At 41.2% G+C, this 119,425-nt stretch overlaps 1 protein-coding gene, 2 long non-coding RNA genes and 1 pseudogene across 3 annotated transcripts; 2 read left to right on the top strand and 2 right to left on the bottom strand.

Annotated features, from left to right (window-relative positions):
* Nucleotides 1–15,198: 15,198 nt before the first annotated feature.
* Nucleotides 15,199–38,677, bottom strand: LOC141504157 (butyrophilin subfamily 3 member A2-like). Its single transcript, XM_074208978.1, has 5 exons — nt 38,340–38,677; nt 35,398–35,530; nt 26,520–26,864; nt 19,805–19,937; nt 15,199–15,585 (listed from the first exon to the last, which is right to left on the bottom strand). The coding sequence occupies exons 2-4, from the start codon at nt 35,501–35,503 to the stop codon at nt 19,840–19,842; spliced, it is 549 nt and encodes a 182-aa protein (XP_074065079.1). The 5' UTR covers nt 35,504–35,530; nt 38,340–38,677; the 3' UTR covers nt 15,199–15,585; nt 19,805–19,839.
* Nucleotides 38,678–52,489: 13,812 nt separating this feature from the next.
* LOC141504156 (uncharacterized) lies at nt 52,490–57,519 on the bottom strand. Its single transcript, XR_012473229.1, has 3 exons — nt 57,402–57,519; nt 55,916–56,254; nt 52,490–52,590 (listed from the first exon to the last, which is right to left on the bottom strand). It is a non-coding gene; the product is annotated as an uncharacterized LOC141504156 (long non-coding RNA).
* A 34,723-nt stretch (nt 57,520–92,242) lies between these two features.
* On the top strand, nt 92,243–101,194 carry LOC141504159 (ceramide synthase pseudogene; annotated as a pseudogene).
* Nucleotides 101,195–110,928: 9,734 nt separating this feature from the next.
* LOC141504158 (uncharacterized) lies at nt 110,929–119,078 on the top strand. The gene is made up of 4 exons (XR_012473230.1): nt 110,929–111,298; nt 116,309–116,583; nt 117,431–117,611; nt 118,980–119,078. It is a non-coding gene; the product is annotated as an uncharacterized LOC141504158 (long non-coding RNA).
* The last annotated feature ends 347 nt before the right edge of the window (nt 119,079–119,425 follow it).

The raw sequence follows: 119,425 nt of genomic DNA, 5'->3' as shown, positions 1-119,425 counted from the left end.
TCAAATTGTCTTGATTTTATTTTAGACTGCCATAGTACAGTGAATAGAAGATTGTTCTATTTCAGAGGGATTTTAATCTTTATTTTGGGGACCAATTCATAAAGACCAAAAACCTCCTGATTTAACTGGATACAGAGAATCAAATACACAGTACCTATTTGACATTGTTATACAGTTTTCTTGTGTACGGCTCAGTGCTAAAACATTCCTTATTCCACAGCAGTGTGGAGCAGATATGAAGACTCAAGTTTACAGTTGTGTTTAAAAATTACCCTGCTTCTGATTACTATTTTTAAGCATCACACTACCCAGAAACATACTAGGAAAAGTGAAGCTGAATGAAACCAGTACTTTTCATTTAGATCTTTACCAAATGTATCATTTGTAATAGTATCACCTTTTTCTAGCTTTTGGTCAAATAAATTTTTACATAAACAAAAAAAAAGAAGTAGGAAGGAATTAATTATTGCATTAATGACTACAGTGTTCCAGACTTGTAACCCTTGTAACTCTTAACACTATGACCCAGGAATGCAAGGTTGGTTCAATATTTGTAAAACTGTTAGTATAATTGACTATATCAATAACAAAATTTAACAGAAGTCATATGACTATCTCAATAGATGCTAAAAAAAAGCCTTTGACAAAATATAGCATCCATTCCTACTAAAAACACTGAAGAACATATCATTCCTTAGAATGATAAGCAGTATCTATCTGAAACCATCAGCAAGCATTATATACAGTGAGGATGCTAGAGGCATTTCCAATTGGGGTGAAAGAAGGATGCCCACTATCACCAGTACTATTCAATACTGCCTTAGAAATGTTAGCTTCAACAATAAGAGAAGAAAAAAGAAATTGAAGGAATTAGAAGTGGGATGTTAGAAACAAAACTCTCACTCTTTGCATATGACATGATGGTATACCTACAGAATACAAAAATATCATCTAAAAAACTACTGGAAACAATTAGCAACTTTAGCAAAGTTGCATTATATAAAGTAAACCCACACAAATCCTCAGCATTTCTGTATTTTACTAGCAAGATATAGTAGTTAGAGCTAGAAAGAGAAATCCCATTTAAAGTAACTTCAGACAATATAAAATACTTGGGAGTCCACTTGCCAAGGCAGACTCAGAAACTCTATGAAAACAACTATAAAACACTTTTCACACAAATAAAATCAGATTTAAATAACTGGGCAAATATCAACTGCTCATGGATAGGCTGAGCTAACATAATAAAAATGACAATTATACCTAAATTAAACTATTTATTTAGTACCTTACCAATCAAAGTTCAAAAAAGTAACTTTAATGAGTTAGAAATAATTGTAACTAAATTCATAGGGAGAAACAAAAAGTCAAGAATATTAAGGGATTTAATGAAAAAAATGCAAAAGAAGATGGCTTAGCCTTACCAGATCTAAAATTATATGATAAAGCATCAGTCATCAAAACTTTCTAGTACTGGCTAAGAAACAGAGTTGTGGATCAGTGGAATAGACTAGGTGCAAAAGGGACAGCATGAAATAATTATAGTAATCTGCTGTTTGATAAACTCAAAGAGTCCACCTTCTGGGATAAAAACTCTCTCTTCAATAAAAACTGTTGGGAAAATTGGAATTTAGTATGGTAAAAAATTGGATTAGACCACATCTCACACCCTATAACAAGATAAGATCAAAATGAGTGAAAGTTTTAGACATAAGACTTCCAGCCAAGATGGCGGAGAGAAGACAGGCACAGTTCTAAAGTCTCCTGATCTCTTCCCCATTTAGCACATGAAACAAACCTCTTAAAAGAAATCTGAACCAGGAAACCCAGAAAGAAAAGCCAGGAGAGGAAAATCTACCTCAGGATTTGTCTCCCACAGCAGCCTTGGCTGAGTACCAGCAGGTGAGTCTGGGCTCCGAGGGAAGATCAGCCTGGGATCAGCCAGATTAACAGCTGAATTGGAACCAGGAATCTGAGGGCCCCAGAGCTGGACCTGCTGGATCAGCGGTAGGGCTGTATGAAGGGAGCTTGGGTCTGCGGGGAAGCAGAGGAGCTGGTGTTGGTGCTGTGCCCCTGGAGCTTGGCGAAGGGGCTGAGGGGAGAGGTCTGGTGCAGGAGAGCTGCGGACACCATCCCTGGGCTCCTCAGGTCTGAGAAACTCTGAGTCCACGCCTCCATTGCACAGAGGCCTCCTCCCAAACAAATGCAAACTACTTCTGCCTCAGGCCCAGTGTGTGAGCAGAAGAACCAGCCCAGCTGAGGAATGACCTCAGGCCAGGGTAAAGCCCACCATTGATTGAAGGCAAAATAATTCAATAGTTCCAACTCCTCCCTTCCAGCAAAGGGAGAAGGCCTCCCAACCAAGGTCACAGACACTGCAGAGAGGGCAACTAGAACCTCCTACTGCCCAGCCAGAGAAACTGCACTCAGTAAAGCCTTTAGCGATCCCAAGCCCAGGTGAACCAGCCTCCCCCCCAACTTAAGGTCTTAGAATAATGAAGAAGGGTCAGCAGAAAGGTGGATCCATAGAAAAATTCCTGGAAGGGAAAGACCCCAACTCAGAGAGACCTGGAACCCCTGAGGAGAATACAATCTGGTCTCCAGCACAGAAAGTCTTCCTTGAAGAAATAAGGAAGGAGCTTAAAAATTTGGGAGAGACAATACCTTGCAACAAAAAAACAAAACCTTAGAAAGTACAATTGGACAAACACAAAAGGAGAATAAATCTCTCAGATCCATAAATGAGCAAATGCAAAAAGAAATTAATTCTCTCAAAACCTCAATTGGTCAAATGGAAAGCTCTTTCAAAAGTAGAATTGACTAATTGGAAAAGGAGTTGCAAAAGGTTAATGAAGAAAACTCCTTCCCCCCCAAAAAGAATGGAGTCTACAGAAACTAATGACTCCATGAGACAGCAAGAGTCAGTTAAACAAAATCAAAAAATAGAGAAAATAGAAGCAAATGTAAAATACCTCATCAACAAAACCACTAACCTCGAGAATAGATCGAGGAGGGGCAAGCTGAAAATTATAGGACTTTCTGAAAACATTGAAGAGAAAAAAAGCCTGGACTTAATAATACAGGATCTAGTGATGGAAAACTGCCCTGACATCATGGAATCGGAGGGCAAAGTAGTTATTGAAAGAGTACATTGATCCCCACCAGAAAAAGATCCTAAAATGAAAACACCAAGGATTGTTGTGGCCAAACTCCAGAACTATCAGATAAAAGAGAAAATCCTGCAAGCAGCCAGAAAGAAGCAATTTAAATATCAAGGAGCCACAGTAAGGATCATGCAGGACCTGGTTGCATCAACTTTAAGGAATCAAAGGGCCTGGAATGAGATATTTCAAAGAGCATGGGAGCTTGGAATGCAGCCAAGAATCTACTTTCCTGCAAAGCTGAGCCTTCTCTTCCAGGGGAAAAGTATGGACATTTAATGAAATGGAAGAATTCCAAAAATTTCTGATGAAAAGACCAGAGCTAAACAGAAAATTTGGATATCAAACAGGAGGTTCAAGAGACACTTGAAAAGGAAAAAAAAGGGGGGGGCAGTAAAAGGAAAAAAATGCAATCCAGTAAGTTGAAACTGCCTATATTCCAGCATGGGGGGAAAGAGACTCTCATAAATCCTAAGAAATGTAACTCTAACAGAGAGAATACACCTAGTCAGAAATACTGGACATCTATGACCTATCCATGAGACTGCTATCTAATGGGATGTAACTGGCTTTAACCCCACTTGGGAGAAAGACTCTAATAACTCTCAGGAATTTTGACTCTATTCAATAGAATATACTGAACTAGAAGGCACAGACACTCAGAATTTTCTATGACCTAGATAGAATGATCTAAAAAAATACACTACCTCCCTAAAAAGAGGGACAAGAAAGAGATGGGAGGAGGGACTAAGAGGTACACTAAGAGGTACAAAAAACCTATGGTAATAGAGGGGAAGAAGGGAGCAGAGGAGAAACACCTGAATCTTCTTCTTATCAGACTTGGCTTAAAGTCAACCTACACATACTCAGTTAACTTATAAAACACCAAACCTTTCAAGTATTAAAAGGGAAAAAGGGGAGGGGGGATGGAGAAAGGGAAGGGGAGTGGGGGAAATAAGGGGAAATAACAAAAGGAAGGGAAGGGAAAAGGGAAAAAGGAAAAGGGGAAAAAAAGGGGAGGTGTGATATAGGAGAACAAACACACTGAAGGAGGTGGTATTCAAAAACAAAATACTGGGGAATATGGATAAAGGGGGGAGAAAGGGGGGGGAAATATAAACAGAGGGAAGATAGCACAGAGGGCAATAAAGAATTAGTAATCATAACCTTGAATGTGAATGGGATGAACTCTCCTTAAAATGTAAGCAAATAGGAGAGTGGATTAAAACCAGAATCCTACAATATGCTGCTTACAAGAAACTCATTTGAAGCAGAGAGATACATATAAAGTAAAGGTAAAAGGTTGGAGCAAAATATATTTTGCTTCAGCTGAAGTAAAAAAAAGCAGGGGTAGCAATCCTTATCTCAGACAAAGCAGCAGCAAAAATAGATAGTGTTAAAAGAGATGAGGAAGGAAACTTTATCCTCCTAAAAGGTACCATAGACAATAAAGTCATTTCAATATTGAATATATATGCACCCAGTGGGACAGCACCCAAATTCTTAGAGGAGAAGCTGAAAGAATTACAGGAAGACATCGACAGCAAAACTCTACTAGTAGGAGACCTCAACCTCCCACTATCAGATCTAGATAAATCAAATCATAAAACAAACAAGAAAGAAATTAGGGAGGTAAATAGATTGTTAGAAAAATTAGATATGGTAGACTTATGGAGGAAACTGAATGGGGATAGGAAGGAATATACCTTTTTCTCTGCAGTGCATGGAACTTATACAAAAATTGACCATGTACTAGGACATAAAAACCTAATGATCAACTGCAGAAAGGCAGAAATGGTGAATACATCTTTCTCAGATCACAATGCAATAAAAGTCATATGCAATACTGGGCTAAGGAGATATAGACCCAGAGCAAATTGGAAACTGAATAACCTCATTTTAAAAAATGAGTGGGCCAAAAAACAAATTATAGAAAGAATTAACCATTTTATCCTAGATAATGATAATAATGAAACAACATACCAAAACCTATGGGATTCATTCAAAGCAACTCTCAGGGGGATATATTATAGCTCTAAATGCTTGTATGAATAAATTGGAGAAAGAGGAAATCAATGAACTAAACATGCAACTAAAAAAATTAGAGAAAGAACAAATCAAAAATCCCCAATCAAATACCAAATTAGAAATTTTAAAAATTAAAGGAGAAATTAATAAAATTGAAAGCAAAAACTATTGAATTAATAAATACAACCAAAAGTTGGTATTATGAAAAAAACCAATAAAATTGATAAACCTCTGGTCAATTTGATTAAAAAAAAGAAAGAAGAAAACCAAATTGCTAGTATTATAAATGAAAAAGGTGAACTCACCACCAATGAGGAGGAAATTAAAGTTATAATTCGAAATTATTTTGCCCAACTCTATGCCAATAAATTTGATAATCTAAGTGAAATGGATGAATATGTACAAAAATATAAGTTGCCCAGGTTAAATGAAGAAGAGATTAAATACCTAAACAACCCTATCTCAGAAAAAGAAATTCAACAAGCCATTATTGAACTCCCTAAAAACAAATCTCCAGGGCCTGATGGATTCACAAGTGAATTCTACCAAACATTTAAGGAAAAATTGGTTCCCATCCTATATAAACTCTTTGGAAAAATAGGGAAAGATGGAACTCTGCCTAACTCTTTCTATGAAACCCATATGGTACTGTTACCTAAACCAAGAAGAGTTAAAACAGAGAAAGAAAATTATAGACCTATTTCCCTGATGAATATAGATGCAAAAATCCTAAATAAAATCTTAGCAAAACAACTACAAGTCATTACTAGGATAATACATTATGATCAAGTAGGATTTATTCCAGGAATGCAGGGATGGTTCAATATTAGGAAAACTGTTAGTATACTCAATTATATCAATAACAAACCTATCAGAAGTCATATGATCATATCAATAGATGCTGAAAAAGCTTTTGACAAAATACAACATCCATTCCTATTAAAACACTAGAGAGTGTAGGAATAAATGGACTGTTCCTTAAAATAATTAGCAGTATCTATCTGAAACCATCAACAAGCATTATATTCAATGGGGAGAGGCTAAAGGCACTCCCAATAAGATCAGGGGTCAAACAAGGGTGCCCATTATCACCACTACTATTCAATATTGTATTAGAAATGTTAGCATCAGCAATTAGAGAAGAAAAAGAAATTGAAGGAATTAGAATTGGGAAGGAAGAGACAAAACTCTCACTCTTCGCAGATGACATGATGGTCTACCTAGAGAATCCCAAGAAATCATCTAAAAAACTACTGGAAACAATTAGCAATTTTAGCAAAGTTGCAGGTTATAAAATAAACCCCCATAAATCCTCAACTTTTCTATATATGTCTAGCAAGAAACAGCAGGAAGAGCTAGAAAGAGAAATCCCATTCAAAGTAACCTCAGACAGTGTAAAATATTTGGGAGTCTATTTGCCAAGACAGACTCAGAATCTTTTTGAAAACAATTATAAAACACTTCTCACACAAATTAAATCAGATTTAAATAACTGGGCAAATATCAACTTCTCATGGATAGGGAGAGCTAATATAATAAAAATGACAATTCTACTAAAACTAAACTATCTGTTTAGTGCCCTACCAATGAAAATTCCAAAAAATTACTTTAATGAGTTAAAAAAAATTGTAAGTAAATTCATATGGAGAAATAAAAAGTCACAAATTGCCAGGAGCTTAATGAAAAAAATGCAAACGAAGGTAGCTTAGCACTACCAGATCTAAAATTATATTATAAAGCATCGACTGATCAAAACTGTTTGGTATTGGCTAAGAAATGGAGTGTTGGACCAGTGGAATAGACTAGGTCTAAAAGCCGGAGAGGATTATAGTAATCTGCTGTTTGATAAACCCAAAGTGTCTGGCCACTGGGATAAAAACTCCCTCTTTGATAAAAACTGCTGGGATAACTGGAAGTTAGTATGGAAGAAACTTAGATTATACCAACACCTCACACCCTTTACCAAGATAAGGTCCAAATAGTTACAGGACATGAACATAAAAGACAATACTATAAGCAAATTAGAAGATCAAGGACTAGTCTACCTGTCAGATCTATGGAAAGGGTAACAGTTTATGACTAAGGAAGAGCTGGAGAACATCACTAAAAACCAATTAGATGATTTTGATTACATTAAATTAAAAAGCTTTTGCACAGATAAAACCAATGTAATCAAGATCAAAAGAAAAGTAGTAAATTGGGAAACAATCTTTACAATTAGTGATTCTGACAAAGGACTCATTTCTAAAATATACAGAGAACTGAGTCATATTTTTAAGACAAAAAGGCATTCCCCAATTGACAAATGGTCAAAGGATATGCAAAGGCAATTTACAGATGAGGAGATCAAAGCAATCCATAGCCATATGAAAAAATGCTCTAAATCATTAATTATTAGAGAAATGCAAATTAAAGCTTCTCTCAGGTACCACCTCACACCTCTCAGATTGGCCAGTATGACCAGGAAGGATAATGATCATTGTTGGAAGGGATGTGGGAAATATGGGACACTATTACACTGTTGGTGGAGCTGTGAAGTCATCCAATCCTTCTGGGGAGCTTTTTGGAACTATGCCCAAAGGGCAACAAAAATGTGCATATCCTTTGACCCAGCAGTACCACTACTGGGTCTATACCCTGAAGAGATGAGGAAAAAGGGTAAAAACATTACTTGTACCAAAATATTTATAGCAGCCCTGTCTGTGGTGGCAAAGAATTGGAAATCCAGTAAATGTCTTTCAATTGGGGAATGGCTTAGCAAACTGTGGTATATGTATGTCATGGAACACTATTGTTCTATTAGAAACCAGGAGGGATGGGAATTCAGGGAAGCCTGGAGGGATTTGCATGAACTGATGCTGAGTGAGATGAGCAGAACCAGAAAAACACTGTATACCCTAACAGCAACATGGGAGTGATGTTCAACCTTGAAGGACTTGCTCATTCCATCAGTGCAACAATTGGGAACAATTTTTGGCTGTCTGCAAAGGAGAGTAATATCTGTATCCAGATTAGGAGCTGTGGAGTTTGAACAAAGTGCAAGGACTATTCCCTTTAATTTGGAAAAAAAAACCAGATATCTTATTCTCTGATCTGGTTACCTCTGAGAATTCTGTTCTCTTTAAGGATATGATTTCTCTCTCATCACACCCAATTTGGATCAAGGTACAACATGGAAACAAAGTAAAGACTGACAGAGTGCTATCTGTGGGGTGGGGGGTGGGGAGAGGGAAGCAAGATTGGGAGAAAACTGTAAAACTCAAATAATATCTTTAATAAAAAAATAAAAAAAGACATAAAATACAATATTATAAGCAAACTAGGAGATCAAGGAATAATTTACCTGTCAAATCTATGGAAAGGGAAGCAGATGGAGAACATCATTAAAGGAAGAGATGGAGAACATCATTAAAAACAAACTAGATAATTTAGATTACATTAAATTAAAAAGCTTTTGCACAAATAAAATTACTATAATCAAGATCAAAAGAAATGTAGTAAATTGGGAAACAGCCAGCATTTCTGACAAAGGACTCATTTCTAAAATATATACAGAATGGACTCAAATTTATAAAAAAAAAAAAAAAGCAGGCCATTTCCCCAATTGACAAATGGTCAAAATTTTTGCAAAGTCAATTTACAGATGATTAAATCAAAGCTATCCACAGTCATATGAAAAATTGCTCTAAATGATTACTGATTAGGGAAATGCAAATTAAAGCAACTCTGAGGTACCATCTCACACTTATCAGATAGGCCAATATGACCAGAAAGGACAATGTTCAATGTTGGAAGGGATGTGGGAAATATGGGACACTAATACATTGTTGGTGGAGCTGTGAACTCTTGGTTGGATCCTTTCTGGAAAGAAATTTGGGAATGTGCCCAAAGAGATCATGAAAAAGGATAAAGGCATCACTGGTACAAAAATATTCATGGCAGCTCTGTTTGTGGTGGCAAAGAATTGGAAATCAATGTAATTTCCATCAATTGGGGAATGGCTGAACAAATTGTAGTAAATGTATGCCATGGAACACTATTGTTCTATTAGAAACCTGGAGGGATGGGATTTCAGAGAAGCTTGGAAAAAGCTGCATGAATTGATGCTGAGTGAACTGAGCAGCATCTCAGCAACATGGGATTCCTGATCAACCTTAATGGATTTGTTCATTCCATCAGTTGCAATAATCAGGGACAATCTTAGGGTATCTGTGAGGGAAAATACCATCTGTAGCCAGAGAAAGAACAGTGGAGGTAAAAAGAAAGACCAAAGACTATTACCTTCAATTTAAAAAAAAAGTTGTCTTATGTACTAAATAATTTTACTATCTTAATATTTTATTTTTTCCTCAAGGATATATTTTTTTCTCTCAACACATTCAATTTTTATCATTGTATAGCATGGAAACAATGTAAAGTTTATCAGAGTGCCTTCTGTGGGTGGGGGGGGGTAGAAGAAGGGAAGGGAGACAAGAAAGAGAAGTAAACAGTACTGCCCAACTCAAACTGACAGAGAACATGGTAAAGATAGTTAACAAAAAATTTCTCCTAAAAACCTTCCTTCCCACAAATACACATGGAATCTCCAGGAGGGGAAAGCTCTTCCTTACACTGCAACAGTCAGGAGGGTCACATGTAAGAAACATGTATGACAAAGCTTTCACTCATAGCACCTGCTCTGGAGCCCTTATTCTCTGTAAAGACCCCAGAAGATCCTTCCCCTGTGGTCCTGACTTATATTTGGGTTTCAGGGAGGCAGAGTTGCCCAGAGGCCTCCCCCTCATCTCTCCTCCAGAGTGCTCCTTCATCTTAGGGGCTTCTCAGAGTTCTCTTCAAATGATCCTGTTTGTTCATAGCTGTTTGGTCTTTGCCTCCCCCAGCACCCCCCTCCCCTTAGATAGTGAGCTCCTTGAAAGCAGGGACTGTCCTTTGTCTTTCTTTATATTCTTAGGGCTTAGCCCAAAGCCAGGGGACATCAGAGGTATTTAATGAAGGCTACTTGACTGACTGAAAGGTCAAGGGTCAAGACCCAGTGTGGAACCTCTGAACAAGTATTTCAGATGAGCCTTGGATCTGCACTGAGAGGCTTAGAAGACTGGTCCAGGTCTCCTGGCCAGTCTAGCCCCCTCTTCAGTTAGGAGGGGTCCTCTTGGCAACTTAATTAAATCCCAAACTCAGGGATTTGTCTTCACCCTTAAGGATGCCACAAGGGGAGGAAAATATTCACTTCTGTAGATGCTAGTCAATGATGTGCTCAGGGAGGAAATGGAAAGGCAGAAGTGGCTGGCGGTTTCAGATTGTCTTTGGCTTGCTGTATAAACTACATCCTATTGTCTCCGATGCTGGGGGTGGGGACAGAAAGAAAACCTTCCTTTCTCCTCACCCTCTTTCCTGGACATCTGAGGAAAGAAAAGAAAAGGGGACAAAAGAAGGGACTTTATGTAGGCACTGCCCTCTTGCATGGACCTCTGCAGTCAATTAAAATCTTCCTGTCAAGGGTGGGATAGAAGGCCTGACACCTGACAGCCAGCCTCTATCAGGTGACAAATGAGGGAACCTGAATTCTAAGTAGCTCCTGCTATCTTCAGGGCATGCCTCTTGGGAAGACCCAGTGATGTCCTCTATGAGGAAAATGTGAGTGTTTGGGTTCCACAAGAATGTGAAGGGAGGATTCATAGTTTACTTGCAAAGACTAGGATCTGCCTATATTGTTGCCTATGGTCAGGTACTGAGTAAAGATAAAAGATTTAGCCTCAAAAACTGCCCCACCTGTGTTTAAATTAACCTAGTCTTGACCTTCTCCTTTCTGCATACTCAAGGAGATCTAGCTGTTCTTGCACTTTACTATAATGAGCAGGGACAGGAAACGTGTAGGAACCAAAGTATCAATTAGATTTGTGACCCCAGTCTATGATTGGCATGATGGGGCAGGAACAAAGCATTTCAAACTGCATAAAAGAGCTTGTATGTTGGGATTTCCCTGCCCCTCTCTCCCACCATGAGAAAGATGTGTCATTTTATTAAGATAGCTTAATAAAAACCATTTAAATCACTGAACCAAGTATTTTTGAGCCATTGATAACAATTTGGGGGCTCCTCTTGAGATATTAATGTAAATCTTTTTTCATAGTATTTTCTTTTTTGTTGTTGATTTATTTATTTATTCTTATTTTTGTACAAATGATATTTTTATACATTACTAAAATACTAATATTAAACATAATACCATTTCCCCTCCAAAATAATAGCCTGTATGAGCGATAAAGAAAAGGAAAGAGAAAAAAATTAAAATTAATAATAATAATAATAATAAAAAACATAATAATAATAATAATAATAATAATAATAATAATAATGATGATGATGATGATGATGATGATGGATACAGCCAGGTGGTGCAGTGGACAAAGCACTGGCCCTGGAGCCAGGAACACTTGGATCCAAATCCAGCCTCAGACACCCAACAATCACCCAGCTGTGTAGCCCCAGGCAAGCCACCCAGCCCTATTTGTCCTGCAAACCCCCCTAAAATAACAACAGCAACAACAACAACAACAACAACAATAATAATAATAATAATAAATGTGCTACAGTCTGTGTTCCAAAACTTCCAGCTCTGTTGGGTGTGGATCACATTTTTTTATGACAAGTCCATCACAAAAGCTACTTCCATATTTTTCCACCATTGCTATTGCTGATCGCAACTTCGTCCATTTGTACTTCCCCACTACCATATACTATATTTTCTCTCTCCTTTCATTCTGTCCCTCTTCTTAAATGCACTGTAGGGTAGCTGAGTGGTGCAGCAGATAGATCCCTGGCCCTGGGGCCAAGAGGCCCCAAGCCCGCATACCACCCCTTAGGACCAGCATCCACCCGGCCCTATGGTCCTGGACAGGCCATCCAATCCCAGCCCCTTGCAGGAAGCAAAAAAGAAAATGTGTTATTTATGACCACTCTACCCCCATGGTCCATCCTCTCCTCCATCACTCACATCCCCCGCCTTCCCCCTGTTCCCCTTCTCTCCTTCTTACTCCAGATGCCTATACCCCATTGAGTATATATGGTGTTTCCTCTCCTAGCCACCTCTGATGAGAGCGAAGATTCCCTCTTGCTTTCCCCCCTTCTATATCATTGCAATAGCTCATTGTAATAAAAAAAATCTTATTATGTGAAATATCTTAGCCTATTCCACCTCTCATTTTTCTTTCTCCCATTACATTTCCCTTTTATCCATTGACTCCATTTTTGCACTATATTATATTTTCAAATTCAGATCTCTCCTGTGCTTCATCTATAAAAGCTCCCCCTACCTGCTCTATTAAATGAGAAATTTCATATGAGTATTATCAGTATCATTTTTCAATGCAGGAATACATGCAGTTCATCATCATTAAGTCCCTCATATTTGACCCTTCTCCTCCACTCTCTATGCTTCATCTGAGTCCTGTATTTGAAAATCAAACCTTCTGTTCAGCTCTGGCCATTCCAGCAGGAACATTTGAAGTTCCCCTGGTTCATTGAAAGTACATCTTTTTTACCTGGAAGACGACATTCAGTTTTTCTGGGTAGTTGATTCTTGGTTGCATTCTGAGCTCTTGTGCCTTCCAGAATATTATATTCCAAGCTGTATGATCTTTTAATGTAGTAGCTGCTAAGTCCTATGTGATCCTGACTGCAGCTCCACAATATTTGAATTGTGTTCTTCTGGCTGCTTGTAATATTTTCTCTTTGACTTGGGAGTTCTGGAACTTGGCTATAATATTCTTAGGGGTGGTTGTTTTTTTTTTTTGGATCTCTTTCTCGGGGAGATCAGTGGATTCTCTCAATTTCTATTTTGCCCTCTGTGTCTAGGATATCAGAGCAATTATCCTGTAGTAATTTTTTTGAAAATGATGTCAAGACTCTTTTCCTGATCATGACTGTAATGTATTACAATATTTTAAAAATTATATTTCCTGAATCTGTTTTCCAGATCAGTTGTTTTTTCAATGAGATGTTTCACATTTTCTTCTAATTTTTCATTCTTTTGGTTTTGAAGTATTGTGTCTTGATTTCCCATAAAATCAGCAGCCTCTCTCAGTTCCATTCTACACCTGAAGTATTTGTTTTCCTCAGAGAGCTTTCTTATCTTTTTTCCATTTGGTCAATTCTTCTTTTTAAAGCATTCTTCTCCTCAACTTTTTGAACTGTTTTATCCATTTGACCTATGCTGGTTTTTAACATGCTATTTTCTTCAGCATTTTTTTTGGATCTCCTTGACAAAACTGCTGACTTCTTTTTCATGTTTTTTCCTGCATCTCTCTCATTTCTTTTCCCAATTTCTCTTCTATCTCCTTCACTTGATTTTCAAAGTCTTTTTTGAGCTCTGTCATAGCCTGAGCCCAATTTCTGTTTTTCTTGGAGTCTTTAGATGCAGGAGCTTGTACTTCTTCATCTTCAGATTGAGTGTTTTGATCCTTCTTGGGATCATAGGCAAAGTATTTCTCAATGGTGTTTTTGTCTTTTCTCTGTTTACTCATTTCCCCGGCCTGTGACTGGTTTTGGGGTGGTTCCTGAGTTTTTGAGTATTATTGGGACCTCCCCACCCCATAAGGATCTCTGTGTGTGAGGTTCTGTCCTCCCTCCTGGTCTGTGAATGACCATATGTGCCCCCCTCTGCCCGGGGCTGAGGTTGGGGGGGTCCTGCTGTTCTATGGGGGGCCTAGACTGCAATCAGGATCTGAATGTGGTCAGAGCCCCAGAGTCCTGTTACAGCAACAGAGGACAGAACTCAGCAGTCTCTCTCCACTCCTCTCCACTCCTCTCCACTCCTATCCCTAGGCTCAGCACTTGCCCTGGAGGCTCCTGCTTACCTCTCTGGCTGCTTCCTTTCCTGGATCTGGGCTGCTACAGCCACACTGCTGGCTGAGTGCCCTGAGGGCTGGGCTTCACATTCTTGATCTTGCAGAGGTCCCCCTGCTGATCCCCCAAGTTGTGCCCGATGCTCCCCAGGGTGTAGGTCAGGAAACTGCCCCTGCTGCCACGACCCCTGGCTCCCTGGGGCTGCCTCTGGGAGGCTGAAGTTCCTTTCCTTTGCTCTGCTTCAACTCCATGGAGCCAAGCCTTTCTGCTATTTTCCAGGTTCCCTTGGACTGGAGAACTGCCTTACTGGACCCCTCTGTGGATTCTGTCTCTTGACAATTTGGTTAGAGTCCTTAGTTTATAAGTTTGGAAATATTGGAGAGAGAGAGCACCTAAGAGATGATCCTCTCCTGTTGCCATCTTGGCCCTGCCCCCGCCCTTGGTCTTTTCCAGGAAGAACACAAGAAAATAATGCATGCAAATGGCTTGATTTCAATCCCACTTTCTTGGCATTCTTTGCTGAGGAAATATCTCAGAAATTCCTGGACAGATTAGCCTGGGTTTGGAGCCTAGAGTGATTAAAATGTCTGGGGGAAGAACCACTGTAAAGGGGCAGATTTCCAGGGTGGCATTTCTGACTAGAACTACCCTGAACTGGCTTAGAAATCCTCCAGGTGGGAGAGCTTTCCCAAAGGAGAGGCCAGAGGATAATAGGGTGCCCTAAAGGTGGGGGATTTGGGTTTCCTCTCCAGGAATTTCCATGTGACTGGTAACTGGAAGTCAAGGAAGAGGGAAGGAAATGGATTGGATCCAGTGCTGTGTGAGTGAATTCAAATGTTCCTGAGGGAGTGTGTGTTTGTTCTATGTCCTGTCTTGTGTAAGTGTCTGTGTTGGGTGTTTCTGGGTCTGGGGGTTCACCTTAAGTTTAAACTATGGGGAAGCTGAGAGTTGGGCTGAGGAGTTTCAGAAGGTAGGGGAGGAGGAAGTAAGTCTTGCAGCATCCCCCTCTGGAACTAAGCCCCTCACTCACTGAGCTGGTGGTAGCTGTGTTGTTGTATAGAGTTAAAGAGAAAAGGGGAGGGGAACTTTTAAAAAAATTTTATTTATTTATTTTGAATTTTACAAGTTTTCCCCCAATCTTGCTTCCCTCCCCTACCCCCCACAGATGGCAGTCTATTAGTCTTTACATTGTTTCCATGGTATACACTGATCTAAGTTGAATGTGATGAGAGAGAAAAAAGTATCAGAGCAAAATTACATGAGAAGATAATTATTTTTTTAAGTAAAGGTAACAATCTTTGGTCTTTGTTCAAATTCCACAATTCTTTCTCTGGATAGATGGTATTCTCCATTGCAAATACCTCAAAATTGTGCCTGATTGTTTGCACTGATAGAATGAGCAAGTCCATTGAAGTTGACCATCATCCCCATGTTGCTGTTAGGCTATACAATGTTCTTCTGATTCTGCCATCTTGCTCAGCATCAGTCTGTGCAAGTCCTTCCAGTTTTCCCTGAACTTCCATCCCAGGAGGGGGACTTAAGGAGGAAAAATCTGTGGTTTGGGGAGAGTTTAGAAAAGAGAGAACTTTTAATGGCAAGATTGAGAAGTTAGAGAAGGGAAAATTTCTTATCCTTATGAGAATCTGGGAAAGCACCATGTTTTTTTCCCTGGGTTGGGGAAGGGGGTGGTGGGTTGGGCACATGTTAGTCTTGATCCCATCTGCCTTCTTGTTAAGACTTGAATGCTAAACTGAGTTCACCTGAGAACTATACCCACCATGGGGTGGGGGCAGACAGGATTTAAGGGAAAGAGACCCCTTGGCAGGTGGAATATGTGATTGGGAAAGGAAGAAAATATAAAATCCATGGGCTAGGAGTCACATTTATTGAAAGGAAATCATGCTTAATAAATATCCCTGCTCTGGCCACTTAGCCTAACAGTGATGCCTCTCACTGTTTTTAAGGTTTCTGAACTGGAGTTTTGGGAACAATTCTAAGGATTTTATTTTTTAATTTTTATTTTTTTTTAGTTGTTGCAATGCAAATGGGGTTAAGTGGCTTGCCCAAGGCCACACAGCAAGGTAATTATTAAATGTCTGAGGCTGGATTTGAACTCAGGTACTCCTGACTCCAGGGCCAGTGCTCTATCCACTGTGCCACCTAGCAGCCCCTAAATACTGTATTGTTAAAGCCTGGGATTGATATGTGATTGCTCTGAAGTATGACCTCCTTCTGGGATAGAGCTGTGTGTTCGTGAATAATGTAATAATGGAAGGATTGCTTTGTACAATCTAGTAATTTGTGTGTCACTCTTATTGCTGCTCTATTATATTGAAATTAATAACAGATTGGAAATTTAAAGCTACCTAAGATTTTCCAATGGTTTTAAAGAAGTCTGAAAGGTAATTTGCATGTTGGGGGGGCATCGAAATGAAGCAGTGGAAAGAGCAGTGGTCCTCAGATACTGAATGATTACCTAGCTATGTGACCTTAGACAAGTCACTTAACCCCAATTGCCTTGCCAAAATAAAAATATTAATTTGTATAAGGATGGCTAGTAGCTAAATAAGTTTATGCATAGAAGTTTCTAGCTATATATGTATGTGTGTGTGTGTGTGTGTGTGTGTGTGTGTGTGTGTGTGTGTGTGAATTAGGAAAACTTTGGATGTTAGGGATCCTTGAGGACCACAGTCGTGAAATAACAAGGATAATGGTTTAAAACCCTCTTGACCTTTTGCTGCTTTGCAAATGTACTGGTTTGATTTCTCAGGAGACCAGCATGACCCAGCTCCTTTGTTATTTCCTGACACTGATCAAGAATCACAGAACTGCAACAATGAGCAAGTATGCATACAAATGTGTAACTGTTTAAACAATATGTAATGATTTAATCAATGTGTAACCTTTAACATGATTGGTGCTTAAGCTGGTAGCATGAGTTGGCCACGAGTACAGAAGTAGACTAGGAGGCAAGCTGCTACATGAACCTAATAAAATTTGGAGTATTCACTATCTCTGTCTACCATCTCATTACTATAGCTGAGAATAGTCCTTAGATGGCAAAGGACTCTCACAGTAGACAGTGCACCTTTCATTTGGATGTGTATGCATATTCCAAAACTGGCTGTTTGCTTTGAAGTAAAATCACCTATGTAATGTGAGAAAGATAAACACAAGAAAGATAATTTGAGATTTTTCTGTGCTCCTGGTTAAAGGAGACATTTGTTAGTTGTAAACCACAACAGGCTAGAAGGAAGATGCTCTAGCCAAGGGGAATTGGATACATCATCTTTATATAGAGATAGAGTAGGTATGATTTCAGACAAAAGGATGTCTCTAGAAAGAGGGAGGAGATGAGGCATGTAGGGCCAATCATAGTTAGAATTCCTGGTTTTAGCAAGGACCCAGGAAGAACACTCAGAGATTTAGGTAGGGAAATCATTAATTGGGATCCTATTTAATTATGATTGAAATTTAGTTAATTGTACTCACTGGAAGTTCTAATTAGGTAAAACAACTATTTAGATTAAGGGACTTTTAATCAATTTTCTCTTTTAATGTCAGATATCAGGATGGTCAGCAAAAGGAAGTGCTACTGGATCAATGTCATGTTCTTGGAGCCAAGGAAGTCAATGGGTTAAAGCTGTCTGGTGACAGGGATGTTCAGCCAAAGGGGTAGTTTCTCAGTATGACTGGATAATGCCTCACCTGGAAGAATAAATCTGACTAAGACACTTGACTACCCACATGACCTCTGCCTGGACACTGACATTCAATAATTAAATCTATAAAGGAATTTTCCTTTGATGTCCTGTATAGTAACTAAGTTTTAGGTGTATTGGATTTCATAGCCAGATAGGTTAAGTGTGTGACTCTGACACCTACTATCAGCTACATGTTAAGATAGGAATTAAGTTTCCTTAATTTTTATTTAGAGGGGATATTTAGGTAAGAAGAATGGCAAGTTCTTAGGATAATTATAGTTTTGTGGCCTAGTTTAAGGAAAGGAATGTAAGTCAGATAAGTATAACAGGAAAAGGAAAATCTATAGTGTATTTGAGAATATTTTGGGAAAAAATTCATTTTGGTTAAGGATATTTGAATCATTATTATAATGAGAGCAAAGGTCAAGCATATTTTTAAGCCATATGTTGGGTACTCTTTGATCTAAGGTGGTTGTTGCATGGATATGTCACAAGTTTAAGTAAATGTGATAATTCTCATTGGGTGTTTGCTCATGTAGAGGGCTGCTTCATTCAGGACAGAGGAGCTGGAGGCAGGGAGGCAGTGACTGGAGCAGGACTAGGATAGAACTGAGGAGAGGAGCTGGTACCTGGGACCAGTGTGCTTCATGAGTAGACAAGTATGGTGTAGGAAAAGTTTGAAAAATAGTTTCTGGGTAATTAATCATTTGATTAATGATAGCTAGTGAATAATTAATAAAGGAATGGTCACTTGACTTTCTCTGGTAAACAAAAAGACCCCTCCTGGAGGCTTCTTGATACTTAAATACTCTTAGAAAACTGAATGCTTCCAACAGGTGGCAATCAACTCTGACTGTTAAGAATTAGAGAGACACAACATAATTAACATGGATCTATGTTTAGCATGATTATACATGTAAGGTCTATGTTAATTTGTTTTCTGTCTGGGGAAGGGGGGAGGGAAGGGAGGGAGGGAAAAATGTAAAACTCAAAACCTTAAAAATGATTATTGAAATCTACAGTTTCATGTATTTGGAAAAATTAGACTTAAAGAGATTTTAAAAAAAGAATTAAAGAGAGAATAACTGTTAGAAAGAGAAGTGAGTCTATTCTAATGAGGGACTGGGGTGGGGTTTGTCTTTGCTTATCTCACTCCTAAGACAAAGAAAGACTCATCTAGATCCAGAATACTACTGAGCCATCTAATCAAAATCTACCCCCAATCCAAGTCCCCCCCCCCCCAGTAGAACATAATTGACAGAATTCACCTGAGTTAGATTCTTTGTGTAAGGTTTTTCTAGTTGGAATGGGTAATAATTACAGTTGGATCAAAAGGTCTAGCTGGAGCAAATTTTGGGGCAAAATCAGTAATGACATCTAAAGACTAATTGTATAACCCACAGGAGTTTATTTCTGAGTGAGGAAATTGAAGGAAAGCTGAAGGAAAGTCCAACCTACAGCTAGAAATCATTGATTAAAATAATTCAACTCCAAAAGACTAAATTCCTAGAGTCCGCCTGTGGGACAGATTGGGCATGAGATCATGTTGACTAAGGGTCAAGAGAAGAAGAGCAGACTAGGACATCCAGGGATGGACTGCGGCTGGTATCTGAGACCAGGTGCACATTCAAGGATTGAAGGGAGCAGCTCTAAGAACAAGCTACCTGCAACAGGAAACCCTAACAATTCCTATCTCTCTACCTAGTCCTAGTTCCTGGATGGGGATGTGTGGAGGACTATGCCAAGGGAGAAACATGGCTAAGAGATCCATCCCTCTGACTCCCAGGGGGTAATCATCTTTGACAAAACCCACCTATCACAGGGACAACTTGGGAGTTTTTTGCTAATCTCAGGAAAGCCCAGGTCCCTCAGCCAGTGCCAGACCATATGTTTAGATCCAAAGGAGCTGCCTTAGACAAGAAATCAGGGGATCTCAGGGCCCTCTCACAGCAATAGTCACAGGGTCTAGTGACTAATGGAAGGAGTAAAGGCATATATATATATATATATATATATATATATATATATATATATATATATATATATATATGTATGTATGTATCTTACCTCTGTTCCTCTGTAGTTGGTCTGGCAGAATTACATCACCAATGTAATTGGTCAAGAGGCAACCCAATGAAGACCCTCAAGATTATTACAAGAATCATTGTAGCAGGAATCTTCTGAGATGTGGCGAGATTCTCTGAAAATAGGGTCCAAAACTCCATTAATGTGGAAATCAGAAAAGGGGAAAACCCTGTTTCTTGATCCCTGAGCCCAGGATAAGGGAACGAGTACAGAGGGAATTAGGATCCAGAAAATCCCAGGCAAGCCTATTGACATGTGCCCAGATGATGCTGTCTTTCTCCCCCTCCACCAGCCTCAAAACAATTCCCCAAGCTTCCTTGGGACTTCACAGAATAGAATGTAAGAACTATAAGAAAGCTTAGAGAAAAATCTAATCCAGATGTTTACAGGAAGAGAGAGAGAGCGAGAGCGAGAGCGAGAGCGAGAGCGAGAGCGAGAGCGAGAGCGAGAGCGAGAGAGAGAGAGAGAGAGAGAGAGAGATATTCCATCCTGCAACTTGTAAGTCACAGAGCCAGGACTGAAGTCTGGGTCCTCTGCCTCTCAATTAAGGCTTTTTCTAACTATCCCACAGAGTTGAGTTCTTAAGGATTCAGAGACATTCAGAGGTTGATGGGATGTTAGATCACAATCAGTCTAACCTCAAAGGTAGAGAGGGCCAGTGAGCAGAGAGGGGAAGACCTGTCCAAAAGGTTCCAGTGAGGTGATAATAGAGATAGGACCAGACCCCAGGTCTCCTGATTACACAGGATACTACTTTCTTGAAGTCTTTCTAGATCTGGTTCTTTTTTTTTTCTGATTGATATTTTATCTTATTTTTACAATTACATGTTATAAAAGGTTTTTTTTAACATTCATCCCCATGCATATGCATATTTTTAAGTTACATAATTTCCGTCCACCCTCCCTTCCCACCCCCCCTTTCCTCAGCAGCAAACAGTCTGGTGTACATGAATATTAGTGTTTAACAGGTTTACAGATGAGTCATCTTCCATATGAGGTAGGGTTCCTATTTAGCCTTCCTGCTCAGGAAAGCTGCCCCAGGTGGGATGGGCAAGGCCTCCTTCTCCTGAAGGTCTTCAGCCAGAGGCTGAATGACCATGTCTCCTGGATATTTTAGTAACTTCAGGGATTTTCTTTCAGGTACTGTTGGGACTGGGTGGTCTCTGAGCTCTCTTCCAGTTCTGAGGTTGTGTGAAGAAGCTGAGTCCTGGAGAAAGAGTTCAGGGAACCTGAGGGTGAGGCCTCTCCCTTTGTTCCTTCATCCTCTGAGATTCTCCACATCATTTCTCTTCTCTTTTCTCCCTCTGGCCATAGGAGGAAAGGCTTCCCTGATCATTCAGGCTGTTTCCTCTCCCTGTGCCACTGATCCTGTCCCCTTCCCTCCCTCCCTCCCCAATGATCCTGTGCCATATTCATACCTTCTCTCATTCATCTGCAGTGTCTCCTTTTCCAGGGGTTTCTTCCCAGTGGTCTAAAAGCTTAGTCAAGACTTCCTAGTTCTAAAATTTTTCAAATGCTTTTATCAATTTCTAGTAACTAGTCCTTCACTGCTAAAAATCAGGAGAAATTTGCTTATCCCCCAAAATGTCCTTAGTCCCTCATGACTTTGGGGTAGCCCAATAATTTTTAAATTATTTTTTCTGAATCTGTTTTCCAGATCAATTGTTTTTTCAGTGAGATGCTTCACATTTTCTTCTAATTTTTCATTCTTTTGGTGTTGAAGTATTGTGTCTTGGCTTCTCATGAAGTAAACAGCTTCCTTTAGCTCCATTCTACATCTGAAGGATTTGTTTTCCTAGGAGAGCTTTATTACCTCTTTTTCCATCTGGCCAATTCTGCTTTCTAAAGCATTCTTCTTCTCAATAACTTTTTGAACTGTTTTACCTATTTGACCTATGTTGGTTTTTAACATGTTATTTTCTTCAGCATTTTTTTGGATCTCCTTGACTAAGCTGCTGACTTCTTTTTCATGTTTTTCCTGCATCTCTCTCATTCCTTTTCCCAATATTTTTCTATCTCCCTGACTTGATTTTCAAAATCTTTTTTGAGCTCTGTCATAGCCTGAACCCAATTTGTTTTTCTTGGAGTCTTTAGTTGCAGAAGCTTGTACTTTGTCATCTTCAGATTGAGTATTTTGATGCTTCTTGGGATCATAGACAATATATTTCTCAATGATGTTTTTTGTTTTTTCTCTGTTTACTCATTTCCCCAGCCTGTGCCTGGTTTTGGGGTGGTTCCTGAGCTTTTGAGTATTATTGGGACCTCCCCCCCCCCAAGGATCTCTGTGTGTGAGGCTCTGTCCTCCCTCCTGGTCTGTGAATGACCATATGTGCCCCCCTCTGCCCAGGGCTGAGGTTGGGGGGGAGTCCTGCTGTTCTATGGGGGGCCTAGACTGCAATCAGGATCTGAATGTGGTCAGAGTCCCAGAGTCCTGCTCCAGGTACAGAGGACACACCTCCGAAGTCTCCCTCCACTCCCCGACCTTTGGTAGGCTGAGCACTCAAGGCTCAGTTGCCTGGGGGGGGGGCTCCTGGGCTCTGCCTGCTTCTGTTTCTTGGATCTGGGTTGCCTGTGACCATCACTGATCACTGATGCCCTGAGTGCTGGGCTTCACATGCTCGCTCTGGCAGAGGTCCCCCACTGATCTTCCAAGTTGTGCCTGATGCTCCCCAGGGTGTAGATCAGGAAACTGCCCTCACTGCCTGAGCTGTGGCTCCCAGGTGCCCTGGGGCTGCCTCTGGGAAGCTGATGTTTCTTCACTCTGGTGGGCTCCCCCTCGAACCCCATGGAGTGGAGTCTTTCCACTATTTTCCAGGTTACCTTGGTCTGGAGAATTGCCTCACTGGATCCTTTTGTGGGTTCTGTCTCTTGAAAATTTAGAGTTATAATTTTATGATTTTTGTAATATTATAGAGAGAACACATAAGAGAGGCTTGCCTCCTGTCACTAACTTGGCTCTAGCCCCTATAGAGATCTTTTGTAATGAAGTTGGCACACAGAATTTCAGTGACTTGTCCATAGTCAAAGAATAAGTGTAAAGGCAGCATCTGGAGCTTATCCTTTCTGACTTCAAGCCCTGTTTGCATGCACTCTACCATCCTGCCTTTCATTCTAGCATATAACTAATTTATTTCTAGCAGGTGAAGTATCCTATATCTTTATCTCCATTAAGACATAAGACCAGATCCTCTTCCCTTCTCTTCCCTACAGTCTCATCTAGCACAGGACTGGACACAGAAGAGAAAGCCACTAGGTCAGTGTGGATGGAAGTTGTATAAATGAGAGTCAAAAGGCCTTTGACCCTTCATACCCACTCAGTGTCTTGTTTTTGGGTGTCAGGGTGAGACCTGGAATCTTTTAAAGAGAGAATAGAATCATCTTCATTTTTTGAACTCCAGAACAGAGGGGAGGCACCATAATCTATTGGAGGAATCTGAAGAATCAAAGGGAGGGAAAAGAATTGAAGCCATGAGTCACGGTTCACTTCCCAGAATGAGTTTGTCCCTTTCTCAAAGTCTGTGATTTCACACATGGAGGATCCAAGGGATGTGTCAAGGAGGAAAAACATGATCAGATCTGGACTGAGAAGAGCTAAGTCTAATTCCTCCAAAGTGTAGGATCTTGTACAAAGTCCCTCCCTCTCTGTGTCTCATTTAGGTATATGAGGGGTTTTTGACTCTTTGAAATCACTTTCAGTTCTAACAGTCTGAGATTCACAACAGACCCATAAACCCTACAGGGCCTACCTGCTACCTGCAGTTCAGTGTGGGCTTCATCATAATTCTCAGGTGACCAGACATAGCAAGTATATGAACCAGAGTCAGAGACCTGGACCTGCTGGATCCTCAAGGTCACCTTCCCCTCAGCCAAGTCGTGTGTTAGCAACTCTGTCCTCCCCTGGAACTCAGGCCCCTGGGATTCCTCTAGGTTATCCCCACTGGGGAACCTGTGCACGAGGGTCTGGTGTCTGAACCACTTCACAGTCATGTTCTGAGCATCCATTGTAGGAGAGAGTTCACAGGAGAGGGTGACATCTTCCCCCTGCTTGACCTGAATGGACTGGGCAAGACCAATCACTGAGAATTTTCCTTTCTGGCATTCTAGGGACACAGAAGAAGTTCAGAGGACAATATAGACCAAGGATTCAGATTATTTGTGTGGTTGATGACCCATCAGATGAAGCTTTGACTTCTGGATCAGCTTCTGCTCTGTTCTGGACCCACTTCTGGATAAATCACTTTCATTACTGTGGACAAGGTATTCTCTCTCTCCCCACTCCTTTGTATGGTCATAAAGAGAGGGAAGTTCTTTGAATACTGAAGGAAGGCCTTCTAGACATGCTAGTGATGATGATAAAGATACTTCCTGTTAGTAGGATCCCTTCCTTCTTTGTCTTTCTATTTAAATACTCCCCATCTTCTAAAGCCATCTTAGTTGTCATAGCCCATAGAAAACCTTTCTGGCTCTTCATCTATAACAATCCTCACTTACCCATATTACCTAGGACAGAGTGTCATACAAAGTATGTGGTTACTATTTGCTGAATTCAATTGAATATCAATGAATTTTGCACTTAGTCAATTCACTTAGCATATATTATTGACTATTATACTTACTTGTGCCTCTTGTTTCCTTACTACAGATAAAGTCCCTTGAAAGCAGTGTCCTGGTTCAATGTAAACATTATCTCTCCCTCACCACTAAGTACAGGGTACTGAAAACAGTAAGTGCTTAATAAATGATAATAGCAACAACAATAATAAGAGCTCTCATTTGTATAGTATTATTTAGACCAGCAAGGTGTCTCAGTGGATGGAGTCCTTGGCCTGGAGTCAGGAAGATCAAAGTTCAAATTCTACCTCAGACACTTCCTAGTTGTGTGACCCTGGGCAAGTCACTTCATCCTGTTTCCTCATCTTTCTTATCTGACAAATGAGCTGGAGAAGAAAATGGAAAACCTCTCCTGTATCTTTGCCCAGAAAGCTCCAAATTGGGTCACAAAGGATTAGACAGGACTGAAAAAACAGAACAGCATCAATAAGATGACAATTTAAGTGTGTGGTACACTGCAATTTTTTTTATTTAATCCTCACAACTGTGGGCAATAAAAGTTCTTAGTATCCTCAATTTACAGAAACTGAGGCAGGTAGAGGTTAGGGGGCTTGTCCAAGGTCACACAAGACTCAAGAGCATGTGCTCTGTCCATTGAACTATGTATGTACATAATTCTTGAGTCTGGCCCACTTACACTCCAAAGACTATAAACCCCTTAGGGGCAAAAATCCTGGTGCCTTCTCTTATCTTTCCAACATCCCTGGGCTGGGACAGAGGACACACTTAGTATTTGTAGTTGAACTGAAGGGCACAGAATGTTGACATAAGACAGGACAGAAGTCCTTAGTGGTTCCACATCTTCCCTAGAACATAGGACCTGGGGGTCAGTCCTTTTCTCCCAGGTCTCTGAGGTCTAGGCCAGAGAACAAGTCCCCCAACCCTCCAGTGGGAAACCCCAGGTCTGAATAATCTCTCTGAGGGTAGAGTCCAAGGGGTTTACAAACTCGGTGGGACCAGGGCTTATGTCAAAGAGGGGATCCAGCTTTCCTTGTCTCTTTTTTCTCTTGGAAGAAAAGTAGGTTGAGAAAGACCCTGAAAGTCTAAGGCTAGACCAGCAATAATGTTTTGTTGCCTTTGTAAAATTGTCTTCTGACTCTGTGGCTGCTCCCAGAAACCTTTGTGGAGGCCCCAGGAAAGCAGGTGAAGGAAAGCAGTCAGGGCAGCCCAGAGACCCTAGAGGATTGGTTTGAACTGGGGACAGGACCTGGTTCAAAATGTCCCCTGGCTACTGGATAAGGACAGAAATATTTAAAATGAAGAGAAAGCGAGAAGGAGGCTCTGCCTTGTGGTTGCCCAGCTGAGCTAAGATGGGGGGGGCCCATGGAGTAGACCCCAGGGGCAAAGTCACTGACAATCCTTTGTGGGTTTCCATGTGGGAGGGTCAAGCCACTTTGTATTGGCTGCAGAGCTGGACCAGGTGTGACCAGACTAGATCCCTTCTTGTCCACATCCAGGCTCAAGCCCTGGAGAACCTGCAGGGAAGAATCCAGTGTGGCTGCCAGCCCAGGAAGGAAGCCCCAAGAAGATGGGAGATTTGTGCATGGAGTCCAGGGGGCTTTGGACTTGAAGTGTGGGGGGACTAAACTATGCAGGAAGTAGGTTCAACTGCGATGGGAACCTGCTCCACCCCCAACTCTGCAGAGACTGAGGTGTGGGGAGGGATGATGTCCTCAGGTGTCCAGGAAAGTGTCCTTTGTACATTTGTTCTCATGACACTGCTTTAAGTATCATTGTATAAAACTAATCTGGCTCTTAAGTGGTTCCATGGAATAAGGGCCCGGAAAGGGCTAAAATGAGGGGAACATTATTGGTGCCGGCTTGAGTCAATGACAGAGAGGCTGGATATCCCCAGACCCATTAAATGTACCATAAAAGCCTGAGGGGCTTAAAGAAAACAGAACCAACCTCCAGTCAGGGGACCTGAGAGTCATTGTGGCAGAAAGACTAATCCACAAGCTGTTATGAGGATCTAGGAAAGCAATGTATGGAAAGTCCTTTACACCTTCTAAAGATCTGGGCCAATGCCAATGACTGAAGGTCCCATCTAGATCTAGAGAAACCCCATGACCCTGGTAGGACTTACCTGTTACCTGAAGGTCAAAACTGGTTTCATTATGAAAGGTGCCTGCCTGGAAATAACACGTGTACTGGCCAGAGTCAGAGAGCTGGACCTGATGGATGATCACGGTCACCTTCCCTTCTGCCATGTCCTGCCTCAGCAGCTTCGTCCTCCCTTGGAATAGAGGAGCCTGGACATCCTCCACCTCCTGTCCCCTGCGGTACAGGACCACAACCAGGGGGCCACTGACCCACTTTACAGTCATTCCCCGAGCATCCATCTTAGGGAAGAGGTGACAGGAGAGCAGGACATCTTCACCCACAAAGGCCAGGATAGGCTGGACCAGAGGACCAGATACCATGAATGTTCCTGTGTGGAGAAGCAGGAACAAAAGAGAAGAGAATCAGAGACCACTGAGGTAGAGTGACTTACAGAGCAGGAAGGGGGAGCCCCAGAATCATGAGGCTCTTTGTGTGTGTTACTACCCAGGGGCTGCTTTGCTTCCCCTTTGGGGAAATCACTCTCCATACTATGATATATCTATGAGAAGGGGATCAGACATTCTTCCTTTTACTATCCTGTATATATCTCAAGGGCAGCTGGGATTCAGTGGATGGAACACTGGCCTTGGAGTAGAGAGGATGGGGGTGGGGTGGGGGGCTCAGACACTCACTAACTGTGTGACCTTGGTTAAGTCACTTAACTCTGATTGCCTCAAATTCACAGCCATCTTCAATCATTCTGATTCACATCTGGCCACTTGACCCAGTTGTCTCTGGAGGAGAAAGTGAGGTTGGGGACTTGGCACAGCAGTCCCTTGATCAAATACAATTCATGTGTTTATTATGACATCACCTCACTTATGTCATGTCCTTCTTTAAAATGAAGGTCAAACATCGTCATCATCACCTGATATATTCAGAGGGGCAGAACAGCTGATTAGGGGCCGAAAGTTTGGGGTTGAAGGCAGGAAGACAAGAGCTCTTGTCAATAGCCCTATGGGGGACCTATGGCCTCTGCCCCTCCACTGAGTTTGCTCAGAGATCACTCACTAAACAGAGGAAGGCCAGGCTTCTAGGCTGGCATTGTATTTGTTCTCATTCTGTGCTGGAGAGACCCCAATGAGACAGAGTCATGTGGCTCAGTGGGGGAGAAGGTGGAGGGTGATGATGGAAATGTGGGGGGCTTCTCAGGCATTTCTGTACTGATGCCATCCTGGGGAGGGCTAGACACAGAAGAGAATATAATATAAGAGCTGTGTGACCTTGGACAAATCACTGAACCTCTCTGGGCCTCTGTTTCTTCAAAAAAATAAGAACCTTGAAATCATGATCTTTTGGGGTCTGTTCCATTTCTAAAACTGTTATGATCTTTCTTTTCCCATTGGCTGTTTGTGTCTCGGGAGAATCTCCCTGCAGTTGTTTGATATAGAGTTTACAATTAGCTGGACCTTTTGTCTCTTAGTCAGAAGGGGAAAAATAGCTGTGTCCTCAATGACACCTTCCAATTTCTTATTTTCTTGGGTGGGTCTGGGTCAGAAGTGATGGACCCTTGCATCTGAGGAGGGTCTTTGCTCTTACAGTCTCATACACACATAGTTCAAGAGGTGAGGTCCTAGGATGGACAACAGCATCCTCAGTCATCTGCCCATCAGAGGGAGGCAGGAGTGGGGAGTGGTCAGTGCTGGGATGCAAGGGTAGAGCTGCTGGGAGGCAGATAACCTCTCACTGATACTGCTGCTCCTGGGTTTCCTGGAACCCTGGCAGATCTTTGTGGCTGAAACCTCCTTCCAGGTGCCTGTCTTCCTCAGGACCTGGTCTGGGACATCTCTATGAGAAGCTCTGGCTCCTGATTTGGCCTGGCCTGAGGTTTGGCTCCAGACCTTTCCCTCTTGCTCTTGCCTCCCCAGCAGGGACTTTCCTTCAGGTCCAGGGATTGTCTTCATCACCAGCACATGTGAGGCCCTTGCTGGGGAAGAGGGAGAGTCTGGAAAGTGCTTTGTTGAGCCCCTGAAGGAACCTCCCCAGAGAAGCCTTTCAGACCTCACTTAGAGCCTCTTCTTCCCTCTATATAGGACAGAGTCCTGTTAGACAGAGAAAGGAGGATCTTGGGAGGCTCTTGACTGAAAATCAGAAAACTTAGATTCCTATCCTGTGTCTATCATTTCATGCTAAGTAAATCCCAAGCAGTCTAAAGCTCTGGTGCCTTGCTCACAAAAATGAGTATGGGGGATTTTATGCTGTCTAGAGTGATTTTAAATTGGAGGTCTTTTCCTATCTCTTCTTGCAGAGTTTTGTTCATGATATATAAGTGTTGATAATTTATGTAAATTTACTTTATATCCTGCTCCTCTAATGAAATTATTCATTGTTTCAATTAACTTGTTGAGCCTTTGAGATTTTCCAAGTATATCATGATACCATCTGCAAAAAGGGATAGGAATCATCTCATTTCCTATTCCCATTTTTTGTTATTGCTAGAATTTCTTTTTTTAATTTTTATTTAGTTTTTCAACTATATATTTTTGTTTTGATTTTCACATTTTTCTCCCTCCTTTCCTTCCCTCCCCCTCCCCTGACAGAAACTATGTCAAATATATCCATTTTCATTATATTGTAAAAGAAGAATCAAATCAAAATGGCAAAAACATTAAAAAGAAAATAAAACATAATACATAAGACAACTTTTGAAAAATTGAAGATAGTAAGCTTTGGTGTGCATTTAAACTCCACAGTTCCTTCACTGGATCTGGATAGCATTTCCCACCAGAAATCTTTCAGAATTGTCTTTGATTATTGTACTACTGAGAGGAACAAATCCATAGAAGTTAATCATCAGTCAATGTTGCTGTGAGTGTGTGTTTTTCTGTAGTCCCTCATGATTTCTTAAAGAGCAATTATAGTCCATCATATTCATATACCTCAATTTGTTCTGCCATTCCTCAGTTGATGGACATCCCCCAATATCCAATTCTTTGACACAATGAAAAGAGTTTCTATAAATATTGTTGTTCATATGGATTTTTTACCCTTTTTGTGATCTCTTTGAGATGCAGACCTAGTCATGCTATTACTGCATCAAAGAATATGCACATTGTATTGCCCTTTAGACATAATTCCATATTGCTTTGCAGAATGGAATTCACAACTCCACTAACAATGTTTTACTGCCCCTATTTTCCCACATCCCCTCCAAACAGTGATCATTTTCTTTTTAAGTCATATTGGCCAATTTGAGAGGTGTAAGGTAATATCTCAGAGTTGTTATAATTTGCATTTCTCTAATCAATAATGATTTAGAAGATTTTTTCATATGATTATTTTTAATTTCTTCATCGGAAAACTGCTTTTTCCATATCCTTTGAACATTTATAGGATTTTAAAAAAAATGTACTTATTTAAAGCAATGGGGTTAAGAGTGACTTGCCCAAGGTCACACAGCTAGGCAATTATTAAGTGTCAGGCTGGATTTGAACTCAGGTCCTCCTGACTTAAGAACTGGGGCTCTATCCACTGCACCATCTAGCTTCCCCTATTAAATATATTTTTAATTGCATTATAATCTTGATGGAGCAAAACTATAATTTAGTAAGAGAGTTTATGCCTATAAGAAGTCTTTTAGGTGTAGAAATGCAGACATGGGAAAATTCTCTTCTGTCCTTATATGGCTAAACACAGGCTTGAGAAAATTCTTTTATCTACAAAATTCCTGAATTACCCTCATTTCCAGATTATCCCTGCAAATGAGAATTGCTTTCTCCCCTTCAGCCTTACTGGCAATTCCTATACCATTAGTTCACTTTCTCAACCCTTTCCCTAGTAAAGTAGCAGGTCAAAGACCCCAACAACTCATCATCTGGCAACAGGCTGGTGGAGGCAGGGACAGATTCTCCTATTGAAACTTACCCTGTTTCCCTTTGTTAGTCAATTAGTATGATCTCTACTAATCATCTCCCACTTTTCCTGAGCAAATTATTAAATTTTGCTTCAAGGGATCCTTTGTGCTTGTGTTCTCTTATGAACCGACAGTAGATCAAGATATTAGAGTCCTTGAGGGCAGGGTCCCTGTCCTCAAGGATCTAGCTACAATCCGAAAGGGATAATTTTAATATTTTTGCTTTTACATTTTTAAGTATAAATTCATTCTAGTCTTAATATATGGTCAGTCTTTGTAATGGTACCATGAATTACTGAAAACAAGATATATTCTTTTCATTTCCTTTCAGCTCTCCCCAGATATTTATCATATCTAGTTCATCTAAAATTCTGTCATTTTCTTAACTTCTTTCATATGTTTTTGATAGATTCATCTAATTCTGAGAGGTGATTATTTAAGTCCCACAATTTTATTAGTATTACCACCTATCTCTACCTGTATTACATTTAACTTTTTTAATTCTTTAAAGATTTTATTTATTTTGAGTTTTACAATTTTTCCTCTAATCTTACTTCCCTCCCCCCACCTCCATAGAAAGCAATTTGTCATTCTTTACATTGTTTCCATGTCATGGCAATGATCCAAATTGAGTGTGATGGGAGAGAAATCACATCCTTAAGGAAGACACATAAAGTATAAGAGATAACAAGATCAGACAAAAAGATAAGTTTTTTTTTACATTTAACATTTTAAAAAAATATGTGCTAAAGTATTAGGTGTATATAAGTTAAACACTGATATTGCTTCATTGTTTATGATAACTTTTATCAAAATGTAATTATTTTATTTATCACATTTAATTAATCTATTTTAGCCATAAATTATTCTAAGATCATAATTGATACCTGTCTTTGTTGCATCAGCTGAAGTATAATAAATTCTTCTCCTAACTTCCACTTTAGTTCTGTGTGTATCTCTCATTTTTAAATGTGTTTTTTTAATCAACTTATTAATCAACTTTTTAATCCTTCTTTTATCTGTTTCCTTTTTATGTGTTAGTTCATCCACTTCACATTCAAAACTTTGAATACTATCTTTAGATAAAATACCTGGGAATACACTTGCCAAAACAAATGGAGGAACTATATAAACAAACTCTTAAAAATCTTTTTATAAAAATAAAATAAGATATATATATATACATATATATATATATACATATATATATATATATATAATTGGAGAAGTCATGGATAGTCAGGACCAATTTAATAAAATGACAATTTTTCCTAAACTAATTGGTGTATTCTATGCAATCCCAATTAAATTAACAAAAATTATTTTTACTGAATTAGGAAAAATAATACAAAATTCATTTGGAAGAATAAAAAGTCAAGAATGTTAAAGTCTAATGGGAAAAAAAGGCAAAGGAAGGAGGTTTAACAATACCAGATCTTAAACTATATTTTAATGCCGTAATTATCAAAACTCTATAGTATTATTTAAGAAACAGAAAGGAAGAACAATAGAACAGAGTAGACAAGTAATTCAAAGCAACAAATAATAACTTAGTTTTTGAGAAGTGTAAAGATTTATATTTGGGGATAAGAATTCACTGTTTGGCAAAAATTGTTGGGAAAAGTAAAAAAGCAATATAGCAAAACAATTGGACATAAACTAATATTTTACACCATTTAATAAGATAAGGTCAAAATGGATACATGACCTAATAATAAAGGCATCTATTTCAAGAAAATTTAAAGAAGTCGGGACATATTACTTATAAGACTTGTGGATAGGTGAACAATTTATGAATAAACAAGATATAGAGAACAGTGACATATAAAATGAATAATTTTGATTGCATTAAAATTAAAAAGATTTTGTAGAAATAAAATAAATGTAGCCAAGATTAGAAAGAAAGCAATGGGGGAAGAGGAAGAGATAGACATTTTCTGAGATAAGTTTTATATCTCAAATATATAAAGAAGTTTGTACAATATATAATAATATGTAGTAGTATGATAATATAAAACATTAATGATTCTTTCCCCAGTTGATAGTCAACAGATATGAACAGGGAGTTTTCTGATGAAGAAATCAAAACAACTAATATTATATTTAAAAAATGCTCTAAATCATTACTGATTAGAGAAATACAAAAGGGGGCAACTAGGTGGTGTAGTGAATAGAGCACCAGCCCTGGAGTGAGTAGAACCTGTGTTCAAATTCAGTCTCAGATACTTAATAGTTACCTAGCTGTGTGACCTTGGGCAACTCACTTAACCCCAAATACCTTGCAAAAAAACAAGCAACAAATAAAAGAGAGAAATGCAAATTAAGAAAATCTTGAGATATCATTTTACCCCCAACAGATTAGTTAAAATGAATGAAAAGAAAAAAGACAAATGTTAGAGGGAATGTGGAAAAATTGGAACACTAATTAAATATTGGTGGAATTGTGAATTGAGTCAACCATTTTGGAGAGCAATCAGGAAATATGGCAACTTATTGAACTTCCTTTACTCATTGATCCAACAATATTGCCACCAGGTGTATTTCCAAAGGTGTTTAGGGGAAAAGGAAAATAGCCTATATGTTCAAAAATGTTTATAACAGTTCTTTTTGTAGTGACAAAGAACTGGAAATTGTAGGGATGCTCATTAACTGGGGAATGATTGAAAAGTTGTGATAAATGATTATAATGGAATACTACTGAGCTATAAGAAATGATGAACTCCATGATCTTAGAAAAATATGGATAGCCTTGCATAAAATAATGAAGAGCAAAGTGAGCAGAATGAAAAGAACATTCTATATAGTAACAACAATATTGTTTTAAGAACAACTTTGGCGAAGTCATTTTGACTCCCCAAAAAAGTTGAAAGAACATCTGAAGAAAGACACTATCTAAATCCAGAGAGAGACCTGATAATAGGAGGTATGGAAATATTTATATATAAATTCATATATATGTATAGATACATAGGTTAGCTAGGTGGCTTAGTGGATAGAGCACTGTCTTGGAGTCAGGAAGGTGGGAGTTCACCCTCAGGCACTTACTATTTACTAGCTGTATGACCTTGGGCAAGTCACTTGAGCCTGATTGCCTCTCTTCCATGACCAACTCCAGTAATCTTGACTCATATCTGGTGACTAGACACAGATGTCTCTGGAGGAGAAAGTGAGACTGGTGATTTAGCACAGTACCCCCACCACCACACTCAAATCCAATTCATGCTTCTGCTATAGCATCGTCTTCCTGATGTCATGGTTTTCTTTGAAAATGAAATACAAAGGGGCAACTAGGTGGCATAGTGGATAAAGCACCGGCCCTGGAGTCTGTAGTACCTGACATAAGTATGTATACATATATTTTTATGTATATATTTATATAAAAATATATATTTATATATGAATTAAAAAATATATAAATATAAAATTTATATATATATATATTTTATATAAAATATATATTCATATACATTTCTGTCTAATGGTAGCCATTTCTAGTAGGGAAGGGAAGAAAAAATGTGATAACATTATTATATTTTTTAAAAGTATAGGAGGTTTTATTTTACATATTAGATCTGCAGTTTCATGTGCAATAATTTTTTATTATACTATGTTATTTTCTATCAATTAAAATTAAATAAATAAAAATAAAAAATAAAGCAGGAGTTGGAGACTGGATCAGAGGATGGGTAAAGGCAATCCCAGGTTTAATGCTCTGTGAATCTCTATACTATTGATTGGGATTCCAGGAAGATCTGGCCATAAATGTTCAACTCTTGCTGAAAACTTTGCCTTACAAATGCATAAACATATTCCCTCTGCTTCTATAAATTCTTTTCCTTAGATTTATTTCAGGGACAAACAACAGTGATCTTAGTAGTAAGATTATGGCTTTGTTCTAACTGCCAAACAAGTGCTGAAAACTTGTTAGGATTTGGGGGAGTAGGAATAGGAGGGAGGCACCCAAAATGGGTTTGTGGACATACACTCTTATTTAACTACTTCATAGAAGCTGAGGGATTTTCTATCCCCCAGTTAGATAGTTCTCTGGAACCAAACATGCCCAATAAGCTCTGCATCACCACAATAAAAAATGATCAATCTTATCTTGGAACATTCAGGCAACTTTTGTTAATTGCCTGGTTAAGTATGGTGACTCAGGATCCCTGGTCCAAAGAACAGCGTTACTTGGAGCTAAAAATATTTTGGAATTTCCATCAGTTTCTTGGTTGTAAGCTTGTATTCTCAAAAGTCACTTTGGGGAGTGCCCAGCAATATCCTCTAGTTTTCCTATATTATGAATATGAATTTTGCTCTATTAGTATAGTAGAGAGAAATAAAATGTCCCTAATTCAGATGGATCCTCTATCCTTCTAATCAAATGGAGATACCTGAAACCTCTTCCATATGCTCTCATACACCCGTCATATTTTGCTTTTTTGTTAAATTTTTTTTTTTTGCAAGGCAATGGGGTTAAGTGGCTTGCCCAAGGCCACACATCTAGGTAATTATTAAATGTCTGAGACCGGATTTAAACCCAGGTACTCCTGGCTACAGGGCCGGTGCTTTATCCACTGCTCCACCTAGCCGCCCCAGCCCTCATATTTTGTACAAAATAACAAATTCCCTCCCTTTCAAGAGTTCAATAATTAAATTGAACAATGTCTTCATCTTCTTTCCTGACGAGCGTGAATTCCTGTTGTGAGAGATGCTTCTGTTTCCAATGTGTCTCCCCATGAGTCTGGAACAATAAGGGACTAACTGGGTGAGATCCTCTCCAACTTTCCCATCCTCTGACTCTATATTGCCAATATTGAAGAAGATGTCTAGGAGGGCCAAAATGACCCTGAGATCTGAGTCTGTGCTTTGTCTAAACTTTTCACTTTATAATATTCAAACACAAGGCTTTGTGTGCAACAGGGCCAAATGAATGGTTTTTGAATTGATGAATGGAATTCAAACATCAGTGAATAGTGGGAGATCACAATGGCAGAGACCAAAGTCAACTTACCTGAGCTAAGAAATGAAGACAGATGGAGGATGAATGTGAGCTTCAAATACAGAGCAGGGCTGCTGTGGGAAGCTGGCCAGTGATTCCCCTTTCTGATCCAGATCATGGTTGACAGGAGCAAAACTGGGGGATGCTAAGAACAAGCAAATATTTTGGCAGTGAAGAGCAGAGAATTGTTCCCTCTGACCCCTTAGCCCTGCAATTAGAAGTATTGTCTCAAAATCTCAGCAATCACATATTAAAGGAGACAGACCCTGTGATCCACTTTGTGTTTCTCCCACCTCATTTCCCCTCATCATTTAGATCTCATGGGAATTGGTCACCCCATATTCATTTCAGCCTCCACAGTTCAGCTCACACTAATTTTTTTTTCCTAACCTATAATGACATTATAAGGGTAGGGGAGAGAGAAGGGAGGAATGGGCAGTAGAAAGAAGAAGGAAGGGGAGGGGAAAAGATGGGAGGGTAGATAAGGGGAAGAGATGGGAGGGAAGCTATGTTGGCCAGCAGTGAGGCAGTTCCTACTACACACAAAGGTTGTTAGTTTAAATCTTGATTAACACACCTGGCAGGTAATCTTGCCGTTTGCAGGTCTCTACTCACTCAGACTTTCACTGATTAGCCAAGGATGGGTCCCCAGGTCAAGCCTTACTAGGTCACAGTTTGAATATTGCTTGGCTAAGAGTGAATGTAAATAAAAATTGCTTCTGTTTTGATTATTTTTTGACAAGGTTCAATCTTTGCCTCATTTATTTCATACCTACCTAGCCTTAATCACTGAATAGGGGCTGCCTCCCTCAACCTGAGAGAGCTATTAAAGACCTTAGTTTAAAATGGCCTAGGTCTCCCATTGCCTCTAGGGCCATCTCCAGTCCTGGAGCCAGAGAAGGAGAAAGTGAGGTTTGTGACTATAGTTCTGACTTACACTTTTGTGCAGTAGAGTACTGATAAGGATCCTTTCCAGAAAGCAAACTTAACTGAGAAAATGAATCTTAACCACTCCAGAAATTTCAAATAACTCTCAATCTCCAGGGAGATCCAAATTCTCTCAATCCTTATGGAAACCATACTTCCCTGCTTCCTATATCCCATACCCTCTGGAAGGCATGCTCTCCCTACCTCCCATGCTGGAGGATGCTGGCACCCAGCTGGAGGGTCCTTCCTTCCATAGCAGCTTTACTTTCCATTTGCCTCCTTGCTCTCCTCCTTAAACCACCCACCCACCTTTTTGACCTTTTGGTGACATGAATCCAATCCAATTCCATGTCATGACATCGAAGCCCTGATGTCATGACTATTCTCCAGAATGAAGGACAAGCAACAAGCAACCCCCTCCTCCCAATACCTGGAATGTCCTCCCCATCTGAATTCACTTCTTGATTTTTAACTCTTTCCTAAAGTGGGCTCCACTTCTGGGATAGACGACCTGGGCCCAAGCTCCAGAGAAGCTTCTAGGGACCTGAAAATTGCAGTTCTTCCAAGACTGTGATGCCCCGAGAAGAGCTGTCTCTGATGTCCGGGCCGCTCTGCTCTGGGGGGACCACAAGCTCCCTTTTCTACCTTGGATCTGTGAGAAGGGTCCCCTTCATGTGGAGCAATAAAAAGACCTCCTGAAACCTCTTCCTGACCAGTTGTTCACCCTCCTTACAGTCTTTTGGTTAAGATCTCCGAAAGCTGCCTCTGCCTCTGCCTCTGCGTCTGCCTCTCCTCCTGCCCCTGCCTCTGCTACTGCCCATTGGTTCTGTGCCTACCAAGACCTGCTCCAGCATTGCTACCAGGCTGCTCACCTGGGCTGCAATCCTTTCTCCTCAAGTGAATCCCAGCTTTCCTGTCAACCTGCTAAGTTTTCCCTCTGCAGATGCAGGACTTGTTTGTGGCTCAGAGGTATTCAGAGGAATTTGGGGCGACCTCAGGCTGGTCTGGACCTTTCCCCCACATTTCTTCCCGCCCTCTTATCTCCATTCATCTTCACCCTCCCCGTGTTCCTCAACTTCTCACTAAAATCCCACAAGAAGCCTTCTCTAGGACCGCTAGGTGGCAGTGGATAGAGCAGGGGCCTCAGACACTTAATAATTACCCAGCTCTGTGGCTTTGGGCAATCCACTTAACCCCATTGCCTTGCGGAAAAAAACCTCAAAAAACCCCCCCAAAAACCTTTTAAATTATTGATAACTGCCAATGGGACTCTCTTTACACAGGCTGGTTGTTTCCTGTAAATAATGGTTTGGGATTAATTTAAAAGTCTTACTTTTGTATTCCCTAGACCACGGAGAGTTACCCAATCATGATAGTTATACTCTCAAAGAGTTGTCATCCTCATTCTTTCTTCATCTCTCCCCAAAGAATGAGGATGTTTTTGCCTCTTCATGTCTGTGTAAAGGTTCCTTGGCAGGAGTAACGATTGCCCCTAAGGCTAATGCGCAGAGAAGAGAATACAGTAGTAGACATCGTTTCCAAAAAATACCCACATATGGACAGACGAAGTTATTTTAAATGCAACAATATTTCTTATAAATCAATACTGTAACAGAAGGTTTTTAAAAAATAGAGAAATCCCCACATCTATGTTTATTCCAGCAAACAGAACTCATGTGTTCCTGCCGTTTATATTATTATTATTATTATTATTATTATTATTATTATATTTTGCACTTTTTTGAGGGAAAAAAAACCATGTTCTTCTTCCTCCAGAAGCACCCATTTAATCATTCACATTAGCCTCCTCAAAGGCCCTGAGGCGGGCAGGCCCCTACTTTAGCTGATGTCCTTTTTGTGTTTCTGTTTTCTGAAATTACAATGATTAGCTACCACATGCAAGAGAAGATATTAATGTCTTGCCTTCACATTCGCAAAGAATACTAGTGGATAAACCATGCCCCCCCCCCCCCCCCCCCCCCCCCGCTGCCGCCATAGGAAGCCAACAGAATGCCCAGGGCGCACACCTGGTGGACAGCAACCAGCAACGTCCTCCTTCCTTTGCTTCTTTGCTAGGTGACCAGTCCGTTGGGTTCCCCGGTGTATTCCGTGTTCTGTGTTTGCTTTTCTTTCTTGAGCCCTGAATTCGCCAGGTGAAGTATCACTGACTAAGAGGGTTTTGCACAATTTCTCATCGCTCGCAGGATAGGGAGAGACCCCTTTTCCTAAACCAAATGAGCTGGGGCGCTTGCTTGCGCTTTGTTTATCGCCCCGCACCTCCCCAATTCCGGACCAGCCGCTCCTGGTTCCTTCTTTCCTAGGGTTCTCGGTCAAGTTAGCAAAGACGCTGCTGGCCACAGAGGAACAAAAAAGGGGTCGAAATTGAACGCCCCGGAACCGGCAGCTTTAGGGTCTTTCTTCCTAATGTGGCACAGTCCGGCACAAGGAACAAAGAGGTGGCGAAGCCATTCTAATTTGGAGTCTCGCTGGTGCGGTTGTAGAAAATTCTGGTAATCTACCAGCCTTCCCAGGCTCCTCCAGTCCAGAAGACGTGGGACTTATAGGCAATACTACCGCTTCCCATCACTTTTACTTCGTTTTCAAGCGCCTATTACTATTTTAACCAGAGCGAAGTCAGCGCAAAGCCCCCGAATCTGAATGGCCTGGATTTCTTAAGGAACAGGGCAGGTCAAAGCCTGCAGTTTCAAACACAAGCCATAGCGTTTCCTAATTAACAGGGGCCGCTGACAGATAGCGCCGCGGATCAGGGGAGCCGCGCTGTGGAGGACCACGGGGGGCGGGGGGCGTCTAAAGCAAAGCCACCCCCCAACAGCGCCCGGACCCCTGCAACTCGCCTCTGGAGCAAGCAGAGAGAGCAAAGCGCAAGCCGCGGCTTCGGAAATGGGGACTTAAGGAAGCCCAGGAGACACCCCAGGGTCCTAAGCGCGCGCTGAAGCATCGGGGAGAAAGGCCCAGGCAAGAGTGGCCCCCGGGGTTACCCCCCGCACAACCCCACCGGAATATTTCGGGGAGACGCATTGTTCGTTTGAAGGCGGTTCCTTCAGCACCCCTGCCGCACGGTGGGCACAAAGGCCGGGCAGGTGTTCTTTCTCCAGCCCCGGAGGTGCAATCGTGAAAGTGCGTGCGGGCAGTCTGGATTCAGGAGAAAAAGGAAGAGAGAGAGGGGAGATCTGCGCCTTCGTCCAGTCCCTTGGCTGGCCCAGCCGCCAGCGGGAGCAGTTGAACGAGGGCGCCGTAGGCCACCTCGGGGTGCTCCTCTACAGACTGGGGTCCCCCCCGCCTTGCTCTTGGAGACCGACTTGCAGCGCCCCTTCTTGGCCTGCTCGCGCCTCGGCCCCAGGCGAGGCGCTCTGGCTCCCAGGGCACTCCCACTGTCTAGGGCCACCTGGGAGGGACAAAGGAATCCCTCCCTCCACCACCCCCAATTTGGGAAGGAGATTGTTTTGTCACAATCATTCCTAAGTAAATGTCATTTAAAATCAGCATTCTACTAGCGATTTCATGACGAGGAGAATATTTTATGGAGTTTGTGGAGCTGCAACAAACCCAACCCCTCAAGGTTATTGCCCCTAGACTCCAGAGCAGAACAAAAGTCACCAGCCTCAAAGAGACTTGGGAAAGATAATACACAATGGGTTGGGCACATAATCAGAAAGACAGAAGTTCAGTTGCCTGTTTCCTCATCTGGAAAAGAAAAGGGACTTATAGGTCCTTTCCAGCCCTATGTCTATGATGCAATGATTCTCTGAACTTAGGATCCAACTAGCCTGTTCAAGGGACAGTTGGAGGAGTGAGCCAAAATGAGCTCTTTACATGCATGAGATTGTTTCTTTGCAAAGGAGCCTGTGTTTGGAGTCAGGAGACTGAAATCAGCCCTTTCCTCTTTCACCTCTTAGAACTGACTGTCCTAAGACAAATGCCTTCCCCTCTCTGAGCCTGTCCCTTCATCTCTCAGGTAGCTCTGGAGGCTCATAAGGGAGTGAGGCTGCCATGCTTCGACTCCCTGGCCATACAGGTCCATCTGGAGTCAACAGGGGGAGCGCTAGCAAAGCTTCTAAATGAGGATTAAATTAAAAAGTGAAAACCAGCCCAGAACCAACATTAAAGTGAGAGCAAAGAAAACACCCAAAAGCCCAAGGACTTTGCTCTTTTCCCATTAGGATCCTAGGTCAACAGAAGGTCCCTTGGAAGGGAACTCTGAGCTTATCCAATACAACCCCTGCTAGAAGAACAAAATCTCTGGCATCTAACTTCTCTTTGCACACCAGCAGTCATGGGGAGCTCATTACCTCCAAAGTTGGCACATTCCTGCTCAGGAAGCTCTGTGTGTGAAGAAACTTTGAGCCTCATCTTCCTGCAACCTGACCACTGGCCTCTGGTCTGGGCCTTGGGGTTAGGCAGAGTCCCATGGAATCCCTGCCACAAGTCTCTCTACTCTAGTCCAGCCTCCATTCAGTCACCACTGGGGTTTTCCTAAAGCACAGGGTCTGACCAGGTCATTCCTCCTCCCCACAATAAACCTCAGTGGCTCCTGTCACCTCCAGGATCCAGGACAAAATCCTGTTTTCCTTCAAACCCTTCATCCCCAGCCCCTGCTCCCTCCTCAGTCTTCTCAAAGCCCCCAGGTCTTCCCTCCATGACACCTGCCTCTGAGCTGCTCCTTCAACAAGACAAGAGACCTCTCAGCTTGGGACCTTTTCTGTTGCCTCCAGGCCTGGAATGTTCTCCCTGCTCTGGTTGCTCCTGGCTTCTTTGACTTCTTCAAGTCCGAACTAACATCCTCTGCAAGAAGTCTGTTCTGATGCCTCTGAATTCTAGAGCCTTCTTGCTCACCCCACTGAGAGCTTCTTTGTGCAGTCTTTTCCTTCTTGTCTCCCCCATTAGACTGGGACCTACCTGAGGCCAGGGAGTGGATTTTATGTTTCTTTGTATGCATAGACCTTAGTGTATATCCCACACACATAGTTGTCCTACAGTTGTCAAGATAGTATTTGGGATTTTCTTGGCAAAGACCCTGGACCAATTTTCCATTTCCTTTTCCTGTTCATTTTAAGAAACTGAGGCAACTACAGTGAAGTGCCTCACCCAGGGTCAAACAGTGGCTGAGGCCAGATTTGAACTCAGAGAGACCACCAAGTCTTCTGGTCTTCATGCAGGTCACTCTATCATTTCACCACCTGGCAGACCTCTGGCACAGTATATTAATACCCATTTATAGACTGACATTGAGAGTGATAGATCAGGTGGCCTTGGAAAGCCAGGGAAAGTTGACTGAACTCTTTCCTAGGTTGACCAAACTGTTCCTCCCTAGTCATTTCTGTGACTAGAGGTAAATGTCATTCACCCCACTGGGGGAGCCAAGGTTATTAGGGGTTAACAACCCACTGGCTTCTAGATCTGGGTCCTGGGTTCAAATTAATCTAAGGGTCCCAATTGGTCGAACTCACAATAAACTGCACAGGGGTTTGCAAAGGGAATCAAGTAGACCCTGCCCACCAAGAACCCATGATCTTCCTTTACTCCATAATCTTGTCTTCCCTCTATGGCTTCTCCTGAATGACAACATGGGACAGAGGCTTTAGAAGATGCCTCAGGCTTGGGTGGGGATAAGGGGCCCCCTCTGCTCTGATGCTCAGCTTTCCTGGGATGTCCATGGATTGATCATTGACCACTTTCTTAGCTCCATGTTTCAGGAGACTCAGCCAAAGCTCCCTCCAAATGAAGGATCATGAAAGTTGTTTGGATGGAGGGATGAGGCAAGAGGAGGTGATACAGAAAGGGCTGTCAGTCAGGAGGAAGCTGGTTTGAGGCTGGGGGATATGGTTTATATGCTGCCCTCCTTCTGGGTCTGGGTGACCCCTTTTGTGTTCTCTTAATGTGGGGATGGGGGTAGCCGGCCTTGGTTCCTCTGGTCTCCGGGGCCTTGCTCAGACACACCCTCTCCCTCTCCCTCCCCACAGGCTGCTGCAGGATTTGTTCCCCAGAGCTGCAGAACTCAATGGGCCCTTGGTGTCCCTCTCTCTAGGGGAGTCTGGCATCTTGTCTGCCCCTCTGGTTGCATCTCTGTACTACCTCCTTTCTCCAGACTCACCCCAACCCACATTAACCTTCAGGGCAGCTTGGGAGAATTCTCCAAAGTTACCTCATTAGCTTTTTTGGCTTGGGACTCTTCCTGGCTCTCTGAGGCTTTGAGAGGGAGGCCTGTGGACATTATAGATCTGGCCTAGCAAGGGTTGAGTAAGCCATGGTGCAGGGGTGAGGAGTGGGGAGAAGAGGAAAGAATGAAGTTTATTATTGACTTGGGAGAATACAGGTAAAAACGAGTGGGACAGATTTGGTCCTCCAGGTCAGCTCCCTCATTCAATAGAAGAGGAAAAAGAGGTTCTGAGTAGGCAAGGGACTTTGTTGCTAGTCACAAAGGTGGTGATGTGGAAGGTCCGGTTCTTTCCACTGCACCGTGCTCTATCCAATAGTTGAGACAAGAGTCAGATAGATCCTACAAGGGGTTAAGTGCTTGGGGTTACAGAGTCCTTTCTGTATGATCTCCTAATGAGGCAAGTCCAGGGCTCCATGCAATTTCATCATGGGTATCCTGAATGCACATATCTTCTGACTCTGAAGGTATCACTCTTTTTAAAAACAAATTTTAAAATTAAACCATTTATTCATTTACTTTCACATTACCATAATAATTTTTCTGTAAAAGTAAAGATAATCTCCCCTCCCCTCAACAAACTTAGAGAAATTTCAAGAAAAATAAAGTGAGAGAAAAAAAGTATGATGCAGTCTGTGTTTATTTACCAACAGCTCTGTCTCTGGGATGGATCGCTGTCTTTACCATAAGTCCGTCAGGGAAGCTGCTTCAATATTTTCCCCACAGTTGCTATTGCTAGCTGTACTTCCTTCTGTTCTATTTCTCCCCAATTCATTCTATTCTGTTTCTCCTTCCACCCTATCCCTCCTCAAAAGTGGGCTGTATCTGACTACCCTCTCCCAGGATCTTCTATCCCTTACACCCCCCACCCCCCCACCTCCCCTATCCCCTTCCTTTCATCCCTTTCCTCATTTTTCTCTAGGTAAGTTAAATTTCCATACCTTTTTTTGAGTGTGCATGTTTTTTCCTCTCTGAGTCATTTCTGATGAGATTGAAGGTTCTCTCATTCCCCCTCATTTTTCCCCCTTCACTTCATTGGAAAAGTCCTTTGTTGCCTCTTTTGCTTTCTTTACATGAAGTGTCTTAGCCCATTTTACTTCTCCTTTCTCTTTTTCCCAGTACATTCCTTTTTTCACCCAGTGACTCCAACTTTATAATATGTTATACCATCATATTCAGCTCCCTCCTGTACCTTGTCTATCTACATATACCCCTTCTAATTGCTCTAATAAATGAGAAGCATCATATGAGTTATCAGTATCATCTTCCCATGCACGAATACATATAGTTCAACATCATAAAATCCCTTCATTCTTTCCAGGGCCCCAAACTTCCTCTTGGGACACAGGGTCACCCCTTCCACACATCCTGAGCCAAGTCTCTTCGGATGCCCCTGAGGCTGCTCGATGAGGCAGTTCTCTGACACTACTCCCCAACCCAGAGTCAGGTCATGGGACAATCCCCAAGGAGGAGACTGACACCTTTTGTTTTTGCCCCCATCTGGGTTCTGGTGTGAGAGCAGAGCAGGTCCCTTCCCCATGGACCCAAGGAAAACAAGGGAGGCAATTTATCATGGTGGAGTGGAGAGTGGAAGGAGGCTGGAGGGTCCACCTTCTGCTCTGCCCCCCTCCAAATGGCTTCAGATTGGGCAACGTCCCGAGAGAAAGGATGATTTCTACTAAAGGAAGAACATGGAATGGGGAGTGGAGTGATGGGTCCTGGGGTCATTCTGCCTTTGAGTAACTAACTGGGCAGCAGAACCTCTCTGGGTTTCATAGCATCATGAGATTATGGATTTAGAGGGGGAGTTTCCTTATATACAAAATGGGGCAGTGATAGTGGGAAGAGGCTGGACTTGGGCATCTCTAAGATTGACTTGTTGTGACCCAGAAGTCAGAACTCCTCAGCCTCGGACAACTTTTCCAGGGATACTCATTGGTCCTAGTGGCCCCCAGACCCCAAGACCTTTCCCCTTTAGACCAGGAGTTCTCAGACTTCTGAGTACAGGCCTTGACTTTCCTTCAGACAAATCACCAGCTTCTCAGGCCTGGGATCTCCATCCCTTTCTTGCAATCATCTGGATAGAGGGACCCAGTCCTTGAGTCCCTCTTGCCCTTGCTGCACATCTGTGACTTCAGCCACAGCTGGGACTGGACTCTTCTCTGTACCGAAGGTCAAATATTGCCCCTCCCTTTCCCTCTGCCCAAGAGTCTGGAGAGATGCCATAGGGAACAAGGAGTGGGCACTCCCACCCCCATCCCCATTTCTCCCTTTTTCTGCCTTGTCTCTTTCAGGTCTTTGCCTGGGGCAGCGCTGGGCAGGGAGGGTGGGGGGTGGAGGGTGGGCTGGGGTAGGAAGAACATGGGTTCAGTTGCCTTCTCTATTCTGAGTTGCCTTTAGAGAGTCTCCTTTATGTATGTCTGTAGAGATCTGTGTAGATGTTGTAAATGGGGCTGACCGGTCTGCACAGGAAAATAAATCTGTTTCTTTTTATCAAGTTGCTGGAGAGAACCTCTGAAGGGCTTGGCATTGTGGGCAACTAAGGATCAATTTAAAATGGGAAGGGAGATTTGTGTCCTGTTCTAGGGCTATCCTGGGAGTTTGTTTTGCTGGACAAAGCATGGATATTTCTGATGAAAACTTTTTATTGTTTCATTGTGGGGATGTGGTTGTGGATGGTAGAGCTGTGAGTGTGCTGAACTATATGTACATTATTAGTAATTTACATAAAAGTATATACGTAGTCATATTGAAGATGAAAGATATTTTGACCATCCACCTTCAAAGAAAATACGCAGTAGAGAACACACTAAAGACATTTATTGCCAAGTATCATTTTTAAACTATTTAATTAATGAACTACTTTTGGTAAACCCTGAGGAAATAGATACTTTGTTCACATCTTCTTTGTTAAGAGAAAACAAAATTACTAATAGAGATTGACAATGAAAGCTGAAACTTCACACTTTAGAATCTGAACCATTTTTCCTTCTTATGGCAATCTCTCAAGATTCTAATGAAAGTTATTTCATTGAAACAACAGGATCCAGCACAACCTTCATTGTTTCTAGAGATTCATTGATTTAATTTTTGGTCAACGAAAGCAGAATTAGAAATCGTAACTTCTCTTTACCTCCTCTCCCTGGATCCCTGAAGAGCTTGTACAATGACAATCAAAAGAAAGGAATCTGTGCTCTGTTTCTACTTCTTTAAAAATAACTCCAGAAATATGTAAGAGGGTTTGTCAAATATTTTTTAAATCAGTTTTAAGGCAAAATGCTATTTTTAAAAGGTTGTAAAATCCTATTCTGTGTGAGAATGTTTTGAAATGCCTTTTTAGGGAATCCAAATATAAAGCACATTTTGATCAAGTTTAAAACAACAACCTAGCATGGAAATGCAGCGAGGATAGAACAACTACCTCCTCTACATATACTCACCAAGGTCCCCTACTGTTGACCTTACATGGAAGCAGATCTGGTCAGCAGGGCAGGAAATAACTCCTCCAGCCCAGAGGCTTCTACCCAGTGGGAGGGGCCCTGACCTCACCTGGGGGACCTTTTCTTCTCTTTTCTGAAGAAGCCACATTAGCATGGCAAAGCTCCCCAGGATGCTGAGTGTAGATGGAGACTTGTCCGAGCCCTGGACCAATCAAGTCCTTGGTTTGCACCTTTTCCTAATCAATACTGGGGGGGTGGGGGAGCAGGAAACCCTGACAGGTACAGATCCAATCAACCCCTGCTCCCCAGGATTCCTGCACTTTCCCTCCTGAATCTGCAGTTCAGAGGCTGGGTCTTCAGGATTCCGGTCTCTCAGGACAGAGCCTGAAGCTACTGAGGATCCCCTTGGGGTCTGTGCTGTCCAGTCATGTGGACCTTGCTGTAGTTCAGTTCATTCCCATGAATCAAGGCATCCGGAGTCTTCACCCTGGGCCTTTCTGACTTCCCTGGGCTTTTCTCAGACCTCTCCAGGCTGCTGATCTCCAAACACTCAGTCTGGCAGTTGATTACCTGTGTCTACTCCATGATTTGCCATGTTATCTTGTGCTGTCACTGGCTTTAGTGGCCCCCCACCCCCACCCCATACCATTGTCCATTGGATTCTGGATGATCCTGTGTGTCATTTTGAGTTGGAAGAAGTTGTTTATAACAAATTATGCTCAGATTTATTAATCATTGTTTGGTCTGGGGTAAAATTCTGATCTTGGCTGGAACATGTGGGCAGACCTGTGTGGGAACACAGGCTATTCTAACAGCCCCACCACCTGGAGAGGCTCAGGAGCTGGCATGCCATCCTGAGAGATAAGGAATGCCGGAGTCCTTGGGAGCTGGTCATTCCGCCCCACAACCCAAGGGCTGTGGGGGTCCAGCCTCTGTGGGGCCCTTGGAAACTCACAGGAGGGATAGAGTGGGCAAAATGAGTTGAGTCAACATGGGTAAAGGCAGGAGCAGGTTGACTGACTGTCAGCTGCTTGGATTTATTTTTATAGTCTCAGAATCATGTATGCATCAAGCAAGCAAGCTAAGATCATTTCATTGGTTACAAAAGTGCACAATTTTCATCATCAATCATCTAGTTTGGATGGTTACAAGTTTTAATCTTGTGATGACAAGTTTAATTAATAATCATATAATAATAATAATAGTATATTGTGTTAATATATTAATATATGACATATTAATTTATTATATCATATATCATATTAATATATCATAATAATCATAATCTTATTCCTACTCAGACCATGATGACCTCAACCTTTCTGTTACCTTATTTATTACTACATTGTATAATTGTTAATTCATTTAAAGTTATTAATATTCTTTTTTAAATTTATTTTTTATTCTCATTTTATACAAATGTTTTTCTTTACATTAATAAAATATACTTGTTTACAAGTAAACAAAATACCCCTCCCCCCATGAATATAGATAGACTTGCTTGGGCAAAAAAGTAAAGGGGGAGAAAAAAATTAAAATTAAAAAAAATAATAGTAATAATTGTAGGTATGGCCAGGTGATGCAATGGATGAAGCACCAGTGTGGAGCCACGAGCTCCCGAGTCCATATCCAGCCTCGAAAACCCAATAATCACCCAGCCATGTGACATGCAAGCCACCCAATCCCCACTGCCCTGCGAAAACCAAAAAGAAGGAAAAAAAAAGACCCAAAATAAAATAAAATAGTAATAATAGTAGGGGTGGCAGGGTGGCAGACAGAGCATTGGCCCTTGAGCCAGGAGCACCTGGGTCCGAATCCGGCCCCAGACACCCAATGATCACCCTGCTATGTGGCCCCAGGCTGGCCACCCAGCCCCACTTGCCCTGCACCCTCCCCCAAATAATATTAACAAAAAATGTGTTTCAGTCTTTGTTCCAACACCATCAACTCGGTCCTGAGTAGATCACATTCTTTATAAGTCCATCACAAAAGTTATTTCCATATTTTTCCAACGTTGCCATTGCTGATCGCAACTCCCTCCTTTCTTATTTCTCCACTACCATGTACTCTATCTTCTCTCTCCTTTCACTCTGACTCTGCTGTAGGGTCGCTCAGTGGTGCAACAGACAGATCCCTGGTCCTGGGGCCAAGAAGCCCTGAGCCCCCATACCACCCCTTAGGCCCAGAATCCACCTGGCCCTATGGTCCTGGGCAGGCCTTCCAATCCCAGCCCCTTGCAAGAAGTAAAAAAGAAAATGTGTTATGTCTGACCACTTTTCCCCCATGGCCCATCCCATTGAGTATATATGCTGTTTCCTCTCCTAGCCATCTCTGATGAGAGCAAAGGTTCCCTCATTCCCCCTTGCCTCCCCCCTTCCATATCATAGCAATAGCTCATTGTAATAAAAAAAATCTTATTATGTGAAATATCTTGGCCTATTCCCCCTCTCCTTTTTCTTTCTCCCATTCCATTTCCCTTTTTTTCTATTGACTCCATTTTTACACCATATTTTATCTTCAGATTCAGCTTTCTCCTGTGCTTCAACTATAAAAGCTCCCTCTACCTGCTCTATTAACTGAGATGGTTCATATGAATATTATCAGTATCATTTTTCTATACATGCAGTTCATCCTCATTAAGTCCCTCATATTTCCCCCCGTCTCCTCCATGCTTCACCTGAGTCCTGTATCTGAAGATCAAACCTTCTGTTCAGCTCTGGCCATTCCAAAAGGAACATTTGAAATTCCCCTGGTTCATTGGGAGTCCATCTTTTTCCCCTGGAAGAGGACATTCAGCCTTGCTGGGTAGTTCATTCTTGGCTGCATTCTAAGCTCTTTTGCCTTCCGGTATATTGTATTCCAAGCCCTAAGAGCTTCCAATGTAGCTGCTGCTAAGTCCTGTGTGATCCTGACTGCAGCTCCATGATATTTGAACTGTGTCGTCCTGTCTGCTTGTAATATTTTCTCTTTGACTTGGGAGTTCTGGAACTTGGCTATAATATTCCTGGGGCTTGGTTTTTTGGGATCTCTTTCTTGGGGGATCGGTGGATTCTCTCCATTTCTATTTTGCCCTCTGCTTCTAGAATATCAGGGCAATTTTCCTGTAGTAATTCTTTGAAAATGATGTCAAGGCTCTTTTCCTGAAAATGACTTTCAGGTATTCCAATAATTTTCAAATTATCTTTCCTAAGTCTGTTTTCCATATCAGTTGTTTTTTCAATGAGATAGTTCACATTTTCTTCTAATTTTTCATTTTTTTGGTTTTGAAGTATTGATTCCTGATTTCTGGTAAATTCATCAATCTCCCTGAATTCTATTCTTTGTCTGAAGGATTTGTTCTCCTCAGAGAGTTTTCTTATCTCTTTTTCCATCTGGCCAATTTTGCTTTTTGAAGCATTCTTCTCCTCTATAACTTTTTGAACTGTTTTATCCATTTGACCTAAGCTGTTTTTTAGCATGCTATTTTCTTCAGCATTTTTTTGGATTTCCTTGACTAAGCTGCTGACTTCATTTTCATGTTTTTCCTACATTTCTCTCCTTTCTTTTCCCAGTTTTTCTTCTAACTCCCTCATTTGATTTTCAAAGTCTTTTTTGAGCTCTATCATAGCCTGAGCCCAATTTCTGGTTTTCTTGGAGTTTTTAGATGCAGGAGCTTGTGCTTCCTCATCTTCAGACTGAATATTTTGATCCTTCTTGGGCTCATTTGCAAAATATTTCTCAATGGTCTTCCTCTTGTTTCTTTCTTTGTTCATTTTCCCAGCCTAAGCCTGTTTTTGGGGGTGCTTCCTGAGCTTTTGGGACACTCCCACAAGGGTCTCAGTGTGTGAGGTTCTGTCCTCCCTCCTGGTCTGTGAATGACCATAAGCGCCCCCCTCTGCCACGGGGCTGAGGTGGGATGGACCCTGCTGTTCTATGTGGGGAGCCTAGACTGTGATCAGGATCTGAATGTGGTCAGAGCTCCAGAGTCCTGTAACAGGGGCAGAGGACAGAGCTCTGCAGTCTCTCTCTCTTCACTCCCCTCCCTCAGCTCAATGGGCTCATGCCCTGGGGGCTCCTGCTTACTGGCTCCGCCTGCTTCTGTTTCCTGGTCTGGGCTGCCAAAAGACCAAGCTGCTGGCTATGTGCCCTGAGGGCACAGTGGAGGCTGGACTCCTCATTCTTAGCTTCCCTCCAGGAGGGAGGTTGTGGCCATGGGCCCCGAATAGAAGCAAGCTGCAACACATGGTGTCATCAAAATTTAATGGTGCAGGGGTTCCGCCGAGGTGACAAATCCCACTCCTGCTACTGAGTTCTAGGAACAACCTCAAGGCCTGGACCCCCTGTGTAATTCCTACATTTCATCATTTGGCTGTTGCCACAGGAATTTGGAGTCAGTGGGTACAAAAGATAAAGGGATAAGGGAGATGTCTTTTGACCCAGACATGTACTGGAGGTAATCCAGGCAGAGTTGTCAAAGTTGTCAGCCTCACTTTGGCTTCCTGGGTCTTCAGAGTCCAGGGGAAAGATGCAAGTCAAGATGATGCTGATGGCTCAGGATAAAGTGGATGACTGGGGATCTTCCAGGTCTAACCAAGATACAATACAAGAGTTCCACAGTACCTGCCTCAGTCACCTTCATGCCCCTTGGAACAAATCATCTACAATACACACACTCCTTTTTCACAATTCAGTCACTCATTTTGATTCATGTCTATGTCTCCATGACACATTTTGACTTTTCTTGTCAAAGATACTTGAATGATTTGATATTTTCTTCTTTAAATTATTTTCAGATGAGGAAACAGAGGCAAGTAGAGTGAAGCGACTTGCCCAGAGTCACAATAAGTAAGTGTCTGAGATCAGATTTGAATTTTCCAGTAGCTCACAGGGAAGCTGGTGCTCCCCAAGAGAGGATGGGGGATCCCTGCTGGTCCCTGCTCTTCTTTTCATTCTTCTTTTGAGCTGGATCAATAACCATTCTATCAATAAAACAAAATCAACTGTTTTCTAAGGTTTAGCAATTTTATAACATAAATTAAATACTTCTTAAATTAAAAAGAACAATTAAAGATTACTTTTTAAAATAATGGAATATGTTAAAAGTCAGTATAGCTGATTTTCTAAAGGATAAGGAGATGCACTTGGGATTTCATTGGCAATGGGAATTCTGGAGGGAGAATTTTTATTAGCAGTGCTGGTTAGTGCCTCCTCTGTTACTCTAGTCTTACAAAACACTGAGAAGTAAGTAACTAGTCCGAGTTGACACAGTCAGGAAGTAGGAAAGTAAAAATGAAAAAGGATTCCTAAGAACCAAATTACAGAAAAGATTAAAAATGGGTTATATAAACCAGTAAATTTGTAACAAAATACATTTTAAAACAGAAATGAGTTGTTTTCTAAACAATATAAATTGTCCAGTATTTTTAGACAGACTCTTTGCAACTCCAATTGGAGTTTTTTTAGCTACAGTACAGGAGTGCTTTGCCATTTTCTCCTCTCACCCATTTTGAGAAATTAAGGCAAGCAGGAAAAAGTGACTTGCCCAGGGTCACTCAGCTAGTAAGAGTCTGAGCGCAGATTTGAACTCAGGAAGAATGCCCAATTGCCCTTGAAATGAATTAAAAAGATCAATTGCAAATAAAAAAATAACAATTTTATGATCATACTCAAGGGTAGAATATCTGACAACTAACAGGACAAAATGTCAGGCAACAGCTGAGAAATCAGCAGGACCTGGGGTACCTACCTGAGTTGCAAGTCAGGAACCTATTGACTTCTTGTGAGAAGCCCCGGCTATCATCCCTGAGAGACAGGGCCTCAGTTTACCAGGGGCAGGAGCATGGGAAGGGGGCTGCCACATTCAGAACAGAGGAGATGGAGGCAATGACAGGGAGAATGAGGAGAGGGGCTGGCACCTAGGACCAGCCTGCTAGAATTAAGGGAGACTCAGATGAGGGAAAGTCCAATCCAGAAACTAGAAATCATTGATTAGCAATTTTTAGGCAAGGTGAAATGACTTAATTCCTAAAATCAGCTTCTTGGTGGGCAAACTTGGGGAAGGGAAAGGTTAAGGCAGAAGAGTGGCCAAGGGAGGACAGGTCTGGACATCCAAGGATAGATTGGGCAGGTTCTAGAGAGCAGGTCCACATTCAAGGACTCAAGGGAACAATTCTGGGAACAGGCTGTCAGGTAAACGTCAGCCCCAGTAATGTCCATGCATCCCCCAGGACCTGGAAAGTAACCCAGGAATCCTGCAGGTCCTGGAGGGGGGTAGGGAGAGGATCAGGAATAGGAGAAAACATGGCTAAGATGTTTCTCCCAAGAGTCATCCCTATGACTCCCAAAGGAGAATCCATTTTGACACAGCCCATTCAGGACAGGGACCACACAAGACTTTGGCATCCTGGGAAATCCCAGGTCCCTCAGCCGGGGCCAGACAATGTGTTCAGATCTAAAGAAGGTGACCTAGACCAACACATCAAGGTTCCTCAGATGCCTCTCATAGCAAGAGTTACAGGATCCAGTGTGTAGTAGAATGTAGAGGCCTAAGGGCAGGACCCTCCTCTTAGCTCTGATTCTTTCTCTTTCTGCTGCATAGGAGAAATGTCACCAAGAGACCAAGGACGACCAGGAATACAACAACAATCATGATTATACGTGTCTTCTGAGAGGTGGAGAAATTCCCTGAAAATAGGCCCCCAAACTCATTACTGTGGAAATCAGGGAAGGACAAACCCTGGACCCTGATCTCTGTGGCCCAGGGCAGCAAATAGTGGACAAGCACAATGATTTGTATAGAGATGATTCTGTCATCGTCCCCTCCACCAGCTTCTAAACATCCCACAAAACCGAGCTTCCCCAGGACTTCAAAGAACAGAATGGAAGAATTGGAAGAAAGTTTAGAAAGAATATAGCCCACATTTACAGAGAAGAACATAGCAGGGAGAGAAGCCTCCATGCTCCAACTTGTAAGTCACAGAGCCAGAACTGAAGCCTGGATGCTCTAACTCTAATTCAGGCCTCTTCCCATGACTTCCTAGCTGAATCTTTAGAGAATCAGAGACTTTTAGAGTCTGATGAGACCTTGGATCACAACTGGTCCAAACCCATCATTAGGCAGAGGTCCAGAGTGCAGGGGTGGGAAGAGGTTATGTTGACATAATGAGAGAGAGAGAGAGAGAGAGAGAGAGGGAGAGAGAGAGAGAGAGGATTAGGTCCCACCTCTTCAAATTCCAGATGATCTTACTCAAGTCCAATATGGATCTGGTTCTTATGTCCACATTTATAAAATCTCTCTGGCTCTTATGTGAATAGCCAGGATTGCAACAGCCCTAGGGTTAACCTTCTACTAAATTGTCACATTGGTCCATTGACATCCCTGGACCTTGGTTTGGTCACCCATAAAAGGAGGAGCATGGGGGCGGCAAGATGACAGTGGAGAGCAGAAATGGCCTTAGTCTTTGAAAAGCAGAAAATTTGGTTTCAAATTGTGACTGTCAGTTTGTGGCTAATTGAAATTTGATAGGTCACTGAGCTTCATTTTCTTCCCCTGTAAATAAAGGAAGGTTCTGATAACCTCTGATGTCCCTTCCAGAAATGACTTTCTTTAATTCCCAAAAAAGTCTCTATCAGCATCACTCCCCTTTTTCAGTAACCTTCCCTCTCCCTAAGTCCTAAAGAGTTCAGTGTTCCAATGTACTCATCAGTACCATGGACAATAGAGGGAGGAGCCAAGACTTTGTACAATTTTGGTGGGGCCAGATTGTGGATGACTCTTAGACAATAGGGAGCCATGGGCATTTCTGAAACAGTTCAAGTGACATGGCCACATTTGAGTGATAAGGAAAATGATTTTGGCAGCCTGTGTAAGATAAACTGGACAGAGGAGAACCTAGAGTAGAAACAAAAGTAGAAACTTATTTTGTAGAGGATAATTAGAGTCAAATGTTATCTGTGGTGCATCTTAGACAGTTCAGGTAAATAAGTGCCTTTGCTGTTTTGGGTCTTAGGTGATAAGGATAGTTTCCCATTCAGAACCTCAGAGTTATACTGTTTTGTCTATAGGAAGAAGGATTTTCAGGGGCTAAGTATCTTCTGAGGCCAAAGGGACATTCTCATGAGGCTGAATGGTGGCAAAATCCATGGCCAAAATGGGTTCCCAAACTAGAAGTGATCGCTCCCTGCCTCAGGGCTCTTCCTAAAATGTTTCGGAGCTGGGTTGATTAATCAAGGTAAGATGTCCTTTCTGAGAGTCTTCTATGGACCTGTGCAGAACTGTCCTAGGACCCTGGGCTAGGGAAGGCACAGGAAAGAGAAGTCAGGTGATGTAGATCTTGCTCCTGAGGTGTTCCCTGTCCAGGTAGAGAAATTAAGTTAATCCCCTTATATCTGTCTGTGTTTCAGATGAACTAATGGTGTCTATTTGTGGAGTACAGACAGAACGCCCTTTTAATATTTATAGACCAAATTTATGACTTCCACTAGATGAACAATTGTCCCGCATCATTTCTTCCTTTTGGTCTCAGAAGCTAAATGGGGAACAACAGCAAAATAGAGGTAGGAAGGCCAATTTAGCCTTCCTGTTTAGGAGAGCTGCCCCAGAAATGGCCAAGGCCTCCTTCTCCAGAAGGCTTTCAGTCAGAGACTAGATGTTTTAGACCCTTTAGGTCTGGGTGGTCTCTGAGCTCCCTTTAACTCTGCAGTTCCAGGAGGAAACTGAATCCTGGGGCCCAGTGTGAACCTGAGTATGAGCCTTCTCCCATCCCTTCCTTTATCCTCTGAGATCCTCCACCTCTTTCCTCTTCCTTCTTTTCCTCTGGTCACAGAAGTAGAAGTTGCCCAGATCATTCAGGCTCATTCCTCTCCCTGTGCCACTATTCTAGTCTCTTTTTTTTTTCTTTCTCTCCATTAGGATTCTGATTCATATTGAAACTTTCTCTTATTCATCTTTAGTGTTTCCTTTCCAGAGGTTTCTTCCCAGTGGCCTAAATCTTTAGGGAAGACTTCTGAGCTTTAAGACTTTTTTATTTTATCAGTTTCCAATAATTAGTCGTTCATTGGTAAAATCAGGGTAAATTTGTCTACCCCTAAAATGTCAAAAATATAGGGACTTTTACATGGTGGTTATGGATGGAATTAATCTTATGGGTTTGAAATAAATATGTAAATAACTACAGACTGATCTAAAAGACACTGAAATAAAAGCTTATAGAAATGAACTAAATTATGTTCCAAATGACCCACCACTTCAATAGAGAGAAAGATCCAGATTAGTTTGATGAGGGAATCTTCAAAATGGTTTATGATTTGAAATTCCACTGAATACTTTCACTGGGGTTGTACCAATGATCATATACTTTATAATCATGAAGTCAGATAGAATGAACTAAAATGTATTAAATTCATACTAATAGGGAACTACTTATACACATCATTTCACAAGGGCCTAGGATTTGGACAGTGTGGGAACAGCTATAAAGATCTTTTTTTTTTATTTTTGCAAGGCAAATGGGGTTAAGTGTCTTGCCCAAGGCCACACAGCTAGGTAATTATTAAGTGTGTGAGACCGGATTTGAACCAAGGTACTCCTGAGTCCAAGGCCGGTACTTTATCCACTAGGCCATTGAAATTCGCACACACAGAATTTCATTGATTTGTCCACAGTCCCACAAAAGAATAAGGGTCAGAGGCAGCATCTGGACCCAGGTATTCCTGACTCCAAACTGAGCCAGCTGAGTCCCTCTGCCATCATCCCTACCCAGAGTGAGTTTATCCCTTTATCAAAGCCTGTGATTTCACACACACAAACAGGATCCCAGGGAGCATTTGATCTGAAGTGCGAAGAGCTGAGTCTGATTCCCAACCCAGAAATTTCCAAAATGAATGAACTTTTCCGAAGGCCCTCACTCTCTGTGTCACCTTTCTTAAATGAAGACATTTTGATCCTTGAAATCACTTCCAGTCCTAACAGGGAGATTCAGAACAAACCCATCAATCCTGAAAGACCTACCTGCTACCCGCAGTTTGATGTGGGCTTCATCATAATTCTCAGGTGACTGGACATAACAAGTGTATGAACCAGAGTCAGGGACCTGGACTTGCTGAAGCCTCCAGGTCACTTTTCCCTCAGCCACGTCATGTGTCTGGAGCTCCGTTCTCCTCTGGAACACAGTCTCCTGGGATTCCTCCAGCTTCTCCCCATTGGGGAACCTGTGCACGAGGGTCTGGTTTCTTTTCCACTTCACATCCATCTTGGGGGAGAGTTCACAGGAGAGTGTGACATCTCCCCACTCCTTGGCCTGAATGGGCTGAGCAGGACCCGTCACTGAGAATGCTCCTCTCTTGGGTTCTAGGGACAAAACCGAAGAAGATCAGGGGACAATGTAGACCAAGGATTCAGAGAATTTTTTGTGTAGTTGGGGCCCAGCCGATGATTTCTGGATCAGCTACTGCCCTTCCATGGATTCACTTCTGGACAAACCACTTTTCTTCCTGCCATCCCCTTGTAGACAAAGTATACTTTGTCCTGACTCCCTTATATGGTCAGAAAAGCAAGGAATCTCTTTGGATTCTGGAGGGTCAAGGATGGGGACAGGAAGGCACCAGGTGCCCCCAGTGACCTGAAGGGAGGCTCTGCAATACTCTGCTCTGCCACAGATGAGAGATGACTTATACGTAGAGAGGGAGCCCAGACTCCTGGTTTTTAACTGGCCACTGTGATTACTGTCTAGTCAGTTGAGTTAGCAGAAGGGAGGGGACAGAGAGCCAGGGGAGGTCTCTAGGTGGAGGAGGGATTCAGGTCCCTGGGGAATGGGGAGTGTGGTCATTAGGATAGATGAATAAATCAGCCTGGTGTCCTAGTCTGGATCTCCACAGGTTGGCATTGGAAGGGGCCTGATCCACTCATTCTTGCCAAGGTTATCATAGAAGAAAACTGAAAACTGACTATGACATTTGTTCCTAGAGGTATTGAGACTTTCATAGGACATTTGTGGAACTGGAATGAACAGAGACTCTGAGAGCTGAGAGACTTGGCTTCTGGACCTGGCTCTGCCATCCTCCTCCTTTGTGACTGCAGGAAAGTCCTTTCCCTGTGTTTCAGACATATTCCTCTTGGTCATTGAAGCTGTGGTTCAATCATGTAGCCACCCCCAAGCCAATCTTACCTTTCCCCTTCTTACCCAGAGCAGTGTGATTAAATCCACAGTAACCACTCCCTATGGGGAAAATTTGTCAATGGATTGGCCTCTTGCTCCATTCCTTAAAATCCATAAACCACAGTTCCCTTCCCTGGCTACCATCCCTGTCTTTCTAGTTTCTCTCAGGTTAGTCAGAACCTCTCTGATGGAGGGGATTACCTCACTATTCTGTTTATGTATTTAGTATACATTTAATAATTGGTTTTCTTTCCTTTCCTCATTATTCAATTAGCTACCTGGTTAGGTGCTTCCTTCCTTCCTTATTTATTCATTCCTTCTCTAGGTTTCAATTCCTACCTCTGTCAAAAGAGAGAGATTGAAAAAACTGTCCTCTAAGGTCCCTTCCAGTTTTAAATTGATGGTTGATTTCATAATCACCAAACTGTCAGTTAAAATGTGTATCCTTTCTCTTGGTTCAGTCTTGATGCCTTTCCAAGGTAATTTCTTTTGATGAGGATAGATGCTTCTGGCTAAACAGTCTATTCTTTATTACACTGAAGGCATTGCTTTTTCAGAGAATTATTCTAACACTTTTTCATGATTAGTTCAAGTTTTAGGGAGTACCTTTCTTCAGTGATTTTGTCCTGTGCCTCCTTTTCTATTTGCCCACTTTTGTTTTTCAAGGTGCTATTTCTTCAGTTGCTTTGGGTCTTTATAAAATGCTGATTTTTTCTTCATAATTTTCTTGCATTACTTTCATTTTCTTTACCAAGTTTTCCTCACCTTCTCCTACTTTATATGAAAGTTCTTTCTGGATCTTTCAGAAATCGTTGCCAGGCTGATATCCAATAAATATTTTTAAAGGATTTGCCTTTAGGATTTTGACATTATTCTCTTCTGAATTTTAGTCTTCAATTTCTCTGCCATTGTTTTTCCTCATTTTCCCAGGCTTTTTCTTTACTCTCCACCTTGATGTTGAAATTGGGCTCTGCTCCCAGGCTAGAGGTCAGAGTGTCTCTAGCTTCCGATTTTGTGCTACTGTTTTCAGAGCTAGCTATGGGTTCTGCACATTTTCTATGCTTCTAAGGTAGCATGACCGTAGGACAGGGATGTTCGCTGCTCTCTGGCCTCTACTCTTGATGGTGAATGACCAGAAGAAATCTTGTCCCTCGTGAAACAGTGACCAGCCTTCCTACTCCTCTGAAGCTGCAGGCTCTAATGACATCATGCCCCTCCTCTTCCTGCCACAGGCACTAGAACTGAGTGTGGCGAATGTACCACAGCCCTGCCCCCATGCCAGCAGAGGTCCCCCTTCCTCTGCACTTGTAAGTCATCTCTGGGCAGTGGCAGAGCAGAGGCTAATGGAAAGCCTCCCTTCAGGTCACTGAGAGCAGCTAGTGCCTTCCTGCTCCCACTTCTGAGCCTTCAGCATCCAAAGAGCTTCCCTCCCTTTCTTACCATACAAAGGCATCAGCAGAGATAATGTCTTGTCCACAAGGAGATCACAGGAAAGAAAGTAATTTGTCCCAAAGTAGCTTCACAGCAGAGCAACAGCTAGTCCATAAGTCAGAAATTCATCTGCTGGGCCCACAACCATACAACTAAATTCTCTGAATCCTTGTATCACATTGTCCCCTGATCTTCTTCTCTGTCCCTCGAACCTCCAAGAGGAGCATTTTCAGTGACTGATCCTCCTCAGCCCATTCAGGTCAAGCAAGGGGAAGATATCACATTCTTCTGTGAATTCTCCCCCAAAGATGGGTGCTCAGAACATGACTGTGAAGTGATTCAGAAACCAGATCCTCATTCACAGTTCCCCAGTGAGAAGCTAGAGGAATCCCAGGGGGCTGAGTTCCAGGGGAAGATAGAGCTGCTGGCACCTGACATAGCTGAGGGGAAACTGACCTTAAGGATCCAGCAGGTCCGGGTCTCTGACTCTGGTCCATACACTTGCTATGTCCAATAACCTGAGAATTATAATGAAGCCCACACTGAACTGCAGGTAGCAGGTAGGTCCTGTGGGGTTGATGGGTTTGTTCTGAATCTCAGGCTATTAGACTGGACATGATTTTAAAGGACAAAATCCTGGTTTTTAACAAATGAGGAAAATGGAGCACAGAGAGGGGGCAAGGAATTTGCACAAGATCATTCACATTGGAGATATCTGGGCTGGAAATCAGACTTGATTCTTCCCCTTCCAGATCTGTCTATGTTCTTCTCCATGACATATTCTTCCAATCCTTTGTGTGTGAAATCACAGGCTTTGAGAAAGGGACAAACTCACTTTGGGAAGTGAGCCTTGACTCATGCCTTCAATTCTCTTCCTTCCCTTTAATCTTTCAATTGTGGTGTTTCCTCTAATAGATGCTAGAGACTTCCCCTATGTCCTGGAGCTCAAAATGGGGCTGATTCTGATCTCTTTCAAAGATGCCAGGCCTCACCTGGGCCCCAAAAGTAAGACACTGAGGGGGATACAAAGGGTCTGAGGCCCTCTTGACTCTCTTCTGCTCAGCTTCCCTCCACACTGTCATAGTGAGCAATGGTTGCTTGATGTCTGCTCTGTGTCCACCCCTTTGATAGGTGAGGTTGTAGGAAAGAGTAGGGAAGATGACCCTGTCTCATCCTTGAGGGAGCTGGAGAGATAGGAAACTTCACCTGATAAAGGGAAATTAGTATATGATAGAGTGAAAGGGTGAATGGCAGAGTGAAAGAGGACTGGTCTCAGAATCAGGAAGTACTGGATCCAGATACTGCCTCTGACTCTTATTCATTGGAGAAGTCACCAAAGCTCTCTGTGCCAACTTCATTATAAAAGGTTCTTAAAGCTGTTCCAGTACTGACAAAAATCATAGGCCCTTAATGCATTGATGCATATACATGGATCCTCATTAGTATGAATTTAATACATTTCAGGTCATGCTAATTGAACTAATTATTATGTAAAATATGGTTATTGGTTCCAAACCAATAGAAATATGTGGTGGGATTTCAAATAATGCAACCACTTCAGAAGATTCCTTCATCAGATTCATCTGGACTTCATTCCATAATGAAGTAATTGATCATTTGAGACATGATTTAGTTCAATTCTCAAAACTTTAGTTTCAATGCAATTTAGTTCATTCTATATTCATTTATTTAGGTCAATCCCATATAATGTAGTTCCATTCAACAACTTCTATGTGCATTTTCCTAAATTTTGGTTGGGAAGATAGAAAGTTTAAATAAGATAGAGAGGAGCCCCCTGCCCCCAGGTTGTTCAGTTTAGAAATAAGACAGCTTAGGATAAGAAAGCAAGATATATAACTGGAATATATGGTAATACAATATAAATGTATGAGAAGAGTGAAAAATGCAATATGATGTAAAACTGATGGGGAAGGTGATAGTGACACAGAAATAAGGGAAGTCTTCCTGGGAGGTGGTGGTGATTGAAATGTGCTTCAAAGAAAGAGGAGGAAGGGCATTGCTAGCATGGGGAACTACAGGAGCAAAGGAGTGGAAGCAGCAAGAGCAAGTCATTATCAGGGCACAAGGTCCAATCTAATCTCACCTAAACACAGAACACATGAAGAACAGATGCTGTTATAATGCCACCATAACAACAGATTAGGGAGATTTACCCCCATATAAAGGCCAAGCCAGGCAGAGTGACCTCCACAGCAAAGAGTCCCTGAAGATTCTGGAGGCCTGAACAGGGACAGGTGCAGCCTGGTAGCTGATGGAAGGAGGAGGGAGGGATGGAAGTGGAAATCATGCATGGAAGCTGAAGGAAGACTTCAGGTAGGGGGCAAGACAGACTTATGCCAGGGTGTTCCCGGCAGGAATGGAGAGGAAGGGAAAACTAGAATTGTGGTTCTGAAGGCAGGATGAAGAATTGGCAGCAGATTCTTCAGGCATAAGGGAATGGATGAATCATGGTGCCTCAGACTTTAAGATGGTGAAATCAGAAGGCAGGCAGACTTAAGAAGACAAGTATCAATTTAGTGCTTCATGTCGGGAATCTGAGGCACTCAAAAGAAAATTGGATGGAGTCATACTAAGAGAAGGAGGAGATGAGGGGCCTGAGCATAAAATAAAAGTCAGAGTTGGAGATGGAGATCTGAAAGTTGTGTGTTTTGAAGTAGTAATTAAAGTTATAGAGGGAATAAAATTGTTCAGATTACAATTGTTGAGAAAGTAGAGGTTCAAAGATAGAGTCCTGTCCAACATCCACCTTAATATGGTGGGGATAAAAACCTAACAAGAGGGGCAGCTAGGTGGCGCAGTGATAAAGCACCAGCCCTGGAGTCAGGAGTACCTGGGTTAAATCCAGTCTCAGACACTTAATAATTACCTAGCTGTGTGGCCTTGGGCAAGCCGCTTAACCCCATTTGCCTTGAAAAAAAAAAAAAAAAAAAACCTAACAGGAGAAACAAAGAAGCATCCAACAAAGAAATGGGAGGAGGACCATTAGAAATGTCTTGCCTCTGAAGTCAGTGGAAGAGAGAACATTGAATGTTCCAGAAGGGATGAGGGTGGCCGATAGTATCAGATGCTCCAGGGAATTCAAGGGCTATGAACTCTATAGAATCTGTGTATTAGGAGGCTAATGATTACTTTGGAGGGAGCATTTCAATAGAATGGTTTCAGAGAGAGCCAGGCTGAAGGGCATTGAAGAAGTGAAATATGTGTCACTTGAGACTTTTTGAGTATTGGCAGCTTTCCCCCCAATTTTAGGACTAGTTACAGGATGGGGGTAAAAACATCATAGAAATCCTTAGGTTTGGGGAGTCTTGACCACACTTTTAGACCAATGGGAAGGAATCTTTGGAAAAGGTGATTCTAAAACTGTATAAGAGAGGGGATGATTATGGAGCAAGGTCCTAGGGGAGAGAAGGAGGAACAGGGACAGGACCAATGACTCAGGGAGAGGAATCAGCCTTAATAAACGGAGGTCTCTCCTGTGGGAAGAAGAACAAAACAGAGTGAGAGATGATGGAGAGGAGCTCAGAAAATGAAGGGAGAAGCCTCACCCTCAGGCTCTTACTGGACTCTCTGATGACTCAGCTTCCTCACAGAACCTCAGAAATGGAAGAGAACTCAGAGACCATGTAGTTAGTCCAACAGTTCCTGAAAGGAAATCCCTGAAGTGTCTAAAACATTCAGGACATATGATCAACCAGTTTATGGCTGAAGCCCTTCTGGTGAAAGAGGCCTTGGCTCCTTCTAAGGCAACCTCTCACCTGGGGCAGCCTTCCTAAGCAGGAAGGCCAAGTAGACCTCTCCCTAACTTTTTTATCTGGTGTTCCCTATTCAGCCTCTAGGGCAAAAAGGAAGCTGTCAGGTCCCTACCTCAGAACACTGTTTCATTTGGTGAAAGTCTGAAATGGGGTCTCTAAGCAGCTAAAGGGATGTACCACCACAATGTTATTTGGTTTGCAAACTGAATAAAAAGGGTTTATGCTCTTTCTCCAACTAGACAGGGAACTTCTCAAGGAGGGTTAACTTTGCCTAATTTCTCTCCTCTTGCTCATTCCCTACCCCAAATGCCTAGGACAGCGCCATAAATGACTCTCAGGAGCACTATCTCACCTCATTCTTCCCTGAAACATTTAAGAAGAGCACATACAGACTGGGGACCACATTTGACCCTGGCCTTTACCATTGTCCAGCCTTGAGTATGTTCCTCTGGGCAAGACATTCAGAGGATAACTCATCCACTGAAAATCTTCCTTGTAGAGAACAGAGCAGTTGAAAACTGAAGTTCCTGCTAGAAGGGACCTTATTCATCTTTTAATTCAAAGTACTTTTTTCATATTAGGGAAACTGGGACCAACACAACAAAAAGATTTATTTATTTTGCAAGAGGAATGAATGATTAGAGAAACTTGAACAGATAAATTGAAGTTAGATGTTCTTTTGTAAACCAAAAAGATAACTGCAAGGAAGTCACTTGAATGTTTGAATACCTTTGGAAAAGAGATTGTTCCAAAGTGGAAATCAACGTGATTACAATTAATGAAAGAATATCATAATGAGAGTTGGACTTTTTTTTTTCCTAATGAGGGACTATGGGACTTAGATCATAATAGTATTCTTAGACAAAGAAACACATCTCAAATCAGACCAGTCCATCCATCTAGACAAAAGGATCAATTCTTCAAGCCCATCTGAGTACAACAATGGGTCAGAATTCCATTAGATTCTCTTTACCTTTTTATCAGAAATAAACTCTTCCAGTTGGAGGGAATCTGGCCCAAGATTAAGGAGAATATCTCATTATACTTCACAAGATAGTAAAAAGAGAAAAAACTATTATTTGCTGATCTACTAATAATTCCTTATTAATAGTCAAAAAGAGGATCTTTGAACCTGATATATAAAAGTAGATGTTGAAATGATAAGCAAATAATCTGATTCCTCATCTGTCAAGTCCCTGAAAATTCCAGAGATGAGATTTGACCCTAGATTACCTTTGACCCCTTTTTTTGTTTAAAAAGAACATTCTCTAGTTTCTACTTTTACCAGTCTATTTCGCCAGATTTTTCTCCCTATAACACAATTGTGGTCATGTCTATTCAACTACTCAAGAGGTTTCCATGACTCACTTATTATTTTAGCATCTTCCACAATCTGGCCCCTCCAAAACTGTCCAGTGTCATGGCTCTTCCTCTTCTCTACTGACCATGTTACTCATGAGGAAATTAAAAGCACTGGACTCCTGTGGGTTGGGGAAAGCAGAGATTATTTAAAAAAAAGGGGAAAGATACTGGTAGAGATTGTTTAGGCATTAAAAAAATGTCATCTCTAGAGGGGACCTCAGAGATTATCAGGCCTCCTTCTCTATTTACAGAGGAAGATAATCAAGCTTAATAATCTTTTTGAAGTTCAATTAGCCACCAAGTAACAGTCATAATTTGACATCAGAATAACTGGGGTTGTTTCTGCTCTATTGTAGCATCCTGCTGCTACAAACTCCCTCCTTTTATAGGTGATCAAACCAAGGTTGAGAGGGGGCAATGGACCACTGGCATAATTTGGTGGATGAATGACTCTAAGATTGCTGGAATTCAGACTGTGCATTAAATATGTCAGAACCAAATCCAGAATGGTCTTGAGAAGAAAGAAATATCCTATGGAATCAAAAGATCTGGGTTGGGTCTCAGGAGACCTGGGGTCTGTATCCTTTCTCTGTCATTATCTCCGTGGTTGCTTTCCCTCTGCTTTTTGGCCCCTTGTCTAATCAACATTAGATTAAGGTTGGACTAGATAGTGACCTACAGTTTCATCATCCCTTGAAAGTCTTTGAATCCAATTCACCGGACTGTTCATCACTGAAGGGAGGGGGGTAGGAAGTGAGGGTGGCAATAAATTAAGTAATTAAAAATATGTGTACATATAGATAAATGTTCAAAAACTTTCACAGCATATAATTGGAAAAATGAAAAAAATATCAATTGGAAAGTCTCTGAATTCATAAGGACTCAGTTGTGAGGTTGTGGAAAGAGATCTGAACTGGGGGGGTTCAGAGATCCCAGGCTTCAGTCCTGGTTCTGTGACTTACAAGCTGAAGGATGGAGGCCTTTCTCTCTCCTACTTTCCTCTCTGTAAACCGAGGCTAGATTCTCCAAAATCTCTTCCAGTTCTTATTTTCCACTCTCTGAAGGCCTGAGAAAGCTTGGTTTGGGGGGATGTTTGGATGCTGTGGAGGGGGAGGAAGATAGCATCATCTGTGTACAAGCCACTATGCTTGTCCAGGATGTTCTGATCCTGATGCCCTCTCTCATCCCTAACCTGAGCCACAGGCTTCAGGGACCAGGTTTTCCTTTATATGAAATCTTCAGTAATAGAGTTTTGAAATTTATTTTCAGATCATCTCCCCACATCTCAGACACTTCATGAAAGGATTTATGCTGTAATTTCTCTTCTCTTTAGTGCCCTCTTGGTGATTGCCTTCTTTTGTCGAAGAAAACTTCAGGGAATCAGAGGTAAGAGAAGGGCTCTGCCCTTAAACCTTTAATCCTTCTAGCACTCACCAGATCCTTTAATTGCTGCTGTGAGAGGGATCTGAGGACCCTTGATTTGCCAGATCAGGGCACCCCAATGTACTCTGATGTACTGGTCCTGGTCTTGGAGACTTGGACTTTGCTGGAATGACAAAGAAACTCTAAAGCGGTCCCTGTGTTGAGTGAGTTTTGTCAGAAATGATTCTCTACTAGGAGTCAGAGGGATGGACTCCTGGGGAGAAACCTTTTAATCATGTTCTCACCTTGGTCTAATCCTCCCCACACCTATCCAGGACCTGGTTTGTAGGGATTGCTAGGGCTGTCTCTTGTCAGACAGCCTGTTCCCAGAGCTGTTTCCTTCAATCCTTGAATGTGGACCTGGCCCCAAAGACCTGCCTGAGTCAATCTTTGAATGTCCAAGCCTGTTCCCCCTTAGCCTTTGGACCTTCCTCCCTCAGTCCTGTCCTTTCTCCAGGTCTACACACCCACAGACTGACTCTAGGAGTTACTCATTTCACCTTAAATTAAAATTTTAAACAATGGTTTTTAAGTGTGAATTAGACTTTCCTTCATCTGATTTATTTTAAAAAAATATTTATTAGTTTATATCTAAGTTCTCTAAGGCTAAATGTAGCAGAGGAGGCACAGCCCAGCACTGTTAATGGAAGTTCCTCCTCCAGAATTCCCTAGACCAATGAAATCCCAAGTCAGTCCCTTAGTCTTTAGAAAATGTTATATTTGTTTGAAACATATTCCATTATTTGGAAAATAACTAATTTTTTATAAAAAATAATTTTATTTTATTGATAGCAGTTGTATTCCATAGTGTCTAACTACAGGAAAAAGATGGAGAAGTACCAGGGACCAGGGGCCCTCTTATTTCTCCTGGAGAGCATCAGCTTCCCTGAGGAATATTGGAAGACCCATCTTCCTGAGTTCAAAACTGCCCTCAGATACTTATTCACTTTGTGACCCTAGGTAAATCATTTACCCTATTTCCCTCGGTTTCCTTATCTGAAAATGAGCTAAAGAGGAAAATGGCAAACCCATCCAAGAATCTTTGACAATAAAACCCCAAATGCATCATGGAAAGTACACATAACTGAAAATGAATGATTGAACGATAGAAAGAGGGTGTGTGTGTGTTTCACATGTTTTTTCCCCCCAAGTACCATGAAACTGGCTGAAGCAGGTGCTGTGGGGAACTCAGACCTTGCTTAGACATGGAAGACACCAAAGTCATTCATTTTATCCTAATTCTCTTGCATTGAATCTACTTTTGCTTTTGTTTAAAAGGAAGTTCTCCTCTCTCCAGTTTATTTTACACAGGCTGCCAAAATTATATTCCTTATAACTCAACTGTGGTCATATCACTTGAACTGCTCCAGAAACTTCAACTGCTCCCTGTTGTCTTAGAGTCCTCTGCAATCTGGTCTCACCATAACTGTCCAGTATGATGGCTCCTCCCTTTATTTATTATCCATAGTACTGATGAGGACATTGGAGCACTGAACTCCTGGGGGCTTGGGTAGAGGGAAGGTTGCTGAAAGAGGAGACAGATGATGATAGACTATTTTGAGAATGAAAAATATCATTTCTGGAAGGGACCTCAAAGGTATTCTGGATCTTCCTTTTTTTATAGGAAGAGAATAAAGCCCAGTGATCTGTCAAATTTCAATTAAGCTGCTAAGTAACAGAGTCACAATTTGAAACCAGATTTTCTGATTTTCAAAGGTTAAGGCTTTGCTCTCCTGTGTCAACCTGCTGCTCCCAAGTCCCTTCTTTTATAGGTGACCAAACCCAGTTCCAGAGAGGTCAATGGACCAATGTTACTATTTAGAGGAAGGTTGACCCCAGGGCTGCTAGGATCCAGGTTATTCAGCTAAGAGCAAGAGATAGTTTATCAACGGGGCCAAAAGAACCAGATCTAGAATGGATATAAGAAAACAGTACCTGGAATTAGGAGAGATGGGGCCTAGTCCTGTCTCTGTCATCATTTCAGTGGACCCTCTTGGACAAGTCTCTTCCCCTCTCTACTCTCTGGTCCTCTGTCTAATGATGGGGTTCGACTGGATGTTATCTAAGGTGCAATCATCCTTTGAAAGTCTCTGAATTTATAAGCACTCAGATGTGAGGACATGGGAAGAAGCCAAAATTGGAAGGCTTCAGTCCTGGCTTTACTTACAAGCTGCAGGATGGATTCCCCCCCCCCCCCCCCCCATTTTCTTCTCTGTAAACTGAAGCAGATTCTCTCTAGGCTGTCTTCCAGTTCTTATATTTTATTCTCTGATGTCCTGGGGAAATTTGATTTTGGGGGATGTTTAGAAGCTGATGGAGGAGGAGGAAGACAGCATCATTGTGCACAAGTCACTGCACTTGTCCAGGATTTCTTGAATACTGATGCCCTGTGTCCTCCCACCCCTAATCTGGATCACAGGGACTGGGAACCAGTGTTTGTCCTTACCTGATTTCCACAGTAAGGAAGTTTGGGGCCTATTTTCAGAGAATCTCTTCATGTCTCAGAAAACATTTATTATAGAGGTTGTTGCTGTAATCCCTCTTGGTGACATTTCTTCTACAAAAGAAAACGACAGAGAACCAGAGGTAAGAGGAGGGTCCTGCCCTTAAGCTTTTGTCCTTCCATTCCTTACCTTGTGACTCTTGCTGTGAGAGGCATCTGAGGACCCCTGATCTCCTTTGCTTGCGTCTGGTCCTAGCTGAGGTCTGGCTTTTTCTGGAATGACAGAGAAATTCCTGATAGACCCTGTGCTGGGTGGGTTGTGTCAAAAAGGATTCTCCCCTGGAAGTGAGAGGGATGAAACTTCTTAGCTGTGCATCTTCTCAACTTGGTGTGATCCTCCCCACCAGGACCTGATTCCTGGGTTATTTTCTAGGTCTAGGTAGAGGGATAGGCATTACTGAGGCTTCCATTACTGGCAGCCTGTTTCTGCAGATGTTCCCTTCAATCTGTTAATATCGACCTGGTTACTAGAACCTGCCCAGTCCGTCCTTGGATATCCAGACCTGTTCTCCATCATTCCCTTGGCCCTTCCTCTCTTAGCCATTGGTGTCCCATACCCTGCCCCTTCCCTAGGATTGCCCACCCATAGACTAAGCCCAGGAATTAAATCATTTCAAAATGAATAAAAATATTAATCAATGATTTCTAGGTTCCTCATCTGAGTCTCCCTTATCTGCTTAGTTCGAGCAGCCTACTCCCAGGTGCCAGCCCTCTCCCCATGCTCCCTATCATTGCCTCCATCTCCACTGTCCTGACTGAGGCGGCCCACTCCCCATGCTCCTGCATCTGGTAAAGTGAGGCCCTGTCTCTGAGGCACAATAGCTGGGGCTTCCCAGAAGAAGGCAATAGGATACTGACCTGGGCTTCATAGGGACCCCAGGACCCCCTGATTTTTCACCTGTTACCTGAGATTTTGTCCTATTAAATTGTCAGACATTCTACCCTTAAGTATGGTAGTAAGATTGTTATTTGTTCACCTGAATTGGATCTTTTTTAATTCAATTCAAGGGCAGCTAGGTGGACTTGAGTTTAAATCTGGCTTTAGAGCCTTGCTAGCTGTGTGACCCTGGGCAAGTCACTTCTCCCTGCTTGCCTTAATTTGTCAAAATGGGTTAAAGCAGGGCTGCTAGGTGGCACAGTGGATAGAGCACTGGTTCTGGAGTCAGGGGTACCTGAGTTCAAATCTGGCCTTAGACACTTAATAATTACCTAGCTGTGTGGCCTTGGGCAAACAACTTAACCCCATTTGCCTTGTACAAACCTAAAAAACAAAAACAAAAACAAAATGGGTTAAAGGAGGAAATGGCAAAGACTCCAGTATCATTGCCAAGAAACTTCAAATGGAGTTGCAAAGAGTCAGACATAGCTAGTAAGACTGGACAACAATTTATATTTGTTTTAGAAAACAATTCTGTTTTAAAATGTATTTTTGTAAAATTTTATAAGTTTATATTGCTTATTTTTATCTTTTTAAAAAATTTGGTTCTTATCCAGAAGGACATTGTACACCCTAACAGCCACATGGGGGTGCAACAATCAGGCACAATTTGGGGGTATCTGAGATGGAGAATACCATCTATATCTAGAGAAAGAATTGTGGAATTTGAACAAAAAGACTATTACTTTTAATTTAAAAAACCTGTTATCTTATTATGTAATTTTGCTGTCTCTTATACTTTTTGTTTCTTCATTACAGATATGATTTCTCTCTCATCCCATTCAACTTAGACCAATGTAAACTATGGAAACAATGTAAAAACTAACAGACTAACTAACAAACTAACATTGTGGGGGTGGGGGGAGGGAAGCAAGATTAGGGGGAAAATTGTAAAATTCAAAATAAATAAAATCTTTCTTAAATTTGGTTCTTATCCTTTTCCATTTTTATTTTTCATACTTCCTAACTATGCACAGTTCTACTATCTAAACCACACCCCCACAATGAAAAAAATAAAAAGCTTTCAAAATAAATATCCATTGGGGCAGTTAGGTGGCACAGTGGATAGAGCACTGGCCCTGGAGTTAGGAGTACCTGAGTTCAAATTCAACCACAGACACTTAATAATTACCTAGATGTGTGGCCTTGGGCAAGCCACTTAACCCCATTTGCCTTGCAAAACCCCCCTAAAACAAGCAAGCAAACAAATAAATAAATAAACAAATGAATAAATAAATAAATAAAATAGATTAATGGATGAATGAATGAATAAATAAATAAATAAATAGAATATCCATACATAGTCCAGCAAAACAAATTTTCACATTAGCCATAGATCCGGGTACATATCTCTCTGTGCATTTTAAGTTCATCATCCCTAAAGCAGGAAGGCAGGGATTTGTTTTATTTTCAATCTTCTAAACATATTTATTGTGAATTAATTAATTCTAAGGTCTTTCAAAGTTGTTCTCTATAACATCAATGTACAAAGTATTCTACTTCTGTTCATCTCTCTCTGCATTAGTTAAAAGATCTTTCCAATTTTCTCTGAAATTCAATAGGACATTTCTCATGTAATATCCCTTTAGATTCATATACCATACTTTATGTAGCCATTCTACAATAGATAGAGTACAATAGATAGTTTCCAATTTTTGACTACTAGGAAAAAAGCTGCAATAAATGTTTTCTAAATTGATCCTAATTCTCTTTCTTTCATTTCATTAGGATATATAATCCTTAGAGTTGTATAATTGAGTCAAAAGGTGTATAACTTTATGGACAAAGTTCCAAAACGTTCTCCACCAAGAATGTGCTTATGTGCCTGTTTCCCCTTAGCCCCTACAATATTTGTGAATTTCTTCCTTTTTGACAGTATAATGGGTTTATGGTTAATGTCCAAAGCTGTTTTAATTTGTATTTCTCTAAGTTTTGGTGATTTAAAGCATTTTTATATGGTTGTTGATAGCCTGAATTTCTTTCTTTGGAAACTATACATTAATATCCTTTGACTATTTACCTGTTGGGGAACTAGCATATCCATATCCATATATATATATATATATATGTTTATATATACATACACAAACACACATCCATATATAATCTTATGCATTTGAATCAGTTCCTTATATATCTTGGATTTAAAAGATTTTTCCAAAAAAAATGACTTTTCCTTAGTTGCCTTTTTTCCTACTAAGTTTAACTACATTAGATGTTTGTATAAAAATTTAATTTTATATAATTGAAATTATGCTTTTTCTCTTTTGTGACATCTCCATCACTTGTTCAGGAATGAACTCTGCCCTTATCCATAGATGATCAGTGATCAGTTTTGTCTCATAGATTTTATTTAAGTTCCCTTCCTCACTCTGATCTTGGGCTCCTTTGTCATCCCTCACACTGCAGCTTCTTTGGGGAAAGTACAGGCTGTCCATTGTACCTGTCTGCAGATAGTGGAATACCTCAGGGGCAGGATCTCAGGGGTAAGATCTGGGGGCAGGGCAGCATCCCATGTCCCTACTTGAGTAACTTCACTAGCTGTTAAAGCTGCACTTGCTGTATTTTCCATTCACTTCTTGGAATAGCAGAGATACAATTTAAATAATAAAATTCATGGAATTAGTTTTTGAAGATCCTGACATATTCTATTAATGTTTTCTTCTGTTGGCATTAGAAAGTAAAATTCTGGGACCTCAAGAACAGCATCAGTGGAATGGAGGAATTTAACAACCATTTCTAGTAAACTGTCTCAGTAAATGTCATTTAAAAAATCTAACATCATTCTCCTAGTTATTTCATGATGAGGAGTATATTTTATGGAATTTGTTGAGCTGTACTGCTATAAACCCCAACCCTTCAAGGTTGCTACCTCTATAACGCAGAGGGGAAACAGAAGTCACCTGACTCTAGAGACTCAGCAAAGATGGTGTAATAGATAGACGGTTGGGCATATAATCAGAAAAACCTAAGTTTAAATCCTGCCTCTAACACTTACCAGCTGTGTACTTCAGGATCTTCTCTTTGCCTCTGTTTCCACATCTGGAAAATAAAGAGGGTTTAAAGGACCTTTCCAGCCCTATGTCTATGATCCAATGAATCTTTGAATTTATGATCCAATCCAGCCAAGGAAAAGTTGGAAGAATGAGCCTAGAAGGGCTATTTACATGCATGAGTTTGTTCCTTTGGAAAGGAGCCTGGGTTTGGAGTCAGGAGACCTGAAATCAGCCCTACCCTTCTTTCCCCCTTAGAATTTTTGTGCCCCAGGACAAGTCCCTTCCCCTCTCTGAACCTATCCTTTCATCTCTCAGGTAGGACTGGAGGCTCACAAGGGAGGGAGTCCATGAAGGTGCTTTTTCAGCTGCCAAATCTTAGAAATCACTATGGCTGGCTTCTTGCCCATGCAGGTCCTCCTGTAGTCAAAAGTTTCTAAATTGAGGATTAAATTAAAAATTTAAAAATAACCCAGAGCTAACATTGAAGGCAGAACAGAGAAAAACACTCATCCAGTGAAATCCCTGTCAGAAGAGTGAAATCGCCCAGCATTCAGCCTCTGCTTGAATACCAGCAGTGATGGGGAACTCCCTCCCTCCAAGATTAGCACATTCCCCCTTGGGTAAGCTCTGATTGTTAAGAACTTTGACCCATATCGAGCCTCATCTTCTCTGCACCCTGACTACTCACTGTCTTCTGGATCTGAGCCCTTCAGTCAGACACAGCCAAATGGAAACCCTGCCACAAGTCTCTCTATTCTAATTCAGCTCCATTCAGCCACCAATGGGATTTTCCTAAAGCACAGGCCTGACCAAGTCACTCCCTTTCCTTACCACAAACCTTGGTGGCTCCTGTTACCCCAAGGATCCAGGAAAAAAGTTCCTCTGTTTTTCTTTCAAGCCCTTCATCACCAGCCCTTGCTCCCTCTTCAGTCTTCTTCTGCCTCAAAGCTCCTAGGTCTTTGTTCCAATGACTCTGACCTCTGAGCTGCTCCTCCAACAAGACAAGGTACCTCCCAGCTTGGGGTTTTTTCTGTGGCCTCCAGACCTGAAATATTCTCCCTATTCTGATCTGCTCCTGGCTTCTCTGACTTCTTCAAGTCCAAACTAACATCCCATGTCCTGATCGCTCTGAATTCTAGAGCCTTCCCTCTGATGAGTATTTCCTACTCACCGCATAGAGAGCTTGTTTATGCACAGTCCTTTGTTTCTTGTCTCCCCTCATTAGAATGGGAGCTTCCTGAGGACAAGGGCAGGATTTTGTCTTTCTTTGTATTCCCAGATCTTAGTACAATGTCTGGAACATGTGATTGTTGTTCAATACCTTCACGACCCCATTTGGGGTTTTCTTGGAGCACTGGCTCTGGAATCAGGAAGACCTGAGTTCAAATCTGACCACAGACATTTAACGATTACCTAGCTGTAGGGCCTTAATTCCATTGCCTTCCAAAAAAACTGTTATTTTCTTTAGTATTTTTGTACCTCTTTCACTAAGCTGCTGACTTGATTTTCATGATTTTCCTGCATTACTTTCATTTTTCTTCCCAATTTTTCCTCTATCTCCCTTACTCGATTTTCAGAACATTTTTTGAACTTTTCTATTGCCTGAGATCAATTCATATTTTTCTTGGAGCTTTGGATATGGAAGCTTTCACTTTTTCATTTTCTGAGTGTGTTTTGATCCTCCATGGGACCAAAGTAATTGTCTTTGGTCAGATTCTTTTTCTTCCTTTGTTTGTTCATTTTGTCAGCCTTTGATTTGATTTTAACTCTTTGTTAAGGTGTCACTGTGCATCCTGGGGAATGCACTTTCCCAAGCTTTTGAAGGTTTCTGTAGACTGCTCTCCTGCCTGTGCTCCAGTCTGTGGATGACTACAATTCCTGCCCTTTGTCCTGGAGCTATGAGGAGGATCTCTTCTCTATGGTAACAGGGGCACCAGACTTCAATCTGGATCTGAATATGAATAAAACAACAGAGGCCTGTCCCAGGGAGGAAAGAGAGACCTCGGTGCTGTTCCTGGATGGCTGGAGCTGGTCTGCTCTGGTGAACCTCAGCCTGGGCTGCACTGAGACCCTTTCCAAACCAGATGGAACATTCCCTTCCTGTGGATCTTCAAGTTGTCTTGGGCTGGAAAATTGTTTCACTCAGTCTTTTTGTGGGTTCTACCACTCTAGAATTTACTTAGAGTAATAACTTAAAGGTATTTGGAGTGGTCTGGGGAAGAGCTTCAGGGAATTCCTATCTTCACTCTGCCCTCCTTGATATTCTTGACCTTTTGTTGCTTGAGATGAATTTTATTATTATTTTTCCAGCTCTGTAAAATAGATTTTTGATGATTTGATTGGTATGGCACTGAATAAGTAATTCAATTTGGGTAGGATTGTTATTTTTATTATATAAGCTGGGCCTAACCTTGAGCAATTTATGTTTGTCCTTGCCAAATGTTTTTTCCTAAAAAGTAGCCCTGACATTTCCCTCCCTGTTCAGGGAACATCAAAGCTTACTGGTTTCAAGGATAAATTACAAATGACTGTCTTTTAGCACCTTCCAAACCTGGCCCCAAACTCCCAATCCAAGCTTATCTTACGTTTCTGCATATATGTTATGATCTAGTCAACCTGGTATGATTTAGAGCATTTTTTCAAACGACTATAAATTGTTTTGATTTCTTTATGTAAAAAACCTGCCTGTTAATATCCTTTAATAATTTAATTCTTTGGGAGCTCAGTTATTAACCAGCCTCTTCTGAAACAGCATGTTAAGGATAAGGTTAGCTTAGAGTTAGAGACAAATTTAATTTTAGTATCAGGAGGGGTAGGCAAAGTTACAGTTAGAGTTACAGTCACAATTTAGGGTTAGGGTTTGAGTCAGAAAGTGGGAATGGTAAGTATATTTTAGGGTTAAAATATAAGGTTAGAGACTAAGAGGCAAATTGAATTGTAAGATGAAGTTTGGGTGATTCACTGGACAGAGGATTAATCTAGGATCCAAGAGTCCTGGGTTCAGTTTTTTCTTCAAATGACTCATTAATTCTCATTTTTATTCCTTTGTGATCAGGAAAGCATATGCTCAAAAGTTTTTTCTATGTTAAAGTATGAAATCTTATATCTCAACACATAATTAATTTATTTAAAGGCCTGAAAAACATCCCCTATCCCTCCTCATCCCTCTAATTATCTTCTACTCTGTCTCTAGAACAAGTCAGAGGACCCTTCACAGTGGTTGGTCCTGCTCAACTCATGCAGGTCAAGCAGGGGGAGAATATCATGCTCCCATGTCACCTAATCCCTAAGATGGATGCTAGGAAGATTACTGTGAAATAGTTCCAAGGTCAGATCCTTGTGCACAATTACCAAAATGAGGACAAGATGGAGAAAACAGAGGACCCTGAGTTCCAAGGGAGGATAAAGCTGTTGAAACATAACATGGCTGAAGGGAAGGTGATCTTGAGAATCCATCAGGTCCAGGTCTTTGACACTGGTCACTACAGTTGCCAATTTTGGTCACTACAGTTGCCAGTTTGGGTCACCTGATTATTATAATTTTACACACTTTGAACTGCAGGTAGCAAGTAGGTCTGAGAGAATATTGTGTCAAACTCATTCTTTTCACAAATTAGAAAAATGAGACACAGGGACGGAAGATGTTTTGACCAAAATTACATAACTTAAAAATAGGCTGAAGATTCAACTCACCTCTTCTTATTCCACATTTGACCATTTCCTTCTCCTCCTCCTCTCCTTGGAAACAGCATGTGTGAAATCATGTACTTTGAGGAAGGGACCAACTGAATTGAAGACATGAATTCTGACTCATGGCTTTCAGTCTCTTCCCTCCCTTTGCTTCTTCATGTCTGAAATTTCTCACTGAACAATCATTGGGGCCTTCCCAATATACTGGGGCTCCAGAATTCAGAGAGTTCTGTTCTCTAATTACAATTTTCCAGACCTCATCTAGGACTCCAGATGACACCATGAGCCAGTTATCACATCTGAAGGTTTCTGATGGTCATCTGTGTAGTTCCTATCCACATTGACCTAGTGACAAATATATTTATTAGATTCCTTCTGTGTACAAAACTCTGTGCTAACTGAGGCTATAGAGGAAAGAAAGGAAGAAAACCTAGCTCATCCTTTGAAGAGTTTCTAGTGTAGGCAGGGAGATGTGATGATTAATAACCCTCAAATAATTAGTCCAGAGGAGAGTAAAGAGCAGTGCTGCTCAGTGAATAGAATCCTGCAATATGGAGTCAGGAAGACCTAGGTCTAGATGTTTACTTTGGCTCTTATATGTTGTAAGAACACAAGCCAGTAACTTATTCTCTCTTACAACTTAATTTTTAAAGAGAATGCATTCCAGCTGAATCCACACTGACAAAATTACAATCCTAAAAACTGATGTATATGGTTAGCTTCCAATTAGAATGAACAAAATGTATTCTATTTCACAAGATACGAAATTATGGTTATAAGAAATATGGTCAATGATTATAATATAATGGGAATATGCAGTGGGGAATCAAATAATGTGACCCCATTCAAGGGATTCATTCTGCAAACTAACTAGGCTCCAGCTGTATAATGAAGTGGTAGATCATACAGATCATAATTTAATTCAATTCCAAAAACATTTATTCAGCACACGCTGTGTATAGATCCTACGCTTTGGTGGGGCCAGGGTGGGGGGGGGTAGTGGATAGAAAGTTTTGACTAAATCAGTTCCTGCCTTCATGTTGCTCCATTTAGGAAAGGACAGAGAGTAAGACCTAAGTCTAAGACACATTAATTCATTATAAGGGTAGGAGAAGTTGCAAAATGAAACCATGTGTAGAGCCTGATAGGGAAGGTGTCATTGTTACAGAAATCAGGAAAGACTTCCCAAAGGTCAGGGTATTTACCAGCTTGGGACTAAACAGGATGAGGAAGAAGAGGAAACATCTACAAAGGCATAGAAGCTGGAGGACACCATGTGCATGGTCCAGTCTGACTAAATCATAGAGGACCTAGAAGAAGGTAGGATGGGGGAGGGAGGGGGGCTATGACCAGATGACAGCAGAGTGAGGAGGTTATTTCTTGAGTCTGTGCCAGGGCTCAACCCTGGGCTCTCTTCTCTACTACTTAGCCAGATCTAGAGTCCCCATTGACACTGTCCTGCACATGATCTTAACTCTCTTAGGGTCTTCCAATGGCTACGAACTATAGGTGTCCTCTAGAAGCAGGAGAACTCTGGGCAGAAAGAAATAATGTAATCTTTTTCCTTTGTCCTGTATTGAGACAAATGTTATAATTTTTTATTTTATCTCTATCATTACAATTCTTTCCTAAGAAGCAAACCTTTTTAAGCAAGGAATGTACCCAGAAAAGAGACACTGTTAAAATTGTTAATTTTTTGAATCTATTAAACCTTCTCTCTCTCTCTTGATTCTGTACTATTCTGCCATGTAATCCTATCTAAGCTAGTTATCTTGCCAAACTTTCTTAGTAATACAACATAAATTTCTCAAAGCTGCCTTGAGTTAAAAAAGAACCTAACTCCCCATCAGGCTGACACCTTCAGCTAAGATACTTTAAATCCCTAACCTTTATTTAAGAATTTAAAGCTAATTTATAATTTTTATAATTTTACTCTTCCAGACCAGTATAAGAACACAACCCTAGGTCATGCATTAAAGCCCTAATCAGTCTCCTAACTCCTCCTTGCACAGAAGGTGGGCCATACTCCCTTTGAGAGTTTTCTTCACCTTCTGCCAACAGCTGACCTCAGTTTGACTGTTAATTTGTAGCAGTATTTCTCTTTTTTCTCCCCTCACCCTTTTCCCATACTCAACTGTCTTTGATGTTCTCAACAACCCAGTTTGTAACTGTTTCTACTTTGCTTAATTTCAATACTTCTTTTTTTTGTGGATTTTTTTTTGTTTCATTGTTTTTCTTATCAAGGCACTGGGGTTAAGTGACTTGCTCAAGGTCACGCAGCTAGGTAATTATTAAGTGTCTGAGGCTGAATTTGAACTCAGGTACTCCTGACTCCAGGGCTGGTGCTCTATCCACTGCACCACCTAACTACCCTGATAGGAAATTATTAATCATTTATTTTTTTTCCCTTATAAGAATATCCTACAAGCAGGTGTGAGGGCAGAGGGGGATGCAGTGGAGAAAAGTCAGGGATTTGTCTGAACTCTCCCCAAACCACTCTGAATATATCTAAATAAAGCCACAAAATAATTCCTGAAGTAAAATAACTTTCCAGACAAAGACCAATTGAGAAAGGAGAACACCACAGTTCAAACTATGCCCCAGCAATCTAGGCATCAACAATTGTTATTGTCCTCTGTTTTGGAAAAAGGGAGATTTCATTTTCACTAGAACCAGATATTCATGGACACTTTAAACTTATCTGTCCCAAAATAAACTTATTATTCACATCCCTCAATCCTCACTTCTTAACATTTCCATTATTGCTGAGAGCACTGCCCCCCCCCACCTTCTCAGGTTCCCAAGCTGACTTCCTCTTTCTTATCCTCCTGAATTCAAACTTTTCCCAAGACATTGGTTTGACCTTTCATCCCCTCTCCTGCCTATGACCCCTGGTCTTCTGATACTGCCTATATCACCTCATGTCTTGACCATGGCTCAGAGCTGCTGCTTGGTTTGACTGCCACCACTGCCTCTGCTCTCCAGTACAAACTTGGATTGACAAACTGATTTTCCTAGAGCACAAGTCTGCTTAGGTCACCCCTCTCCTCAAATAAAACCAATGCAACCCAGATTAGAAGGAAAGCAGAAATCTGGGAAACAATTTAATTAATATTTTTATTCATTTGTTTCCCTAACAACATGCAATGGTAATATTCACCAATCATCTTTTTGCAAGGTTTTGAGTTTTACATTTTTCTTTCTCCATCCTTTTCCCTCCCCCCTTCCCAACAGAAAACAAATGCTACATTTGCATATTAATCATGCTATGAAAAGAATCAAATCCCAAAGGAAGAAAAAATCAGAAAAAAATCAACATAATACATAAAACAATTTTTTAAAATTGAAGATAGCAAAATTTGGTCCGCATTCAAACTCCATAGTTTCCTCTATGGATATGGACAACATTTTCCATCACAAATCTCTTAGAATTGTCTTTGATTATTGTAGTTGTGAAATGAGCAAGACCATTATAATTGATCATCACCCAATGCTATTGTTAGTGTGTATAATGTTCTTCTAGTTCTGCTCACTCCACTCAGCATCAGTTCATGTAAATTTTTCCAGACTTTTCTGAAGTTCCATCCCTCAAGATTTCTTATGTCATAATAGTGTTCTATTACATTTATATGCACAATTTATTCAGTCATTTTCCAATTGATGGGTATGAGGAAACAATTTGTACAGTTAATATTTCTGCTAAAGGACTTATTTCTAGAGAACTGAGTCAAATTAATAAAAAATACAAGTCATTTTCCCAGTGATAAATGGTCAAAGGATGTGAACAGGCAGTTCTCAGATGAAAAAATTAAAGCTATATATAGTTAGATGAAAAAGAGTTTATTGATTAGATAATTGCAAATTAAAACAATTCTGATGTACTATCTCACACCTCTCAGATCAACTAAAATGATAAAAAAGGAAAATGAGAGGATGTGGAAAAAATGGGAAACTGATATGCTGTGGATATAGTTATGAATTGATCTGATCATTCTGGAGATCGATTTGGAGCTCCACCCAAACTTATTTAATGAAACAAATATGAGATGATACCTAAAACAGGAAAAATAGGGGGCAGAGCCAAGATGGCAACAGGAGAAGAGCCTCTCTTAGACACTCTCTCCATAATATTTCAAAAATCTTAAAATTATGACTCTAACTAAATTTTGGAGAGATAGAATCCATAGAAAGATCCAGTGAGGCAATTCTCCAAACCAAAGTAACCTGGAAAATAATAGAATGGCTCCAGCTCTACAGGGTTAGAGGAGCAGCCAGACAGAGTGAAGAAACTTCAGCCTCCTGGAGGCAGCCCCAGGGTGCCTGGGAGCCTCAGCTCATGGCAGTGGGGGCAGTTTCCTGACCCCAGGGAGCACTGGGAATAAATCAGAGGATCAGCAGATGGGACTTCTGCCAGAGTGAGCAACATGAAGCCCAGGCCCTCAGGGCAATTGCAGCAGTCAGTGTGGTCAGCTCAGCAGCAGTGGCCTCACAGAAGCCCAGATCTAGGAAACAGAAGCAGGCGTGGAGCCAGTAAGCAGGAGCAGAGCTCATAAGCAGGAGCCCCCAGGCAACTGGGGGGGGGGGGGCTTGAGTGCTCAGCCCACTGAAGGTAGGAGAGTGGAGAGAGACTTCAAAGGTCTGTCCTCTGTACCTGGTACAGGACTCTGGGGCTCTGACCACATTCAGGTCCTGATCGCAGTCTAGCACCCCCCCCCCAATAGAACAGGGCCTCTCCCACCTCAGCCCTGTGGCAGAGGGGTGCACTTGCAGTCATTCACAGACCAGGAAGGAAGTCAGAGTTTCACACACTGAGATCCTTGTGGGAGGGTGTCCCAATAATACTCAAAAGTTCAGAAAGCACCCCCAAAAGCAGGCAGAGGCTAGAGAAATGAGTAAACAGAGAAAAAAGAGGACACCATTGAGAAATACATTGTCTATGATCCCAAGGATCAAAATACTCAATCTGAAGATGAGGAAGTCCAAGCTCCTGCATCTAAAGACTCCAAGAAAAATGAAAATTGGGCTCAGACTATGACCGAGCTCAAAAAAAGATTTTGAAAATCAAGTAAGGGAGATAGAAGAAAAATTGGGAAAATATATAAGAAAGATGCAGGAAAAACATGAAAAAGAAATCAGCAGCTTAGTCAAGGAGATCCTAAAAAATGCTGAAGAAAATACCATATTAAAAACCAGCATAGGTCAAATGAATAAAACAGTTCAAAAAGTTATTGAGGAGAAGAATGCTTTAAAAAGCAGAATGGGCCAGATGGAAAAAGAGATAAGAAAGCTCTCTGAAGAAAACAAATCCTTCAGATGTAGAATGGAGCTAAAGGAAGCTAATGATTTTATGAGAAGTCAAGACACAATACTTCAACACTAAAAGAATGAAAAATTAGAAGAAAATGTAAAACATCTCATTGGAAAAAACAACTGATCTGGAAAATAAATTCAGGAAAGATAATATAAAAATTATTTGGATACCTGAAAGTCATGATCAAGAAAAGAGCCTTGACCTCATTTTTAAAGGATTCCTACAGGAAAATTACCCAGATATCCTAGAAGAAGAGGGCAAAATATAAATTGAGAGAATCCACCAATCTCCCCTGGAAAGAGATCCCAAAAAAAACAACCCCCAGGAATATTATAGCCTAGTTTCAGAACTCCCAAGTCAAAGAGAAATTTTACAAGCAGCCACAAGGACACAATTCAAATATCGTGGAGCTACAGTCAGGATCATAAAGGATTTAGCAGCAACTATATTAAGGACTTGTAGGACTTGGAATATAATGTTCCAGAAGGCAAAAGAACTTGGAATGCAACTGAGCATTCTGAAGCAGCAAAACTGAACATCATCTTTCAAGGGAAAAGAAGGACTTTCAATGACCAGGGAAATTTCAATTGTTCCTGTTGAAACAACCAGAGCTGAACAGAAAATTTGACCTTCAAATATAGGACTCAGGTGAAGCATAGAGAGTGGAGGAGAAGGGTAAAATATGAGAGACTTGATGATGATGAACTGCATGTATTCCTGCATAGAAAAATGATATTGATAATAGTTATATAAAACTTCACATTTAATAGAGCAGGTAGAAGGAGCTTTTACAGATGAAGCACAGGAAAGAGCTGAATTTGAAAATATAAAATATTGTAAAAATGGAATCATTGACTAAAAGGTAGATGTACTGGGAGTAAGAGAAAGAAGAGGTGGAATAGGCTAAGATATTTTATATAAAAGATATATATATATATATATATATATATATTTACAATGAGCTATTAACACTATATGGGAGGGGGAATGAGGGAACCTTCACTCTCATCAGAGGTGACTCGGAGAGGAAACAGAATATACATTCACTGGGGTATAGACATCTAGAGTAAAAAGGAGAGAAGGGGGACAAGGTGAAGGGGGGGCATATGAGTGATGGAGGAGAGGGTGGATCATGGGGTAGAGTGATCAGATATAACACATTTTCCTTTCTGCTTTTTGCAAGGGGCTTGGATTGGGTTTTGTCTGTCCGGGATCATGGGCTAGGTGGTTGCTGGTTCTCAGGAGTGGTATGTGGGCTTGGGGCCTCTTGGCCCCAGGGCCAGTGATCAGTCCACTGTGCCACTCAGCTACCCTACAGCACATTTTAGAAGAGGGACAGAGTGAAAGGAGAGAGAGAAAATATGGTATATGGTAGTGGGGAAGTATGAATGGAGGGAGCTGCAATCAGCAATAGCAATGGTGGAAAATATGGAAATAGCTTTTGTGATGGACTTATCATAAAGAATGTGATCCACCTGAGACAGAGCTGGTGGTGTTGGAACACAGACTGAAGCACAATTTTTTTTTCTCTTTCCTTTCCTTTATTTCTCATGAGGGTTTATATTTTTGGTGGGAGGGGGTATTATGTTTACTCTTAAACAATGATAATTTAGTAATGTATAAAAAAATCAGTTGTACAAAATAAATAAATTAATTAATTTTTAAAAAACAGAAAATTATAGACCAATTTCATTAATGAATTTGGATACAAAAATCTTAAATAAAATGCTAACTAAAATATTACAATAATATATTACAACATTATTAAAAATATAATATATTAAAAATATATACATTAAGACCAACTGAGATTTATACGAGGAATGCAGGAATGATATATAATTTAAAAAATATTAACATAATTGATTATATCAATAATAAAAGTGAAAAATATGATTATGTTAAAGGATGCAAAAAGGTTTTCATAAAAAACGATACTCATTTCCATTTAAAACACTTGAAAGTAAAGCTATAAATGGATTTTTTCTAAAATTAATTTTTAAAAATTATCTAAAACCATCAGCAATCATTATTTCTAATGGGGATATGCTAAAAGCCTTTCCAATGAGACCAGGTATGAAATGAGGATGTTCACTGTCACCATTATTCTACAGTATTAGAAATAATTGCAATAGCTAGTACTTAGGAACTCTGAAAGGACCATGATCAGCCACCAGTTCTAATTCTCTATTACACATGCTATTTCCAGACTGGCCCTTTTTACAGTGAAGTCAGCTTTGACCTTCAGGAGCAGGTAGGTCCTGCCTGGCTCATAGATTCTCTCTGCAACTGGAAGGGACCTTCAGACATTGTCACTGGCACAGATCTTAAAAGTGTGCAAGCCCTTTCCATGCACTGTCTGATTGGAGTCTCATTACTACTCTGTGGGTAAGTCTTTCTGTCACAGTTACTACCCAGACTACCACTGATTGAAGCTCAGGTCTGATATATTTCAGCCCTTCCAAACTCTCTGGCACCCATCTTTGGCTTAGTTCCCCAGAAATGATGTTCCCCTAATTTCAGAGCTCTTCTGTACCCTTGTTTTATGTAACCACTTTATCAGATTAGCTTTTATACAGTTATATTTAATTGTACATTATCATGAGAATAAATATACAAATGATACTTTCCCTGACTCCTGAGGACATTGTTTTCCCTATACAGGCCACCTTGGTCTCTGGGGATTTGGGAAGGTGAAGGGAGTTCAGATTCATTTTACAGTCTCACCAAGTTTCAATTCCAAAGTCCCCTTTGGACTCAAGTCCCAGGGACCCTGGCTTCTTGGGGCTTCCTTTGGGTGCTGACAGCAACATTTGACTTGATTATTTCTTTCCAAGATAATTCTGGCTTGAGTCTGGGGATGATGATGATGAATCTAGGAACACCCACCCACATCCTAAATATGTTACTGGAGGACCACAGGGCTTAAATTAGGGAGGGAGAATCCTTTAACCCGGTCAGGTCATGGTACCTGAGTGAGACTATAACTGAGTGAAGCCTCCCTCATGGTTTCAATGAATCTTCCTTTTTCCCAAAACCATATCAGCAAGAGTTGCAAAGTTTCCACTTCCCCAAGGTCAGGTAGTAACAAAGATTATACAGCACTGTGCTGATTGACTCCATATGTGGAAGGATACAGAATTATCTCTCTGATAGGGTAAAACAAAATATTGTCCCTTTGATGGGGTAAAACTGAATCTGTATAATTATGGAAATAGGGCTTGATAATGCTATGTGCTGAAATACTAGTGGAAAGATTGTGAACCCCAGCTATCTAGCCAATAGGTAGCAGACCAGGGGTTAGGATTATTTTAAGGACTAGGATAAAAGGAGCTTGCATGCCTCAGCACTTTGCACTCCTCCTAAAGCTACAATTCATATTACGTAGATTGTGTCCTCTTCTTGAAAAGCAAATAAACTCCTTTTGTTTTCCAGTCTGGGTCTTCTGATTATTCTGCTTAAGGAGAACCAACACTGTAACACATAGGGAGGATGAAGAGGGATTTCACCTCTTCTGAGGTGATGTAGACACAGTCTATTACAGCATTATAGTCAATAGAAAGAAGTTAGTCTTAGTCACATGGTAGGCTTCTCCCAGACTCAGGTCCTGGTATATCTCACATGATATCCTTTCAGGTTAATTTAGCTAAAAAAGGCATAAAGCAAAGTCCCTTATACTGCCCTTTCATCTCAAATATTTTCTTCCTTATCCAATAACAGAGATTTGGAACCCAGTTCTTTTTCCTGGTTCAGAACAATTCTCTCAAATCTCTGGGGAGCCAGGAAAGACTTCCTTTCATTTGTTTCCCCAGTAACTGCAGGAAGGAATCACAGAATCTAATAGTTCAGGATCACATACAATTTCAAGGTTTAGATGAAAATCACAATCATTCTTAAAATTTTCCAGATTCATGAGCAGCTAAGTGGTGTAGTGGATAAAACACCATTCCTGAAATCAGGAGAACCTGAGTTCAAATCCAACCTCAGACACTTAATAATTACTTAGTTGTGTCACCTTGAACAAGTCAGTTAACCCCATTGCCTTCCAAAAAAACCCCAAAATTTCCAGATTCGATAAGCATGGAAGATTTTACAATGATGACAAAACATTCCTGCATGTTTATCAATAGCCTTTCATGGTCTTTCTCAATCCACTCTCAAGGAAATGAAAAAAAGTTGGGTGAAGTTCAAGTCCTACTGATCTTTCCAAATCACTTGGAGCTCTCCCACAGATCATTTAGACCTGAGTTTCCCATTAACTACTTCGGGGACCTGCTCTCTGGCCTGGACTCAGAAAACAGAGATAATACCTATTCGATTCTACCCCCCACAAAGGCATTGGTCTGTACTGATCCCCAAATACCATGCTCTGAGGAGGGTATGGAACATCTGAAAAATAACTTCCTCTTGTTCCTGGACCACTCAAATCAAGTCTAAAATTTTCCCACTGGCCCCACTGGCCCCACCTTCTTTAAAACCATCATCGTGGGTTCTAAATATTTGATAAGTCTGTAAAGATAAGGGACAGAAGCTGTTTCAAGTTCATCATTTTGAAGATTCAGATTCATAATGGGAAATATAAATTTTAAAATACATAATAATCATGAGCTTATTGGGAGAAATGAAAAATTCAAAAACTCTTGGGGGAATATGGAAGCAAATCTGGATTTTAAAAATAAGGATTTGGAGAGAACCTGGAAAATATCTATTGTCATTTTCTTTTCTGAATTTCTACTTTTTTCCCACACAGACTGATGGAAATAGCAGTGTTTGAACTGGAATCCATCACTAAAATAGTTTTAAACTGTCAAGGTTTCTGAAGATTGTAACCGACATTTTTATATTGGGTGGGGATGGTGCTGGTTAGACAGGTAGAAACCAAACATAAAGCACAAGGAAAACGGTTTTATTGATTACTATTCACAAACCCTTTCTCTCCAAATATGGAGGTTATTGTAAAGAAATGGTTTAGGGATGAAGAAATGAGAACTGGCTTTGCTATGACTGTGAAAGCACAAGTCAGTGAATAGGAGGTAATTCAGCAATTCCATCCAAAGATTGGTTGGATTTAAATAAAAACATGCATGACATCAGCAATAGGAAACATGTGGCTACAAGTCTGAATTTGGAAAGAATGACTGAGACCTACACAAAAATAGAAAATGAAAAAAACTGAAGCTTCCATTTACCTTCAGTTTAACCTATGGACTTGTTTGAAGAATAGCATCCTCAGGTCCAGAATTTTTAGCATCACTTAGGTTTTACAAGAATTTTTGTAGGAGAACTTGATAGATTTTTAATGGTTCATCATAATCAGATGGCCCATGATGGATGGATGCTTTAGAGTAGCAGGCCTTATGAGAGCTTAAATTCAACCTAAATGGGACTGCAGTGAAACTAAATGATCTGACTACTCTGGAAACCTTGAAATTTCAACATAAACTGGCTTCTGTTAGGTATCTTCCAAGAACAAAAAAAAAATCACTTTTTTAATTTAGTTTTTTTCCCTGTTGACTTTTTCTTTCATATTTCTTACCTCCCTGTGAATTTTTTTTTTCATTTGGAAATAGCATGTCATAAAGACGGTGTTTACATAATAAAAGCACCCCTGGTAGCTTGCCCAGTAATCTGAAAATAGAGCAATTGGGAGACAGTCTTTAAAATTCATTCCAGTTTGTTTCTTTTCTTCCTTTTTTTCCTTTCTATCTTTCTCTGTTTTTTCAACAAATGTAAATTGAATTAGTTGTTGATCATTTGTTTTATTGTTGATCATTTGTTTTATACTATGTCTTGGGAAATTTGTCCAACTAGCAGCCTGTTACTGTATGTGACTAACTGTGTTTATGATAGAGTAATTTGGTATTTTACATTTTAAAAAAAAGGATAAATTGATTAGATCCATCTCAAGGCAGAAATCTAGAAGAGGATACCAGGCAGGTCTGTCCATCTGTTCAGATGACCAGACTCCACCACTCCTCACAGAATTTTACTTCTCTGCCACAAAGAACTCTCACCTAATTCTCCCAGCTTCTAAATACTCAGGTGTACCATTGTAGTATGATCAGGTTAATACCAGTTCAGAAGCTTGGGCTCCCTCTACCTTTGTTACCTATCTATGAGCCAGGGTGGAGCAGAGACTGATGCTTTCCTTAAGTGTTTCCTGTCCCTGCCTCCATCCTTGTAGCCCCCAAACAGCTGACCTACCTTGGTAAATGGGTCCAGAAAAAAGTCCAGAAAAGAGCAGCAACTAATCCAGGAGTAGAAGTCAGAGCTTTATGGTCCTGGGATTTCCTGCTTCTCAACCCCCCACATATCTGTTCTACCTTCTTGGCCTCTGCTGTCCTCTGATTTTCTTCTGCTCTGTCCCTAGAACAAGACAAAGGACCTTTTATAGAGGTTGGCCCTGCTCAGTTCATTCAGGCCACTAAGGGTGAGGATATTACATTCTTCTTTCATCTCTCCCCAGACAGATGCTAAGAAGATGACTGTGAAGTGGTTCTGAGACCAGACCCTTGTGCACAGGTCCCAAAATGAGGAAAAATTGGAGTAAATACAGGATACTATATTCCAAAGGAGCTAAAACACAACTTGGCAGAGGGTAAGGTTATCTTGAGAATCCATCAGGGTCCAAGTCTCTGACAATGGTCAGTACATTTGCCATTTCCAGTCACCTGATTATTACAGTGATGCCCATTTTGAACTGCAGGTAGCAGGTAAGTCCCATTTAGTCTCTGGCTTCTTTCTGAAAAAAAAAAAACACTGAGTCAAAACCTCCTCATTTTACTAGTGAGGAAAATGGGGCACAGAGAAGGACCAAAATCATATAACATAGAAATGACCAGGATGAAGATCCAACTCTCCACATTTCCTTCTCCTCCACATACCTCTTAGGCACAGCAGTTGTGAAATCATATGCTTTGAGGAAGGAACCAATTCACTTGAAGATGTGAACATAACATAAAACTCATGGCTTCCAGTCTCTTCCCTCCCTTTGTTCCTTCAAGCTTGGATTTTCTCCTTGAACAATCATGGGGGCCTTCCCAATATGCTGGGGTTCCAAAATTGAGAGTTATTTTCTCTAATTTACAGTGTGCCAGGACACATCTGGGATCCCAAACCATAGACTGATCAGGTTATGACATATCTGAGGCCTTCTTGATGAAATCTGTGTAGCTTCCACCTACTTTGGCCTAGTAACAAATATTTATTAAATGCCTTCTCTGTATAAAGCTTTGTGCTGAGGTAATAATTATTTCTTTCTTACCACTAGTGTAATTTAGTCATAATAGTATTATAATCTCCATTTTAAAGTCAGACAGGTTGATAGTCAGTCAGGTTGATGACATAGGTAAAAGTATTTCTATAAAGGACACAATCCTACAAATCCTGGCTCCTCCAGGTTCCCAGATCCTGGCTCAGATCCCCTTCCATCACATCACTCTTCCTCCCTCTAGGTCAGAGGGACATGAGCTATTATTCCAATCAACAGGATGGGATCTGGAGCCTGAACTGTGATGGTGACATGGAAGGGTCCAAGTCTCACAGACAGAAATCTAAAAGCAACAAAGAACAGCCACAATGCAGAAGTAAATGCAGGGACTCATCCAAACTTTTCCAAATTCCTCTCCAAGCAACTTTAAACTAACACCTCAACATGAATGCTGGAGGGGTAGAACCAACAAAAAGCATGGGGTGATATAACTTTATGGTCCAAGAAACTCTGAAAGTTGGGAAGGAAGCTCTGTCTCACTGGGGTGTGAGTGGAGCCTCAGGGTAGCTTCACTAGGCAGCAATGGGAGCTTGGGAGCTCTTAGCACAAACAACAATGGAGGCAGAAAACTGGTCAGAAGGTGATTACAGAAGATCCTTTGCTGACCCTGGAAGTTGGACTCTGCTGCATTGTCCATATTCAGTTCTAGGTACCTGTTCCAAGGCAAGCACAGTCTCATTAGAGCATGTAACCACAGGGGAAGAGGATCCCTGGTCACAGTTGCAGGAGAGAACAGAATGCTTCTATGACTCAGACCAGAGCACAGAGCAGGAGAGCAGTGACCACCCCTCTCCTTAGATCATGGCACCTTGGAAGTACCAAATCTTGCAGATCACCATAAAACTAGCTCTAAAAACAGCAGTACAAAAAAGTAGAAATTAGAGACAGAAACTTGGGAAGTGCAAGTAGGTGAGGTTTTAAAATTTTTAATTTAATTTTAATTTATGGAATAAAACAAGCATTTCCATAGCATAGCACAACAAAATGGATGATTACCATAGAAAATGAAAATCTTTTATGCACCTCTTGCTCTTCTTTTTAAATGTATAATAGTATGGCTTCCATTAAAAACAAATGTGTATATAAGGATGTATATGTAAAATCATTCTAAATATACTTATATTAATCAGTTCTTTATCTGGATGCAAATAGTGTCTTCCTTCATATGTCCTTTCAAATTTATTTGGGTATTTAAAATAATCAAGATGACATATTTACTCAAAGTTATTCTTGAAACTATATTGCTATTACTGTATTTACTTGTTCACTTGGTTCTACTCACTTTGACTTTCATTATTTTGTTTAATCTGTAATAGAGGAAATATGTAGTAGAGAGAAAGGAAAATGTTATAGCTAACTTATTTCTCTCAAAAAAAGTTCTGTGCCAACCACATTAAAACATTAACCTCTTTTTTTTAGTTTGTTTTTTTTTTTTGTAAGGCAAACAGGGTTAAGTGGCTTGCCCAAGGCCACACAGCTAGGTAACTATTAAGTGTCTGAGACTGGATTTAACCCAGCTACTCCTGACTCCAGGGCCGGTGCTTTATCCACTGCACCACCTAGCCGCCCCTACATTAACCTCTTTTAAAAAAAAATAACCTCTTTCTGTATTGGTCTTATATTGACACTGACCCCCATCCCATTGTCTAACCTTTCAAAAACACCCATACCCATCTACTCCCATCCAAATGTTTAAAGCTATCAAAACTCAAAACTATCTCACAGAAACCACTTGGAACCTGTCCATGATCCCATCCCATTCTTACCAAAGATCGGGGCTGGGATCTTCCATCTAATGTATCTTGCTGGCAGCCTCAGAGGAGATCATCAAGGGAAGATGCTGAAGCACTTAGACCCACTAAGATAGCAGGGACTTTCCTGACTCCTCCCTTATGTCTTTCCCAGCATATATACCTACCCATCTACACCTTTCCTTTTACCCTAGATGAACCTTCCCCTACCCCCCAGCCCAGTTGCAAAACCCTTGCAATAGTTCCAATTTTCTCTCTTCTAATTTCCCCAGGTTACTATCAATCCAGTTGCAATGTCCTGGTAACTCTCCCTAATTTCTCTCCGTGATGTTTATCCCCTACTGGCTACTTATAATCAATCAGCTATTTTAATCTTCTGCTATTTATTTAATCCCTTTACTTTGTTATCTTAAACAGAATAAAAACTTTTTATCCCTAAAATACTTCTGGTCAAGAGTTTATCTTTCTATAAATTCATTCACACATTCTCAGATCCCCAAATGTCAACATTTTCCCCCTTCATCATATCCATGTTTTTGGGATGGCTAGGTGGCACAGTGGCTAGGAGTCAGGAGCACCTGAGTTCAAATCTGGCCTCAAACACTTAATAATTATCTAGCTGTGTGGCCCTGGGCAAGTCACTTAACCCCATTGCCTTGCAAAAAACCTAAAAAACAAAAACAAAAACAAAAAAATCCCCATCATATCCATGTATTCTAACAAGCTGATTATTTTTTATTCCATCCAAGTAGTATTCCATCACAAACACATACCACAACCTGTTCAGTCATTCTCCAATTGTTAGGAATCCCTATAATTTCCAGTTCTATGAAGAAAGCTGCTATCACTATATTAAAACATATAAGCTATTTTCCTTTTCCCTCATCATGTAAGAAAATAGTCCTTTTAGTGATATTGCTGGATCAGAGGGTATAGGCAGGTGCATAACTTTATGGACATAATTCCAGATTGCTTTCTAAAATAAATGAATCAATTCATGATTACACCAAAAATGGTGGAACTTTTTTACATCCCCTCCAACATTTGTTTTTTTCTCCTTCAATCATTTTAGTCAGTCTGATGGGTATAAAATGACATCTCAGGATTCTTTGAATTGGTGTTTCTCTAATCAATAATGATCTAGAACATTTTTATATGACTATAAATTGTTTTTATTTCTTCATCAGAAATTTGCCATTTCATATCCTTTGACCATTATATCAATTGAGGAATGACATGTATTTTTATAGATTTTACAGATTTCTTTTTAATGTTTGAGATGTAAGCCCTTTATCTGAGAAAATGGCTATAAAGTTCCTACCTTCCTTCTGTTCTTTGCTAAATAGTTTTTTATTTGTATAAAACCTTTTTAAATTAATGGAATCAAGATTATACATCTTATACTTTGCTCTCTGCCTCTTGTTTATTCATAAATTGTTGACATATGCATAAATCTTATAAGTAATAGGTTCCATGTTCTTCAAATTTTCTTGAAATATTTTATTTCTAGATCATGTATTCATTTTGACCTCAATGTGGTAAAAGTATAAGATATCGGTTTATGCCTAATTTCTGCCATATTGCTTTTTAGTCTTCCAAATAATTTTTAACAAATAAAGAATTCTTAGTCCATAATCTTAAATCTTTATACTTGTCAATTACAAAGTTGTTATATCTATTTGTTACTGTGAATTATATATTTACCTTGTTCTATTGATTTGTTTCTTAGACAGTACCAGACAGTTATAATGGCTACTTATAATATAAGACCTGGTATTTCTAAATCTCCTTCCTTTATATCTTTTTTTTTATCAGTTTCTTCAATATTCTTGACTTTTTTGTTCTTCCAAGTGGATTTTATTATTATTTTTCTTATTTAATAAAATATCTTTTTTGGTAATTATTTGGGATGTCATTGAATATATAAATTAGTTTAGGTTAAATTTTCATTTTATTATGCAGGCCATCATGCCCGTGAGCCATAACTATTTCTCAATTATTTAAATTTCATCATATTTTACATAAAAAAGGTTTTTAAAATAATTTTGCTAATATATTTCCTGGGTTTGTTTGGCAGGTGTCCTGCCAAGTATTTTATCTAGTAATAGTAATTATAGCTTTGAATGTCAAGGGGATGAATTTGCCAAAAAAGAAAAGAAAACAGATAGCAGTGTGAATTAAAAATAAAATCCAATGATATTTTGTTTACTAGAAACACATTTTAAAAAGCACATTTAAAAACACACAGAATTAAAACTAGAGGGTTTGAGAAGAATGTATTATGCTGCCCTTTCCCATCTGCACCCTCACCCTTTCTCTGTCCTTATCTCTATCCCATTCTCTCCTCTCATAGTATCACCCCTTCCTTCTCCATCTTCATCTCTTTCCATCCTTCTATTTTTCCTTCTCCTCCCTCTCTTTATTTCTCCTTTTTTCCTTTCAGGTCCCTATCCATTTCTCCCTTCTTTTCTTTTTTTCCCCATTTTCATTTTATTCTTTTTTTTCTCTTGTCCCTCCTGTTACTGTTTCCTCTCTCCCCATCCTATCCTCTTTGTATCCTTCCTGTCTATATTCTTTCTTTTCTTAATTCTTCTCTCCCTTCATCTCTACTTCTGTCCCTTAACCAAACCCCCTTTCTCTTTATCTCCTTCAGCATCTGTTAACTCCTCACAGGCCTCAGCTTCCCCAGTACTTATTGCTCTACTCATTCTTCCCTGCCCCAAATCCCTGAGCCATGATGCTGTCCCCGATGGTGGCTGGGGGGGTTGTGTTCCCGGGACTCTTCCTCCTTTCCAAGAACACGCTCCAGAGGCTGCGACAGCTGCCCTGGGAGGAGACCAACGCGGTCATTGTCTCAGCCAGGCTAGTGTCCTCAGTCCAAGCTATCATGGCCTCCACAGCTGGCTACATTGTCTCCACCTCCTGCAAACATATCATTGATTACCAGCATTGGCTATCCTCATCTTACACTCAGTTTTCAGTGCCCTACTTCATCTATGACATCTATGCCATGTTCCCGTGTCACTGGCACAAGCACCAGGTCAAAGGTCATGGAAAGGATGAGGGAGGGGCTGGCCCCCCAGGAGGCACTTGGGCTGTGGCCCGAGGCTACCTGCACAAGGAATTCCTCAAGGTGCTGCACCATGCAGTCATGGTGCTGGTCTGTTTTCCACTATCAGTGGTGTGGCGCCAAGGCAAGGGAGACTTCTTTCTGGGCTGCATGTTGATGGTGGAAGCCAGCACACCCTTTGTCTGCCTAGGCAAGATCCTCATCCGGTACAAGCAGCAACACACCCTGCTGCACAAAGTAAATGGTCCCTTGATGCCGCTGAGCTTCCTGTGCTGTCGAGTGCTGCTGCTCCCCTACCTGTACTGGGCCTACGGGCAGCATGCAGGCCTGCCCTTGCTCTCTGTACCCCTCAGTATACCAGCCCATGTCAAAAATAAAAAAAAAAAAGAATGTATTATGCTACAGCAATTTAAAAAAAGAAAAGAAAGAAGTTATGGAAGTTAATAGAATATTAAATAACCTGCCTATGGTAGTTATTTGGAGATGATTCCTGTACAAACAATAATAATATTTTAGGACATACAGTTTAATAGTTAAAAAATAGAAAAGAAGAATATTTAAAGTATCTCTTTTAGGTCACAATTCAATAAAATAATATTTACTAAGGGATCACGGAAAAATAGATTAAAAACTAATTGGAGATTAGACAACCTAACTCTTCTTTTCTTTTTTACAAGGCAATTGAGTTTAAGTCACTTGTGTAGGGTTATACCCTCAGTAAGTATCTAAGGCCAGATTTGAATTCAGCTCTTCCTTATTTTAGTGCTGATGCTCTATGCACTGCACCACCTCATTGGCCCAAAAAAACCATTTTTTAAAAGAACACGGGATTGGACTCAAAGGTCTCTTCTAGCTCTAAAATTATCTCAAAATGTTCTCTCAGTCTAGTCTCTAGTATGATATTAATAGGGATTATTTTCTAAACTCCCTCCATGGGAACTGAGTTGTTTGGGAATAGAGGTGTGAGAAAGGAGAAGGGAAAGATCAGAGGGGATCACCAGCCTAGGACTGGAAGAAGACACTTGGGAAGAACAGAGATAAGGCTATGCCAACTCTGGGCTCCCTCTGAGCTTTGGGCCAGTGCAGCACAGTAGTCTAGGGGGACAGAGAGGAAACAAGTAGCTCATGAAAGAAGAAGAAGTTTGGTCTTCAAAGCAGAAAATCTGAGTTCATATCCTGATCCTCCCCCCTGCCTATTTCTGAGACTGGACACTCTGTGAGTTCATTCCCTCATTTCTCATGAGGGGATAATGATATTCTCATTACCCATCTCACAGAGATGTTGGGAGGAACACATCTATAGAAATGGTTCATTTCTATAATTATTACCTTCATGACCGAGTCTTTGAAGCTGTACAATGTGACCAGCGCAGAATTCTAAAAGCTCCTCAGGGAATCTGACTGTCAGTCCCAGTCCTGGAGCATCCCAGTTTCAAGACTTTTCCTGAGCTACCACCTTACTCCAGAATATTCTCCCCAGGCCTCCTATATCACCCTCTGAATCGCTAAGCTGAGCAAGTCCTTCCTCCCCCTCCCCTTCTCCCACATCCAATACCCCCTCCTCTTGTCCTCCTCAAGTACCTGGACTTTCATCCAAGATTGATCAGAGGAAACTAACCTTCCATTTCTTGTGGGAAGGGCTAGAAAAGGGGGAAGCCCCAGGGGGCCAGAAGGTCACCAAAGCCACATGGAAGGAGTGATTGGTGCCTTTGTGGTCCGGGTCATGGTACATGCAGGAGACAACAAGGTGAAGATATTGATGTCCCTGAGGGAGGAAATGAGACCTTCCAAGGGAAGACTTTCCAGCCTCCCCTCTGCCCCTCCCATTCCCTAAGGAAAGGGGAAGATGAAATGGAAGACTGAGGGAGGGGACTCCTCAGAGCTATAGAGACAGCCTGAATCAGTGGATAGAGCCCTGACCAGGCCCCTTCCTCAGTCCTTCAAGGTTCAATTTCTCCATGTCCTGACTTCTCCAGGAAGTCTACCCTGATCCCTCTTGTTGAGTTTTCTCACCTCAAACCTTTCACAGAACCTGGTCATGGCCAGGTCCTTCGCTGGGTATGGATCTCATTCTCCCTTGTATCACTTCCTATTAGATCGCAACTCATCTTGACCAGAGTCTGGATTGAAGCTATCTTTGCATTCCCCTCCCTCCTCCCTCATCTTGAACCCTGCTTATTGGATATCACAAAGTCTAGAGGGATGAAGGTGATCTTCCCTATCACACTCTACCCTGGTCAGACCACATCTAGAACACTGTATTCAGGAAGAGGACATAGTGGAGGCTAAGCAGGAGGAGGAGATAATGGATCCCATGCCAGACAGTCAGTAGAAGGTTTGGGGAATTTTGAGCCTAGAGAAGAGAAGTCTAGGAAAATGCTAATCATAAGTTTCAAATATCTACAGGACTCTATGGATAGAGGCATTAGATGCACTCTGTTTGGCCCCAATAGGGAGAACTAGGGGCACCAGGGAGGACTTGCCTAGAGGCAGATTAACTCTAGTAAAAGGGAAAATTCTGAAGTGGACCTGGTTGTCCTGAGTAGGCCTTCCCAGAGGGCCTGAGTGACTGACCATTTGTTAGGGAATGTGCTGAAAAATTTCTTGCTCTCATAGGAGTTGGACTATATCATCTTCTCTGATTCTGAGAAGCAGCAGTTCCAATCCTGAAAGAGCCTGGATTTAACATAGCACCACCAGAGACCTGGAAGAGACCTACATAGTCATCTGATGCAAACATACACAAAAGATATTTCCATGAGAACCAAATGGGCAAGGGGTTCATTTTGTTGTTATTATTTTGTCCTTTGTGTATGAAGCTCCCTGATCCCAAATTGGATGAGTTTTTTGGGCAGAGACATTGGAGTGGTTTTCCATTTCCATCTTCAGCTCATTTTACAGGGAAGGAAACTGAAGTAAACAGGGTAAAGTGACTTGCCCAGGGACACACAGCTAGAAAGGGTATGAAGCCAGATCTGAACTCAGGGAGATGAGTCTTCCTGACTCCAGACTGAGCAATCTATCCTCTGTGGTCTTGCCTCTGTTTAAAGAACTCTAAGGAAGAGAAAGCCAACATCTCCTAAGAGAGCCCAAGCCATTCATAGCTCTAATTGTTAGGAGGATTTTCCTGATCTCAAGCCCACATCTGCTCAGTTATGACCAGCCAAGGAGAACAAATCTGACCCCTTTTCCACAAAACTGGTCTATAAATTCTTGCAGTTTATTATCAATACTCTTGGAGCCTTTTCTTCTCTAGGCTAATCACCCCAGTTCCTTCAGATGCTCTCTATACTTTGTGAAATATAGATTCTTCATCATCCAGCTTTGCTGTGGCTAACCTGTGACCTTGGGCAAGTCACTTCCTCTAGTAAAATGAAGGGAAGGGACAAGATATTCTCTAAGCTCTCTTCCAGCTTGACTATTCTACAAATTGAGTCAGAGGATTGAAGTTCTACTCCAGCTCTAAAAATTCCAGGTAGATTTTTAAGTTTCATTTGCATCATTAGCATCTTTTTAATCACTTTCTTAAGTCTAGATAAGTGATGTCAAACTTAAAGGCAAACAAACATCCACTAGCCCATGCATAGGCTACAGGCCACAGACTGGCTTAGTTTTATAATGTAATATTATCTATGGCTTATTGTATTTTTTATTAATTTTGTCAAACATTCCTCAATTACATTTTAATCTAGTTCCAACCTGCCTTCTGGGGGAGCCCCATTAGAATGACTGCAGACTTTAGCTATAGGTCTCCTGGGGACACTGCTAGATATGGGCAGCCTGGTCAACTGGTGAAATCTGAATAAGAGGTTGGGACAGCTGTGGTTTGGAATAAAAATAAAACCAATCGTTAGTTCAAAAATGTGCTCCAAGAAACTAGAGCAAAAACACAGAACCAACACCCTGCTGAGGGGGCAGAGGGCAGTGAAGCCTTGTTCTGGCAGGAGCTCTGGCTGTGGCTTCTGAAACATGGGACTGATAAGATAAGAAAGCATTTCATTATTAATCTATGGGGGTTTCAGGAGAGCTGAGCATCAGAATAGTGGGGGGCCCTTCATCCCCACCCAAGCCACTCCTTAAAGCCTCGACCCCATATTCAGGAGTAGAGGAAAGTTCTTGGCAGGCAGAAGCTAATTGAGGCCCTTTAGAAAGCTTATGAGTATTTTTCAAATAGAGAATGTTAAACTATCTAGATCCAATCCACTACTAGCACCAAATAACATTGGGTCCTCAAGGAGGTGAAAGATATTTCTTCTTTAGTTATGGAGATGATAGATATTAGGGTATGTTGCTATCCTCACTCTTCTTTTTTTTTTTGCAAGGCAATGGGGTTATGTGGTTTGCCCAAGATCATACAGCTAAGTAATTATTAAATGTCTGAGGGTGGATTTAAACTCAGGTCCTCCTGACTCCAGGGCTGGTGTTCCAACCCCTGTGCCACCTAGCTGCCCCAATCCTGAACACCAGCAACCACATGTCCCAGACACTGCAGTAAAGTCTGGGGATGCAGAGAAAGATAAAAATCCAGCCCCTGTCCTCAGGAAGCTCCCAGTCTAATGAGTGAGACAAGAAGTAAAGGACTGCACAACACAAACAAGCTCTCTAAGGGGTGAGCAGGAAATATTCACCAGAGGGAAGGCTCTAGAATTCACAGGTATCACAAAAGACTTCCTGTAGCAGATAGGATTCAGTTTGCACTTGAAGAAGTCAGAGAAACCAGGAGCAGATCAGAGCAGGGAGAATATTCCAGGCCTGGAGAACACAGAGAAGACCCCAAGCTGAGAGGTCCTTTGTCTTGTGGGAGGAGCAGCTCAAAGGCCAAAGTCACTGGAGGGACTTTGAGGGAGAAGAAGACTGAGGAGGGAGCAGGGGATGGGGATGAAGGGTGTTGGGAGCCAGGGTCTCTAAGCTGCTTGACACAGTTGTGGAAAGAAGACTGCACCGCCTGATGGAACAACATTTCCTTCTTCAATATATATAGGGATTCCATGTATACCAATATTTGTAGGACTAATATTGATTGCAAAACTTACCTATCCTAATAGTGGAATGACTATAAAGGAAGGATTCCAGGAAAATCCTTGAATAAAACAGATCGTAAACTCTGTCCAAATTTAACAGGACTGCCTCTCCCTGAGGCATACAAAAAGTTCTAATGTTATGAAATCTTCGGAAAATACAAAAATACAACACTGGGAATTCCAAGGAGATGTCAGAATATATATATATATATATATATATATATATATATATATATATATATATATATATATATATATATATATACAGGAAAAACAGATACAAGATGGGTTAGGTAGAATTCCTGGGAAATCAACAGTTTTGCCCCCCTTATCATACACAGGAATATATGATAAAGATGGTGAAAGAAATGTTTAAAAAATGAACATAATCTGCTTAGCTCTGCATTCATAATCCATAGTTTTTCTTCAGATGTGGATGGCATTTTCTATAACAAGTTTTCCCAGGATTGTCCTTGATCACTGAAGTGCTGAGAGGAGTTGCATCAATTATAGTTAATCATCTCACAATGCTTCTGAGGGTGTGTATAACGTTCTTCTGGTTCATCTCCCTTCACCCAAAGTCAGTTCATGCAAGTCTTTCCATGTTTTTTCTCAAGTTGTTCTCTACAGTTTTTAATATGAGTGCCATATTTTGTCAAAGGCTTTTTTGCCATCTCTTGAAATAATCTGATTTCAGTTAATTTTCTTATTGCTATGGTCAATGATGCTGATTGTTTTTCTAATATTGAACCATTCCTGTATAGTTGGTATAAATGCTACCTGATCTGGGTGTATTATCCTAGTAATAACTTACTGCAATCTCTTTGTTAATATTTTATTTTCAATTTTTGAATTAATATTCATTAGAGAGACTGACCATAAATTTTCCTTGTTTTGGTTCTTCCTGGATCTGGCAGAACTTCATCTGTTTTTATTTTTCAAATAGTTTATATAAAATAGGAATAAATTGATCTTTAAATGCTTGGAGTTTTTTTCTTAAGGAGTTTTTTGATGACTTCATCAATTTCTTTTTCTTAAATGGGGGCATTATTTAAATATTTTATTTCCTCTTTGGTTAACCTGGGCAATTTATATTTTGTAAATAAGTATTCATTTCTCATATTGTCATATTTTTTGACATAGAGCTGAGCAAAATAGTTCTGAATTATTTTTTCCTCATTGGTTGTGAATTCAACCTTTTCATTTTTGATACTGATAATTTAGTTTTCTTTTTTTAATCAGATTAACCAAAGATTTATTTATTGATTTTTTAAAAAAGTCAACTTTATTTATTAATTCAATAATTTTCTTACTTTTATTTATAAATTTCTCCTTTGATTTTCAGGATTTCTAATTTGATATTTAATTGGGGATTTTCAATTTGTTCTTTTTCCTAGTTTTTTGGCTGCATGTTCAATTCATTGATCTCTTTCTCTGTTTTATTCATATGAGCATTTAGAGATATAAAATTTCCCCTAACAACTGCTTTGGCTCCATCCCACAAGTTAATTTGTATTTTGCTAATCAATAATGATTTAGAGCATTTTTTCATGACTATAAATTATTTTGATTTATTGTTTTAAAACTATCTGTTAACATCAATTGGGAGATCAGTTGTTAATCTGTCCCTTCTAAAAACCATGCCTAGGAGTTATACATAGGTTATTCATATATTTCAGATATATAATGTGTGTGTGTGTGTGTGTGTGTGTGTGTGTGTGTGTGTGTGTGTGTGATAAGAGGAAGCTTGGGAGGCAGCCTGGCACATTGGTCACATAACTTATCTTGGATCCAGGATATCTGAATAGACCTATTTTAGAAAAAAAATTGAACAAATTATAAATGAGTTTCTTAAGAAAAAATTCTCACTGAGCCCTAAAGGAATTAATTTTAGAATTGGAAAAGGCCCCAGAGATCATTGAGTTCAATTCTCTTTTTTACTGAAGAAATAGAGGACCACAGGAGTCCAGTGATTTGGTCAGGGTCACACAGCTCATCAATAGAGCTAACATTTGAACTCAAATCCCTTCCTTCCAGGTCCAATAACCCAGGATGCTATCACTACAGCAGTACCTGGGAAGTCTCCCACATTTCCATCATCACCCTCCTCTTCCTCCCCAGAGCTGCTCTATTCTGCCACATGGGGGTCTCCCAGCTCTCTGGCCCAGCCTTCTAGAATACCCAACTGCATGACCCAGAAAGAGGAAAAGTCTACCTCCAGCCCAGAAGCCTGGTCTTCCTATTTAGTGAGTGATCTCTAAGCATCTTCAGTGGAGGGGAAGAAGCAGGTGCCCCCCCCCATGGGGCCATTGACAGGAGCTGTTGTCTTCCTGCCTCCAATCCCAATTTCATTCCAGTATGGATCACTCCCCTCTCCTGCCTCACTCTGATGGGCAGATGTGTAAGGGTGCTGGTGTCCATCCTAGGACCTGCCTCTTGACCTGTGAGTGTGTCTGTGAGTCTGTGAGAACAAATGTCCTCCACAGTTGCAAGGATTCTATCACTTGTCATCCAGACCCACCCAAGAAAATAGGAAAGTTAGGATGAGAGGTCCTTCATGAGGACTCAGCTGTTTCTCCCCTTCTGCCAAAGAGGCAAAAAGATCCAGCTTATTGTGGACTCTGTATCAGAGTCCCACTCCTCAGTGACAAATACAAAGGGAAAACAAAGAATCGGTTTTAGAAAAGGAAAAGGTCTAGAGATCATTTGGTTCAATACTGTTTAGAGTCCCAGAGACATCCAGTGACTTGTCCAAGGTCATCAGTAACAGATCTAATATTTGAACTCAAATCCATTACTTCCAGGTTCAGTTATCCAGGATATCATCACTTTAGCAGAGCCTGGGAAGCCCCCCATATTTCTATCCTCCTCCGCCTCCCTCCATTGAGCTACTCTGCTGTCCCATAGGGGTCTGTCTAACTCTCTGGCCCAGCCTCCTTTTAGAACACTCTAGGCCAAAGAATGAGGACAAGTCCACTCCTAGCCCAGAAGCCTGGCTTTTCTCTGCTTTAGTGAGTGATCTCTAAGCAGGCTCAGGTGGGCAGAGGCCAGTGCCCTCCATGAAGCCACTGATAGGAACTGTAGTTTTCCTGCCTCCAATATCAAACTTTCAGTTGCCCTAGATCCATGAAATACAAGTTAATAAAGGGCAAGAATGTCATTTCAATTTCACAAAGATGTCAGAGTATGAATGTGATTTCCCCAAAGGGGAACAGCCCCTGAACAGGAACATACAGAGGCTCATGATCGTGGGGGACCCCCTCCTTCTCTGGAGGCCAAATTAATTCCACCATCAGTATTCTTGATTCTCTTGTTTTGTCCCTGCTTCTCCACACAGGAACATTCATGGTTTTCGGTCCTCTGGTCCAGCCTTTCCTAGCCTGCCCAGGGGAAGCCGTCCTCTCCTTGTCACCTCTCCCTAAGACAGTTACTCTATGAACAGGTGTGAAATTGGTTGCCAGCCCCCTTGTTTTACTCCTGTACCACAGGGGGGCAGGAGGTGGAGGATGTCCAGGCCCCTCAGTTCCAAGGGACAACAAAGATGCTGAGACAGGATATGGCAGAGAAGGTGACCATGAACATCCACCAGGTCTAGCTCTCTGACTTTGGTCAGTACATGTGTTATTTCTAGACAGGCACCTTATACAGCAAAACCAGCTTTAGCAGGTTTTGGTCATGTGGGAAATCCCATGGTCATTGTTTTTCTCTAGAGCTGCATGGGACTTGCAGACATTGGCACTGGCACAGACCTTTAGAGGATGAAAAGGACTTTCCATACATTATCCAACTGGAGTTTCACAACTTCCTCATGGTTAGTATTTCTAGTCTACTGACTCTCCAGACTCCCATTAACTGATGGCCACATCTGTTATCTTTCATCTCCTCAGGATTCTCTAGTACTTTTAATGAGGCTGGGGCATTCAGTCTTTCCATCATTGGTTCAGCCCCCCCACCAATGATGTTCCCCCAATTTTTTCCATTATTTAATAGATTAGTTTTTATACAGTAATATTTAATCATACAAATATCAGGAGAACAAAGGTATAAAGGACATTTTCCCCAACACATGAGGACATTGTCATCCTCACAAGGCCCCCCTCAGTGCCTGAAAAACTGAGGGGGGGGGAGCAAGGTCTTAGCCTAGTTCTTACATAGTTTAGTCCCAGAAAGATCAAAATCCAAAGCTCCCTTGGACTCTAGAACTAGGCACCCTGGCTTCTCAGGGCTTCCCTCCTGGGCAGGCAAAACATTGGACCTGGATTCTTCCCTTCAAGGTCCCCCTGGCTTGTGTCTGGTTGGAAGGGTAGGAGAAAAACATTTCTGACTTCTGCCCAGAAGTAAAAGGGCTGGGAGTGGACTTGTATTCATTCTTTGGCCTAAAGTGTTCTAGAAGGAGGAAACAAATCAAAGTCAACAAATCAAGCTGACTATGTCCTAAACCTGTTTCTGAAGATGAAAACTGGATATTCCTCTTGGATAGAAGACCAGGACTCACTGAGCTTTCCAAACCATCTGGAGTTCTGCTCATAGGAAGTTTTGTCAGATCTAGGGTTTCCCACTGATAGGTTGGGGGACCGGCTAGCCTGGACCCAAAAGACCTGGGATAAAATGTCTGGAATGACACTCAGGGTCCATGTCCTGAGGAGGGAGTGGGCTGATAAGGACATCTGCTTTGTCTTCTGCCCACATTCTTCACACATCAATCCAATCATAAATATTCACTAAATGTGTCCTCTGTGACCAATCTGGTGCTGTTGGGAAGACAAGGCCCAGGATTTTTTATCCTTAGGGATTTAGTCAATAGATTGAGGGAAGAGGCATATGGTACAGTGGATGGAGAGCTAGCCCTTGGGTCAGGAAGTCTTGAGATCAAGTCTGGTTTCAAACACTTAACCCTAACTGCCTAAAAAAAGACTACATCTATACTAAACAGAATATGAAACTCAATATAATGAGCTTCTGAATAATTATTCAGATCATAAAAGAATACAATTAAAAGACCTGGAGGTAAAAATTCTCATCCAGACTCAAACATTTACTAAGTGTATGAGGTTACTAAGAACTTTTAGTCCCCAGTGTTGTTGGGATGACCACGTGAAATAATATTTGTAAAGTGTATTGCAGGCTTAAATCACCATCTAGTTCATGTTCTATGGTTTCAGTCCTGTCTCTCTGTGACCACATTTTGTGTTTTCTTGGCAATTTGTCATTTCCTTCTTCAGCTCACTTAAGAAATGAGGAAACTGAGGCAGGTTAGTTGAGAAGAACTGGTGTCTCCAGAAGTCTTTGAGTTGTCCAGTGTGGCCAGAATACAGAGCACTAGGAGAGGAGTCAAGAGAAATGGATGCAAAGGATAGAATGGCACCATGTTGTAGAAACTTTGAATGCCAGGAGAAGTCTGAGCTTCACACAGAAGGAAGAAGAAAACCACTAGAGATGCTGGAAGAGAGGAGTGGTATGGTCACTTCTGGATAGAAATAACAGGAGCCTGTAGTCCAGCCCAGGCAGGATATAGAGTTAGGGAGACAGATCAGTCAGTCAATCAACATACATTCATTAAGGACTTATGGTAGCAAGGTGGCAGAGCAGACTTGGCAGATCTGGAGCAGGAAACTTAGGAATTCAAACCTGAAGACATTTACTAGCTGACATTTACTCCCTGTGCAAGTCAATCAAACTCTCTTTGCCCCAGTTTCCTCATTAAGGATATAGGAAGAACCACAACTGGAATGTACTGTAGCTGTAGGTTTACAAAATACAACCATTTCTGCTTTGTTCCTCCACCCTGGTAGGTGGACTTTTTCTCATCCAGTTTTAACTATGAGCCCACTGAAACAGACAGGGATAAAGGGTTTTTTTTTTTTTTTTCAGTTATCACAGTCAGTGATTATCTGAGGCTGGATTAGAACTCAGGTCTTCCTGCCTCCCAGTCCAGTGCTCTCTTTACCCAACCTAGCACCTCCCAGGACCCTTAGAAGGAGCAAATGAGACAATAATGATAAATCCCTTAGCTTAGGGTCTAGCAGACAGTAAGTTTTAGGAGAAGATGAACAGTTCTTCTATCTCATTTGGTTGACATTGTGGTCAGCATTGGAGAGACAACTCAGGCGTGGTTGTCCAGGAGATCATGTGGGAATGGGATAAACAATCTGCAAACAACTAACTGTTCACATAGAACAGAGAAAAGTTCAATGGAGGGGCAGTTAGGTGGCGCAGTGGATAGAGCACTGGACCTGGAGTCAGGAGTACCTGAGTTCAAATTCAGCCTCAGACACTTAATAATTACCTAGATGTGTGGCCTTGGGCAAGCCACTTAACCCCATTGCCTTGCAAAAGAAAATAACTAAAAAAAAGTTAAATGGAGGCATTTTGAGGGGAACCAGCAGAATGTATATGGTGGGGAGAACCAAGTCTGACCCCTGCAGGAGGAAGAATGGAACCAAGTCTGGAATGAAGTCGAGGCAGTCAATAGAAAGGGGAGGAGGGATGGCATTCCAGGCAGGAGGCACAGATAGTGCAAAGTCCCTGAGGGAGGAGAGATAGAGCACAGTATTACATGTGAGAAGAATCAGGAAAGTGTGACTAGACCATAGCACATATGAAGGAAAATGAGGTGATTGTAAAAACATGGAGATTTTTGTATTGGATCCTAGAAGTACCAGGGAGCCACTGAAGATTCTTGGGCAGATAGTGACATAATCAGATCTTTTCAGGAAGAATACTTTGACGACTGAATGGAGGATGAATTGGAGGAGAGACCTGGCACCAGGAGACCAGAGAGAGGTTATGGTAGTTATTCTGGGTGAGAGATAGTAAGGACAAGATGAGGGTGGGGGCTTCTTGAGAGGAGGGGAGAGGTAAAAAGTGAAAAATGTTGTTGAGGCAGAAACATTAAGAATTAACAAGAGCCTGAATATATGGGATGAGAGGCAGAAGGTGAGGAAGACAATAAGTTTATGATCTCAATGAATGAGAAGAGGAGGGATGTTAGGAAAATGGAGGGTTTGTAGGGAAAGAGGAGGTTCATTGAGATAAGTGAGATTCCCAGGATCTAACAGAATTATGTGGCTATGAGCAACAAATAATAGAGTCTCTAGACCCTGGCCGATGATTTGGAGAATAATACCAGCTCCAATTTCTAATAAATTAATGAAGACGATGATGTCAATGACTACTACCACAGGTGGAAGAGGCAGTGGAGAGTGCATTGGGCCTGGGGTCAGGGGAGGTCAGGATCAGGGAAGATCTAAGTTCTAATACAGCTTCAGATACTTACTAAATACTTTGTGACCCTGGACACACCATATAATCATTCTCTGACTCAGTTTCCTCCCCTGTAAAAAAGGAGATAATGATGGCACCTACTCCCATAGCACAGTGTCTGGAACATCATAACCATTAAAGTAATAGTTATTTTCTTCCTGTTCCTAAAGTGTTGTAGGTATTATTATACCATCATTATAATCTCCATTTTACAGACTGATAGTCCGACAGGTTGATGATGAAGGTATAATGGTATTTATGCAAAAGGTATAAAAAGAACCAAATCACATGAATCCAGGATCCTTCAGGTTCCCAGACCCTGATTCAGATTCCCTACCTTCACCATCATCAGGCTGGGATCTGGAGCCTCAGTTGTGATGGAGACATGGGAGGATCCAAGTCTTATAGACAGATATCTAAAAGCAAAAAAGAGGAGGCATGATGGTGGAGTAAATTCAAAGACTCACCTGAATTCTTCCAATATTCCCTCCAAACAATTTTAAACTAACATCTCAAGATGAATTTTGGAATGACAACAAATTAATGCATTCGGTGACATAACTTTGTGGTCTAAGACACCTACAAAGGTTGGGAAAAAAAGCTCTCACTGGGTGTGAGAGGAGCTCACAGACAGTAATGGAATCAAACTGCTCAGAATGTGATTTTAGGAGACCCTTTGCTGACGCTGGGAACAGGACTCTTCTTACTCTCAGTTCTGGATACCTGTACCAGGGTGAGGAGGAACATGTCTCTTTAGAACATGCAAACATAGGGGAGAGGGACTGTGGTCACAGTTGCAAGGGGGGGAAAGAATGATTCTGGTTTCTCACAAACCAGATAAGAGTCCAGGAGGGCAGTGATCACTCCTCTCCTTAGATCAGGCCTCTTTGGAAGCGCCAAAAGCATACAGACCCCACAACTATCTCTGAAAACAACAGCATGAAAACTCTGAAAGTGGAGACAGCATACTCTCTACCCCAGGAGTAGAAACCAACTTTAACATCAAATTAAAAGTCAAGAAAATGTCTGGAAAACTGGGCAAACAACAAAAAAAGAGCCTGACCTGAACAAGTTATTATGGTGACAGGGAAGATCAAGACAAAACAGAATATAAGACCTAAAAAACAAACCCTCAGAAAAAACGAATTGGATATCAATCCAACTATTTCTGGAAGCGTTCAAAAGGAATTTTAAAAAATCAAGAGAGGTGGAGGAAAACTGGGAAAAGAAAGAGAACAATGCAAGAAATATAAGAATCAACAGCTTGTTAAATAACCATAAAGAAATGCTAGTGAAAATAATATCTTAGAAACAGAACAGGCCAGGTAGTAAGAGACATAAAAATTCACTGAAGAGAAGTACTCCTTTCAAGTAGAATTGGGCAAATAAAAGAAAATCATTAGAAAAATTCTCTAAAGAAAAGAACTTAAAAAGTAATGAAGAATGGCATGGATCTTGAGAAGCACATCTCCTCACCAAAGAAAATTAGCATGAGGAGGTATCTGGTAACATTCAAAACCCCATTCTTAACATAAGAGAAAAGATACACTCTAAGCTGACAGTTTAGTAATTAAGAAATAATCCATTAAATTAAAACAGGAAGGGATCTTAGAGGATACTTTTTTAAAATTCATTCATTTTACAAAGAAATAAATTGAAGCCTACAGAATGAATAAACAAATAAGTAAAGAAATAGCTAATTGACAACTAGAAGAAAAAGAAAACCATTTAAGTACATACTAATGCCAAATGGATCCACAAATAAAAAGTGAGAACTTCCATTACAATCAGAGAAAAAGACAGGAAGAGAGAAGTGATGACCAGGGAGGTGGACAGGTCCATTGACACACTTTCTCTGGTGGTAAAGATTAGTGTTGATTCGATTACAATGCTCAGGGCAAGATATGGAAAGGTAAGGAGAACATTTAGGGAGGGGACCTGGGAGAGAAGATGGACCAACAGCATAATTACCAAGAGGAGTCTGAAAGAGAGAGTGAAAGGACTTTCCTGAAACCACACAGGAGGATGATGGCAGAGCCAGGTACAGAAGTCAAGTCTCTCAATTCTAGGAAAGTTCTATCAAAGTCCTTAAGCTTTCTTTTGTCATAACCTTGTCAAGAATGAGTGGATCAGAGGCAACTAGGTGGCAAAGTGGATAGAACACCGGCCCTGGAGTCAGGAGTACCTGGGTTCAAATCTGACCTCAGACATTTAATAATTACCTAGTTGTGTGGCCTTGGGCAAGCCACTTAACTCCATTGCCTTGCAAAAAAAACCCCTAAAAACAAAACAAAACAAAAAAAGGTGGAAAGGCTGAACCCCCAAACCAGGGAGAAGGTATCAGGCATTTCCTTAGATAGCTATAATACTGAAGAGGTCACTTCAACTAGGGAAGGAATAGCAGCTTCTGGGCCCTGGGGCTTGGACCCCTCTCGTCCCCCTCTCACAGATGAGCTGAAGCAGGGGAAGGGAGGAGAGTTTTGTAAAAAGAAAGACTCCATTTTCCCTCTCAGAAAGAGAAAAAAGGGAGAGAGAGAGAGAGAGAGAGAGAGAGAGAGAGAGAGAGAGAGAGAGAGAGAGAGAGAGAGAGAGAGAGGAGAAACATAGACTGAGACTGAAATGTTGTGGCTGAATCAATGGAAGCCATTATCTCTGTATTAACACAATTCAGGTGTTAATAGCAGGAGTCTAAGACAGAGACTCTGATGTGAGGGAAGCTGCAGGCAGGACAGGTTAGGTAAATCAAGACAGGTAATATGATGAATAACTAACTGTCTCCAGAAACAAGAGGAGAGGCTAGAAACCAATCCAGATTTCTTAAGAGATTGAAAGGCCTTTATAAACATTTGATAGCCAAGAAGGGAAAAGGAGGGGGAGGATTCCTGCTAGCCTCCTAGGGGATACTCCCTCCCTAGGTTACTGCACCAGCAAAATAAAAAAAAAATCCATTTCTTAAGCTCTGGTTATTGAAATCTTCACATCAATTGGACTTCAGTCTTTAAAAAGCTAGTAACAGACTCAGAGTTGATGAACAGACTCACTGCTAATTTATTATGCAGTCTTCTATTAACCAATAGAACTGCAGAAAAACTGCCATGAGGAGCTCGGGATCCAAGCGAGAGCTACACAAAACTAGGGGTGCTGTAATAACAATGTCCTCTCTATTGCCTCTAGACACAGCCCCCACACACACATCACCCCACCACCGTCAACAACAACAACACACAACGACTGCTTCTCTGGCAATTACCTCTGGGAGCCAAAGAAGGATAAAGTGAGAAGGAGGAAAGAAGAGAGAAGGCGATGGCAGGGAGCCCAGGAGAGGAGAACTGCTCAGCTCAACATGGAGCTGAAGCCAGCTGAAGCTGCTCCAGCAGCGCGGCTGGGAACACTTCGTTCTAGCTTACAGAGAAAGTGACCATCCTCCAAAGAAGAAAAAGTGAGAGCTGCCCTCTAGAAGACTTTGCTTAAATACATTTCCATAATGGGTTGGACAAGCGTGGTGCTTGGGGACTGGTTTATCACCTGGCTCCAGGTATTCTCCAATACTTAGGCCACAGGGGTGGCCCCCCAAGGAGTAGTTAAGACTGTAATCATTGCATGTTCTACACCCAAAGGACATGACCTTCAAGTCCAAATATGTCCATTTCCCTGAGTCCTGCTTCAAATAAGCATTTATTATGCGCATTCTGTATATTCAGGCTCTATGTTCAGAGCTGAGGAGACAAAGAAAAACACAAGATTGTCCCTGCCTCCCCAGAGCTCAAAATCTACTGAGGAAGATGATGTACAACAAAGTCTGTACAAAGAAAAAGCAGAGAGACAGATGGGAAGTAATGACTGAAAATGGGCAGAAGAATGAGGAGAGATGAGGGGAGGCCTCTGTTTGATTAGTGAGTTTTGGTTTTGATTCACTCCTAATAAATGACACATTCATACCAACAAAGCTAAAAAGTATATTTAATAAAATGATTATAAAACAGGTAAAAATAAATCAGTTTTACAACAAAAGTAAACAATGAGTAGCAATGTCTACGCAAACATAAATATTAAGAGAAAACATCACCGATTCAGGAAGCTTCTACATCTGAATCAACAGTGGCTGGGGAGTCCAAGGGTACAGCCTTCAGAGTCCTCATCAGAAAGGTCCCAGGCAGAGCATCCTCTCCATGGGTGAGACTCTGATTAGGCTAAGGTCTAATTAGTTCTTATATATCTTGAGAACAAAGAAGTCTTTTTGCCAGATTTTGTGGGATAAAAGCAAATTTCCCAGGCTGTCAGAGGAGGGAGCCACCCCTCCCTGAACCCCAAGAATTATTGTGTTTACATTCAGGAATGGCTAGTTCTTGAAGAGACAAGGCAATGTTCATCAAGTACAACCTTGAGAGTCTGGACAGGACCAGTCAAGGACTTTCAGCAGTTCTTTTAAATGCTCAAGCTGTTTTAAATTTGTTGGTGAGATCAATCCTACTCATCTCCCCTTCCTGTTCATCAGGAAGTGAATCAGGGGGTCAGTAATTCTCTATACATCAGAAATAAATTGAGGGTCAGTAATTCTTTGTAGCTAAACTATAAGGCATACCATGGAAAGCTATATCTTATATATTAACTATGCAGATTCCTGTAGAAGGTGGGATTTTACTGATCACTTGAAGAAGTAAAATAAGGTGATAGAGATAAAGGCATGGATGGGAAAAGGGAGGATCCAAGATGGCATAGAAAAAGCACCTATGTACTGAGCTCTCTCCAAAGTTTGATGGTTGGCAGGAAAGGTCAGTAGCATTAGGTAAGCAAGCAGGCCATGCCAGGGTACTGCTGGAGCAAGCCTTGGGAGCCATTGAATCAAGTGGCAGCAGCAAAGGCCAGGGGCAAGGGCATATTCTACAACCCTCAGCCCACAGGTGATGAAGTAAAGGCGGGGAAGGGAGAACAACTGGTTAGAAGATTCCAGGAAAGGGTCTCTCTCTCCCACCTCCACAGTTCCAGAGCAGGAAAGATTCTAGTGGTTGCTCAAGGAACAGAGAGGCCCAGAGAGCAATGACCGCTCCTCTCCTTATATCCCTGGAAGAACTGGAAACTTACAGGTCCTTAGAAATGTCTCTGAAACAGTTGACAAAAGCCCTGAAGTTTGGGATGAACACCCCCTCCTCATCCCCCTCCCTGAAAGTAAAAGAATTTACTACTAGCTCTGGAGTTGAAATAGCTCAGGATTTATTTCACAAGTCTGTAAAATCCACAGATTAAAACAAAGGACTAATCGAGGTGCATGAGGGAAAGAGTGAAAGAGAAGAAGAGTTCTTAATCTTCATTGGCTGTACTAATTTCTCCAGCAACACCAGGACATGCAAGAGAATTATATTTAAATGTAAGTGAGTGGGGAATGGGGGAGGGGTGAGGGGGATGAGGAGGGAATATCTGTGCTAGGTCTCCAACCTCACTTTCTCCTCTTCTGGTTCCAGTGGCCAGATATACATTTCTTTCCACACTGGAAGGAGAACCCACTTTAGCAAAGAATTAAAAGTCAAGAAATAGACTGAGATGAAGGGGGAGGGCATGCCAGGCATAAGATCCTTCATTCTTGAATTGGACCATGAAATCAGGGACCTGATATCAGTGATACAGGGAATTATTGGCATAGGAAATATTGTAATTGGAAACAAATTTTGTAATCTTTTTGCATGGCTAAAATCCTGTAATCTTACTGATCCTTGTAAGCTCTGTACTGTTAAAACACTTCCTTTTGACTTTCACTTTTGACTGCCAAGTTAGATATTAGATTCGGGTGATTAGGATATTAGATGTAGGGGATATTCATCTTAAGCTATAGGAAATGACATGTTGGACTTAAAAAGCCAGACCCTTTAGAACAAGAAAGACCAGCACATAGACCAGTCACTATCTTTGCCACTCCTTAGATGGCCCACTGGCGCCTATTGGGAAAGAACCTGGAGTCAGATGCTACACCTCTCCCCAAGTGCCACCCTCGTCCGCCCACTACAGAAATTGCATATAAGAAGTCCCGGAAGAGAATTCTCTTTTTATCTTTCTTTCACCCTCGAAGCATGGCACTCTCTCACTCTAAGCTACAATCCTGTTCTCCCAACCTATGTCAGCTCTTATGGCTGTTTCTCCTTTCTCTGGCTCTCTCAGGCATTCTCACCTAAAACTCTCTTATCCTCAAGCTTAAGACCTCCTCACCTTGACAAGGACCTCAGCTTCCCTTTCACTCTTTCCCTCATGCACCTCGCCTAGTCCTTTGTTGTAATCTGTGAATTTTGCAGACTTGTGAAATAAATCCTGAGATATTTCAACTCCAGGGCTAGTAGTAAATTCTTTCACTTTCAGAAGAGTTCTCAATCTTTATTGGCAACACCAATTTCTCTGAAGACACCAATTTCTCTGAAGACCAAGACATGCAGGAGAATTGGATTTAAATGTAAGTGGGTAGGGAATTGGGGGAGGTGAGGGGGATGAGGAGGGGGTATCTGTGCTAAGTCTCCAACCTCATTTTCTCCTCTTTTGGTTCCAGTGGCCAGATATACATCAGGAAAAATGGATGGGATGGGTTTGAATACAGTGGGAGAACTCGACTTTTTTAAGTTTAAAGTCTTTATCTGCTCTGTTTTACTGAGGCAAATCTTCTTTGATTAAGGCCAAGTTTGAAAGAAATGAGGCAAAAATCGATCTCTTTAATCTAGACAAAAAAGAAAAAAGTTTGGAAGGGTAAAACTCTCTGGATCTCTGGCCAGAAACAATTGCAATTTACATTCACCCTTAGCCAATAAGGACCAAAACAGTGGGACCTATTGTTGGCCAGTTGGTGAGTTCCATAGTGATTAGAGAGAGACCTGTAAATCCCACGATACCTTGCCAGGTTTCTACAATCAAAATCTGAACAAACAACAGCCTATGTGTGTGTAGGAGCTGTCCTATAGCTGGCCTGTTGAACAACAGTTGTTCTAAGCTACAATCCCGTTCTCCCAACCTATGTCAGCTCTTATGGCTGTTTCTTCTTTCTCTGGCTCTCTCAGGCATTCTCACTTAAAACTTTGTTGTTCACCGGTCCTCAAGCTTAAGACCTCCTCATCTTGACTCACCTCAGCTTCCCTTTCACTCTTTCCCTCATGCTTCTTTCTGTTCTTCTTTGCCCTTTTCACTACTTCCCTTGCCTTCCCTTATAATGGCATGTTGCCAGGGAAAAATGTAGCTAACTAAAGGTTCGGACAGGAATGTAAAAGAATTCACATAAAGTCCGATTTTTGACTCAGAAATAATTATAGGGACAAAAAAGTTTATTTAAATTTTGCTGTGATTAGTAGAAGCTAAGGGAAAGAAAGACTAAAATGAAGATGGGAAGCCACTGATCTCTAAGCAGAGAAGAAACTAAAGCTAAAAGAACAATCAAAGCAACCTAAACCAAAATGAAAGGTTGAGCAGTAAGCAAAGGTAGAGGAGAGAGGTTACTGAGGAATTATGCTCCCAAGAGCAGATCCCTGCAAAGGAAGATGTGAGAGAGAGTAATAACAGTAGGAGAGTGTAAGGGATCAGGCACCCCCAGAAATCACTGTCCTCCAAAGGAAGGTGAGCAGCACAACTGAGGAGTGAGTGAGTGAGCTTTTTAAGGAGAAGGTAAGGAGAGTTGGGAGAGGTAGGAAACAGATTAGGTGATGAGTGAAATGTAGATGAAGAGCAGAGGTTCTAAAACTTAATCCCTTCATTTTTAGGACAATGACCTTTGTTTTGGTTGGATTTCTGGGAAAGGCAAGGTATTTTGCTAAAAATTTATTGACCTACCTCAAAAACTTAAATGTAGTAGAAAATACATGGTCAGTACAGAGTGTACTATCTAAATGTAATCTCTTTAATTCATTATTTCTGCTCAAAAATTGGTTTCTCAACTTCTAATTGATGACAGAAAAATGCCCTTAGGGAAAGGGATTTACAGATCATTCTGTGGAAGAGGTTTGCTTTCTAATTGAAAACTTCAGCCAGCTGGGCAGTGGATAGCACTGGTTCTGGAATCAGGAGTACCAGAGTTCAAATCCAGCCTCAGACACTTAATAATTACCTAGCTATGTGGCCTTGGGCAAGCCACTTAACCCCATTGCCTTGCAAAAAAACCTAAAAAAAAAAGACACAAAATGACAGACCTTGGAGAGTTATGAAGGCTTAGATTTTAATTCACAAGTCATTGCAAAGTTCACATTAAAACAAGTTACTAAAAGTTCTGAGGTGACAGCAAACAGTTTACAGGTTAGTTAGGCTCTCTGTTGAGGCAGCAAGATAGTGAGCTACTTAAAGACAGCCTGATTAACAAAGATGAAGCTAAAATGCTTATGGGAAAAGAAGAAAGAAAAAGGGAAGCAGCCACAAGGAGTGACTGGGTTAAGACCCACTAGAATCCAGCATGATGGAGGGGATCAGTCAAAGTTTTATGAGGAGTCTTATCACCTCCTGTGTGGGGAGGCATTAGGGGGAGGGGGTCCAGGATAGACCCACCTGAACAAAGAGAGCCAGGAAGGTGGAGGAAGAGTAGAGGGGGATGGTCTGAGGTTGCTTTCAATTATTTTAATGAATTTATATTTAACCATGGAGAGAGTTACCTTGAATTTGCATTTGAGAACAATGGAGAGGGAGTCAGAGGCACTCAGAAAATATAAGACAAGCAAAGATAATAGTTCCTTAATATTAAAAGGCTAAACAAATATATTCCCCTCAACATAAATAGGGTTTGTAAATCTGAATGTTAACTTCTGCTCTTCTGCCCTCCTCAAGGTCTGAGTCTCTATAGCTGAAGGCAGGCACACAATCTGTTTCTCCGGATTGCATGTGCAAGCTTGTATGAGGAATATGTGGGTTTTGGGGTTCCACCAGAATGTGGAGGGAGGATTGTTAGTTTACATTACAAAGACTGGAATCTGCTTGTGTTATTGCCTTGTGGGCATGTTACCTCAATCTGATCAAAAACTGATGAGATAGCCTCACCTGTTTTTAAATTAACCTGGAGCTTTGACCTTCTACTTGCTCAAAAACATCTAACTGTTCTTGCTCATTAGTATAATGGGAGAGGGTAAGGGGACCAATGTATGGGACTAATTAGAGTGTGACCCCAGCCTATGATTGGCATGAAAGGGCAGGAACAAAGTCTTTCAAACTGCATAAAAGACCTTGGATTTCCCCACCCCCTCTACCTGGAGAGGTGTGCCATTTTGTTAAGAAATCTTAATAAAAACCATTTAATCATTCTGGACTAAGTATTCATGAGCCATTTATAACAATTGCAAGTTTAGTTTTCACAGCCATATCAATAATTAGCTATAGGGGTGGCTAGGTGGCATAGTGGATAAAGCACTGGCCCTGGAGTCAGGAGTACCTGGGTTCAAATCCAGTCTCAGACACTTAATAATTACCTAGCTGTGTGGCCTTGGGCAAGCCACTTAACCCCATTTGCCTTGCAAAAAAAAAAAAACCTAAAAAAAAAAATTAGCTATAAAGACCATCCTGAGGAAGCAGGAACTGGTCTGCTTTTTCCATAATAGGAGATAATAGTCCTCCTTCTAACCAAATCCCTGGTGGATCAGTGGATAGTGCCCTGGCCACTCCCATCAGCTATGATCTGAAACAAAGTATGAAACAACTGCTCAGCTTTCTACAAAATTTCCATTTTACCTTTATATCTCATTCCTCATCCTTATGCTTCTTTGCATTCCTAGGTCAGGTGATTTGCCTTTGGTCTCTGCCACTGTGGTCTCCACATATTACTGTCCACTGCCATTTCAATTCAATTAAACCATCAATTCAAGAAACCCTCATTGTGCACAGGGTCTTGTATCTAACATTGCTGGAATGAGAAGTTTAGATACAGCATGGTCTCTTATCTTGATGTGGGGAGTTATGGAGTTATATCACACTAGGAGATGGTGTGATTAGAAAAAAAATTTGTAGAATGAAAAATATTGTCTCTGCCTATCTGGAAAACTTCCTGTTGTTCCAAGTGACTCCATTGTTTGATGTGAATTCCTCAAGATGGGAGCAGCCTCAGCTCATTCCCCCTCCTCCAGCTTTTGAGTTTCCAGTTTACCTGACTTTGGCCAGTGATCAAGCTTATGCTGGCATGACAGTAAATGACATGTTGACTTAGAGGTCATGCATCTTGGGACAGGAAAGACCAGCATGTGGTTTACCTATTAGAGAATACCTGTAGTCAGGTACTAGACTGCTGGAAGAACAGCTCTCTCTCTCTCTCTCTCTCTCTCTCTCTCTCTCTTTTACTCTACCTTCATCCTGCAAGGATGGGGATCTATCTCTCTCCCAACCTCTAGCCAGTCCCCTCACATTCAGCTCAACCAGGACTACTGGTTATTTTCCTTTTCACTTTCTTTTCCTACCTGGCTTGGTCCTTTGTTACTTAACTGGTCCTCTAGCTGCTTTCTGTTTCTCCTGGAGGAGAAAAGATTTTAATCTGTAAACTCCTGAGCAGTTTTAAAATTCCAGGACAGTATGTGAATTCTTTCACCTTCAAGATCTCTCATTCTTAAATTGGTGACACCAACCCCACCCCTCATCCTAATAAAACAGAGTTGGGCAATCAATGAGATATAATTATATATTATGATCCTTTTGTAAGTAATAATATTTGCTTCAAATTTCTATGGATAAGAATCCCACTTAGACCGGAGAGGGAATGTTTACAAACAGAATTTTTGTCTCCTCAGCCAAGATGTCTCTTATCTTGTGACCTATATAAAGGAATTTATTGGTGCTATGTCCTGGTGGTATTGACACAGGCTAAGTCAACATTGAAATAGAGAAGAGCAGGACTTGATCTAGCAGATAAATATTTTTTCACACAGACAATATGAAGATTTATAACTCTTGATTAGAAACTGAGAAATTAGTTTTCTTTTTATAGAAATATAAAATTTTAGAGACTTATTAAACAAAGCATACTTTTTTGAGATTTCTTTTGGGGGGTTGACATTTTCTTTCATAACTGGATTATTATGGAACTATTTATAATCTATTTTAAATTGCTTGCTTTTTTACTATTTATTTAAGGCAATAAGGTTAAGAGTGACTTGCCCAAGGTCACACAGCTAGGCAATTATTAAGTATTTGAGGTCAGATTGGAACTTAGGTTCTCCTGACTGCAGGGCCAGTGTACTATCTACTGTTCCACCTAGCTTTATTTTTCAATAAAGAGAGGTGGAACATGAAGAAGGAAAAGAATTTGGGACTCAAAGTTTGAGAAAAAAGCAAAAAATTGCTTATAAATATAACTGAGGGAAAAATAATAAATAAAAATAAATCAATTAAAAAATGAATTCTAGAGTGGCAGAACCAACAAAAGGATATGGTGAAATAATTTTAGGACCCAAGACAACTATGAATCTCAGGAAAACCTTTACCTGCATTGTTCCCTTATCATCTTCTTCTCTGTCCCTAGAACTCCAAAAAGTTCAACCCATTCAGACCAAGCAGGGGGAAGATGCCACACTCTCTTGTGAAGTCTTTACCAAGAGGTTCTCCAGGAGGGGAAGCTGGAGGAAACCCAGGGAGCTGAATTCCAGAGGAGGACAGAGCTGCTGATGCATGACATGGCTGAGGGGAAGATGACTTTGACAATCCAGTAGGTTCAGGTCTCTGACTCTGGTCCATACACTTATCATGTCCAGTCACCTGAGAATTATGATGAAGCCCTTGCTGAACATCAGGTACCAGGTAGGTACTGAAAAGTTTATGGGTTTGTTCTGAATATGAAACTGTTAGAGCTAAAAGTGATTTTAAAGGGTAAAAACCCCTCATTTAAAATGAAGAAAAATGGGACCCATAGGTAGAGGGACTTTTCACAAGATCATTTATTCACATGGGAGTTTTCTGGATTGGGAACCAGACTCAGCTATCTCCCTCCAGATCTGCCCATGTTTTTCTCCTTGATACATACACTGGATCCTTCATAGCTTTGAGAAAGAGACAAACTCACTTTGGGAAGTGAACCTTGACTCATGGCTTCAATTCTCTTCTATCCCTTTGATCCTTCAGGCTGATATTTCCTCTAGTAGATGATGTTGGCTTCCCCCAGTCCTGGAGCTAAAAAATGGAGATGATTCTATTCTTGACTCTCATCTGAACAGCTTCCATCCACACTGACCCAGGGACTAATGTTTACTAGATGTCTTCTGTGTGTCCAACCCTGTGCTGGGTGAGGTTGTAGGGAAGAGGACCTAGCCTCATGGCTTGATGGAGCTGGAGAGATAGGATGCTTCACTTGTTAAAAGACAATTAGTATATGGCAGAGTGAAAGTGAGAATGGCAAAGTGGATGGAAGGCTGAATTTGGAGTCAGGAAGAACTGGGTTTAGATACTGCCTCCAACTCTTATTTGTTGGGTGACTATGCAGTACAATAAACTGCATTAGATTTTTTTAAAGTGACATTTACTGAGACAGTTTGGTACCAATGGTTGTTATAGATCAATTTCCTCCTCAAATTGGGGTGGGTGGTTGGGTAAGAGGGAGGGATTCTTCTGTTCATCCTAGGTCTTTGATGACAGTGGGGGCCATTTGTAGGTCCAATGGTGCTGAGGGATGTGTGCAGCCTGGACCTTTGAAAGACCTGATTCAGCAAGTGACCAGTCTGGACTGTGAGAGCTGTCTAAGAAGGGGAGATGAGACTGAATAAGCACCAGGAGCCCCCAGTGGGTGATTCTCCAACTTCTGAGGCACCAGGGCTGGACTAAAGGTGACTCAGGTGAGCTTAGACCAGAGTAACTTCTCAGAATGTTCAGTGTAGACTTTTACATCTCAGCTATAAGCAAATGCTACAGATTAGGGCTCCATTTATTGTTTTGTTGATTGTCTAGACTTAAGACTGGTAGAAAAATCTTAATAATACACATGTATATTAAAATGTATCTTGCATTATCTTTTTCCTGGAAAGTCAGTTGGTAAATATTTGCCAGTATGTCCCTTGTCATCACCATGGATTTCTTTCTAGGCTGCAGAGGCAGGGGAGGCTATGTCTGACTTTTCCCCTCTTATCTGCCAGCATCCCCATGGTAACCTCTCTCATCTTACCTCCTACTGACATTTCACACTAGAAGCAAATGTCTATGGGCCCCTTGAATTGTCCCTCCAAAATGGGACATTATCTTCCTCCCCACCCCCCAAGTTCTCACTTCTTCCAAACTTCCTCATCACTGCTGAGAGAATCCCTCCTCCCTCTATCTCAGTCCCCCAGGCTAACTCCCAGCTAACGCTTCAGTTCCTTCCTCTCTTATTTTCCTATATTCAAATTGTCTCCAAAACATTGATTTTACCTTTTATCCTCTCTTGCCTATGACTGGTTTAGTACAGAATGTCAGTCATTAAGTATTATGCTCCTGCTTGGTGTTAGGCAGAGTGCTCAGAGCTGAGGATACAAAGATGACAGGACAGTCCCTGCCTCCCCAGGGCTCACAATCCCCTGAGGGAGACGACCTGTGGATAAGTCTGTAACAACCGGCTGCAGAGGGGAACGGATAGGAGATAATAAAGGAAGTGAGGCAGAGAATGAGAATTTCCTATGGAAGTCGGAGTTTTAGTGGTTAGATGAAGGGAAGTCCGGAGTCAGACATGGAGTGAGAGGGAGACAGGGAAAGCGGGAGAAGAGGAGGGCTGATCCAAGGTGGCGGGGAAGAGGCAACCATATGCCACAGCTCTCCCCAAACTCCTCCAAACACCTTTAAATAACGACAGAAAACAATTTCTGAGGCAGCGGACCCCATAAGAGGACGGGGAGAAATCATTTTTCAGCCAAAGAAAGTCGGCAGGAGCTGTCTGTCACACCTGCGTAAGAGAGCAGCCCAGCCCCAGCCAGGGGGGCTCACTTCCTCCCGACCCGCCAGAGCAATCAGGAGCAGCCAGGGCAGAACCAGCAGCACCTTTCAGACCTCTTTGGCTACAAACAGCAATGGATAGGTGATCAGGAGATTCCGGGGGTCTCTTTGTCTCTGTGGGGGGAGCAGGGTCGCTTCTCCCAGGGCCAGGGCAGAAAAGAGAGCTTGTGGTCACCCACAGTGCTGAGTTCAGATCGGGAGAGCAGTGACTGTGCCTTTCCTTACTTTTTACACCTTGGAAGAATCAACAACTCACAGGTTCCTGGAAGACTTAAAAACAGCTCCACAAAAGCCCTGAAGCTTGGGACCCGGCACCCTCCATCCTGGAAGCAGAGTCCTTTTAAGGTAAGACTTAAAAGTCATGAAATGACATGAAATGATGATGAGGAAGGGCATTCCAGGGGTGGGGCACAGCAGGACAACTGTCTGGAGTCTGGAGATGGAAGGAGACCAAAGTCATTGGATCAGGAGGTCGGGGTGGTTTAAACTGTGAGCCTGGAAAGTTGGGGGTGGGGGGAGTAGGTAATGAAGGGCTTTGAACTCAAAACAGAGAATTTTATTTAATCCTGTAGGTATTAAGGAACCATGGCTGATATGAGCAGATTTGTGCTTTAGGAAAATTCTTTTTTCAGTTCAAATTTGTACTGGAGAGCAGCAGGTCTGAGCCATGGTCTAGATGTGAGGTGAT

The sequence above is a fragment of the Macrotis lagotis genome, unplaced genomic scaffold (assembly GCF_037893015.1).
Source record: "Macrotis lagotis isolate mMagLag1 unplaced genomic scaffold, bilby.v1.9.chrom.fasta BILBYCTG477, whole genome shotgun sequence".
Classification (NCBI taxonomy): domain Eukaryota; kingdom Metazoa; phylum Chordata; class Mammalia; order Peramelemorphia; family Peramelidae; genus Macrotis; species Macrotis lagotis.
Note: the sequence above shows the minus strand (reverse complement) of the source record. Positions and strands in the feature narration are given on the sequence as shown.

Excerpts from the sequence above, each read along its gene's own strand:
- LOC141504157 (XM_074208978.1), bottom strand. The coding sequence starts at position 35,503 with ATGATCTGGATCAGAAAGGGGAATCACTGGCCAGCTTCCCACAGCAGC. Across the intron at positions 26,865-35,397 it reads GTCTTCATTTCTTAGCTCAG|GAACATTCATGGTATCTGGT; the intron begins GTAAGTTGACTT and ends TTCTCCACACAG. Across the intron at positions 19,938-26,519 it reads TTTTGACCTTCAGGTAACAG|AGAATCTCGCCACATCTCAG; the intron begins GTAAGTCCTACC and ends CCCTATTTTCAG.